The sequence below is a fragment of the Toxorhynchites rutilus genome, chromosome 2 (genome assembly GCF_029784135.1).
Source record: "Toxorhynchites rutilus septentrionalis strain SRP chromosome 2, ASM2978413v1, whole genome shotgun sequence".
NCBI classification, from domain to species: domain Eukaryota; kingdom Metazoa; phylum Arthropoda; class Insecta; order Diptera; family Culicidae; genus Toxorhynchites; species Toxorhynchites rutilus.
The window spans coordinates 104060718-104182613 of NC_073745.1; the positions used below are offsets into that span (position 1 = coordinate 104060718).

The 121896-nt window shown below is 38.5% G+C and overlaps 3 protein-coding genes across 13 annotated transcripts in view; all 3 read left to right on the plus strand.

The window, feature by feature from the left end:
• Positions 1-29685, plus strand: part of LOC129765200 (MOB kinase activator-like 2) — a 409346-nt gene extending 379661 nt beyond the window's left edge. For all 10 annotated transcript variants that reach the window (XM_055765220.1, XM_055765221.1, XM_055765222.1 and 7 more), the window contains 2 exons: positions 9956-10243; positions 25311-29685. In XM_055765220.1, the coding sequence (XP_055621195.1) occupies positions 9956-10243; positions 25311-25839 (817 nt within the window). In that variant the 3' untranslated portion in view covers positions 25840-29685. The remainder of the gene's footprint in view (positions 1-9955; positions 10244-25310) is intronic.
• A 22151-nt stretch (positions 29686-51836) lies between these two features.
• LOC129765198 (dynein axonemal heavy chain 12) lies at positions 51837-97985 on the plus strand. Its single transcript, XM_055765217.1, has 9 exons — positions 51837-52224; positions 69358-70785; positions 70845-71254; positions 77969-78149; positions 78209-81415; positions 90288-90521; positions 90572-96414; positions 97257-97395; positions 97452-97985. The coding sequence occupies exons 1-9, from the start codon at positions 52072-52074 to the stop codon at positions 97644-97646; spliced, it is 11790 nt and encodes a 3929-aa protein (XP_055621192.1). The 5' UTR covers positions 51837-52071; the 3' UTR covers positions 97647-97985.
• Positions 97986-98205: 220 nt separating this feature from the next.
• Positions 98206-121590, plus strand: LOC129765199 (retinoid-inducible serine carboxypeptidase-like). 2 transcript variants are annotated; one of them, XM_055765218.1, is made up of 4 exons: positions 98206-98478; positions 120065-120294; positions 120365-120929; positions 120991-121590. In XM_055765218.1, exons 1-4 carry the CDS (start codon positions 98418-98420, stop codon positions 121470-121472), a joined length of 1338 nt encoding a protein of 445 aa, XP_055621193.1. In that variant the 5' UTR covers positions 98206-98417; the 3' UTR covers positions 121473-121590. The 2 variants fall into 2 exon arrangements, with proteins under 2 accessions (XP_055621193.1, XP_055621194.1); XM_055765219.1 differs by lacking the exon at positions 98206-98478 and adding an exon at positions 119675-119995.
• Positions 121591-121896: the final 306 nt, after the last annotated feature.

Consider the following 121896-nt stretch of genomic DNA (forward strand, 5'->3'; position numbering starts at 1 on the left):
TAACGCTCACAGGTGTGTCTGTACGTACGCCAGCAACGCTGGTTTGGTTGCGCCGGGTGGGCAGTAAAACTCCACGATATTAAATCCTTTATATTGGCACAGAAGGTACGACGAAACGCCAATGAGTCATACCTGCGGAATAATTAAACCGAACAACAACAAAGCGCTCTCCGCTACTGCTCACCACTCCATGCCTCGAAGGTGTAGTGAACCATCGCGACAATAACCGCAAAACAGAGCAGGAGGAAATCCCATTAAAATAATACAATTTCTCGCGATAAATATGGAAATCGTTTTTATATGACTCATGATTGTTGCGGCTAGATCCAATCCCCGTCTCCAAAAATAGAATCCTTCTTGTCCCGCGCGATTATTGATCATCGGCATGGATTGAACTGTGCGACAGTTGTTTTTGCTCGAGCTGCTGTCAAACGTGCTTTGATTTGACAAGTACCCGATGAAAGGTGCATCCACTCAGAAAGGGGTTGGGCTCGAAATCCCCTTAGACAAATAGTGAAGATGGTGCGAAGAGAGTGACTGCACTTTCCATTGCATAGGTGCGACGCGGGATTTGTGATAGTAGTAGAATATAGTCAGGTAGATCAACACATGACTGAAATAAATGCATGAGAAAAAAAGAGAGCTGGTGTGCTCTTCTGCGGGTGTGTGCTTTGAATTGCTGATGCAATTGTTGATTAGTTTCAGCAGCACCCCAAGGGATCTTGACCATGCGACTGTTATTGGGGTTAATGGACTGAATAAAATTCAAATATCTGGGCTGACTGTTACACAAAGTGTGACCTGAAAATTGAATTTGATCGGTGTTTAGTGTCACACGCCGTTGTTTGTGAAACGTATCGTATCGATCTGAATTGAAATTGAGCCGTGTTTGTCAGCGATTACCGTATCATTACAACATGAAATAAATTACACTGAGTATAAGGTATAACAATAATGCTTTGTTCAAATGAAATTGATATGAGATTTTTTTTATATTTGCATCATTGAAATCAATATGTCCGTCTCACATTTTTGCCTGGTCTTTTAACTTTTTGCGATCGTATGTCTATTCTCAGCCACCACAGCAAGGAATCATACTACATATTTTGTTCAACCGTGCAATAGTTTACAATTTTTCTAAACAGAGGGCCTGGCCGGGTAAGGGAATAAAAAGTGCCCCCAAACCAAATCAGCTGTATGGCAAATATTGTGTAGGATATTAAATAAGAAATTTAGGCGGTTTATTTGAACCCCTATGTGGTACTAAAAATACTGAATGTGCATCATACTACGGTGTATAAAAAAAAGTATTAAAAAAATATCAAAAATTGAAGTACTAAAAAAATATTATAATTTTTTTTTTTTATTTAGATATTCAGTACTACTCTAATTCATATTTAAATGTGTTCCTACGGCTTTTCTAGATATGTGTGATTTTTTCCAGATTTTTTTCAGTGTTGCGCGGTACAAAAAATATTTTTTTTATATTTTCAACGGGTTTGGCTGGGTTAGAGAGTAAAAAGTGCCCCTAAACCAAATCACCAGCTGTATGGAAAATAGTGTATAGGGTACTGAATAAAACATTTTGGCAGTTGAATCCTTTTATGGTACACCATAGAATATATAGTGAAAAATGCACCTTCTCGTGTTTTTTACGCCATTCTCAATAGCTTTAAGACAAAAATATGAAGAAAATACTGAAAGTTCATCTTACTAAGATGTATCGATCAATATTTTCAAACAATTTCTTCATCAAAAAATCAAATATTAAAAAAAATTAAATGAAATTTTTATTTTTATTTTAAAATAATTTTTTATTTTTTTATTCTGAGATTCAGTACTACTCTAGTTTGTATTCAAAATTCTTCCCACGTCTATTTTAGGTATATGTGATTTTTTCATGATTTTTAGAGTGTTTTTAACGGTACAAAACAAATTACATATATTTTCAGGCATTTTGAAATTTTGAAAAAAAAATTACTTTGAGATCCACTTTTGCTCTAATTTTTATTTAAATGCGTTCATATGTGTTGTTTTTTCCCCATGTAGCGTAATTTTTTCTTGAAGTTTTAAGAGGATTGCTCGAAAAAAAAAATAATTTTTTGGCCTTTGGGCATTTTTAATTTATTTTGAATTTAGAGACCCAGTACTGCTCTGATATTTATTTGAATTTTGTTTTTTATATGTCTAAATATTGTCGGTATATTTAGAGCATTGCGCTGTACAAAGATTTTTCTTCTCATTTCTTAAAATATATGAGATTATCTTTACATTGGATTTAGATGGTTTACCAAATTCATAGGAGTCAGCAGTACGATAGAGCTCTGTGAGAAAAAAAAAGTCCTTGTGGAAAGATAATTCGGATTAATGAGAAGAACACTCAAAAAATCCAAATAATCATTACTTTTTTATTTCAATCTTACAATTGCAAACCTCGAATACAATAAAATAATCGATTTCAAGAAAATAATAATAATAATGCAGACGATAAAGAAAATTATTTTTGTGTCTCGCAATGCTCTTAAGAATTCCGGAAAAAATGGCACTACATGTAGAAAAAAAGACACATACGAACGCATTTGAATAAAAATTAGAGCAGAAGTGGGTCTCAAAGTTATATTTTTTTCAAAATTTCGAAATGCCAGAAAATATATAAAATTTGCTTGTACCGCATATTTTAATTTTTTTTCATTATTACATTTTTTATGAAAAAATTTTTTGAAGATATTTATCGAAACACCTTAGTAAGATGTACTTTTAGTAGTTTTTTTTTTCCATATTTTTGTCTCAAAGCTATTGAGGATGGCGTGAAAAAAACCAAAAGGTGCATTTTTCACCATAGATCCTATGGTGTACCATATAAGGACTCGAATATATGGTACTACTGCCAAAATGGTTTTATTTAGAACCCTATACAATGTTTTCCATACAGCTGGTGATTTGGTTTGGGGGCACTTTTTACTCCCTTACCCAGCCAGACCCGTTGGAAATATAAAAAAAATATTTTTTTTGGAAAGATAATTCGGATTAATGAGAAGAACACTCAAAAAATCCAAATAATCATTACTTTTTTATTTCAATCTTACAATTGCAAACCTCGAATACAATAAAATAATCGATTTCAAGAAAATAATAATAATAATGCAGACGATAAAGAAAATTATTTTTGTGTCTCGCAATGCTCTTAAGAATTCCGGAAAAAATGGCACTACATGTAGAAAAAAAGACACATACGAACGCATTTGAATAAAAATTAGAGCAGAAGTGGGTCTCAAAGTTATATTTTTTTCAAAATTTCGAAATGCCAGAAAATATATAAAATTTGCTTGTACCGCATATTTTAATTTTTTTTCATTATTACATTTTTTATGAAAAAATTTTTTGAAGATATTTATCGAAACACCTTAGTAAGATGTACTTTTAGTAGTTTTTTTTTTCCATATTTTTGTCTCAAAGCTATTGAGGATGGCGTGAAAAAAACCAAAAGGTGCATTTTTCACCATAGATCCTATGGTGTACCATATAAGGACTCGAATATATGGTACTACTGCCAAAATGGTTTTATTTAGAACCCTATACAATGTTTTCCATACAGCTGGTGATTTGGTTTGGGGGCACTTTTTACTCCCTTACCCAGCCAGACCCGTTGGAAATATAAAAAAAATATTTTTTTTGTACCGCGCCAAAAATCTGAAAAAATCACACATATCTAGAAAAGCCGTAGGAACACATTTAAATATGAATCTGAATCTCTAAATCCCAAAAAAAATTTTTTTTCAAAATTTCAATACTTTTTTTAGTACTTCAATTTGTAATATATTTTTTTTTTTGATAATTTTTCTTTATACACCTTAGTAAGATCCACATTCAGTATTTTTATCTCGAAGCTTTTGAGGATGGCGTGAAATGAACGAAAAAGCACGTTTTTCTGTATAGATCCTATGTTAAACTACATAGGGGTTCAAATAAACCGCCAAAATTCCTTATTTAATATTCTATACAATATTTGCCATACAGCTGGTGATTTGGTTTGGGAGCCCTTTTTACTCCCTTACCCGGCCAGGCCCTTTAAAAGTTATTTAATTAAGCAAAACAGACACCGATGATAAACAACTCAATTTTCGATGACGAAGGTACAAAGGCAACATATATCGGGACGTGGTCAATACACTATCAGTATAGCAGGCCCAAAAGCAGTATAAAATTGTTTAAATTTGAATGACAATTTTTTCATGAAATTAGTTGAATGCTTAAAATCAGTGCGATAAAAGTTCAATCGAACGAAACCGACGAAAATAACAAAGACTGTCGTCCGTCATAAAAAAGCATTCTTTAATTGTTAGGAAAAACAAATCATTAATTTCGATTTCGGTTTCATCGCTGTCGTATATGTAAGGCATGAACACTACATCAGAAAAAAAACTGCAAAATTCGACAACAACATTATTCCAAAATACTTTACATTAACATAAGTATGTTTTTTTCGATGAAACACACACTGAACCAAATCACCCCACAGATGGTCCAAATCACCCCGCATCAAATTTTAATGTCCAAAAGTCGTCTCTTTTATTTTATGATACAGGGTTTTCAAACTTTAAATTCCGAAAGTAAATTGAAATAAAACACACTTAGAATTCGAATTTCGATGAAACTTTTATTCCAAATTAAAGTTTGGTTTATGCCTTTATGTGTGAAATACAACACCATTCAAATGTCCACCTAGGGCTTCCTCGCACACCTTGATCCGGAACAGGTAATTTTCGATGACTTTTCGGCACATATGGGGCGGTATCTCGGTCATAACTTCACGAATGTTGTCTTTCAAATGTTCAGGAGTTTGCGGAGATTTGGCATAGACACGGTCTTTCGCATAACCCCACAAAAAAAGTCTAGCGGGTTCAAATCGCATGATCTGGACGGCCAATTGGCATCACCAAAACGCGAAATTATGCGTACCTCAAATTTCGTTCGCAATATGGCCATGTTCGGTCGTGTTGTGTGGCACGTGGCGCCGTCTTGCTGAAACCACATGTCATCCGTATCCATATCTTCAATTTGTGGCAAAAAAAATCGGTTAACATGCGGCCATAGCCCTCACCATTCACAGTTACCGTCTCGCCGTCCTCATTTTCAAAGAAATACGGCCCGATGCCTCCACCAGACCATAATGCGCACCAAACAGTGACTTTTGGTGGATGCAATGGCCTCTCAACAATCACGTGTGGATTTTCTGAGCCACATATACGGAAATTTTGGGTGTTCACATAGCCACCGAGCTCGAAATGTGCATCATCGCTGAAGAAAATTTGATGCGAAAATTCAGCATTTTGCTGCTGTTGTTCGTTCACCCAATCGACGTATGCCCGACGCATTCCATGGTCACCACGCTCTAATTTTTGTTCCAGTTGGACTTTATATGGATGTAGGTGCAAGTCCAAATGCAAAATTCGCCACAATGATGTGTTTGACAAGCCCAATTGCTGAGCACGCCGTGGAATCGAAACATTCGGGTCATCCTCCACACTGGCAGCAACAGCAGCAATATTTTCGGCCGAACGCACATTACGATGATGCACAGATTTCTCAATATCCGCTACGGATCCAGTTTGTTCGAATTTACGCACTGCATTAGCGATTGTGTGCTCTGTAGGCCGTCCATGACGACCAAAATCCGTCCGTAATGCTCGAAAAACATTTGCCGGTTTTTCATCATTTTTATAGTATAATTTAACAAAATTAACACGTTGTGCGATGCTAAAACGATCTATATTGTAAAATGGCAGACATTCAACTAACGATATGACGCTTTGGTTGACAGCTATGTCAAACGGTTGTCAGCGCAGGGCTGTATACTTTCGGAAGCCCGAAATGGAAAACCCTGTATATTTGGTAGTTGAAAGATTGATATAATGATTAAACATTATTGATTGAGAAAAACAAGTTTAGCTTAGTATACAATGTGACATTTTTTATTGGTTTGGAAATATTAGGCGATTTGCTTAGGTGGTCCAAATTCCCCCTTTTTCCCCTACTGGTTTGCATACCTAAGATTTCGTAGTTGGAAATAAGAACTATAAATATGTCCCCGGTCCGCAGTTGTGTAAAGCTTACATTAAGTTAATTTTTTTATGCAAATCTGTACTTCACTTTTTTTTATCTTTACACTCAAATGGCTTTTCAAAACAGTGTTAGAAAATTTCATGATACCAGATTGTCTGACGAAATTCCGAAATTATAACGAGATTAAGTTTGACGAACAACACTGCTTTATTGAGGATAATGTGTATGTGGAGTGTAAAATTATCAAAGAGAAAATTTTTGAATTCACAGACAATATAAAAAGATTTTATATGATGCTGGTCAGATTCAAAGTGGAATTAACTTTAATGATGGGACTATGGTAAATATATCCATAAACGAATCAAATGACATCCAAATAAGAAAAAATCAACAAGTTTTCCACTTTCCTCATTTGTTAAATGAAGATTCATTCTTTATTTATTGGCATGAACGATGAATTCAGAGAAAATTTGAATATTGATTTCTCTGCAATTGATTGTGGTGATGCTGTAAGTTTTTGGAAAAGATATGAAAGATCAAAGAATCAGGTGAAACATTCGTTTTTCCACTTATGCGAGGGCTTATACCAGGATGTAAGATCCGTTACATTTTCGTAACAAATAATAGCCAAATGCAACAAATCGATGTATAAGACTTTTAGAAATAAGAACATTCATTTATTGAAGAAAATTAAGTTGTTTGGAAGTTCTAGCGGCCACCGATGATGACCAAATCTAGACGCCGGTTACTACAGTTATCTAAAATCATCGTTCATGAGCATCCAGTGAAGCTTGGTTACATTCATCGTTACGATGTGAGGATTCCATACAATTTGACTGAAAAATCTTTAATGGATTCCTTTTTGATCTGAGAATCGCTTCATGAACGTCGCGAAGATGACGTTTTGAAAAAAATCGTGACTTTTGATGAAAATGGATCATTTACAACAAAGTTGAACGGCAGAATAATTTGACGTAAGCGAAATGAAGCCAAAATCCGGTTTTTGCCCAAAGAAAGTCATACTCTGTTTCTGGTGGGACTTAAAATGATTTCTTTATTATGAGCCACTACCAAGTAGCCTGTAATACTTTGATTGAAAATTATGCTTTTGTTTTTCCAAAAATCGACATTAACTTTATAGACAACCAAATATGGGTTATCCTGAATTCTCCAGATTTTTTTTTCATTCTTCCTGATTTTTGAAATTTATAGTTTGCAACCCTGTGTATGAGTATGCTAGTGTAAAGGCACGAATTTTGGTCTTTTTTCTAGCTTTGTACAAATAAAACAAGAAAAAGAAGAGCCCTGATGTACGAAGAAATAAATTGATTTTTAATAATATTTTAAATAAATTGATTTTTAGTAATAATTTAAATAAATTTATTTTTATTTTTCACTAGCTGACCCGGCAAACTTCGTCCCGCTCAAAATTTGTTTTTTGTTATCAATACATTCAAACATTCACGTTTTTTACTAAGCGCAAGTTCATGGGTCAAATCGCGGAACTGTTCATTGATTGATCTTCTAATCGACCCCATTGAATTTACCTTTAACTATAAAATTCCTAGTAATTCTACCAAAACTCATCATTATAATATCAGATTATTTTCTGACACAATTCTCGTTCAAGATTTTTCAACCACTTGCAAATAACATGTTTCTCCGTTACATGGAATAAATGTTTGATACAGAAAATATGATAGAATAAAGACAGCCCTTAATCGGACAATTCCTTCCACGAGTTTTGCTCTTATCAACATATTCGGCAATCCATTTTTATTGGAATAGATAGAAGAAGATAAAGGTAATTCGTTAGAACAAACATCAAATGGACTAACAACGCTTGTCACTATGTAATTGTAGAACATAAGGGAATTTAATTTTCCGAATTTTTCCTTTTTCCTTCAGACTTTCCCAAAAATTTTAATAAAAATAACATTTTTATGAGACCCCCTCTCCATTCCAGAGGAGGGGGAGGTGTCATACCATCATAGAAACATTTCTTATACAAAAAAAACCCTCACATCCCAAATTGTGCTTGATTAGTTCACGAGTTATGCAGAAGTTTGTATTTCATTAGTATGGCAGCCCTCCTTAGAGAGAGGGGAGGAATGTATTCATCATAGAAACGTTTCGTGCCCCCTAAAACCTTCACATGCCAAATTTGACTACTTTTTTTGATTAATTCTCGAGTTATGCAGAAATCTGTGTTTCATTTGTATGGCAGCTATCCACCCCCCCCCCCTTCCCTTAAAGAAGGGGGAGGAGTGTCTAACCACCATAGAAACATTTATTGCACCCCAAAACCTCCACATGCCTAATTTGGTTTCATTTGCCTGATTAATTCTCGAGTAATGCAGAAATTTGTGTTTCATTTGTATGGCAGCCCCCCCTTAAAAAGGGGGGAGGAGTGTCTAACCACCATAGAAACATTTATTGCACCCCAAAACCTCCATATGCCTAATTTGGTTTCATATGCTTGATTAATTCTCGAGCAATGCAGAAATTTGTGTTTCATTTGTATGGCAGAAAACGTTGAAACCATCGTTGTGCGGTGGAAATGGAAACTGTATCGGGTCCATAAACTGCACAAATTTTATTGGCAGCTTGAGATGCATTTTTGCCTTTGTCATAGTAGTACTGTAAAATATGTCTGATTTTCGCTTTACTTTGCTTCATGTTTGCGACACTATAACTCACGAACGACTGAACCAAACAATACACTGTCAAGGACTATATTATAGCGCGCAAAAATACCTTTCCAACAAGCTATAGTATGACTCGATACAATGAATACAACTAGAACTACGCGCTTACAACGACACCTCGCGGAAATACCGCAGGACTTTTTTTGGCAGCCTAATATATAGAAGATGACGATTCCAATTTTTTAAAATAGTTTAATTTAAAAAACTTTTTTTTTGTTCGTACAATAGAGATGTATAATTGGTAGAACTAGAAATGTCGTGTACGGCAACTCTAAAAAATTAGTTTTGAAAAAAAAACGCGTTGAATTTTTTTGGTCAAAGCCGTATTAGATTAAAAATATCGTCACTAAAATGGCTATAACTCGATAAATAATGGGAATTTCATAAGATCCTACCAAGGGCATATTTTAGAATGAAATAAGAAATCGTTTTTTTCAAATTTCTAGACTGGAATATCCCCTCAATGCATTTCCATCAGATAATATATTTAAGTTAACTGGGAGGGAGGGATGAGACTTACTTTGAGTAGAGATATAAAACGTACTGTCTATTGAATATGACATTTCTACTCAATCTATGTTTGATCAAATTCATATCTGATGTCTACCGATTGAATTGGAAATAGGTTTTGTGCTGAAAATAATAAATTATCTGATCGAATATCCAATTTCACAATACAATAATGAAAAAAAAAAAACTATTAAAATGAAATGGATACAGAAAATTTATCCCACTAACAAACTTTTACCAGCTTCTATCTAATTAAATAAAAAAACGGTACTTTCAAAGCTTAACCCTTATAATGTTCAGTCCCATTTCGTTTAGCACGTTCCGACTGGAGGACGGAAAAACATTTTAGTGTTTAATCTCTGACTCGTTAACTTTATTACATACCCACTAGCAAAATATTTTGTTCGGAAGCAAAAATTTGCATCGCCATTGATTATGTTCTTACTAGAGACTAACCCAAAACCCTGCGATTAATATCACCCCCACTCACACACAGACACACAAACCCATAATTGGATTGTCATTAATTCCCTCCTTCAAGCGTACGATAAAACGGTATCATTTGTTCATCTCATAAAAGTTAACGCTCCAGACAAACAATATGTAGCCATCGTCGTCATCGTTGTTGTATGCCATACTGAACCATCTTTTTTGTTTCTCTCGGCTCTTTCCAGAATGTATCTGTGGTTCGACGAGAAGGGCAAGAAGACGCGCGTCGCGGCGCCCCAGTACATCGACTACGTGATGACGTTCACGCAGAAAACCGTCAGCGACGAGTCGATTTTCCCCACCAAATATGCCAATGAGTTTCCTAGTTCGTTCGAGAGTATTGCTAGAAAAATTTTACGTTTACTGTTCCATGTGATCGCGCATCTTTACGCTGCGCACTTCCGCGAGGTGGCACTGCTCGGGCTGCACGCGCATTTAAACCTCACCTTCGCCCATCTGACCGCGTTGCATAGGTAGGTTGTTTCCGGATTACTTATCTGATGGATTGCGCGCCAACTCGACCAGATGTTGGCATGACCCTCCCAGAACTTAATGAAACTTTCTGGGCGTGAAGACCTTACCTAATTAAGCAACTTGGCATACTTAGTTTTCCGAAAATTTATCTAGACTAACATATGGAAAGGGACAAATATTTGTGACAATTTTTTAATAAAATTTTTTACTCGAAAAAGGTAAGTCCTGCGAAAAAGTGATCTATGGAAGAGTTTTAGGAAAATAATTTAATTTTCAGAAAAGAATACTGAAAAATAATTTTTTGAAATCCTACACTGGAAAAAATTGATTTTAAAAACTAAAAGTCGATTTTCTCAAAATGGTTATCTCAGATTTTGATGAGATGGTTGGTAGATAAATATGTGCCCTACAACTCTTCCATATATCGGAACTTGTGCATATTTAAGGCAAAAAAGTTTTGCTAACAAAAAACTTTTTCAATATTTTATTGAAATTAAGTTTATTTCTTCTTTCAGTGCAGAAAAAATAATAATAATAATAATAATAATAATGTTGAATTATTGTTTTAGAGGTCTTTAGTTCAATCCAAATATAATAAAACTTATGATATTTTCTGACATTAAATTCATTTTTATTCATTTGCTCTTATACTATGTACATGTTAACTTATGTTCTAAGAGATACAATCATCATATCTTTCCTATTTTTTTTTATCTAACATTTTGAAGATTTTTCATTGCTTCATTCCTGTAGATGAAAATGAAATCACAGCTAAATGTTTTCAACTTTAGCTGTGATTTTATTTTCATCTACAGGGAAGAAGCAATAAAATTTTTGTGTTCCTGATATTGTTTTCGCGTGATTGAATAGTTCCTCAAGCTCTTGCCTTTTTTGTATGCTGTTCTTTGGATACGTAACAGAAATTCAATTTCGTGATACATTTGTCATTTTGTTTAACTGCCCAATCATAAAGCTCTAGTGCTGTTTGGATTGTGTTTCCGTAATCTTGGGCAAGTCTTGCTCTCTTTGCCATTCGTTTTAGAGTCCCTCCTGGTGGCAAAGAAATGCCATTCTGCTTCTGGTCCGTAAACTTTTTTGGAATTACACAGACTGGCGAAATTTTGTTTCGTTTTTGTAGTGTACTGCCGATGGAGCGGACATGAAAATCATTTTAGTAAAATCGATTATTTTTCTGACAAATTCTATCAATTCTTCTATAAACAACTGCATAGCCACAGTGTCGTGTGTTAAAACTTCTGAAATAACTTTGAAGCTTACGTTTTCTAGTTTACCATCTTTTGACGTAGGACTACGTCTAACCGGAAGATATAGGGGGTGAAATGAAAATCTAGGCACTGAACAAGTAGGAAAAAATGCAAGATTTGGAACGCTTATAACTTGGGCATTTCTCAATAGATCGCAAAGGTGTTTGCATCAATTGATAGGAAATATATCTACGCATCTATCATAACGAATAACATTTCATTTTTCTTGAGATAAACAATTGAATAATTGTGAAATATCAAGAATTGTCCAAATACACTATGTGCCCATTTTTGATTGGTCCATTTTGTGCTCCTCAAATCGTACCGACCAAAACGGGCAACCAGAGCAGCAGCGAAATAGAATGAAGCACGATTGGGAAGGAAAAAGAAAAAAAATGAACGAAGCATTGGTCGCAGTCTCACACAAGCGTAATTCTCGAGTCAGCCAGTCAGCTTAAAAATCCCCGCTCCGATGCCGTAACGATCATTCTCATCCAAACCATACACCACATCGTTTCGCATCACATCACATCAACAAACCAACACAAGCAGCCATGTCTGGACATGACAAAGGAGCAAAGGAGGATCGCGACGATAAGAAAACCCGCATTCAGAACAAACCACAATCGGTTCCGTGGACACCAAGACAACAACAGGCAGTTGCAGTGAGTGGCGAGTGGCAAACGCAATCGCAAAACGGCAGCAGGTAGCAGAAGAAAAAAAGTTTGTTCTTTATTCAAACTACTTTGGTGGCAAATCCAGAACAAGGCGGCATCGAGGGCGTTCGAAATGGTTTTTTTCAAAACCACGAGTACTAAGTTTTCTAAATTGGAACCATTCCATAAAACACGGCGCTTATCAGAGCCATTAAACCTTTCAAAAAAAGAGTTCACGAAATACAGTTGTATAACATGCATTCTAAAATAATATCCAAAATAATAATAAAACACACATTGATTTTTTTCATAATTTGTTTGCCAGGATATGATGAGTATGTGAATTTGTCAGTTGTTCTGAGTTTATTGATGGTTGTGGACTTTCGCAATTATTCAATTTTCACCAATTCTTAAATTGCCTCCAGATTGAAAGTACAGTAATTTACATTTATTTCAACATTTAGCTAATTGGACGGACATGTAATGCAACATATTTGGTTGGACATTTTTGTAAACATAGAAATCGGGATCCAAATTATGATCCCACATTGAAAGTCGACACTGTACCACTGTCATCGCAGATGTTCAATTACAGGTTAAAATCGCTTCCAATGCGACACTGAGTGGTGCTTCGGCACGTCGCATTAAGTGTAATTTACTGTACAACATGTTACAATCTGGATGGGAAGTAATTTTCTAACTGTGAAAGCTGTGGCGAGTGGCAAACGCAATCGCTAAACAGGAAGGTTTAGCCGAACAAGATGGGGATATCGAGTGATAACAAAACAATAAACTCTTTAGATTAAAGATGATTTTGTGGTCCTGAAAAGGACCCTTTTTAGGGTTTGCTTCCGGATCAGCAGTCGGAAAACGCTCTTTACTTGGAGTAGGTATACTTCGTCACCGCTTTGGTACCTTCGGAAACCGCATGCAAGTTCACCGGGCAGCAACAGACTGATTGCGATCTGAATTTCCCACGCAGTAATGGTTGACCGCTTATTGTAGTGGATCAGACGCGGAGCTTCTGCTACGATACGCTCAAAGATGCATTGACGCTCATCGCCTTTGATGAGAAACCGGTGTCGGAATGATCCTGATTCAGCACCTTATGATGTAGATAGCATATGATTCCTTCTCCTTCTTCTTGTCGGTTTCCGAAATATTCTTCTGCGCCGTGCCGAACTTTTTGGCGGCTTTTCCACTATTCCACTAGTCTTCGGTGCCTTCGTGTTTGTTAGAAACAACTGCATGTGAATGCAACGAGCGAACAAATCGTAATGAATATATTTTTGTTGTTGTTTCTTTGTTTTTAAGAGGCTTTAAACTTTGCAGTTCATTCGCCTCCAGCCCAGTGAAGAGCCACAATAAAACCAGTCCAGAGGGGACTGGCGAAAGGGAAACCAACAAAATCACTCATCAGACCTGTCCGCTCGACTCTCGGTTAAAGAAGAAGGTAGGAAGGGATCCTATGCTTCATAAGATATTTAATATATGCTGTAAAGAAAAGTAAAAATTTACTGATCCGAGGACCAAAGCAGTAACGAAGCACAAGTGACCTAGCGAAAGGCGTGTTCCAAAGCCAAAAAACAAAACGGCCCCTCTCAGGAGGATAGGAAGGAAAGGAGTGGAAAGGATTTGGGTGGGATTAGTGGATTGGGAGGGGGTGGGAGTGGTATGGGAAGGAAAGAGGGGAGGAGTAGGTGTGGGGTGGGGTGAAATGAAATGAAATACAGTTTGAATAGATAATAAAATATAGTGGTTTTGAATTTAATGGTATATAGTATAGCTGAAAAATGGAGAGGTTTATTTAATGAATTTATTCTCCTTGGTGAGTGTGGCTGTAGGAATAGGAAGTTGATTAAAGTATAATGTAATGGACAGAAGATAGATGTGGGTATGAAAGTATATATTATATTATTTGTTATTTAATATTATTGAATGCGTGTATATACATGTATGAATACCTTCCTTCCGACCCGTACATACATGTGTATACACACATAAACACGCATACATGACTGTGAAGTGGCGAACTTTAATAAGCACTTTCCAAGGTATTTAGTATTTCGGTTTAGATTTTACCAAAGAAGTCGGTTTCTTTCAGAAACGCAATTAAATTGGTTTCTTGGGTCTCGTCTCTACTGAGGATATCTCGGAGACTCTGACCTATGTTGTGTCGGACTCGAGCATCTTTGGTATGTTGACATTCAAGTAAAAGATGGCTAACGGAAACCGGAGCTTCGTTGCAAGCACATTGGGGTTTTTCGGCTCTGCAGAACAAGTGTGAGTGGGTGAAGTTAGTGTGCCCAATTCGAAGACGGGTAAGGACTTGCCTTTCCCTACTATTGAGGCGGTCATCCCAAGGGAGAGTGGAATTTTTAATTTTATGAAGATGAGTGGGACGGCTGTTTATCCAGCCTATGTCCCAGCTTTCACGGACTTGCTGTTTTACCCAGCGGACAATGTCAGATGGAGGACAGGGCATGTCTGGGGGATCTATTTTGCTGCCCTTGCCGGCCAGTATGTCGGCGGCTGTGTTTCCGCGGATTCCTGAGTGACCAGGAATCCAGCAGAAGGAGATGTTTTTATTTGAAGCAGCCTCTTCTGTTTGCTTAATCCATGGGTGTTTGCTGTTTCCACTTAGAAGATCGTGGAGACAGCTAGCTGAGTCTGAGAATATTGTGGTAGGAAGAAACTCATGGGTGCATTCTTGGGTAGCTATTAAAAGGGCGAAAGCTTCCGCACTGAAGATGGAGCATTGCGGTGGAAGAGAAAAGCTACCAGTGTATCTACTCTCAAAGATTCCACATCCAACTCCATCGGCACTGACTGAACCATCTGTGTATACCTGGTGGTTGATTTGAAAATTGGATGCAACGAGGTTATTGAAGCAGGCTTTGACTTTTGGAGAAGGGTCTCCCGCCCGAACTGCCTTGAGAAGTTCAAGGTTAATGTTCGGCGGTTTGACGTTCCAATTTCTTCCCGTCGCAGATGAACGTTCACATATATCGGGAAGATCTTTGTTCGTGAGATTTTTGAACCATGTTTTAGCTCCATGTATTAATGGGACATTGTGGTCGCTTTCGGGGAGTGACAAGTGACGGATGGCTTTATTCGTGATGGCTTTTGTTACCAGGTGGGTGAAGGGAAGTTGCCCACTTTCTGCCATTACAGCAAGAGTGGGACTGGTGGGAAAAGCGCCAATTGCGAGCCTAATTGCTTTATTGTAAATTGGTTGAATGGTGTTTAACACCCTGTCCCCTCCACGGCTGAAGGTGCCTATTCCGTAAAGGATTTGTGGGACCAACCAAACATTTACAACATTTAGCAACGTCTTTCTATGACCAGAGGCTAGGTTGCCTGCGATAGACTTGATGATGTTCAATTTCTTTCTGGTGGCTATTTTGGTCTTTTGGGAATGTGATAGGAAGTTGAGTTTCTTGTCGAAAGTAACCCCTAGTATTTTCAATGTCCTCATTGTAGGGATCGGGATTTTGTTGAGCTGAAGATAGGTTCTCCTTCTGAGAGCTTTTCCGATATGTATGTGTTTGGATTTCTCCGGGGAAATTTTAAAACCTGTTTTTAGAGCCCAGTTTTGGATGGAGTCTAAGGTTTTTTGAAGCCTCTTTCTCTGAATTAAGCCGAAGCAGCTCGTAGAGATAAGAGTGATGTCATCTGCATAGACTATGACCTTTATATGGTCCGGGATAATCTCGAATAGAGATTGCATGGCAATGTTGAAGAGGGTTGGTGAAAGTGCTGAGCCTTGTGGGAAGCCGTTTTCTGGGATTTTTAGAGAAGATTGGTGGTTGTTAATAACGGTTTTGAAAGACCGGTTTTCTAGAAAACTTTTAACGAAGAGACCTAATCTCCCACGAATCCCCCAGTCGAAAAGGCTTTTCAGCACTGGGTACCTCCATGCCCGATCGAAGGCCTTGGATAAATCCAGGGAAACAATATCAATGTGGTGTAATTTTTCAGTTGCGTCGTCTAGGATTTTTTCGATTGCTACAAGGCAATCTTCTGTACCTTTTCCCGCACGGAAGGCGAATTGTCTGGGATCAATCAGCTTATTTGACTCTAGAAAAGTCGTTAAGCGTCGATTGACCATTTTTTCCAAGACTTTCCCAACACAACTTAGGAGAGTGATGGGGCGGAAATTGTCAAGAAGATGGTTGTTCATGTCTGGTTTCGGGATACAGATCATTAAACCCTCTTTCCAGCAACTGGGGAGGGTTCCACTGTCCCAGACTTTGTTGAGGAGCTTCAGAAGTGCTTTTTTCCCGAGATGGGGTAGATTCTTAAGCATAGGGTAGCTAATGTCATCAGGTCCTGTGGATCCTTGTTTGACTTTGTTCAGTACCCAATCGAGCTCTTTGAGGGAGAGGTTTTTGTTGAAGTCAAATTCCACATCGGTATGAAAATCGATGGGAATTCTTTCGCATTCCGTTTTGTGGGTTAGAAAGGTTTGGTCGTAGTTTTGATTGGAGGAGGCGGAAGCAAAGAAATCTCCAAACGCCTCGGCGATGATTTTCCGGTCATTGGTGTATTGACCGTTAATTAGAAGATTATATTCTTTGCTTCTTTTCTTTCCATGAAGCCTGCCAATCTTACTCCATAAATCCTTTGTTGACGCGTTGGGATTAATTTCGCTGACGAATTTAACCCAACTGTTGTGCTTGGCTGTGTTGATAGCAGTCTTAGCTTCTTTGCGAGCCCTTTGGAACTCTGCAAGCAGAGTGGGTCTCAGTGGGCTGTCCGGATGGGCCTTTCTTAATTTGCGTAGGGCCTTACGTCGACCTTTGATCGCTGCCTTCAGCTCAGGCGACCACCATGGGACACATTTCCTGCCAGGGATGCCACTGGTTCTGGGGATGTGCACCATTGCAACTTCTAGGACAACTTTGGAGAATTCCTTGGCTGTCCAATCTCGTTTAGCGGAGAGGCGGTTTTCAATGTCAAACTGATAGCCAGCCCAGTCAGCGTATTCAAATTTCCATCTTGGCCTTGTTGAAAACTCTGGAGAAGTTTGGCCGAAGGAAGTGAAGATTGGAAAATGATCGCTTCCGCAAGTATCATCGTGGATGTTCCAAGAAAGTTTTGAAGATAGTTTGTCTGATACTATAGTGAGATCGATGGCTGAAGTAGTACCAGAATAATGGATTCTGGTGTGTTGGCCGTTGTTAAGAAGGAGAAGAGAATGGTCGGATATGAAATCCTCAATGATGGATCCTTTTCGATCGAGGTATGCACCTCCCCAGGCGTATGAGTGGGCGTTGAAATCACCCATAAGCATGATTGGGGCGGGAAGTTGGGCGAACAGATGGTCCAGTTGGCCGCGTAGAGTGTTCGGATCGGAATCATTAGTGATGTAGATGCTAACGACGGTGATTGGAAAGGGGTGTTTAATGCGCACTACTACTGCCTGAAGATCAGTGGTAATGGGAAGAAGATCATGTGGAGTGCCATCTTTGATTGCGATTGCAACTCCGTTTTTTGAGGGGTTGGGACCCTCTTTGAAATATGTGATATATTTTGAGATGAAGTGTTTATCAAAGTTGTTTGGAGTCATAGTTTCTTGAAGGGCTATGACTGTGGGATTAGAGTTTGAAATAAGCATTTTCAGTTCTAGAATATTTCGTCGGATACTTCTGATGTTCCATTGTATCCCGAATTTCTGTGTTGGAGTGAATGTATTGGTGTTTTTAACTCTAATTCCTAAGTCTTAATTGTGTGTATGTTTGAACTATTCAAAGAGAATTAGTTCGATGGTCCTTTACCCTTGGAAAGAGAAGCTTTCTTTGAGGTATTGGTGTTGTTTTTGTTTGGTGTAGAAGTCTTTGGAGTGTTTGTTGTGTTTGTGTTGTTTTTTGTTGAATGTGCGTTGCTGTTGTTGTTATTGTTGTTTTTTGTTTGATGTGTGTTGTTGTTGTGGTTGTTGTTGTTGTTTTCTGTTGGGGTTGTATTGTTATTTGTTGTTGGTGTCTGTCTTTGTTCATTCTTAGTTCTTTTCTTGTCCTTGTTTGTTTGGGTCTCATCTTCAGATTTTTGATCTGACTCTGAGGATGATCCTTTAGTTATTTTTCTTTTGTTTTTGTTTTTGTTTGGAACATCAGACGTGTCCATAGAAATGACTGATTCGCTTTCGGATTCAGTTGATGAACTACCAGTTGTTGAATCTGTCATGGTTGTATCGAATGTAGTGTCAATTGGGGGGGTGCTTTCGCGACTAGAAGTGGCCGAAGCGGCCGAGGCGCAGTTACATTTGCAGTTGCAGCTGGGTGCTGGCTTTTGCAAGTTGGAAAGTCTGTCTTGCAGAACACTTGCGAATGTTGGAGCATTGTTTTGAAGTTGCAGCTGTTCCTTTGCCTCTTTGTATGAGATTCCATTGTCGATTCTTATTCTGGTGATTTTATTTTCGGTTTGCCATACGGGACAATTCCTACTAGAAGAGGAGTGGTTCCCTTGGCAGTTGACACAAAAAGCTGAAGCATCGCATACTTTGTTTGCGTCTGTTTGTTGTTCCGGATGTTCATGGCCGCAGTTTCTGCAAAGCGGATTTTCGCGTTTGCATCGCTTGTTCGTATGTCCAAATTTGTAGCACTTGTAGCATTGCATGGGATTGGGATAAAAATTTCTAGTCCCGGCTCGAATGAACCCAAAGTAAATAAAATTGGGAACGACAGTTCCGCGAATGGTCAATATTAAAGTGGCCGTTGGCACAACAATGTTGTTGTCCTTTCTGGTGATGCGTTTGACGCCGATCACACCTTGAGCGGTGAGTTCTTTCACCAGTTCGGATTCCGGAAGGTCGATAACTTCGCGGCAAGTCACAACGCATTTGCGTTGGTTTAAAGTTGGGTGGAAGATCACTTCTACAGGAGTATTATCAATCAGTTTGGTAATCGAAAGTAACTTACCGACTGTATCCTCATCCCTGGTTGTCAAGATGTACTGGAGTTTCTTTTTATCATCTCGCTGTGGTTTGGCGCTGTTGAATTTTTTTACAACTGCCTTGATGGTATTGCTGACTGTGAAGGGGTTTGTTGGAAGCACCTTGTCTCCTGTGGCTCTCAGAAGCAGTATCTGGAGATTACCGTTCGAGGGGTCCGCCCATAGTGGAGCGGTGGCTTCGGTGGGCCTGCCCTCATAGAAATTTGTAGCCCGGCCTCCCGGAGGCCCGGAGCTACTTGAAGCCATGCTTCTGCTTGACTATACCTAGGTTATAGTCAGCAGGTACGGATATGAAATCACTAAAATTCCTTATTGGGAGATATTCACTAAGGGGTATGTTCCCAGAAAATTACACTTTGTTCTAGTAAAGCACTTCGAAAAGCCACCAATGGGTGCGGAAAATTGCAAATCACACTTAATATAATAATTGCTTCCGTCACTTCACTTGCTTGTATGCGTGTTTTTCTTTTTAGATTTTATTTAATAATAAAGATTCACTACACTACAATATAACTGGCAACACTGCCCGAAAGAAAAAGGGGGCGTGGCGTCGGTGACGCCGAAAAAGCGCGCGCTTTTTCCGGCAAGCCGGTGAGCGCCCGCTCTCCACGGTCGAAGCGAGCTATTGCCTTTTCCCGCTCTCCTTCTGCTGTCACCTTAAAACTTATTCTAACAAATCTCCTTCCACAATCGCCAGGGGGAACGTCCCAGTCCGCTGTCCAGAAACACCAAAACTCCGAGCTGCTGAAAGAAAAATCGACCTTCTCGGTCGGAGGTTAAAATCAGTATGATATATTTTTTTGCCATCGCTGCCTTTTAACGCTCATTCGTTCGTCTCGTTGGACTCGCCCCTTTGGCTGAGTCTGCCGATTTGTCTCTATCCTGTGAGTGTGTACCGCTAGAGTACAAAACGCGCGGACCCCAAAAAAAATCTCATTTTCTTTCAAGCCAGTGTGGTTGTATGGCATGGTTTAACATCGCATCGCATCACATCATAAAAACAAAACACAACACCAAAGGTTCTTTTCAGAACCACCAACATGTTCATAAAGAGTAAACAGTAAACTAATTCATTTTTCAGGTAGATAGGTAGGTATACAAAATAAAACAATATTATTAAAATATATATTTAACAAAAGCTGTCCCCTTTGTATAGTCCTACGTCACTCCGGTTATGTCCCCGACATTACCCACCCGTCTTTTTTTGTAGTATATTTCAAATGGGTGAATAGTTGCTTGCGAGTTATTCCAGTGATGATCATGTGGCGCATTTTGAATAATGAATGAATAATTCCCTGAAAAATCACAAATTACTATTATTTTTTCTTGCGTCAAAGATTCTTTTTTTATTTCGCAAAAAAAGCAGACTGCTGTTTGCAAATAACGTTATGCTTTATGAGTTTGTCTACTTTATCAACGAAATACGGCACAAATTCATCGATTAGTTTTAAAATCGTTCATAGAAATTCGCCATTTGTTGAAAAACGATTTCTTCTTTTCCGCTGTCCTCTAATAGAAGAGTGGTTTCGTCATGAATTGATGATTTGGAAACACAATCCAAACAATACTAGAGCTTCATGATTGGGCAGTTCAACAAAATGACAAATGTATCACGAAAATGAATTTCTGTTACGTATCCAAAGAACAGCATACAAAAAAAAAGGCGAGTGAGCTTAAGGAACTATTCAATCACGCGAAAACAATATCGGGAACACAAGAATGTCATTGCTTTATTCCTGTAGATGAAAATGAAATCGCAGCTAAAAGGTTCTCCAATTCAGATGATGAATAAAAATGAATTTACTGTCAAAATATGTCATAAGTTTTATTACATATGATTTGAAATAAAGACCTCTTAAACACTCATTCAACATTTTTATTATTATTATTAATTTTTTTTTATTTTGGGTTGGCTTTCTGCACTGAAAAAAGAAATAAACATAACATAACATATTGAAAAAGTTTTTGTTAGAAAAACTTTTTTTGCCTTAAATATTCACAAGTTGCGATGTATGGAAGAGTTGTAGGGCACATAATTATCTACCATTTATCTACCATTTCATCAAAACTTTAGTTGACCATTTTGAGAAATTAGATTTTTTTCAGTGTGGGATGTCAAAAAAAATAGTTTTTTCAGCATTTTTTTGTTTTGAAAATTCAATTATTTTCCTAAAACTATTCCATAGATCACCTTTTTGTAGGACTTACCATTTTCGAGTAAACAATTTTATTAAAAAAAATATTTGGCCCTTCCCATATGTTAGTCTACAAAAAAATTAGAGGAAAAAAGTGCGTAGTCGGAAATTTGAGGTGTTTTTGATATGCTGTAACTTCGTGAAAAATCAACGCATATACAACTTTCAGGTATTAGAATATTTTACATATTTTTATCTTTATCTACACCTACACACAGTGGGCTACAATATCGAGAAGAAATGAAAAAAAAAACATTTTTCTTTGTTTTTTCAAGAATATTTTGGACTAACACAACCTCAACAGCAAATCCAATTAACCCTTATCAACCAGTTTTCATTCGGTTCCAAGAACGTTCCTATAGGACCTATATTTCAGTTTGAATGAAAATAACCCATTCGTCTTTGATGATGAATAATTCAATAAACAACCACCGCACCGCAAATCGAAAGGCAGTTTTGAAAACTCCAATAAATTCTGCACAAGGATAATTTGTTACTTTGACGAAAAAAAACTTATAAACATATGAAGCCGAAGATCACGAATCGTTCATTCTGAGAGTCGCTTAGGATTTTGTACTTCTGATACGATTTGCGATTAAATGCTCCTCTAATTTACCCTCACCTTGGATAATCGACTAGAAAAAACGGCTGAACGTATCAATATGAAACGTTCACAGATGTTAAGGGAATACACTAGGCTAAAAATTAACCTGCAAACATTAGAACTTACTGCGATATTTGCAGATTCAAGTGGATTTTGTGAAGCACTATAAAAATCCTGTTTTTGGCACTTTTTTCAGATCGATACAAGAAATGCAAATAATTGTTTTTTCGGCAAAGTAACAAATTATCCTTGTACCGAATTTATTGGAGTTTTCAAAGCTGCCTTTCGATTTGCGGTGCGGTGGTTGTTTATTGAATTATTCATCATCAAAGACGAATGGGTTATTTTCATTCAAACTGAAATATATCTGTGTGGGAAGGTCCTATAGGAACGTTCTTGGAACCGAATGAAAACTGGTTGATAAGGGTAATTGGATTTGCTGTTGAGTTGGTTAGCAAAAAATTGTGTTAGTCCAAAATATTCTTGAAAAAACAAAGAAAAATGTTTTTTTTTCATTTCTTCTCGATATGTAAAGTTTGCAACAAAGAACAAATATGTTATAGGTGTACTGAAAAACACAAAACATCTGAGTGCTCATCAACCGAATGGAAATCCATCAATTGTTGTAAAGTAAATAAAGAACAAAAATTGAATTTGGATGAAAATCCAGCTTACAGTACACAGTGTCCTGTGTATCGAAGACTATTGGAGAAGAAAAAAAGCAACATTTTTCAAACAACTAAATAGCAATTTAGGAAAAGTACACGTGAAAGTAAGTTACCAATAATCTATTTGAATATAGCTGGGCTTTCTACAAATTACGCTGAAATGCGATTACTTGTAGAAAACATGCGACCTCAAATGGTATTTCTTGCTGAAACTCACATAGTTTTTTTTTTTATTCCATTTATTTATTTTAGGCTCCTTAGTATTTTTAGCTGTAACAGAGCCGAATTTTAATCGTGTTCATGTCACATGGTTATTATCATATCTATAATTATAGCACATTACACAGTTGCCATTCGCCAGTATTCTTTCTATACCATTGCATATGGTACATTTTTACACAGTAGCCATTTAGGCGTAAGAGTATTCTTTCTGTTCTTCCATTATCCAGTTAGACCACCGGACAGCGGAGACAGTTGATATGATCATTGTTGAGTTCTTTATAGAACAGCAGCCCGATGTGTCTTGCAGAGCAGAGCAGTTGTATGGATGAATCGATCTTGTTTTGACCGTGGATCGATCTCCATCGCTGATGATTGTTGCGTGGACGTAGTTATTCTGTAATAACACAAAGATGGTCAATGAGGGCCCTGAGTTTTGAACTCACGATCGATCGCTTACTAAGCGAACGCGCAACCAATGTGGCTACGGAGACCCCCGAAAACTCACATAGTTAATGAAGATTAATTTAACCAGTACAACATACCGGGTTATAAAGTTGCTTTTTGCTTGTCCCACTCCAAACACACTGGAGGTGTTGCAATTTATGCAAAAGAATCAGTTAAATTCAACATCCGGTTAAACGAATCTGTTGAAAATAATTGGTTCTTGGCTATTTCAGTTGAAAGAGGCATGCAGATGGGTAATTATGGAATTGTATACCATTCCCCTAGTTCCAGTGACCAGCGTTTTATTGAAATTTTGGAGAACTGGTGAGAAAATGTCGTTGATTGCAGTAAATTAAATGTAATTGCTGGCGATTTTAACATTGATTCGCTTAGTGTACGAAATTCGAATCAGTAGAAACAATTATCGCATCATTTTAACTTAAAACAAACGGTTATCGAAGCTACTAGAATTTCTAAACATAGTAGAACTGTTATTGATCACGTCTTTTCACATTTTGCTACTGCTCATTCTTCGACAGAGGCCAAATTTAAAATAACTGACCATGAGACAATTTTTGTTAACATTGAGAATGGACAGAAAGACTCTGATAGAAACAAAGTAAAGATCAAATGTTGGAAACAATATTCTCGAGAAGCCATGTCTCAACTTGTGTCGGCAAGCCTGGATTTTGAAGCAATAACTGGACATCTGAATGATAAAGTAGCTGTTCTAACTAATACTTTGAAAGAGTGTACGAATAAATTAGTAATTGAAAAATATATTGAGTTAAGTAATTCGAACAGCTGGTACTCTTTGGATCTGCTGCGCTTCAAACGCAAAAGAGACAAAAAGTACAGAAAGTTTGTAAGTACTAATTTAGAAAATGATTGGAATATGTACACTTTGGCGCGAAACATATATTCACAGGCCTTGAAAAAGACTAGATGTGAATATATACAGAGGAAAATCGATCGATCACTTTTGCTGATTTGAAAGATATTTGTTTTTCATTGAAAAAATCGGCTGGTACCGATAATGTCAACGCAAAAGTGATTCAAGATTGTTTTCATGTCATTGGACACGATCTGCTCGACCTGATAAATGAATCTCTACGAACTGGGCACGTGCCAAAGGTTTGGAAGGAATCCCTTGTGATTCCAATCTCCAAAGTTAATGGGACGGATAAAGCCGAAGAGTACCGCCCTATTAACATGTTGCACATATTAGAAAAACTGTTAGAACTTGTTGTGAAAGGTCAGCTGATACATTTTATAGATAACAACAATTTGCTAATGCCAGAACAGTCGGGATATCGAGAGGGACACTCTTGTGAAACCGCACTGAACCTGAAAGTTTCAAAGCTTCGGTAGCTTCAAAATGATGCGTATCCCATCGATATGCGTTGATTTTTCACGAAGTTACAGCATATCAAGAACACCTCAAATTTCCGACTTCGCACTTTGTTCCTCTATTTTTTGTCCAGCGTAGACTAACAATATAGGAAGGGCCAAATATTTTTGACCATTTTTTTATAATTTTTTTTACTAGTCCTACAAAAAGGTGATCTATGGAAGAGTTTGGAATGAAATGCTGGTTGATAAGGTTAATTGGATTTGCTGTTGAGTTGGTTAGCAAAAAATTGTGTTAGTCCAGAATATTCTTGAAAAAAAAATGATTTTTCATTTCTTCCCGATATTGTTGCCCACTACACCTACACACACCAAGATAAAAATATGTACGTGAAATATTCTAGTACCTGAGCTTCAAAATGATGCGTATCCCATCGATATTCGTTGACTTTTCACAAAGTTACAGCATGTCAAAAATCAGATAAAATTTCCGACTTGGCAATCTATTCCTCTAATTTTTTTGTCGAATGTAGATAGATTTTTGGAAAACTAAGTATGCCGAGTTGCTTAATTAGGTAAGATCTTCACGCCCAGAAAGTTTCATTAGGTTCTGAGAGGGTCCTGCCAATCCCATAGACGAGTTGGCGCGAAATCCGTCATCTCTCATCCATCGATTTGACTATACACTCTCCCCTCTTTTCTCTGCAGGCGTTTCAATCTAATAGAACCCAAAGAAACCGAAGTTTTACGTGATCTGGAAATCGCGTTACGTTTAACTGAAGATCCAGTACCTTCGACCGGCAGCAACCAGCAGCAGCAGCAGCAGTCCAGTTCGGGTTCGGATAGCGCCTCGATGTCGGCGACGTCCGCTTCGACGGGTTCGACAGGAAGCACGGCGGGGACGATGGTGGCAGGAGGATCCTGTGTGGAGAACAATAATAGCAGCAGTAGTGATAGTGGCGTCGCGATGATGATGCACTCGCTGATAGATGGCGATGCGACGGCGCAGCCAATCTGTAAACAACCGTTAGAGTCGGGCAATGTAAATAATAGTCATAATGCTACTAGTAGTAAAGAACAAATGATGCAAACGTGTGGTCCCGGCGGGCTGGGTGGGGGCGCGGGTGGTAGTGGCAGCAGTACCGGAAGTGTCGGCGTGATCGGTTGCGGTGTGGGCTACAGCACCAGCAGCAGCAACAGCACACAGCAAACCTCCAACACCCAGACAACGGCATAGTGGATACGTTGGACGGCTAGTGTTGGCGCCGGGGCCGGTACCATATTCCTGCTGGGCGGGGCTGCGTGTTGTGGAGCCTTGCAGCTTCAAACCAATCTCTGACCAAAATGTGATTTATCCCCTAACAAAGCAAAAGTAAGAAGAAAAACAAAACAAAAAAAATGTAATGTGCAAACCAGCAGAATTCTGTTAAATCTTAAAGTTAAATCTAAAGAGCAACAACGGCTAAACAAAATGGAAGAACAAAGTTGTAAGAAATACAAAGAAATCCCATTTTTATTTCAAAAAAAAAAAACAAACAAATAATAAGGAGAAACAACTTTCTAAACCCATAGTAAAATAAACCAACACACAACAAAACCCACACACACACACACCTCCACACACAGAGTCACCCAACAAAAGCTGTTGGCTGGAAAAAGAAATGCTAGAAACCAATTAAGAATTAAACAAAGCAAACAAAACAAAACTAGTTAATGTAAAAGCACTGCAAAACAAACGAACACAAAGAGAGCAAGTATAAAACAAACCGAGAAAGAAGATGTCGTAGCAAAAGCAAACAGAAAAACTCCTCTAATAACTCTTCTAGTAAGTTGATATAATTTATGTTGTGTTTATGTTAGGGAAAGTTCGAAGGCGAAAGCGCGCACGCAATGTGAGAAAGATAAGAGTCCTCTCTTCAAGCTTGAAAAAGTGGCAGAATTTCTAAACAGCAACAGTTTCAGTCGCGAAGTGTGGTAAATGAGCGCTGGAAGGATGAACCGAGCGAGCACACAACAGCATATTGTGTTGGTAGAATCAAATTCAGCCTCGCAGCTAGGATGTGGGTCGCTCCGGGTCCGCTTCCTGCGCCTCGTTCGAAACGTGATGCATAAAATTGAGAGCGCTGAATCGTGATGTAGTTGAAATTTGGCAATTTAGAAAAGGTACAGCGCGAACATCGTCGGGGCAGTGGCCCCCCGAGAGGAGGGAGGGCTGCTCCCGTTTGTGTGTATAATGTAGTAATAATAGGCGCACGTCTCCAAGAAACGTGAGTGAAATACAGCAGATAAAAACACAAAAAACTATGATTTTGTTATTATTTCTATGTTTTTTTTTTCTCAACTGTGATTTGGTGGTTATGTTATGTTTCACTAAAATTCTAAACACCTGTGTTGATTTGAGTTTGGGAACTGTTAATAGAAACATGCTAGGGCGGATCTCCTTTTTCATTAGTGGATTAGTTTTGCAATAACAAGTGTCTTCGCATCTTCGGATAGTTTAAAGTAATTATATTACTAATTCGCTTTGATTTGATATTTCGATCATCTAAATCGGTCTAGTAGCTCAAAAGTTATGATTTTTTTTTAAATTGCATTTTGGGTGTTCGGAATTTGAGACAAATGTAATCAAACATATTTTGAGTTTTTCACCATGAATATGGATTTTTAAATTAATTTTATAGTAGCCAAATGAAAGAAGAGGCTCTATTGTATCCAAAAACCACATTAATTTCGCGAAAAAGTACCATTTTGAGTAATAAGACACTGTTTAATGGCCAAACAAGCTTAAGTGTTCGGAATTTGAGACAAAACGGTAGACACCGTTCAACGAATGCAAAAAGAAATTGGGAACAATGATTTGCTAGCTACAGTGTTCAAAATTCATACTTCAATATCGCGACCGTATTCAGCAAAACCTGTAATGATTGATTCTTTATTTTTAAGAGGCTTTAAACTTTTCAGTTCATTCTCCTCTAATTCAAAACCTGTAATGTATTGGTTTTCCCGGAAATACTTCATTTGTGGCTAACGATTCGAAATGCTTAGCGGTTAAAAAGATTTGAAAAGTATTCATATTCTATAAAGAGTATACAGTCAGTCGCTAAATTGAGCTACTTGACAATACTATATTTATTGCAAAATATTTTTAATACATTCTATTCATGCATATTAATTACTCACACACTTGACTAGCTATGCGCGCAAAAAAATTCCGCGAAAAAAATCTCAATTGTTGGTATTGCGAAATTGAGCGTATAATTTAAATGTCTCCAAACCACAACTTTGTAGGTAAGATCATTGCAATTTAGCATACCTTTTTTCTTCGATGTATAATGTCAACAGTCAACCACTGCTTGGGCTAAGTGGTGCGGACTCAATCCACTTCATTCTCAAGCAAATTCATGCATGTTTTCAAGCGATTTCTTGCAATAAATTCTCAGACCACCAGAGATGCCAGATTTACAAATATGTTTGTAAATTTACAGACATATCTGTAAAACATTCATCACATCTATTCATCACATCAAAAATATTTGACTCACCATATGACATTTTTCCATAGTTTTAATACAGAAAAGTTATTATATTTAGTATACATCAATACACATGACGATAGACCAGCGATACTCAACCTGCCATTCTTTGTGTGGACACCGACTGGACAACATCGTTGCTGGACGGGCTGGACGGCGAGGGATCGAGTGCCTTTCTCAAGGCAAGAGGGCGGAGGTGGTAGCGCTGGAGTAGAATAGAGTAGAGTTTTCAAAGGGCCTTTCTCAAGGCTAGAGACGAATGAACTGCAAAAGTTTAAAGTCTCTATAATTCAAGACCTTCCTTCCTTCAACCTGCGGCCCGGCAGTCCTTCTTGTTGGCCCATCTGGTGTGTGTGATGTTTGGAACTCATACACATAAGTACTTTTGTCTTGACATCATTGCAGACGAAAAAGAGGATACGGTTATTCACAATTAATGAACAATTGCATTCTCTGCAGGTAAGGAAAAATCTTGAACGAAAATTGTCTCTGATAATTATTTTCTGTTCTGGATAAGATTGTTTTGCTGAAATGCAAGGAGATTTATTGAAAAATAGTTAAGTTAGGGTCAGGACTATGTCTTCTAAGTATTTAAACAACATCGAATAAAAATTTTCATTCTATTTTCAACAACTTACATTTGCTTTCGGGTCTGCTTATGACGAAATATGGGTTACTGTTCGATATTGTTACGACAGACATGGTCGTGTGGTGGTCTAAAACTTGTATAGCCTTGCATGGCGGATGGAAAATATACACTGCATTTTTTTAAAAATAAAAACGACAAAACCGCAAGCCTTGGTGGATGTCCAATATATCAACGGAGAAATACTGTGTTTTATAAAAATTAACAACGCGTATGTTTGTGTATGTATGTGTATGTATGTATGTGTAGATCGTTGAAACATTTAAACACACTTACAGCACATAAGTTATTAAGTGGTCCGAAAAATCATTTTTTTCCACATTTTCCAAAAAATGACAAATGAAAATTAATAACTTTTGAATCACTGAATCGATTTAGATGATCGACATATAAAATTGACCTAGCCTTTTATAAAAAAATATTTAACTTGCGAAAAACATAATTATATTTTAGGAGTTATTGAATGTAGTCGTTTTTTATTTTTTTATGACTTTGGACTAGAGGGCGCTATATATTTTTATATTTTTTCTTGAAAGCTGAGGATTTTTTACACAACATATCTCGATATCAGGGTTGCTATTTTTTCGTTTTTTAGATATGATTTTTAAAAAAAATCATTTTTCCCCATTTGTCCAAAAATAACTTTCTGCGAAAAATCATAACATTTGAACTACTGAACCGATTTAGATGATCGATATATTAAATTGAAGCCAATAAGCAAAATTCACACTTGCGGGAAGATTGGATTCTAGTAGCATAGGTCTAGTTTAGTCACATATGAATATTGATCGAAGACTTAAAACATGTTAAATTTACAAAATTCTAACTTAAAAACGATAATTATAGCATCTCTGATATCGAGATATGTTAAGTAAATAATCCTCAGCTTTCCATAAAAAATATAGCGCTCCTATCTTTAACCGAGAAAACTATGAAAAACTAACTCAATCCATAATTACAAAAACAAAATTCAATTTTTTCGCAAAAGTAATATTTTTTCAAAGAAAAATAACTCGTAAGCTTCCAATAGGTCCAAGGTCCAATAGTTCGAAAGTTATGACTTTTTGTAGTGGGAAAAATGGGGAAAAATTGTTTTTCGAACCATCGATTAGTTTTGCAAAATATTTCAAAAACGAAAAAAATTGCATCTCTGATATCGAGATATTTTATGCAAAAATTCTCAGCTTTCAATCCATATTACAAAGTTTCCACTCACATTGAATACCAGTTTGATACGAAGAAGTTAATTTTTAGTAATGATTTTTTATTTGAAAAGTGCTTATTCTGCCTGAAAACTCATTATTATCCTCGACACTTCACTAACTCGTAAAACGTAGTTCAATGGCGTGCCGTTTATTTCGTTCCCACCGTGAAGTGTATTCGAGAATCAGACCCATAATAATGTATGGGTCAATGGCTGCCTCAACACTGGTGTACATGACCTTACAAATGGATAGTTTGATGATTTCTGTATGAATAAAACGTAGTTTTCATTCTGAAACATATTTGTTTTTTGTTTGCGCCCGATTTTTAGTTCTGTTTTGTTCTTGTTTTTTAAGGGACTTGAAACTCGAGATCATTCGTCCCTACCTTATTTTTAGTCCTTTATCGCGTTATCCGCAATTTTTGTTATCCGCGGTAGTCCTGCCAGACTATTCCGCAGATAATCGGAGTTCTACTACAGTAGAACCCCGATTATCCGCGGAATAGTCGGGTTAGCTCCCCGCGAATCACGAAAATCACGAATAACGTAATAAAAGGCTAAAAATAAGGTGCAAACACAAAAAAAAATATATTTATGCATGAAAACTATGTTTCATCAATACAGAAATCATTAAACTATCCATCTGTAAGGTCGTTTACACCGGTAATCAGATAATGTGAAAGACATGACCAAAACAAAAGAACAAAACCCTACCATTCACTGGCAAATTCCGAGAAGTTCTATAAAATCCCAAATGAACTCGCTTTCGCTGATAATCCGCTGGCAGATAATTTAGGTTCTACTGTATATCATGATTTTTCGATTTTTGGTTTGCTTCTTGCATATCTCCAGGGAATTATTTTGTTTTGGTTTGCGTCCCTGATATTTCCCTTTAGGAAACGCTTCAGAAACGCTTAACCATAGGGTCAATGATGTTGGTTTGTGGAAAAGCCCCAAATATGTTTGAAGAATTTCATCGTTAAACTGTTTGATAATGTTTTTGTGGCCGTTTGGTTTGGTTGTAAGATATTGATTGTTCGCTCCACCAGTGTTTACCGCGTGATGATGATAGAAAGATGGTAAACAGTCGTTGGATGGTGCGTATCAGATAAAAGATACAGAAGTGGTGATGAAAACCACCCTTTGTGACCCTTGGCGAGATGCCTCGTATGTTATGTATGGATGAAATAAAGAAAAAAAAACTCACCAATGCACAATGGTCCAGGAGATGCATTTCAGTGGAAATTAGCATTTAGAGCTCGACAGTTATTCTCTAGACAAAAACTGTCTTCGACAAAGTTGTTACATACGATAGAGCGCTCATTTTTATGTTATCAAAAACAGGGTGACCAAAATTTTCGATCGATTTAGCGCTTTGACCATAGGGATTTTCGCATTCATTTTAATATTTCAAATTCTACATCAAAACTGTCTTAGTTTACCTTTTAGAGCTCATCAATTCCAACATTTTGCGATGCAGAACTTGTCAATATCTTAATCCTACTTAAAGTTATTGATGTCTTTTACCCAAAAACTCATGATTTTAATTTTAATTTACTCAAACACAAAAAACAACATAGTGTTGGAAATAACACATCATGTATATGCTCTTTCTAATGTCGTCAATAAACTTTCTTTGTGTTTGCCCCAGAAACAATGACAAACAATTGAAGAGAGCGTATTTTTTGGGAAGAAATGTCAATAACTTTGAGTGAAGTTGAGATATTGACAAGTTCTACAAGTTAGAACAAAAAACAGTTTTTTTCATGGTGACCCTAACAAAATCGAAAAGCGCCATATCGGTTATTTCAAGAGATAGGAAAAAACTTTGTTCCACAAAGATGTTTCAAATAATTGGGACTACAACATTGTCGAACAATGTTTACCTCTATCTATAAAGATAAGAAAGTTATATTTTTTATTTCTTCGACAATTTTGGTCGAAGACATTTTTTTTTTGTCTAGAGAATAACTTTCGAGCTCTAAATGTTAATTTCCACTTAAATACATCTCCTGGACCATTGTGCAATGTAATAAAAGATAATTACCAATACCGTACACAATTATCAATTTTTCTCATCAGTAAAAGCATGTTACTTTAATATAGAGAAAACATATTTGAAATGAGGAAGGTAATTTTCTTTTACAACTTTTACTTTCTGAGTGTTTATTCAACCCAATGCGAATTTTAATTGGACTAACTGAATCTAATACTATATGTAGAGCATATGGGAAATCACTTTTTGTAATATTTCTCCACTTTTCCAAATTTTCTCGCCGTATAAACTTTACTTGGATGAAAATAAACACAACAAAACAGACAGCTTAAACCAAACGACCCGTTCTCGAGCGGGAACACGATCTGGTTTTTATTTATGAAAATAGAAATAAATTGTTTCATAGATCAAGTCATTTTTAACACAACTGCTACCATATACAATTTTACACTTACACTTGTGCACAATACACGATCGGTCATGGATATTAAATTTTACGAAACAACCAACATTAAAGTTCCAAATTTAAATTTTATTTGCTAGAATTAATCGTGTCACTTACCTTACTTGCAATATGAAAATGCCCCCGACTTACATATATTTACAATGCCGATTTCCCCTGGGCACCTTGGTTTTGATGTCTCTGTTAGGGAACACATCTCGGTAGAAACAAAAGTTTCCCCTACTTTCATGTATTCGCAATGTTGATTTCCCCCAGGCAACTTGGTTTTGATGTCTCTGTTAGGGCCCCGCCGCTTGTGTCGTCAATTTCGACCAATCAGAAATGGGTATTTCCGTTAGGATAAGGGTTGAGATTTTCCAATTGTTCGATAGTTATTTTCATGACATATATTATTTTCTTCAATATAAAAAAATTGTTATGGAGTGCCGAAATCGATAAACGCGAAAAATTTATCAATCCATCATGAAATGACTGAGACAAAATAATCAAACATTCTTAGGAATTCAACGAAATAATATTCAGATAATGAAGTGACGTTTTAAAGGATATTGTGATTTTTGAAAGTTTTATCATTAAATTTGTCACATTCCAGATCGAATTTCTGTTTGACAATTATCATAACCTCCATGGTTTCAATATTGAGTTGTGATTTTACCGTTGTTCACGGCAGCAAAAATGTTTTTAACAGGTGCAGTATTATCAGTTAGACACAAAATATTGAGAAATTCCACGCCACGCACATTTTGTTGCTTATGCGTTATGAAATGTAAATTGAAATGGTTAAAAAACAGGAAGTGGGTTATATCTATGGTATAACCGCAAGGGTGACGTAGGACTATCGTTGATTTAGAGATCATTTGTTTGAAGTTGAATTTGAATTCATTCTGAATGAATGAATATTTGGGGGACTTCGAAAACGAGAGCGTTATGTTGGAGGCACAAGGTTTTATGCATCCAATATTGGATACGGAAATATCCTACTGATGGGGAAGAATAATCTTCAGAAGCTATCCTGTTAATTGCGATTGATTGAAAAATCACAAAACCAAATGTATTTGGTCACAGTGTTACATGGATAGAAAACATTCAAATAAACTCTTTCACATGAATGTATTTTTAAATTCCCAGAGGAACTGGCAGATTATTATCCAGCAATGATTAGATCTTTCTGGAATTTTCTCGATGCTTAATGGCATCCAAACGAAGAATTCCGCGCGTGTATGTGTGTGTGTGTGGCGGCTGCTCCGAACTCTTCCCGGGGAACCGTTTGTGGCATCACTCTCCTCCTGATGGATTCCCTTCTGGCTTAAGGTGCACAAACAGGCTCTTGATGACACCGTTCATTCGCGCTTTCATGATAAACGAAGAGCTTCACCACAACAGCGACAACATGCTCCAATCGTTGTTCAATTAGAACTGAGTGGATTTCCGAACGGCGCTCGCTTATATACCGATTGGTGATTTCAATAGCCTGTTTTGAAAGCAATTTTAAGACTATTGAAACAAGTTTTTGGATCAGAAAGTAACAAGTATAGAACGTGTAGACATTTTATCTTTCGAATGAAGTGTTTATCATACCATTTCGTTCAGTTGTTTAGGAGCTATTAACGCTCAAAATCTCGGTCTCCGGCGTAACGCTTTCGTTTTCGAAACTTTGATTTTGCACCCCGGTATAGAAATGAAAGACGTAGTCCTACGTCAAAATGTGGAATAATGGTGCCAGGGGAGCGAATATTTAGTCGTCTGTGATCGAATGCGTTACTGACTGTCGCGATAGTGTTCACGATGAATTGTACATTGCTGCATTACTATTAGAGAAACAAATTTCTTGTATATTGCTCTCGCGAGGGCATGAATGAATCATCAATCAATAATCTTCACCTGTTTCTACAGAACTATCCATCGGTCCTTTTGAAGCCCCTTAAACTTGATTTGAGTTATTTACAAATTTTCGGTGTATTCTAAAGTAACATCCGACAGCGAATTGATTTTTATACCTTTTTTTTTTGTCAAAAAAGAGTTTTTGTGAATTCGGGGGACTTATGGGTGACTATTTCCGATTGATCATTCAATTTCCGCGAATCCGAGCATTGTTTCCGGGTTAAAAGCGGCGTCAAAGTGCAGTGTTTCGACTCTCGCGTGTGCTTTATTGGGAATTTCGTCGAGAGGGGCCTAAATGCTTTCGATGGTGCTATTTCGTGCTAAACTAAAGAGCTGCAGAAGAAGAGGCTCAAACTAAGGTAGGCAACACTTCTGACTTCTCGAAGTTGGAAGAAATTTTCGAAGCTTCAAACAGTTATTGCCACATGAAAAATGAAAAACGCAGAGAATTCTGTGCATTGTTTCCGGATTGAAAGCGGCTTCAAAACAGCGTATTTCATGCCGGATGAAATAAGGGTATAAGGGTATTTAAAAACATCAACTGAAATTAAATCCTCGGTTTTCAGAAACATGTGACATACGCAACGCATATCAGTAGAAAATGAAACATCAAACTCATATTATATATCGCAGTCTCATATTCTAATTTCTACAGAGAGATGCCTTGATTTGAGAACAAAGATTGCTTTTGCGAATCGACCAATCAGAACGCAGAGCTTCCGTTTGGATAATGCTGGAGATTTTCCGATTGATAAATTCATTTTTTTTATTGTAATAAAATGTTATGTACACCCAAATTTGATTTTTAGCTCATGTTTTGTCATCCCGATTTATGGCATTAAATGAGACATAACATAACAGAAAATGTCTTCGCTCACAAATACTTGTAAGCATCTGTATAATATACATGGTACAGCAATGTAAGATTAATACGAGCGAGCGAAACAAAAGACAAATAAGCTTTCCGCATACTTTGCCACATACACGGACCAGACCGAGATAGATATTGTTCTTCTTCATGCGCTCCTTTTTTACTCTTAGAAAACACTTCCCAACTTCATTTTATAATCAGGTGCAATACTATCACGTATTTGCTGAAGCATCTTTAGCCATGTGGATAGCGTGGTTGTGTAAAATAGCTTTGCATTCCAGCCGGCTTTGGTTCGATCCCCATTGACGTCGCATGGACTTTTTTTTGGGCACAATCCCAAATGAAATGAGAAAAGAAAATAGAAAGAGATGTCTGCACGCATACATACAAATCATTTCTAAGCTTTTAAAACAGCTCATTATTTGCGCATTTGACTCACCAGCACACTAAATGGCATCATTTCTGCCAAAGATGAAATGTTTTCTGCCAACGCTAGTTTGGGGGTAGCAGTCTTCCGAAAAACACTTACACATGTCCACGCGATGTGAAAATTCCATGTTTTTGTTTGCATTCGAACATGATTTTCGCTAGTGTTGAATGTCTATCCCAAACACGAACAATGATACACAAACCTAAACATGTGAAAACAAACACGATGTTTATAATTCAAGAACATCATGTACAAACATATCACCCGATGTCGCAGTATTCATTGCTTTCGTTTCTTTCCATACACGGAAAGAAATTATTCATTCCAAAACATTTCTTCGTAGAATACTTTTTCACAGAAACGAACTTGAAATTTAGCTCGCATTTCAAAAATTGCACGAACTGAGAGGCTATGAGTTCATGCACATTTTGCAAGTCTGATTAAATAATCCTTGGTTTCGTGCAAAGAAAAAATTCTTTTATTAGAAAGAATCTTTCTATGAGATTTTTTTTTGCGTGCATGTTGGCAATTAAATTCTGGGGAGCCGACTGCACAGCGCGCGACGTCGTACAAATGCTGACCAAAAAAATAAATACCCAAAAATTAGTTTTAGATGCAACCTTCAGCGGCACACAGCAGAACCAGCAGAGAAATTTCAGTGGCTAAAACACACCATTAATTTCTCGATGTTATCGCAAACTAAATGAAGGAAAAAACTCAAAGCTACACTTACACTGCACTACATATGCTATGTGTGCATGCGATTGCATCATCCTTTCTTCTCCTCTTCTTCGCTCGTTTTATAGCTCGGGTCACGTTCGTCGCGAACAAGCATTATTGGCCATTTGTATTCAAAGATCCAGCCAAAATTGTTGCTCCCGTGGTCGAGTGGTTAGCATCACGCCTAACATGTCACTGCTGAATAATTCTGGTACTTTATATTCGATTAAAATTATAGAAATACTGTAATCAAAATTTGTTGTGGGTAACTAAACATCTCCGCCACGCTCTATTCAATTTTAGTACTTGTTCAGTTAGCTAATAATAGCGAATGTTACATGAATTCGTTGTTTTTCCATGTTAACATACCAACACACCACGCGTTGTGGTGTCCAATTCGCTTCTTCTACTCTACGCACTGCCGGTGCTTGGGGTGAAAATGCCAGAGAAACTGTACACCATGTTCGAACATCATGTGAAACATTGGGACTAAACATCGTATGTCCAAACATATTACGAATACAAACATGTCACATTTTCAAACATAGGTACGAAAAAATCATGTTTGTACTTAAACACAAAAGTGTGAACAGTAGCGTGGACATGTTTATCCTGGACGCAGTGTTTTTTGTGAAACATGGAAGACTGGGGTGTAGTGTCCAAATCGATCAATGCAGAAATCTCGTAAATGACTGGGCAACAATTGTGAGTACAAGAGAAAGCTTCTATCGACCAATCAGAACGAGGGATTTTCTTTCGAATAATGGTTGAGATATTTCAATTGTTCGATAGTTAGCTTCATATAAAATATTTTATTTTCAGCATCATGTTCTCTCCATTCTTTGTGTGGACACCGACTGGACAACATCGTTGCTGGACGGGCTGGACGGCGAGGGATCGAGTGCCATTCTCAAGGCAAGAGGGCGGAGGTGGTAGCGCTGGAGTAGAATAGAGTAGAGTTTTCAAAGGGCCTTTCTCAAGGCTAGAGACGAATGAACTGCAAAAGTTTAAAGTCTCTATAATTCAAGACCTTCCTTCCATCATGTTCTCTCGACCTTGCGCTTTGCGATTTTTATTTTTTCCTCTACTCCATAGAGACTTTAATATTGATTGCAACTGAGGGTTTCGGTGCTCGGTGGCACGCACGAAACTCCCTTTAAAAATGCCTCAGGGTCGGCATAAGCTTTCTTATTTGTAATAGGGAAAAACCTCGCGTTTGGCTACGTTGCCTTACCACCCACTTCCTTAACCTACACTCACCTTGAAGCTGGGTTGCGACATCTCGTTGTTCCGTTTGTAGGAGGCTTGTACCGGCCTTGACCGAGAAATTCCACCGCGAACTCCCGTAACTTTTTTTTTAATTTCCGCGAACACTCGCGGTTAACGCACTATCGCACCTTTTTCTTTTTTCTCCGATCGAATTCGATTCCGCCGCTTTTTCAAACTCATTTATTCGCGCGAACAATCCGCTTTCACACGCGAAACTTCTTTTTTTCTCCTCAAAACTCGACCGTCCAGCCCAAGGGTTTCTTATGACGTGCCCTTTATACCTTTTCAAGCTTGGTCGTCAACCTCTCGACCCGGTCATTACCCTCATGAGCCCAGGTACAGGTCCGAACTCCCATTTTCGGACCTATCTTAATATTTTTCGGCCATGCCAATGACATCTGGTGGCGAGTGCTGGCATTTCCGGTTAAGGGCCGTGTACCCAGTTGTGGCGGTGCAAGTGAGGCGTGGAGCGGTGAAAATTCACGCCACCCCACGCTTAGCTTTTTCCCGACGGTGATTCATCAAAATTCGCGAATTAAAACGCGCTAATTTCGTGTGTCTCACACGTTCACCTCCACAAACAGTCACATGATCACTACAGCTGGGTCAATGAGGTGAAGCGTCCTGAGGTCCTGAGTGCTGAGATTTTCGCTGTACTTGGATTTTAATATTGTACTTAACCAAAAGCTTCTAAAGGTATCTGGCAATACTCCAATATTTTTGGGCTGCTAAAAATGTGCGATATTATTTTGGGAGTCATTTTTATGTAACAAAACCACCTGCGAAATTCTCGACGGCATCATCCAGGTCTACACATTGTGTCATTAGTGACCAGTCCACTAGCGGCATAGCCTCAGTTCATTGAAATCTGCTGATAAACGTGTGGAATATCTGAAATCTCGAAAATCTTATATGTGCACAATGTGTACAATTTTACGCGTTGTATGAAAATCCCTTATTGCTTCCTAATTTGGTACTGCATTTTTTCACATCGGTCTCGAAACTACAACATCACGACGATTCAGATCGCTGTTTGGATCTGTTCATGTATACCCAAATGTAAATATTGTACCTGAGTGAACAGAAGCCGGAAAATCATCCAAAGTGACCAAAGTGACCCAAAAGTCAGGTGACTAGAACGCTACAGATAAAGAGGGGGACATTTCAAGGCGATTGTTTCAACCCGCTTCGGTTGTCTCTAATAATGAACCCCCTCAGTAACACGCTCAAGATAAATGGTCATGACTATAACATAAAGTATGGTGTCAGCGCCCACGAAAATGTGATTCATACTTTTTATATGAATGGTCAATTAACGTCACCGGTTGGCGTAGCTCTCCGGGTGGTCGAGGACAGAAACAGGCACAACGCTATGGAGTTCAGCCTAAATATGTGCCGCTCTCCTAAATTGAAGCTACGAGGTCTCTGACGAGTTTAAAAAAGGACCTGGTTCGAGGCGAATCCTATGTATATCTTAGATTCCACCAAACGGTGCTGAGATAAGTCAAGTTCACTGTGCCCTGAAGACTTTCCTGAACGCGGGGATAAGGTAAGCCTGTAAGTATGTCATTGTTAATGCAGTTCAAATTTATTGTGAGAGGCAGATTATTTATTTAGAAATATTAGGATCCGCTCAGGCAGCACAATTAAGTTGAATTTTATTCAACATATTCTTTTTTACTATTGATTCTCAATTTCGTTTCTATTATTTATTTAGTTGTTTATCACTCACTCATTACTCATTCTGAGAAGAAGGGCTGGAAAGGAACATGCAATAGCTAGTAACAGAAACTCCCCTATGAACACCTTTCAATTTTTCCTCATCTTCCATTAGCTAAAATACCCGAACCCAGAGATTTTTTAACCAAAATCATAGAGAGTTGATTCAACTTTTCAACACCCAGCTGAACATCGAATCTATCTATCCAACACAAACAAAAAAGACAAAATGTAGCTACACACAGCATGAAGTACACAGACACACACCATCTCACACCCCCTTAGGAAAAGGTACTGTTTGCTGAAGAGAACACACAAGAAAAAAAATCCCTAGAAATCCAAATGAAGGATAGTGAACTTAATGAATTAACGCGTAATATAAAACCAAAAATAAGAAAATGAACCTTGTAGCTGCAGATGGTACATAAATGTGCGCGAGATGAGACAAAAAAGAAACAAATTAAATGAGAGAGAGAGAGAGAAAAAGAGAGAAAACAGAACATGAGGTCTATATATATATATTTAATACCAAAACAAAAGAAAATAGAAATAAAGGAAAAAATATATTAACATATATTGTTGTTGTTGGCGTTGCCATTAAATTGAAAGAAACTAGAATTTCTATCAAGAAAACAGACAAACAAACATGCAAACAAGCACGAGAGACAGAAGAAGCAAAACTCAGAAACTCTGATGAGTATAAAAGTGCAAAATTGCAGCAAGAAAATTTGTTGTTCCAGATGCACCGAGCAAGCAAACTTACTTCTTTCACATTTATCGTCATCCCCCATTATATCACATCAGCCTTTTTTTTTGACTCATATTCTGCCTGAAAATATCATCATCATCACACTACCAGGGTTTGTACCCGTCCACCACCATCATCATCATCACCCCCAACGCCATCGACTTCCTGAGTTCGCTCGAAAGCATATAACGCAGCAGCGGTGTTGGAAGTGCACATATAAGACAATATCGATAATCAATTACAAGTTTAGAAGCAAGCATGAACAAATAAAATGTTGAAAACCCAAAATCAGCTAACGTTGCTCACATGGCGGCAAAAACGGAATCCGAATGAGTCTGGCAAGTGAGACAAGCTTTCGAATCAATGCTTGATTTCGACACTACAGATTACGCGTACAACCAGAACAACAACAACAACGGGAAAACTACTTGAAGATGTGATAATTGAACAAAAACACACAAGTGAATTCTTTTTATTTAAAGTAAAAAGAAAAACAAAAACAAAAAAAAACAAATCAACTGAGAAGCAAACCATGTTAATTATCTATATTTACCCGTTCGAGGAAATGTTAACCAATTCGAAGAATTGAAGAACGATGATGTTAGTATATGTTTTGTAGTGAAGAAAAACCACAACGCATACACCCACACACACACACACACAGATAGAAAAAGATTAAAAAGCAGCTATAAAACAAAAGCTAAGCGAATGTGTGTGAGCGAGGAACGATCGAAAGTCGGATGTTGAGTAGATCCTAGCACAGGGAGTTGCGCAACAAACAAACAAACAAAAAAGAAAACTAACATATGCAACAAGCGGATAAATTGTTCACACCATATGTTACACACTGATACCAGAGCGTAATGTTAGGCTGATTGACAAAAGTGGCCTTTAGAAGAAATATTTGTCTATTGCGTCCTGTTTCCTCCCTTTTCTTACTCAAACGCGTCCCCCCCAAAAAATGCCAACACAAGTGTTATATCGGCGGTGAAATGCTCTCAAATCAGAGCAGGAAAAACAAAACTAAGACAGTTGCTTAGAGCCAGTTTCGGAAAATATTTAAAATCATGAACAATTAAGGTAGGGTTGGGTTTACTGGCTCAGGTGGCGGAAGAAAAGTTTGCAGTTATCACGAATAGTAGAGAATGTTTTGTTTTTTTTTTTCATTATTTCATATTGCTAACTATCCACGAAGAATCGTATCAATTCGTATTCTATTTCATTTTCGTTGGTATTCGTAACAATTTATGTTGATCTTCGAGTTATGCTGTTATCTGTCGTTGTGTCGAGCTGGGCCCGAAATCTTCGAAGATGAAAAATGAAGATCGACTCTCCTCTCTGTAGCTTCACTTTGACTAGGATTACTTCGGCATTCGTCGTCAGCATGTCTTGAATTGACTAGTCGTGAATTGATCAATCTTATTTTAACGTCCATATGAAGGGAAACGAAAACATGATTTCTGATGCTAAAAAGTAGTTACACCATTAATGCACGGCTTCATTGTTTACCCACCGTGAAATTGAACGCGTTAGTATTAGTAAATAGCGTGCAGTTTGGGAGGAACTCTAAACAAAATTTTAGTTCACTTTGTCTCCGAGTTCAATTTTGTAAAAAAAACCTACAGAAAAACGGGATTTAATCAACAAAATTCACAAATTTGTCAGTGGTTCTGAGTACAACACTGCCCGCAATTTTATACGTGTGAATGATTTTCGTGTACAATACAAAAAAAAAACTCACCTGTAGTATATGTCAAGCAACGTTGAACTTAAACATCGATACATGCATACGTGATACATGAGAAAGAGAAACGAATTCATTTTGAGGGGAGTCACTTCAAAATGCAATGAAGTCCATTTGACGGGGAAGAATGAAATGAGATAGTCGAGTCGTAGAGTGAGATAGCAACTAAACGCCCGAATGACTGTTGAGTCATGTTGTCGGATAAACTAATGATAGAAGTCAAAACTCATCATTTTCTCAGGCGAATTTCTTCATAGTCCCCTGACTATACTCAGTCGAATATGGCTTTGCCGAGTCCTGGTGTCGAGCGCCAAACGTAGCATTTCGAAAGGAAGGAAATATTTTTGGATGGGGATAAGGATAGAGGTGGAAAAGGAAAGTTACTTTATTGGATGCTTGCTTCTCTTTCGTGCTGTCGAACGCTAACAAGAATCTTTCGGTAGGGCAACGCGACTGAGTTGCTGCCTGCTGTTGTGGCTATCTTTATTTTCCCAATCACACATCTTGACACGTGTCATCCAGAAACACAGATACTGCCGACTGAGTGACAGAGTAGTACCGAGTTTACACATTGTTTACATCCACGTTGACCTAGACCAGTGGTGGCCATGTACATGGTGCGAGTGGCATCAGATTTTTCATCATACCAGCGGAGCGCAGTGATTTTTCCCACCACTGTTCATTATAAAATGACTGTATAGACTTAATTGGTACATTCTATGGCACCAATTGGATATTTCTTTGGCATGTTTTCATGGGAACGTTCATTATCCAAACTGAATGGGGTAAAACATTTTTGGAGAATTATTTCATGTGCTTTGTAGTTTCAAATTACAATTACAATAGGCTTACAATTTCGGATTTTAGAAAAAAAAGCACAACATTTGATTGTAAATGCTGTTATTCCAGAGGACTAACAATACGACTGTACTCTAAACTTTTTACTCCTTGAATGATGAAAATAAGTCATAATAAAATTGTCATCTTATAAAAAACAATCAGTTATAAGACTTCATCAGCAGTTTTGCTCATAACATCATGAAACTGTGAGTTATTTTTTTTTGTTTCTTCCATATACATTCAATAATGAATGCAAGTAATGAGGTCACCACATTTTGTTTACCAATCAAGTATACTTTGTCTACTACTCCACCTCATATGTACCTCGTTTGCGATCTGATGGTATTGACGATTCCTTCGAAATCCTTCATGATATCCTTTTTTTTTTTGAATTAAATTCGTTTATTTTTACAGGCTCAGAAACGTATCCTTAAATCCTACAATTTTAGCGCAGAGGTTCTACGATGCAATGATACTGCATGGAACTTCTTGTTGTTTTTGGAGATAAGCAATGGCATCTTCGTTCTTTTCTAAGCTAAAAAGTCAATATCAACTAGCCACACATAGCACGAGCTCCATCAGCAACTGTATTGTACAAATATTTTACTCTTCTTGACAGATAATATTTGATCGACTTGTACTGATCAAATATATTCGACACAAAACACGACAAGCAAATATTCAGTTATTGGATGCATAACATATTTTTTCGGTCTTTTCTTCGAACCTGTCGGTACATGGTTAGGTTACCTTAGATATTTCAGTCGATTTGTTCCATATTCGATGTTTGTCATTGTTTGTCACTGTTGATAATTGAAGAGTGGCAAACAAAATAGTGTTTGTACAAATTTCAAACCAAACTTTATCTGTCAAAAAGTGTCAAATATTTGACCTCCAGACAAACAGTGTACGTTAGGTACTTTTCGTGAACAAAGACAAAGGATTGTCAATAGACACTGGCATGGTGAATGGACTCGACTGCCCTTTAATGGTGAGAGTACAACAAAAGCCGAATGAATTCTCCCCCAAACTTTCTCTCTCTTATGGATCCACACTCTCGTGCATCCTGTTGCATCTCATAAGCATCTTGGAAGAAACTACAGTAGAATCCCAATTATCCGCGAGCGGATATCCGATCTGCGGCTTATCCTACAAAGCAGGTCGGAGAGCTTCTAAAGAGCTTCCCGAAACTTGTTAGTGAGTGGTAGGCTCTTGATGTTTTGTTTTTTGGTGATTCCTTACAGATGGAAAGTTTCATGATTACTGTATTGATAACACATAGTTTTCATGCCGAAAATGCTCGTTCTCCACGGTGACCTTGCCACAGTTCCGCGGATAATCGGGTTCAATCCCAGGACCTACATTGATCGATTGGCCTTTTTCATGGCTAGAAGTGAATGAACATTGTAGTTTAAAGGTCCTTCAATAGCGAATGTTATGTACCGTAGAAAGTTTCATGATTACAGTATTGATATAAAATAAGTAAAAAAAAAACTTTTTAAGGTAAACGATTTAATTGTGATCAAACATAATAATGTACTAAAAGCTAGAAAATAATTATGCAAGTAGCAGTTAGCAGTTATCACAACTCTCCTTCGTTAGTCTAGGGCATTTAGGCGTTAAGTTTTCTGTTCCATTACATTATGGTAAATTACACAGTAGAAGCCATTTAGGCGTAAGGGTATTCTTTCTGTTCTTCCATTGTTCAGCAGACCGGACAGCGGAGACAGTTGATATTGATCATTGTTGGGTTATTTATAGAACAGCAGCCCGATGTTTCTTGCAGAGCAGAGCAGTTGTATGGATGAATCGATCTTTGTTCCACCGTGGATCGATTTCCATCGCTGATGATGGTTGCGTGGACGTAGTTATTCTATAACAACACAAAGATGGTCAATAGAGGGCCCTGAGTTTGAACTCACGATCGATCGCTTGGTAAGCGAACGCGTAACCAAGTTGCTACGAAGACCCCCTTAGGGGTCTAGGGAATTGATAAGACTAAAATACAATCGTGGGACATATGAGGAAGTCGCTAATTGTGGATAATGGGAATATAACGTGCCCCACGATTTTATTTAAGTCTTATCAATGCCATAGACAAATGAAGGAGAGGTGTGATAACTGCTAACTGCTACTTGCCTAATTATTTTCTAGCTTTTAGTACATTATTATGTTTGATCACAATTAAACCGTTTACCTTAAAAAGTTTTTTTTTTATTTATTTTATTTTCTAGTTTTTAGTACATTATCTCTTTCATTAGAATATTTCTCTACAATGAAACAGACATACAAACGGTTCAAGCTAAATAAAACTGTTTAGTAAAGTTATTTGCTATTTTGTGATTGTAGCCATCTTGGATTTGGATTTTTCATGATCTACTGGGATCTACTATTCAAGCACTTTCATTTGATACCCATTATAATAGGGTTCTGAGAAAATATATATCCCACCATTTGGTAGTGGCAGCCCCCTTGGATTTGTATTTTTCTTAACTAACTGTGTTCTACTAGTCAAGCCCTTTCATTGGATACCCATATTAACGGGGTTTTGATGTAATATGTAGTCCGCCATTTTGTAGTGGCAGCCATCTTGGATTTGTATTTTTCATAAATAACTGTGTTCTACTAGTCAAGCCCTTTCATTTGATACCCATATTGACAAAGGTTTTGAGAAAATATGTAATCCGCCATTTTATAGCGGCCGCCATCTTGGATTTTCAAGATCATGAAATACGCAGTTTTATAATGACTACAGAGATAAAGGTGTGTTCCAAATTTCAAATCAATCGGTCAACAGTAAGGGTTTCAAATTTCTATTAACCCTCTACAGCCCAAGCCCGCCTTTAGACGGGCTTCGCGGATCCTCTTTTCAAATTATTCAGACATTATTTTCAATGTCCACCCCCACTAGAACGTCTTTATAATATTTTCATCTATCACATATACACATTGTTTTTATGCTGGCAGCTTTCTGTTAGGAGTATTTTATGTTGAAAGTCGGAAATTCGAGATAAAAGTGGAGTAGTTTTTTTTAGATAAATAAAAAAGTTGGGCGGTAGAGAGTTAATGTGGTAAAGCGTTAAAGACAAACATGTTACAAACCTACAAACATACAAACAGAATACAGGGCAAGCTAAATAAAACCGTTTAAAAACATAGTTTTCATGCCGATAATGCTCTTTAGCCACGGTGACCTTGCCACAGTTCCGCGGATAATAGGGTTCAATCCCAGGACCTGCTGATCTGAGTCTTTACAGTGTCATCCGGTACCAGTTTCTCAGTTTTTTTTTTCATTTTCTTAACATGTCCTTCTCGTCTTTGACTGTCTTCTTGCTCTTCCGAAGTTCCCGCATCATTATTGCCCAGTACTGCTCCACCGGGCGCAGCTCCGGACAGTTTGGAGGGTTCATGTCCTTTGGAACAAAATGGACAGAATTGGCCTCATACCACTCCAGGACACTTTTAGAATAGTGGCATGATGCCAAATCTGGCCAAAATAGCGGAGCTTCGTCGTGCTGCTGCAAGAACGGCAAAAGACGTTTCTCGAGGCACTCAGATTTGTAGATCTCGCCATTTACTGTGCTCTTTGTCACTCCTCAGTCCGCAAGAGCAGATGGCCTGCCAAACGAGATATTTGGAGGCGAACTTCGACATTTTCTTCTTCTTAAATTTGTCGTCCAAATCGAACTTGCTCTTGCCGGTGAAAAACTCCAACCCCGGAATTTGCTTAAAATCGGCTTTTATATACGTTTCGTCGTCCATCACACAGCAGCCATATTTTGTCAGCCTCTTCTCGTAGAGCTTCCGTGTCCGAGTTTTAGCCGTCGATTGTTGCCGCTCATAGCGGTTTGGGAAGTTCTGTACCTTGTATTTATGTAGTCCAGCTCTCTTCTTTGCATTCTGGACGTAGCTCTGCGACATGCCGATCTTTTTAGTCAAATCACGGCTTGAGACGTTGGGATTTGCTTTAATCATCCGCTTCACCTTTCCCTCCGTCTTTTTGTTCTCCGGTCCCGGTTTTCTTCCAGCTCCTTTGCCGTGGTCCAACGTCAACCGCTCCTGGAACCGCTTCAACACTCTGGAGACGGTTGAATGGTGAATGTTTATTTATTTATTTTTCGTCTTCCAAATTATAACGTACAGACTGTAACTTAAACTAATCTAAATACCTAATTCTATTAACAAAGACATCCTTGTTGATACAGAAATCAAAATTCTCATAAACAGCGTTAAAAGCTCGGATACATGCACTAAAAGGATTGTTGTATCCATAGTTTGTCCTGTTGGCTGGCAGCCGAAGAACATTATGGTGACGAAGAGTACGAGAGGGGACGTTTATGTTGATACTCTGAAGTAATGCCGAACAATCCAAACGATTTGTGAGAACGTCAAAAATGAACACTCGCTGCAGCTTAAGACGTCTGCCCGATAATGATTCCAAACCAATCAGCAGGCAACGTGATGTGTACGGTGGTAACTCTGCAGGGTTAGCCCAGGGAAACTGGCGAAGAGCGAATCAGATGAAGTGCTTCTGTACTCGTTCAAGTTTCAGACAAGGTGAGACGTGATACGGTGCCCAAACTGGCGCTCCATATTCCATAACACTGCGCACTACCGAGCAGTATAGTGATTTGAGAGCATATACATCTGTGATGAATGCTGTATGGCGACGGATGAATCCCAGTGCAGAGAAAGCCTTGGCTGCAGTTACCACAACATGTTCACTGAATCTCAGCTTACTGTCCATATTACACCTAGGTCACGTATGGAATTGACCCGATCAAGAGCTGTCGAATCGATATGGTAACTGTATTCAACAGCAGTTTGGCAGCGGGTGAAAGAGATTAATTTGCATTTCTTGATATTCACGTTCATACCGTTTTCATTGCACCACAACAAAAGTCGATCTATGTCAGTTTGCAAAACTTCACAATCCAGGACTGATGTAATCACCCTGAATACTGTTCAACATTTTTCCCAACTGCCGGTGCGACAGGTCAGGAAATTCCAGGTGTTTGGAAAGAATTTGTTCTCTCGACTCGCGTTGGTTCACCTCCATTTTCGTTGAATCGAAAACCACGACTTCGAGTATGAAAGCTTGTAGACAATACACATCAATGAGAAAGTGTGCAAAATTTGATTGATTTTTACCCAATGGTAAAAAAGTTATGCTCTGTTGAATGTGTCGCAATAATTTCATGTTCGCCCATTAATTATTCACACTAGCTATACGCGCAATAAAATTCCGCGGAAATTTTTTCGGCTAATTATTTAATCCTAAAAGATGGAAAAATCTTAATTTGAGACATTGCAAAATTGAGTGTACACCAAAAAATTCTCCAAGCCAACGAAGTGAGATAAGATCAATGCAAATTAGTGTACTTTTTCGTCAATGTGTATTGTCAACACCTCGGGCGGTGTTGATTTTTTGTTTTTTTATTGATGTTTGAAAAAGTTTTATTAAAAGTTTTATTAGAAAATTTTTTATCAAAATTGCAGGAAAGATGGAAGAAATAGATATTGTTACACGTACAATAACAACAAATAAGACTTGTTGAGGAAAGACATTGAGGGAAATAGCAGCTGCTGTCTGAAGAACCCAATCTACAATAAAGAAAATCATAAACACGTGGAAATACGAAGGAACCATCGAAAATCTCCTGGGTAGAGGACACAAACGGATCCTGTCTCCTGATGATGAACGGGTAACTGTGCGAACATTGCGAAAGAACCCTAAAACAAACATTCCTAAATTGACTACCGAATTAGCCGGCACCATTGGAAGACCTGCCAGCGCAGACACTGTCCGGAGAATAGTAAACACGAACAATCTGAAAGGTCGACTTGAGTTTACTAAGGCATAAGTAAACAGACCTAAGGAATTCTGGAAAAAGGCCCTTCATACGGATGAGACGGAAACCAATCTCTTTGAATCGGATGGAAGACAGTTGGTGTTAACGAAGGATCGGTGCTTCAGTTTCAGCATTTGGTTTCCACAGTAAAACACGGCGACGGCAGTTAGCTGGTGGATGGTACAATGGCAGCTTCTGGAGCTGGAACCATGGATTTTATCGATTCGGCGATGGACAAAATTATAAATCGGTTCTTGTCGCCATCTGAAAAGTTTATTTTTGTTGTTTTATCATAACGTTTCACCTATACACACGCCAAAATGAGTATACACAATTGACACCAAACTAATGTATTATAACTGTCCAAAAGTTGATTGTTTCAATAATGTGGCTATCCTACCTCGGGTGGCCGTCTTCCCCCGCCTTCCCCTACTAGGGAATTGATTTTTGTTTTGCGATTGACGGTTCATTCTGAGAATTCCCATACTTCTTCATATATTCTCGAATAAATGTACACATTGCATACATTCTTGGCAAAAAACTATGGGTAGGCTATACAACCGCAAGATTAACGTTGGACTACCGTTTTTTTGAATTTGCATTTTAATCAAATCTGAATGAATGAATATTTTCTTCTTTCAAGCTCAAAGCGCTTGCCCGACCAAACCATTTTTCAGAACCGGAATAGTGATAAAAAGGAAAGTTGATGGAAATTTCTATGACTATTCTTCTGTAAAAGAAGCATAGTGGCCCTAAAGAGGACCGATTCTTGTTAATTGCAAGTCGAAATCGAACCACGTTCACTGCGAGTCCGACTAACTAGTTGGGTGTCCTTGAACATGATGGCGATATGCTTGGTATGGCTGATGCAAAGGTTGGTGCCTCCAAACTGGTCGTATGATAGGTGTGAGTGGCTTTCTTGCACGGTCATAACGGGTCTAACTTTGGATGCATAGATCTTCTCTCAAATCCTGGGCAATCTCAGGAAGTACATACCGGAGAAGCTTCTTACGGTGTAGCGGTGAAGCTCTCCGGTTTACTGGAGGCCATGTATTTCGAGAACCATCCAGCTGGAACAGCAGTTTATAGTACACGCAAGTAGTAGGGGTGTATAGAAGTGAATGCTTTCTAAGTCGACAAATAGCAGAATAGAAACTGAGGTTGGTCAGAGCGAACGCAATATTTTTAACGTATGCATTAGAATCCTTTAATCGTAAGTTTATTAGGCCTTCTACAAAAATGCTTTGATGACCTGCCGGTTGGCCTTACGGTAGTTAGCCGAAGCCTTAACCATGGCCGATGAAAAAATGGATGCCTGCATGCCCTTCAGCTCTTTTGTGGCTTTGGCTATCAGCTGCTTTTCCGCTTTAACCACAATTCTTTGGAGTAGTTCATCCGTTGGGAGAGTTAGCGGTCTTCGATACAAAGTTTATCTTCAGCCGGTCTATCTCCTACAGTGATCTCTAGGTTTGCGAGTCGAGGCCAGGTTAGGCCAAAAGACCACATATCCCTTTGCTTGATACTTCTTAATCAAGGCAGCTACTTCCGATTGGCATTTCTTACTGTATTTCTCCCAATACACCGAAAGGCCGGTGCAATAATCGACCTTCATTATGAGTACTCAACATTTCAATTTCATCAACATGAGTCAAGAGATACATCCGTTTTATGCTTCCAGATATAAAATGGTTCAAGCTTTATATCTGGGAATTAGAATATGAAAAATAGCTAGCATGGATTCTAGAGTGTATCAAAGTGTATAGTTTACCCGAGCTCTGGTCTGGTAAATAGATAGATCTTATACTTAGACCTTGAATAACCCTATCGTTATTCTAGCGTCTCTAGATTTTAGTTTTACTTTATTCGTTAAATCAAATTCAATTAAAATCAACGGTTGTTTTTGTTCTAAAAAGATTTTAATTCTGACCATCGAAATTATGACTGCAAACTTTTCACTCCAAAATGCCGGCCTGTATCCCTCTGCCAGCTAAATACACGCACACAGGATCACAATCTTACTTCAATCAACGTTCATCAGAGCACGATTACACATCAATACACACAATCTCCCTCGGATAAAAAAATTCTCAAAGAATATCTCCGATAGGTAACGGAACTAAACAGACATTGATAAACCCACACTGATGTTAATGTTAACACTTAAAAAAGAAACACAAAACTATCACAATGATTAACAGCAAATGAAATTAAGTACCGTATTTCTCGAAACTCTATCAAATCCACATGTCCAAATGTATCCCCTGACACACTGAGATAAAGCAAAACTTCCATGGGTAACTAGTAGCGACGAACAGAAGCAGTTCGTAGTAGATGTTTTACCTGCGTTCCATAGTTCCATTCGACGGTTAGTTCAATCTTCCGTTATAGTATATCTCAACCGGCAGTAGCGTTGTACAGGTAAAATTATAATTACCGTTCCATTAGTCGGAATAGTAGCTACATATTAAGCATGAGAGAAACTAAAGTTGCAAGATACGATGCTTTTCGTTATCAATTTTTTTATTACACTGACAGGCATCTTTTGACAATACGTTGATTTCCCCGGGATATTTACATCATGACATATAACTCTGCTGGTAACAATCCCACTAAAGCAGAAACACGTTTCATGAGTACATAAGGCTAGGCAGAAGAACAAAACCGAACGCATTTTGTAAATAAACCTGTATCATAACTAGAAAGCAAAATTATATATATATATATATATATATATATATATATATATATATATATATATAAATATAAAAGAAAACTATTATAAAATGAGCAGTTGATCTGTAGAGTTATGAAATTTCATATTGTTTTTAATCTGACCGGTTGGCAATTGACCAACCGAATAAGTCACATACCCAGCAGATGACGCAGCACAACTTCAAGCCGGCCGACCTTTGGATGAGTTATTGAGTCGCGGCTAACGCTGGTGACCGGTAGTACTAGGATGTAGTGTATCAAAACCTTTGGCAGATGCTAGTAGAGGTGCAATCCGGAAAAAATGCGTTGTTTGGTTAATCCAATTCAACTGTAGAAACCTGAAGCGCAATACTACCATTGTGCATGTTACATACAGACATGGAAGATTGTTTATTATTTGGAACCTCAGCAAATCCGGTAACGAAAGAGAGCAGGAAGAACAAGAGTCGCAGAATTGAGAATAGAAATCTCAAGATATGTGAATAGTATTTGAAATCAGACTTTAAAAACAAAAATAAAGAGATACCTTATCCGCCTCACTTGAAGAATTGAACGATGATTTGTTTTATTTGTCAAAGGAAATCATTCTCCAATACATGGCACTCGATACCACGTGGGTGACTTTTTCGCACGCAATCATAGCAAACAACGCGTAACAGTTTGCCTCAGCTGTTCGTCGATGTCTGAAGCCATGGTTTCCAGGGACAACGATTAACTTGGTTGCCGCCGCTGTTTTCGGCGGGTAAACATTGTGAAAAATTTTCGCCTATGCCACTAGTCTGTTTGTGGTACGTTATTAACATTTTTAACTAATTTAATGTGTGAATTCAAATAACGCAGCATGAGTCGACGATTGGCCAAGTTGCACAAACCGTGCGACAAACTGGACAAGTACGACAATGAGCCGTACATGCAGAATCCGCTGTTGAATCTGTTTCTCTCGGAGGTTAAGGAACGACGGCATTACAGCTTCATTCAGCGTAAAGCGGCAGCGGTGAGTATCTTGGATAGAGTGTTTAAATAGGTTAAGAATATTACATTTAAGAATTCTGCAATGAACTATTATAACAACATAAAAAGCTAAAGTGCAAATAAGATTACACAAAGAATAACTTTAATTTACCAATTCAGAAATGGAAAGTGATGAAGTCACTTCCACTTCCATAATGTTGCACAGCATCACCAATACCGTGAAGCATGCAGTAGAGAGAGAAAATATTAGAAACACCCGAAAGATTTATTAGCATATCATAGATTACTATGCATAATACTTCAAAGCGGGCTGTCTACATACCACGTGGACAGGAAAAGTACGATTTTACACTACCCTAACGCCCCCCCCCCAACCTCCGTGAACAAGCGTGGACTATCGCTATAGCCCTCCTCCTGTTAACCACGTGGACATTCTTCAATTTTTCCATTCTAAATCAAGGAAATAATTGTATTGCGCCTATATTACATTTTAGATTTGTTTCGGTTAAATTTTTTGTTTTCTAAATAAAAATGATTGATAAAGTAATTCCAGTAAATAAATTATAGGTTTATGAAATAAAGACTCAATAGAGCCATTGCTTTGCTTTTGGAGCCTGTTACGTAAATCTTGTTTATTTATTATTTTAAATATAATCTTGATCTTAAATTAATAGATCTTTATTAACTGTAGCTTGATTTTCCAAGAAGTGTTTTGTATTATTTGTTTTCACCTTCATGTACAGTTCACTATAGAGCAATTCCACGCTAAATCAACTGGTCGCCGCTTCGGACCATTCCGATATTTTGTTTTAAATTTCGTACATGCGTTGTAGGCTACCCGAATCACAAGTTTCACTGTAATTTATTACAAGAGCGTTTCTACAATGCTAACTGTCTGTTCAACTGTGGCTAACTGTCTGTTCAAAATATGATGCTTGAAGATGTTTTTCCTTGCCAAATAAAATTACTTTTTGAAGAACAAAAAAATATTGAGAAAAATTGGCTCATCTATTCATCTCAAAAATTAAATTTGACGGCTAGTGTTGCATGGACAATCTGAGGAGAATGTGGATATTGTGCTTTAGAAATTTATTAAATGACAATACATACAAAAACCACGAAATCTACTCCATTGTGTCTTAGTATACTTATTCGGAGCATGACGCTGAATACCAAGGAACGCATAAATAACTTGCACAAACATTTTGCGTTCAAAATACTGCAGTTGACAATAGATTCCTTATAGATTCTCTTTATCTCTTATCAACTTCTGAAGCAATTGTTCATCATAGTTATGAAACATGTACCCATAATGAAATTAGTATAATGTACCAATTGAATTCCAAAAAGAAAATCGCGTTTAATTTACCTTTTTCAGTTTTCCGTTTTATTTTCAGAATTTGTATCTTTTTAGGATCTCACGAAACAATGTGCTTGGAATGAAATTGGTGCAATAGCAAAAGAGTTGGGTATCAAAGAACGAATACTACAGCAGTATGGGAGTTTTGTTTTGGTTGATCAAAACATCATGTTTATTATGTTTTTGAGGGAAAATGACAAAAACTTCTAAAAACCACTATCTTTGAAAACTAATACTTCTAAAATATTCCTGAAATTTACAGACAGGGTAAATGTGTGGGCACTGTTAAGTGGTGAGTTATCGTAGTTTTAGTAGGGAAGTATTGAAATTGGGCTATGTAGCAACCCTTCCTATTCAGAACAAGTTTTAGATATGCAGAGATAGCAGAGACCACTAAGATAAGGTGAATGTCCTTCAAGAACAACAGTTGCATCTGCATCCGAATTTAAGGTCATTTTTTCCTAGTGTCTGGCTCTCCGCTTCTTGCTGCTGCCCGAGAAGCATTCTTGTGATTGGCCTCGTTCAATGTTGCTCTCGACATTCACTTGTTTTGCCAAAACCGGAAGGGCCGTCCTCCGAGTCACTATCTCAAGCATCCACATCGCTGTCTCCATCGCTTGGGGGCACGATGACAAAGTCAATATCATTTGTTGACACTAGATTTTCGAAAGCGTCTTCATCCAAATCAATCAGATAATTGTACAGCTTCTCCGGATTATCGGGAAGCTGATATATCCTATTGAGAAAAAAATATACCGTAGTTGCACAGCGTATGAAATTTCATACGCTCAACAGTAAACATAGATTTTTTTTTGCGGTTTCATAATTTGGTTATGAATTTGGTTATATTATGTTTGGTTTCAGATTTGAGCAATTTAGAATCCTTTAAGAGGTAAAACTTTGATAAATTCATGTTTACTTTTGCGACTCCATTAAACTCGAACTTTGCAAGCTTCAATACACAACAAAACAACAAAAATGACAGATAAAATGACACTGACACAAAAAACACTCTTAAATTGTCATGTGGTATCATTTAAAATGCGCTTAACACTTTAGTTTCATCAAAAACAGTTTTTCAAAAATTGGCATTTTTGCGTATTAAATTTCATACGTTGAGCACTAATGGATTAAAAGTAGAGATTTTGTTCCCCAAACCGTGAAATTATTTGTATCGCTGTTTGGTTTGGTTTCAGAATTTTCAGAAAAAAAATCAATCGCATAAATTTATTTGATTTTATGTGCACCGTTTTACTCCACAATATTTCATCATGCTTCACGAAAAAAATCCATCAACGAAAAACTTTTTTGTTTTCACGTCAAAATAATGAACAACGTATTTTATGCTATTCAATGAGTCGAAAGCTCTTGATTCGTTGCCCTTGAATATTTTTCTCCAGCGATTGAACAAATGACAATATCTGATATTTAATAGCAAGTTGAATAGCTCCAAGAATTTTCACCGGGCTGTCAAAGAGACATGAGGTTTGACATTATTCTGCTAGAAGAGGACATCAATTTGCTCAATTTTGAATGTTCATCGCTGATTTGTTAAGTGGCTAACTGTATTTGTAGAAATTTATTGACTGGTAGTTTGGTAAACAAAGACACGTTTCGATTTTTCTTTTCGCTCAACATTCGAGGTTAACTTTTTTATCGCCAGTCACGGTTTGTTTCAAAGCTGCGAATTTTTAATGCGTTCATGCAGCAGATCGTTGATTGAGATGCGGCCCATTAAATGTTTTAGTGTCAAGTATTGCAGAACCCTTGCATTGTAGCGTTTTACGTAACCAAGTTTCACCAGGTGCCCGTGAACTTTCTGGACAACCCAATAAAGCGTATTCGAGAATATATTACGTTCTATCAAAAACGAACATCGCTGCTTGGAAAACGTCTCTAGAGATACGGTCTGTGCCCCTATGAAGAAATTTATTGTTCGTGGTTCATTTTCTCAAAACCTTGGAAGTTCTTAAACAACATGATGTTACCAAATTCAAACATGCTTCGCTGGCGGCTCCACCGTGCCGGAATACCTGATCTTTCAGAACCAATGAAAATAAATCGTTCATGTACGTTATGTCTGTCATGCTACGATGGTACCTGTACAACGCTGTACACGTACCTCGCTAGTACAGCTGTATATCTGTATATCTGTCTGTATGATATTACTCTCAGAAAAAAAACCTCAGCAAAGAAGTGCAACGATATAAAGAAAATATAGAAATTCGGCCTGGCAGCACTATCGGATAGCTCAACTTTTTTATTGATAAAGGGTGTGTCACATCAAATTGCATCACGGAAAAAACGCTGTAGAAATTCGCCCAGTAGACCGATCCTTTTGAAAATTTTAGACAGTAAAATAAAAACTATTAAACAACTTTTGGAATTTTCTTTTTATTCATACTTCGAGCCCAAGCCCGTATGCTCGCACCTTCCTCTTTACCCCGTCCATAAGGTTCTGTACAACGTCAGGTTGTAGTTTTTTTTTTTAACAGAAATCTATTTTCTCTTGAAGTCCGCCTTCGATTTGAAAACTTTTGGGTTCTTAAGGAAGGCCTGCTTCATAACCGCCCAATATTTCTCTATTGGGCGAAGCTCCGGCGCGTTGGGCGGGTTCATTTCCTTTGGCACAAAGGTGACCCCGTTGGCTTCGTACCACTCCTACACGTCCTTTGAATAGTGGCACGAAGCGAGATCCGGCCAGAAGATGGTCGGGCCCTCGTGCTGCTTCAATAGTGGTAGTAAGCGCTTCTGTAGGCACTCCTTAAGGTAAACCTGCCCGTTTGCCGTGCCGGTCATCACGAAGGGGGCGCTCCGCTTTCCGCAAGAGCAGATCGCTTGCCACACCATGTACTTTTTGGCAAACTTGGATAGTTTCTGCTTGCGAATCTCCTCCGGAACGCTGAATTTGTCCTCTGCGGAGAAGAACAACAGGCCCGGCAGCTGACGAAAGTCCGCTTTGACGTAGGTTTCGTCGTCCATTATCAGGCAATGCGGCTTCGTCAGCATTTCGGTGTACAGCTTCCGGGCTCGCGTCTTCCCCACCATGTTTTGCCTTTCGTCGCGGTTAGGAGCCTTCTGAACCTTGTATGTACGCAGGCCCTCCCGCTGCTTGGTCCGCTGGACGAATGAACTTGACAAATTCAGCTTATTGGCGACATCCCGGACCGAACTTCTCGGATCACGTCTAAACTGCTTAACTACGCGCTTGTGATCTTTTTCACTGACGGAGCATCCATTTTTGCCGTTCTTCACCTTCCGGTCGATGGTTAGGTTCTCGAAGTATCGTTTTAGTACTCTGCTGACCGTGGATTGGACGATTCCCAGGATCTTACCGATGTCCCGATGTGACAACTCCGGATTCTCGAAATGAGTACACAGGATTAATTCACGACGCTCTTTTCCGTTCGACGACATTTTTCCAAATTTACGAAAAATTGACAGTGAAGCATGGCCAACGTGATCTATACACTGTTATCTGATTATAAGCGAAAGCTGAAGATATAATTCCTAAAAATTAAATTTCTACAGCGTTTTTTCCGTGATGCAATTTGATGTGACACACCCTTTAAATAGTGATAAGTTTCTTAGAAATGCAGAATAGATTTCATATATTGTTGAACACAGCATATATGTTTTTTCAAAATATTAATTTAACGTGTCAACGTGAACATTATCGATGTCCAAGCGTGGACATTTCCGTATCCCCTACCCCATTTAATATTGTTCACGTGGTATGTGGACATCCCCTAAACATAAACTATCCAATCATCAGGTGGCTCCACTACTACTCCACTTACTTTGCGGTGAAAACAACATGAAGGGCCTTATTTCCATTTGCACTTTACGGTGAAAACGAAATGACGTATATCCGCGATGCCAACAGCGCGGTGTCGACATCTGAATACGAAATTAGTTTTCCACTGAAACTTATCATTATAATATGCAATTTTCTTCAGATACAATTTTTGTAAGAGATTATTTTAGCACATGAAGAGAACAAAATATTCCACTGAATACTGATTTGATGTGGAGAAGTTAATTTTCATTCATAATTTCTATTTGAGAGGTTATGATTCTGCCTGAAAACCCACTTCACTAACTCGTAAAAAGTAGTTCAATGGCGTTTCCACCGTGAAGTGTATACTACAATAAAATTATCTTCAGATACAGATTTCAGATTTGTAAGAGATTATTTTACCACACGAAAAAAAAACAGAAAAACACATTCACATTCAACACTAATTTGATATGGAGAAGATAATTTTCATTCATAATTTCTATTTGAAAAGTGTTCAATGAACTGTATACGGGAATGAGACCTTAATTCATCTTTAACCGTCATGGAATCATTAAATTAAAAAAATTATAGGAGGTTGTGTTCAAGATACGACCGCATTGTTGACGTAGAACTACGCTATATTATAAAAATCCCTTGTTTAAACCTTCGGATATTATTCTATAATTCTGTGAAATTTTAGAAACAACTGCTTAGTAGAACAATCTCTGAAATGTTTTTTTCATTGTAGAATCAGTTGACGATAATTGACTGATGATTCATTCTTGCCTTCGCAGATCAATACACTAGCTGATCGTATGTCGCAATTTATTTCATGTCAATGCATTGAAAATTTACCTCGAACGCTATTCCGGTGGCCTTTTTCGCAATTGACATAGACTCGGTTACAGTCGATTATATCAATATATCTTTGGCACCGCCAGGAAACAACAACAATAACAACACTTGCAAGTATAAATTATCATTTTAAATGTTATTTAGTATTGCATCAGTGGAATTGCACCTCCAGGCATCGTTCGTACAACGTAAACCAAGCGCCAAACAAGCGTTAGCCATAGCATGCACAAAGAAACTTGAAACTACTAGGAATATAAACACTTCCCATTATTTTGCGCTATTCTCAAAAGAAACACTTCTGTTTATATTACTGGCCTCGAAAAAAGTTGCATTACTTTCTCATACTCGAGCTAAGCGCAGCTGTCACCCTTAGTGGAGGAAGTTTTGCTACTGGCAAGCGAAACCTAATCACATACAAAATTCCTGACCGACATTCACTTTTTTGGTGATTAAACAAGCGAAATAAACACTTTTTTTAATATCAACAACTTCGAAAACAGTAGCATTGCTTCATTATGATCAAGACTAGTGCAAATGCAATCCTAGTTGAAGGCAGTTTTGCGACTGGCACGCGAACCCAAATAACTTATAACATTCCAGTACTACATTAAAGAGGTTGGTATTCCCCAAATGATTTTTTGGCGCACAAACTTAACGCCTGCTTCGCCATAACGTCAATTTAATACATTCATGCAATGTCAAAAGCACCATCGAAGCCCTTATGACGGAAAACAAACAATGTTCACTGCTTGGAAAAAGATTGAAGTATGCCACACAGCTTGTACTTTGCTTTGCTTGTACACCCGTCGATGCGAATTCGCTGATGAGTTTGTCAAGAGTAACCGCGTTCACCACCAGCGGGGGGAGCTGGTTGCTACCTGGATAACGGCGTTTACATTTTCGACCGACGCGCCGAAGTCGCCTACCTCGCTGTTGTTCGATGCGAAGGCTCGGTTCAGTGCGAGCGCTTTTCACTGCACCAACACCGCGTGCATCATTAGGTGACGCTTGCCTCGAAATTTTATTGCCCCTGGCAATGCGTTCGTTTTTTGCAGGGTTCGAGCCAGCCTTCCTCTTCTTATTGCTCATCACACACTATGCGAAGCGTCCAAATTATGACGCGGAAAGAAAAACACACGATACGAATAACGCGAAACACGAACTGGAAAAACCACACGACGATATCCAAGTTGAATTACCACTGGTGGGGTCCAATCTTAGATCGAAGCGCAGCGAAAGCAAAGTGAACTGGATTGCTCAACAGTCCGATGCCGAATGAAAGTTTGCCATTTTTTTTACATTAATTTTGATTTTATTCATATTAACTTTTGATATTTACAAAGTTCATACAGGCTAAGTGAGACCTAATGGTTTTCATCTTTGTTACAACGTTTTTTCAATAATTGTCAATTATTTAATTTTGAAATTAATTATGTTTCTAATAAATTGATTGATAAATGTATAAACATTTAGTGATGAGAAATATAAAATTATTAATAAAAAGAAAGCTACCTACTTAATCTAACTTAACCTACTGTACAGAAACCTTGGGTTTACAGATTTTGTATAATCATATGTTCGGAAAATGAGCACCTCTCTCTGTATTTTTGATTGTAACGGGCAAATTTCACCTCTAGGGTATCCAGGAAAGCCTTCTCGTGTACCTCGCTTGTTCTCGTCCAAGGCGGCAGACTAAGGATCATCTTAAGGATCTTATTTTGTACACGCTGGAGTCTCAACCTGTGAGTCATGGCGCATCCCTTCCATACCGGGACCGCGTATTCTATCGCTGGATAGATTACTTGTTTGTAGACAGCCAACTGATTTTCTAAGTTCAGTTTTGAAGTTCTACATATAAGCGGGTACAAAGACCGGACAAGTATGTTGCATTTCAAAATTATTTTATTAACATGAGACCTGAAGATCAGTTGTCTGTCTAGCGTGAGTCCTAAGTAAACTACCTCTTCGGATTACTGAATTATCGAGCCGCCAAGCCGAATTCTGCAATCAGCAGCCGGGATAAGTTTTGGCGATTTTGAATGTGGAAACAAAACGGCCTGAGTCTTTGCCACATTGACAACAATTTTCCAACTAAGATAATAATCAGCTAAAGCATCCAGACCTCCCTGTAACCTACGGGTGAGTGCACGTATAACACGACCATCGTACATGATGGCAGTATCATCCGCGAATTGAGACAAGACACCACCACCTGGAAGAGGTGGGATGTCCGATGTATATATATTGTACAGGATAGGCCCAAGGATGCTTCCTTGAGGCACTCCTGCGGGGATATCGAAGGTTTGAGAAAAATTGTTATGCAGAGACACCTGGAATGCTCTGTTGGAAAGGTAGCTTCGGACGATTTTTATTAGGTACATTGGAAAATTGTGTTGATGCAGCTTGTACACCAGACCATCATGCCACACATTGTCAAACGCTTTTTCAATGTCCAAGAGCGCCATTGCTGTCGTCTTGGACACCGACTTGTTCCGCTGAATTAAATTGGTAACTCGCGAGAGTTGATGGATGGTGGACCTTCCTTTGCGGAAACCAAACTGTTCTTCCAGGAAGACGCCATTCTCATCAGCGAAGAATAGAATTCGGCTTTGTATAGATCTTTCGAACAGCTTAGAAAGGGCAGAGAGTAAGCTGATGGGTCGATAACTTTTAGGAACAGAAGGATCTTTCCCCGGCTTAAGGACTGGGATCACTTTTGCTAACTTCCACATTGATGGGAAGTAGCAAAGCTCCAAGCATCTGTTGTATATTTTAGCTACAAAAGCAAAAGAGGTTCGACTCAAGTGCTTGAGCTCGATGTTGAAAGTACTGTCAAAACCAGGGGCCTTCATATTCTTAGATCTAAGAGCAAAACCCATCAGCTCATCCACTGTAACCTTTGCTTCCACTGGAACTAAACTGTCGGAATGATCAATAATGGCGACTCCTTCAGTAACCGAACGTTCATGTGGACTATTAATGTGTCTCCCTAAATTGTGTGACATCACAAACTGTTGCCCCAGCGCGTTCACTTTTTCAATGGGTGTGATTAGAAGATGACTCACATCTGCATCTTCGGACGAGACAAGTGGAGGGATTGGCTTGGACTTTTTCTTTAGGATTTTCGTCATGGACCAAAATGGTTTAGAGTGTGGGGGAATTTGACGAATATTTTGTTTAAAATCCCTATTTCGAAGATCTTGAATCCTCTCCTGGATTACCCTAGTGAGGCTGTTGGACATGATCTTTCTGTCTCGGTCACCAGTCCTCTGATATTGACGTCGGAAAATGTTTCGCAGGCGCATGAGGTGTTTAGTGGTGCTGTCTATTACGAGAGAGGTACTCACCTGATGTTGATGCACCGGGACCGCATTGCTGCGAGCGATGTTGATCGCCCGCTGGAGGGATTCCAGCGCCTGGTCAATCTCCTCTGAGGAATCTAAAGGATGATCAATATCGATATTGTTATCGACGATTCTCTGGAATTCACTCCAGTTGGCGCGGTGATAATTCCTCCGAGGTAGGCTAGCCAGCGTATCAGCAGAAGCTCCCAGTTTCAGCACCACTGGGTAATGATCGGATGATAACTCCTCAAAGACGACCGGATCCTCAGAGATGGCCATGTTTGTCAGGAAGACGTCCAGAATGGAATGAACTCCTGATTTAGAAATTCTGGTTGGACTATCTGGTGCCAGGATATTATAATGGCCGATATCCAAATCCTCTGCAAGAATGATCCCGTTCCGGTTACGCCTTCGATTACCCCACATCTCATGCCGAGCATTCAGATCACCTGCAACAATGTACTTCGCCCGCCGCCGCGTCAGCTTGGCCAAGTCGTTTCGTAGCTGAGCGGCCGTACCATCCCTAATGGTGACTTGCTTAGGACAGTACGCCGCAATGATGGTGATTGGCCCAAGCGATGTGCAAATCTCGACTCCGATGGCTTCGATTGTTTTAAGTTGAAAGTTCGGCAGCAGGCGATAGTTGATGTTTCGCCTCACAGCAACAGCCACTCCTCCTCTATCTGCATTAGTTCTATCTAGTCTCAAGAGCCGGAACTCCGAAAGATAGATATTGTTTTCCGGTTTGAGGTGCGTCTCGGTGATGATGGCTACGTCAATGTTTTTATTGTTCAGAAAATCGAGTAGCTCGACGTGCTTACTCCTTAGCGAGCAAGCGTTCCAGTTTGCAATGCGAATAACTTCACGGGACATATTTCTTGATCAGAGATAATGCAGCTTGGAGCTGTTCGGTTTGTGTTTTGCAGGTACGCATTATTATAATAACCTCTGATACCAACGTTAGTAATTCCTGCGTTGTGAACATGTCGGAGGAAATACCAGATGCAACATCTGCGTATGTTAATGTTGGGACAGACGAGTATCCTTGCATCGGCTGGGCGGCAGCAGCTGCGAGGCGGGGCTGTGCTGAACGACGGAGAGTATCCGTTAGGTTGGAAGAATTCGCAGGAGTGAAGTTACTGGAGCGCTGATTGTTGAGAGGAAGTGGTGCTAAATTAGGGACCTGTCGGCGATGTTGGAGAGCGGGATACTCAGCTTCTGAGTTGATCGGTGGAGTGCGAATGTTGCGTTTGCGTCCGGGCTGGTTAGAAGTTGTCGCTTTCTGACGGATGGAAATGAACTCAGCCCGCTTGGGGCAGGCCCGATTTGAGGTGCCATGATCACCACCACAGTTAACACATTTCAAAACGCTGTCATCAACTAAGCCACAGGACGTAGTGCTGTGATCCCCAGCACATTTACCACAACGAGTCTGCATATGGCAGTTTTTGGTACCGTGCCCGAACCTTTGACAGTTCGTGCACAGCGTGACGTCTCGGTGCTGGGGACGATACGGTTCCCATGACACAATCATTCGGAACAAATCCTTAATGTTCTTGAGTGCACTGATATTTGTGGTGCCCTTGGTGAAATGCACTAGAAACAACTGATCCCTAAAGGTTATGTTTTCAATTGAGCGGCGAGTCATTGGATAAACATTAAGCGCTGTCAATCCATTTTTCAATAACTCGGCTTTCACCTCATCCGTGCTGAAAGGCAGCAGACCTCGCAGAACCACCTTGAATGGCTTCGTTGATGGCATGTCATGGGTGTAAAACTGCACACCTCCAGCTGTCAGGTGGGCCCCGACTTTTGACGTAGGACTACGTCTTTCATTTCTATACCGGGGTGTAAAATCAAAGTTTCGAAAACGAAAGCGTTACGCCGGAGACCGAGATTTTGAGCGTTAATAGCTCCTAAACAACTGAACGAAATGGTATGATAAACACTTCATTCGAAAGATAAAATGTCTACGCGTTATATACTTGTTACTTTTTGATCCAAAAACTTGTTTCAATAGCCTTAAAATTGCTTTCAAAACAGGCTATTGAAATCACCAATCGGTATATAAGCGAGCGGCGCTCGGAAATCCACTCAGTTCTAATTGAACAGCGATTGGAGCATGTTGTCGCTGTTGCGGTGAAGCTCTTTATTTATCATGAAAGCGCGGATGAACGGTGTCACCAAGAGCCTGTTTGTGCACCTTAGGCCAGAAGGGAATCTATCAGGAGGAGAGTGATGCCACAAACGGTTCCCTGGGAAGACATCGCTACACACACATACACGCGCGGCTATTAACAGGTGGTTATCGAGTTGGCATTAACCACTGGTGGGCTTCCAGTATCGAGGAAAATGTGGAAATATCTAATCGTTACTGAAAATAATCTGCCAGTTCCTTTGGGAATTTTCAAAATATATTCATGTGAAAGAGTTTAATTGTATGTTTTCTATCCATGTTACACTGTGACCAAATATGTTTCAATCAAGTGCTATTAACAGGTGGTTATCGAGTTGGCATTAACCACTGGTGGGCTTCCAGTATCGAGGAAAATGTGGAAATATCTAATCGTTACTGAAAATAATCTGCCAGTTCCTCTGGGAATTTTCAAAATATATTCATGTGAAAGAGTTTAATTGAATGTTTTATATCCATGTTACACTGTGACCAAATATGTTTCAATCAAGTGCTATTAACAGGTGGTTATCGAGTTGGCATTAACCACTGGTGGGCTTCCAGTATCGAGGAAAATGTGGAAATATCTAATCGTTACTGAAAATAATCTGCCAGTTCCTTTGGGAATTTTCAAAATATATTCATGTGAAAGAGTTTAATTGAATGTTTTCTATCCATGTTACATTGTCACCAAATATGTTTCAATCAAGTGCTATTAACAGGTGGTTATCGAGTTGGCATTAACCACTGGTGGGCTTCCAGTATCGAGGAAAATGTGGAAATATCTAATCGTTACTGAAAATAATCTGCCAGTTCCTCTGGGAATTTTCAAAATATATTCATGTGAAAGAGTTTAATTGAATGTTTTCTATCCATGTAACACTGTGACCAAATATGTTTCAATCAAGTGCTATTAACAGGTGGTTATCGAGTTGGCATTAACCACTGGTGGGCTTCCAGTATCGAGGAAAATGTGGAAATATCTAATCGTTACTGAAAATAATCTGCCAGTTCCTTTGGGAATTTTCAAAATATATTCATGTGAAAGAGTTTAATTGAATGTTTTCTATCCATGTTACATTGTGACCAAATATGTTTCAATCAAGTGCTATTAACAGGTGGTTATCGAGTTGGCATTAACCACTGGTGGGCTTCCAGTATCGAGGAAAATGTGGAAATATCTAATCGTTACTGAAAATAATCTGCCAGTTCCTTTGGGAATTTTCAAAATATATTCATGTGAAAGAGTTTAATTGAATGTTTTCTATCCATGTAACACTGTGACCAAATACATTTGGTTTTGTGGTTTTTCAATCAATCGCAATTAACAGGATAGCTTCAGAAGATTATTCTTCCCCATCAGTAGGATATTTCCGTATCCAATATTGTATGCGCCCGCAATCGATTATTGCTCAGTCGCCGAAAGTTCCGAGCTCAGAGAGTTCATTCCCCTCTAGTTTGCCTTCCAAATTGCCATCGTAAACCACACCTTCTCTCGATTCAATCACACACAAAAAGCATACTTAAGCGATATTCTGGTGGTGAGACACATTCATTTTTCGGGAGGACATCGACAAGACAACATCGTTGCCTAACGTGCTGGAGGAGGTGGACGGCGAAGGATCGACACATACACGCGCAGAACTCTTTCCGTTAGGATGCCATTCAGCATCGAGAAAGTTCCGGAAAGATCTAATCATTGCTGGAAAATAATCTGCCAGTTCCTTTGGGAATTTTCAAAATATATTCATGTGAAAGAGTTTAATTGAATGTTTTCTATCCATGTAACACTGTGACCAAATATGTTTCAATCAAGTGCTATTAACAGGTGGTTATCGAGTTGGTATTAACCACTGGTGGGCTTCCAGTATCGAGGAAAATGTGGAAATAACTAATCGTTACTGAAAATAATCTGCCAGTTCCTCTGGGAATTTTCAAAATATATTCATGTGAATGAGTTTAATTGAATGTTTTCTATCCATGTAACACTGTGACCAAATACATTAGGTTTTGTGATTTTTCAATCAATCGCAATCAACAGGATAGCTTCTGAAGATTATTCTTCCCCATCAGTAGGATATTTCCGTATCCAATATTGGATGCATAAAACCTTGTGCCTCCAACGTAACGCTCTCGTTTTCGAAGTTCTCCAAATATTCATTCATTCAGAATGAATTCAGACTCAACTTCATACAAATGATCTCTAAATCAACGATAGTCCTACGTCACCCTTGCGGTTATACCATAGATATAACCCACTTCCTCTTTTTTGTATTCATCTAGGTTGGAGCAAACTATTTTGATGCCCACACTGCACAGCTTAAATCGCGGGCGAAGGTTTTGTTGAGAGAGTCCGGATTCTAGTTTTACTAAGTCCGTGCAAGATGTGAAGAGCGGGGGAACGCGCTCTTTCTTGGCGAGGACAACGTTACTTCCACTCTCCTCCGGGAGCACCGAGAAATTATTGCTCTGGAGGAGCCGATTTGCTGCTTCCTCCGCTGGGACAGCGGACTGCGTTCGGGCCTTTTTCGGAGGGCCACCAGTGGTTGCTGCACTCGAACGGTGACGTCCCATATTCTTATTTTTGGCGATATCCACCAAGCACGCTAAAGCGTGTGATGTTGAATCGATTTCCAATGTGCAGAAGAACGAATAAAAACAACAAAAAAAAACTTTGACTTTTACAGTAAGCGAGAGCGAAAACAGAACACGTGTTGTCAACGCGAGCGTAACACCCAAAAAGATGAAAGTTTGCCTCAGCGAGATCCAATGTTTATACTCTAGGCAAGTATTCCCCTTCATTCTTCTTCTTTTCCTTTGTTCACGGTGACTTTATATCCTACGATTTCCCCTGCGTTGCTCGTCGATAAGTTGCTCGTTATAGACAGCTCTGTTCGGGAAAGCACACAAATGGACTGAACAAATGTATGGTAAAATAGAAACGCTTAAAATTTTCATGAATTTTAACCATTCACAAACCAAGGGATTCTAATGTATAGCATATTAAACAAATCTTAGGGAATTTCCGATTCGTTTAGCATGTAAATCGCCAAGATCCGTTCGCGGCAAAAATAGTTATTAACGTTAACTTTATTTCATAAAAACGTGACCTGTCTGATTTGGCACCCTTAATGAAAGACGTAGTTCTATGTCAAAATCAATTGAAAATTATTATTAGTAAAACAACAACGGATATTCTTCCAGAACTCAGCTGACAATAAACATCTAAAATCCAACCGTTTCATACGTCTGACATTTAGTCGAAAATTTGGTAGCAGGTCCAGTTCGACAATAGAACATTTCGGCTGGACCTGATGTTACCATCCAATTTCGTCACAATTTTCAGTGTCAACGAGGGTTTCCGCATATACAGAATATACTGTATTTTACAGATTTTTCTCCAAATTTCAGATAAAGAATTACAGATTTTCAGCAAAAATACAGAATTGACTTATTTTCTTTTAAATTCAATTTTAAATATTGAATTTATTACAGCGTATACATCTTCTTCTTCTTCTTCTTCAATGGCACTAACGTTCCTAGAGGAACTTCGCCGTCTCAACGTAGTATTACTTGCGTCATTTTTATTAGTACTTAGTTGAGATTTCTATGCCAAATAACACGCCTTGAATGCATTCTGAGTGGCAAGCTCTAGAATACGCGTGATCACAGTGCAAGTCGGAGGAAATTTCTTTGACGAAAAATTCCCCCGACCAGAACGGGAATCGAACCCGAACACCCGGCATGTTAGTTATGACGCTAACCACTCGGCCACGGGAGCACAACAGCGTATACATAGGTACCTTGATTTATAAAAAAGTTGATCGCAACGCGACGAAATGGCTTTTGTTGACGACAGTTGTTAAGCGAAATTTTGAGCGATCTGAGGAACTTAAACTATTCTTTCGTTCAAGTTAAGTACAGGGTTTTTCATATTAACACTTTGACGGCCATGAGTGCCGTACTGCACTCAAAAATTATTCCGCTGGGGCCATGAGTGCAGTACTTTACACGCGAAATCTTCCAAAATTTCAAACGTGTGCGCTACAGCATTATTTTACGTTAAAACTAATGTGTTTTTCGTTTTCTTTTGACCTCAATATATAATAGGTCACTTCGATCTCATAGTTTGGCATCACTGTTTGTATTATTCTACCAATTACAATTTATCACTGCCCGAAATGCTCCGAAAAGTTTTCATGCTGGATTGTTCTAATAGAAGACATTTTACGAGTTTGAAATAATGTTACAAAAAATGTAATTTCGAAAAAATAAATTGTTTTATAATGATTTTTATCGATATCGTTATCGATACTCGTTTACCTTGAGTTGGGACCGCGTGTGCTGTAGTACTGTAGTACTACACACTGATAGTTTTTACCCTTATATGGCAGATGGGGACGTTATTCTATACTAGATGGGTTCTTGGCACCATTTAGTATAATAATCAACCAATGGACCCTCCAGGTTTTTACGAACTTTTTGACCAAAACACCATGGCCGTCAAAGTGTTAAACGCTCACGCAAAAAAATCGAATAGCTCCTTATAAAATTTTTTTTTGCTCCGTCGATGGTAACACTGCATTCCCCACTTCGGGACGATAATATTTGGCTACTCGTTCAGTCTGATCGGATAGTTTTTAGTGTCATGATGTACAATTTACAAGAAAGTGTATTTTTTAGTAAAATCGTATGACTCGAGCAACCGAAGCCTTAAGAAACATGATACATTTCATTAAAGTGGCAAAAAGTTATGAGGTGAAAAGAGTTTTGCGATGATTTGATCTAATTTTTTCAATTTTGGGTATGACGATTTACTTACCTAAAATAACCGGAAAGTTTGAAACTACACTGTCAAGGAAACCATCGTTCTATACTAGATGATAGTGCGTATTCGTTTTTGTGAAAAAGTTCAAGAGCTTTTTTTAAGAAATCGATTAGTTCAAAAATTGCCTGTGAGGGCAAAAGTAAGCATAAGTAGTGACTGTAGGGCAAAAGTGCACCAGCGTTTTGCTCTCGAAAAAAAATATAAAATGTTTTCAACCACATTTTTAACGGGGCCCTCAAGAAGAAAACTGATTTGAAGAAATGCACTCCAGAAATGCTTAAATGGCCCTACAGAGGCTTCGGAAGGGACGATGGTGAACAAATGTCATTGTCCTCCTAACATCCCAGAGCTTCGCCCCATAGAGAGATGTTGGACCATCATCAAGTAGAACTTGAGGAAAACGCAAAAAATGGTGGAAAGCGAATGACAGTTCAATGCACATTGACAGTCTATGACGAACAAAGTCGACCATGCCGCTGTACAAAACGTTCAAACGCTGCTCCTTTTACTTAGACTTCATTTTGAGAATTAAAGAGCAAACGTTATAATCAGAACACGCCCAGGTTCTTTTCGAGGATTTTTCTACACGTATTTACGAAATAACGCGATTTTTTACGTGGATTCCTAAATTAACGCGTTTTTTACGAGGTGTAGGGGAATCATTCCACACACACACCCATAAAATGAGGGATGTTCGTGTTTTTTTAAATCACACTTGGAAGAAGTATGCCAAACTTGAGTCGACTCAATTTTAATAATTCCAACTCTTACAAAATAAAGGATACAGACAATTAGACACTCTCTTACATTCCAGGAAAAAGTCAAACTGTGCCGCCGAAAAACGGAAGATCTGGACGACGTCATCCCAAAGCCCGAGTCATACTATGCCGATCAGTTGCGCGAACATGCAAAGCGTGCCCCGGTACCGAAAATGCTTGCTAAAACCGAGGAAAAGATCCTGTCCTACGTCCCGAAGCGGCTGCGACAGCAGTACCCAGCCGCTCTCACCGCGTACATGGTGGACGTTCACGCCGATTTCGATAAGGTAATGAAGGCCTTCAGCTGCCAGAAAATTTTCAAGCCCGGCCCTGATGACTATGTTCCTCCGAGGGACAAATTTGAATTCAAACGCCTCGGGCGTACCAAAAACTACAAGAGCTTCCTCAAAAACCGAGCGATCATCCAGAAGAATCTACTGATTCCGCATCCCTTCATTCGGTGTATCATTCACTACTCCTATACTGATCTTCCGCCGACGCTGAACGATTACACCAAGTATAGGATGAAAGAGGAGATAACCCTGAATGAACTTCGCGACATGGCCAAGAAGGAACTTCAAGTGGCGAACAATTTTATCGCCCAAGAGTGGTACCCGAAAATTACGCGGATACTCAAGAAGCACTATGAACGTCGTACACTTCCGAAATCCATGTGGCCGAAGGTGATCAACTGTGCGTACAACTTGATAAATCGCCAACTGACCGAACTAAAGCTGCACACCATTGACCACCTCAAAAAGGCCGTACTGAATGTCCATAAAATCCCACAAATGAAAATCATTGCGATATGTGACGAAGGTTTGGATTTGTTTCCGAGCCTAAACGATATCTTCAGTGTGTACCAAAATGCAATCGAGGACATTGCTGCCGTTGGATCACGACTGGAGCCGCTGGAGAACATGATCGATGGTCAGAGTTTTGTACCCAAAACCAGTTTCATGAAGGTAGGAGTTGGTGAAATTACGCTTAGAGAAGCACACAGCGAACTACAAATTGCTCTTGAGAAAACCTTCGAGCCGCTGGCTAGCTATCTGAGGGATTTGCAGGAGCAATTTGAACGGTTGATTAGCCGGGAGACTCGAGAAGAGTTGGACGAGTTCCTCAGTGAGTCGCGGTCGTTTGAGGAGTATTTGCAGAAAATTGACGAATTTCAAGTGTACAACGAGAAGATAAAAAATATGGTGATGAAGGAGTACTTCTACGTGGCCATCGTGAATCAGTCGGATGCGATTGGTAGTCTGAGGAAGATAGTGCGAGAATACATCGAGCGAGTTGCAATGAATATTGCGGTGGAACATAGACGGGAGGGTGAGAGAATCTGCAAAGAATTCGAAGAGATCAAAGACAGGGCGTTGGAGACTCCGACATCTACCGAGCAGCTGATGGCCAATGGCGAATACATGACTAGAGCTAAAACGGAAGTGATCGAGGAGTTGAGAGAGAAAATACAGGCAACAATGAGGGTGTGCATTTTGGAATTCTTCTTGAAAATGTGTTTTTTCTATTACGGACTTTATTTCAGATCGGTGCATATTTAGTAGAATTGCTTGAGCTCCCACCGGATCATATGGACGTACAAGTGAAAAGTATCAATTGGTACTTCCGTATACAGGCTGTATTCGACGTCAATTCAACAAACTTTGAAGCATACAAGTTTCAGTTCGAGGAGAAGCTCCAAGAAGTAACCAAACAGCTTAACGAAAAGATGGAGGAAATGATTCCCAACATTTCGATTATCAATGACATGACGGAAACAGAGAAATTCCGCGATTACGTAATGCTACTACAGGGCTACATTGATCAGATCTTCGTGTTCGAAGACTACGTCAAGTGGATCAACAAAGAGGAAGTGCTGTTTAAGTTCCCCAAGTCGCAGTATCCAGTGCTTGAGGCGATCAAGACATTCATCGTGCCTTTCTACAAATTGATCAGGTAAGGTTCAACGTATTTATAGTATCAGTGGTATCGCCTTACGAGCCGATACCGGATTTATATACACTCGACAAAAAAATTAGAGGAACAGAGTGCGAAGTCGGAAGTTTTAAGTGATTTTTGGCATGCTGTAACTTCGTGAAAAATCAACACATATCGATGGGATGCATATCATTTTGAGGCTACCACTTTCATGTGTTATATTTTACGTACATATTTTTATCTTGGTGTGTGTAGGTGTAGTGGGCAACAATATCGCAAAGAAATGAAAAGTCGATTGTTCTTTGTTTTTTTACACATTTTTTTGCTAACCAACTCAACACCAAATCCAATTAACCTCATCAACCAGCTTTATATTTGGTTCCAAGAACGTTCCTGTAGGACCTTCCCACACAGAGATATTTCAGTTTGTAGAAAAATTACCCCTTCGTCTTTGATAATGAATAATTCAATAAAAAACCATCGCACCGCAAATGTGAAGGCAGTTTTGAAAACTCCAATAAATTCTGCACAAGGATAATTTGTCATTTTGACGAAAAAAAATTATTCAAATTTTTTGCATCGATTTCAAAAAACATTTTTATAGTGCCTTACAAAATCCAATGTAATTCTGCAAATATCGCATTAAGTTCTAATGTTTGCAGGCAAATTTTTAGCCTAGTGTATTCCCTAAACATCCGTGAACGTTTCTAATTGATACGTTCAGCCGTTCTTTCTAGCCGATTTTTCAAAGTTTGGAGTAAATTAGAAGAGCATTTTATCGCAAATCGTATCAGAGAAGTACAAAATCCTACACGACTATCAGAGCGAACGATTCGTAACTTTCTTTTTTTTTTCGTTTTCTTTCGTTTTCATGTGTTTGTAGGTACAAATATTGTAAGGAGTGATGATACTCACGCATATTCATACGCATTTCCACACATACACGCACTCTTCACCCACAATCTCATAAAGACGAAAGTTACGTTTCGCTCAGTCTCAGAGTCGCGTAGGACTTTGTGTGTGAATGACGGAGGGGTAATTTTTCATTCAAACTGAAATATCTCTATGTGGGAGGTTCCTACAGAAACGTTCTTGGAACCAAATTGGTTAGCAAAAAATTGTGTTATTCCAGAATATTCTTGAAAAAAACAAAAAAAATCTATTTTTTATTCCTTCCCGGTATTGCTGCCCACTACACGTACACACACCAAGATAAAAATATGTACGTAGAATATTCTAATACGTGAAAGTTGTAGCTTCAAAATGATATGCATCCCATCGACATGCGGTGATTTTTCACGGAATAAACGGCATGCCAAAAATCACTTAAAACATCCGACTTCGCACTCTCTTCCTCTATCTTGATTGTCAAGTTTATATTTTTCATGAGCTCATAATTAAATGAGAGCCTCGAGGATAAGATATGATGCATGGAATAAAGATGAAAGTTGATACTTGACCATCTAAATCAGCTTTTCCAGTTGGCCCATCTCTGCCGATGTTTGCATAGGTGACGTAATCACTAACCCCAACACTGAAAACGCATCTTGTTGTTTTTTGGCCTAAAACCACAACCATGCATATTTCCAAAGAAATGATCTGTCCAGTTGATGAATATTATCGGTATAAAGAGGGCCTAGGAGATTTTGTGAATTAAAACGTATATTTTTCATTTCACAAATGACAGCTGATGTAGGGATAGAACTGTAAAGTTTGGTTCATGGAAGAAAAGAATAAGGCAATGGATCGAGAACAGTGGGATTTGGCTTACCATCATCGTCATGATTACTTTCTCGCTGGATCGTAATCCTAGCGACAGGATACAACAGGCCAAGCAAGTGACGTGCCAATAATCACATCACCGATTCTACTCCCTCACAATCGTTACAGCTTATAGCATAAAATACTAATAATTGTTGATTTTCGATCGATGTACGAAAGCTGTAAGGAACTACGTCAGTTATGCGTTCAAACTGTGATTATTCGAAAATATTTTTCCGAAATTTCTTCAGTGTTATCGAATCGTTGACCGCGGAACGCCTGTTTCATCACCGGGGATAAGTGATAGTCGCTAGGGGCGAGGCCTGGGGAGTAAGGAGGATGCTCGAACACAGTCCATTTGAATTTTTTCAATTGCTCTTGAGTGACGCGAGCAGAAGGGGGCCGCGCATTATCGTGGATGAGGAACAAACCTTTCGTCAATAAACCTGGCCTTTTGTTCTTAATCGGTCCAAAACTTCACAATAGTACGGTGTTACTCGTTACTCGTTATTGGCGGTACGGGTATATTAGGGGGGCAATGGATGCATGGAAAAAAATTCATCTTCGAATTTCAAAAACCGACATGTAAATTTTGTGTATTGGCCCAAAAAATGATCTATACAAAATTTCAGCTCAATCGGACATGATTTAGGGGTGCCTCAAAGCACTCAAAGTTTTGATTTTTTGGCCACTCAGGCTAAGTTCAAGAATGTCGATTTTCGGCCAAAATTCCCCCCTGGAAGATTTTCGAGGACTAAAAAATCAAAACTTTGAGCGCTTTGAGGCTCTCCTAAATCATGTCCGATTGAGCTGAAATTTTGCACAGATAATTTTTTGGGCCAATAATCAAAATGTACATGGTCGGTTCTTTAAATTCGATAATTATTTCTTCCCATACCTTCATTGCCTCTCAAGTCCCAAAAGCTCAAAAGAATTTTCAACCAAAATTTTTTTTTCGAGATGACACCAGATCTCGACGTTTCATGCATTTTTGAGTCATTTGGCATCGAAAAAAAATTTTCGATTTTCCAAATTTCCTTTATTCTCCCTTGGAAGAATCTCGAGGATCGAAAAATCCAAACTTTGAGCGCTTTGAGGCACCCCTAAATCATGTCCTATTGAGCTGAAACTTTACACAGGTCATTTTTTTGGGCCAATAAACAAAATGTACATGGTCGGTTTTTGAAATTTGACATGACCATTTTCACTTCCACCCTAGGGTAGATACACAAATCGGCAGAACAAATGTGTGGGAAAATGAGAATGCTCCCAGTTTTCATCAATTTAACCCTTCTCCGTACAGCATTGAGTCTCACTCGTGGTGTACTTGCATAACATAGGGCGCTAGAACGCTCAGCAGAATAGTGAAATCACTTGATGTGTGACGTATTAAATAATACGGGAAGGGGTTAAACTGTTAAGGGATTAGTGAATCGTAATGTATAGTATATCAAACAAATCTTTCCGATTCGATTGTTGTGCAAATCATCAGAATTTGTTCGCTGTGAAAATTATGTTATTACGTTAACTTTATTCCTTAAAAACGTGACCTGTTTTCTGATTTGGCACCCTTCCTGAAAGACGTAGTTCTATGTCAAATATGTTTGTTTGCATGTTGAGCATACGTATTACATTGTGTAGAATGCGTAGCAACGAAAAAGTCGATTTTGTTCATTTTGTCGCTTTTGTAAAAAATATGTTGTTAGTGTAACAATAACGAAACCATTACTTTTTTGACGCAAGACTACGTTTTCCTGTAATGAAGCTAAATCAGATAACAGGCACGTTTTAATGAAGTACAAATAGCAAATGTAGCGTTCGTTCTATGGACGATGTGGATAGAGAGAATATTGCGATTTAAGCTTCACCCACTCTCAATCTATTGAGTATTAACAAGCTATTCGCGATTTCACAATATTCATGATTCAACAGTCATCCAGCTAGCGATCAGGCAGCTAGGTTTTCAAAATGGCCTTTCTAAAAACTCATAGTTTAGTTTAGTTTTCCAAATTGGCCTTTTTCAAGACTAGAGACGAATGGACTGATAAATTTTAAAGTCTCTATGATTCAAACCATGATCATCATTATTCAAGCCACAGTCTCGCTTCAGCTAGCAGACAGCAGTCTTCCTCAAATTTTAAAATTTCGAATACGAGAGAATTATCTTATAAATTATAAATTAATAAATGTACGTCCGTGTTGTAAGAAGTTTTATTTGGAAGAAAAATAACGTACAGTACAGCAGAGAATCGTTAATCGTTACACACTAATGTCAAACTATACAAGAGCTGGGTTCAATTACATTGTAGCACAGATATAGGTGATTAGATAAAGCACAGCTTATATAATTCCAACAAATTACGTTCCGGGTGCGACAATTTGAGCGTTGTCGGTTGAACTAAGTGATATGCCGATCACTTCAGAATGATAATTAGTATTGATTAGTGTTGATATCTACGCAAAGATGCATCAGTACATTTACAATGGATTAAAAACGCGATTGGAGAAAAGTCATAGATAATCTTCGAAATTTTAAGTTTGATAATGCATATAGGTTGTGAGTACTAACTTCCGGACATTTTTCAGAAGCTCATGCTGTAGATAATGGCGATGCAATGGCTATCATATTAAGTTTGTTGATATCATTTATTATGCAGAAGAATCCGTTAGGCCGATACGAGAAGGATCTACAGTGTTTGAAGCGCAGCATATGCCACTCATCGTTTGCCTAGTGAAAAAATGGAAATTACAACACTTATACCAAGTCATTCCATATGTTATGAATGAAACGAATTTCAAACCAAAATCATCATTTTATTCGCTGCACTGTCTGGTAGTAAATCTAACGCCTGATGTTTGTTACATATTGCCCAAAAAACTTTTTTCCATAGCTCAAAACTGCAACTTATTGAAATCACAAAAATCTATAAATATGCTTGAAAGCCCATCGGATGGTTATGAAAACATTATAAATATTGTGCTCGTCTTGACCAACACAATAATCTCCCCAATGACATAATCTCTGTTGCTTTTTTGGAGTATATTTTGCCCTAGGTCAACAGATTGAACAACGCTAAATGCTAAATAAAGAACTGTAAGATTTTTATCTAAACATTCTCACTAATATCTGCGAGGAATTTTACGTTGTTTCAATGTCCAATGCTACTGGATACGAAGATCATTTGAAAAACGGCGAGCATATTTATGTTGGGATGACAGCAGAAGCTATCAAAACAACGGATGGCGAAGGCAAGTAATTTTTAAGGATATTTGTAGCAGTTTTTTCGTGGAGCTGATCAGGCAAATGAGAGAAAGATTCGATTTTATTAATCCGAGCTCAGGGCTGCTGCAATATTAACTCCCAGAAACTTTTCCAACAAGCATCGACGTTGTATGGGAAGCGTTTCATTAGGGTTCTACTAAGGGGTTCTACAAGATCCTGAGAACGAATTCTATTAAATTGCTCCAAAAGAAAATATCCGTTTTAGAAAACACACATTCAAAGAATTTGTGAACAAAAACTAGATACCTAAAAGAATTAACGGTTCTCTCGCATTCCCGGCGCTTCGATGCCTTGTATCTAATGTTCTCAATATGCAATATGCTTCTCGGTATATGTCGAGCGTTTTTTTCTGAATATAATCACAGTGAAAATAAGCTTCGAAATCGGATCAGCAACGATACGATGAACGCAATTTTAAGATCAAAAGATTTTGTTGAACATCCTGGCGGCAGATCGAAAATTTTATTGAAATGATAGTATGCAATCATCAAACGCACGAGTGATACGAAGCTTGCAAATGTTAATGTACATTTACAGCGAATGTGGTATTTATAGTTACATGGGAATAATATGAAGTTGAAAGTGAATGTAATATTTTGTAGAAATTCATTGGTTTTAATTTTTCTATGATTTTTATGATTTTATGAGTATGATTTTCTCTACAATGAAAAAACTTAGATGGTACAGATTTTTGGAAGAAAAAGTACAGATGAAAAAGATTATTACCCCTTTCAGTACAAATGAAAATTTGGCAAAACTGCTGTAGAGTCCGGGTTTTGGGGAGCGTTGGAAATGTAATTCGGCTAAGAGATACTGAAAAACTACTTCAATATTCAGTATTTAAAAATCTGCTCAAATTATCAATCTATTGCTTCGCGAAACGTTCGTGCCCCTGACACGTTGGAGGTATTCATTCGTCGGCCCTTGTCAGTGCTTGTACTAAAGCATTTCATTCTTGAATTCCTATAATGTTTGTTTATTACCGGTTATAATTTCGTAGTCCTACGTAACAATGCGGTCATTTGCGGCCCGCATGACCATGACTAACACGTGCTTGATATCACGTGTTTTTATTCGCTTATCAAATTTTATACGCTTATCAAATAACAGTTCGGCTAAAAAGTTTATAAGGTAACACAGTAAAACTATTTTTTTTTTTGCAAAATTCAATTTATCATTCAACATAATTGCCTTCGAGGGGACATAGCGATTATAGCGATCTTGTAATGTTTCGATACCATTTTATAGCACTCTTTCGGTTTTTCCAAAATAGGCCTCAGTTTCGGTAATCACTTCATCATCGATCATAAATTTCTTGCCAGCGAGCATTCTATTCAGGTCTGCGAACAGGAAATAGTCGCTGGGGTCAGATCTGGAGAATACGGTCGGAAGCAATTCAAAGCCCAATTCATGCAATTTTGCCAACAATACACGAAATTCGGATTTTTCCATTTTTTTCACAATAACAAAAGTTGCTTCACTCTAAATGCTGTAACTCACGAACCAATCGACCGATTGCTGTCAAATTTTGACACGTATCCATTGAAAGAAGGTGCTTTGTGGTAGTCAAGTAGATTTTTGCAAGAGGCGCCATCTAGACGTCAACCTTATGAACTTTTCAGCCGAACTGTTAAACCGAAACATTACAGTATTTATTTTTAAATCTAACGATTCGTCACTTTTCTTAGACTGTGCATGCGGTGGCAACGCTTCTACAACGTTTGGATGGATGGACCATTCGAGTACCTTGAGCCTCATTTTGTGGAATCAAAGGCAGAAGAGTTTTTGAAAGAGTTTCAAAGAACCCAAAAATATTATCGTAACCGTATCAAGGCGGATATGTTAGAAAATACACTATGTAAATTTAAGGTATTTGACAATTGTTCGCAAATTTCGTTCTATTTACACTATTTCAACATTCTTCCCAGGGGCAAACGGAGGATCCAGATCCCGAGAAGCATCCATGCCCGTTAAAACTTTGTGCCCGAATGGCACAGTCCATCAAAGACTTCCACCTGGGCGTATATATTGTGAATATTATGTGCAATCCTGCACTAAAGGATCGTCACTGGGACGAGATGTCAGAGATCGCAGGATTCGATTTGACTCCGGACGCAGGAACCACCCTACGGAAATTTATCAACTATCAACTGGAGAAGGACTTGGACAAATTTGAAATCATCAGCATTGGAGCGAACAAAGAGCTGCAGTTACAACAGAATTTAGCGGCAATGATAAAGGAATGGGAAACAATTGAATTTAAGTTGAATCCCTTCAAGGACACCAACATCAATATTCTTTCGGGATTGGATGAGATACAGTCTGTACTCGATGATCATATCATCAAGACACTTGCCATGAGAGGTTCAGCGTTTGTTAAACCGTGCGAAAAAGAGGTTAAAGAGTGGTACAAAACATTGACCAGGGTGAACAAAACACTCGAGCAATGGGGAAAGGTACAAAGCACATGGTTGTACTTGCTGCCAATATTCTCTTCGGCGGACATTGTTGCACAAATGCCAAACGAAGGAAGAATGTTCCAGCAGGTGGACAAAACATATCGAATGTACATGAAGATAGTCGAGGCAAACCGATCTGTGATGAATGTGGCCTCAGCAAAAGGGGTTCTGGAAGCATTGGAACAGTCGAACGAACTGCTAGAGGAAATAACCGATGGGGTAAATCAGTATCTGGAGAAGAAACGTTTGTATTTCCCCAGATTTTTCTTCCTGTCAAATGACGAGATGCTGGAGATTCTGTCCGAGACGAAGGACCCGTTAAGAGTGCAACCACATTTGAGTAAGTGCTTCGAAGGAGTTAATCGGCTGGAATTCGATCAGGACTTCGACATCCGCTCTATGTTTAGTATCGAGAAAGAGCAAGTGCAATTTGTGGAAAAGGTATCAACCACTGAAGCTCGTGGCAGCGTTGAAAAATGGTTGCTCCGAGTGGAGGAAGAAATGTTGAAGGCTGTATCGAATGAGATAAATTCCAGCTTTCAATCATACAAAGAGAAGCCGCGTGACTCGTGGGTACTTGATTGGCCCGGAATGGTTGTACTTTGCGTGTCGCAGATTTATTGGGCAGCGAATATTCACTCATGCTTGGGAAAGAAACCTGATGCCATCGGACAGTACTATGAACAGCTTCAAACGGAGTTGATGGACGTTGTGACGTTAATCCGGTCGAAGGAGATCACAAATTTGGACCGAATAACGATCAAAGCCTTGATCGTTATCGATGTTCACGCGAAAGATGTAGTGGATGATCTAATCAAGCAGAAGATCCACTCGGAAAATGATTTTCAGTGGCTGGCGCAGTTGCGCTACTACTGGAGTGAACAAGAAGTCACAGTGAAGATTATTAACGCGTCGGTGAGATATGCGTGTGAATATCTTGGTAATTCGGATCGACTGGTCATAACGCCGTTAACTGATCGTTGCTATCGAACACTAATGGGAGCCTACCAACTTCACTTGAATGGAGCTCCTGAAGGACCCGCTGGCACAGGTAAAACTGAAACAACGAAAGATCTAGCCAAAGCACTTGCTGTTCAGTGTAAGGTATTCAACTGTTCCGACGGCCTGGATTACAAAGCCATGGGAAAATTTTTCAAAGGATTAGCGTCATCGGGAGCGTGGGCTTGTTTTGACGAGTTCAACAGGATAGAACTGGAAGTTCTGTCGGTGGTCGCTCAGCAAATTCTCTGCATAATTGTAGCAGTCCGAGCGGGTGTTCAGAAGTTCACCTTTGAAGGCACCGAGCTTAATTTGAATCCATCATGCTACGTGTGTATTACAATGAATCCTGGTTACGCTGGTCGTTCAGAGCTCCCGGATAATCTCAAGGTGCTCTTCCGTACGGTAGCTATGATGGTGCCAGACTATGCTATGATCGGCGAAATTTCACTGTATTCATTCGGTTTCACTAATGCTCGATCACTGGCGGTTAAAATAGTGACTACCTATCGACTCTGTTCTGAGCAACTTTCGTCACAAAATCACTACGATTACGGCATGCGTGCGGTCAAAACCGTTTTGCAAGCCTGTGGCAACCTGAAAAAGTCCTTCCCAGATGGTGACGAAGAAATCCTACTGCTAAGATCACTGCTGGATGTAAATCTGCCCAAGTTTTTACGAAAAGATGTTCCTCTTTTCGAAGGAATCATTTCAGATCTATTCCCTGGGGTGGATCTTCCCCAAGCCGATTACATGATACTTACGAACGCATTCAAAGACGTTTGCAAAGATATGCAATTACAGCCTAAGGATACCTTCCTGACCAAGGTGATACAAACCTACGAGATGATCATCGTCCGGCATGGCTTCATGATGGTTGGTCAGCCCTATTCCGGGAAATCGATGACGCTTAAAGTTCTCGCCGAGTGTTTGGGCAAGCTGCGGGGTAAAAGTGACAATCCGTATTTTCAGAAGGTGCGCTACGATGTGGTAAACCCAAAAGCAATCACTATGGGCCAACTTTACGGTGCCTTTGATCCGATTTCTTACGAGTGGACAGACGGAATCGCTTCAACGATTTTTAGACACTTCGCGATCGATACTACGCCTGATCGCAAATGGTTGATATTCGACGGACCGGTGGATGCCGTTTGGATTGAAAATATGAACACTGTGCTGGACGACAACAAAAAGCTGTGTCTAACCTCCGGAGAGGTGATCACGATGACGGGGGAGATGTCTATGATTTTCGAAGTGATGGATCTGGAGCAAGCCTCGCCGGCTACGGTCTCAAGATGTGGAATGATATTCATGGAGCCATCGGTGATTGGATGGGAAGCTTTCGTGAAGTCTTGGATCCAGAAGTGTAATAAATATTGGACAACAGATTGGGAGGATTTCTTGTTGGAAATTTTCCGCTGGGTTGTACCCGATTGTTTGACATTCATACGCAGGCAGTGTAGACAGTATCTATATCCGGGTGACACCTGTTTGCTGGTGTGTACGATGAACATTTTCCAAATGGTGATTGATGAAGCCGTGCATGACAATCCGGATGATTATCAGAAGTATCTGTTTACGTGGTTTCAAGCAGCATTGATCTATTCGGTGGTCTGGGGTTTGGCAGGAATACTTGACATGGAGTCCAAGATGAAGTTTGACGAGTTTTATCGTGAGGTAAGTGCTTCCATTCGTAATGCATTTAATATTGAATTGAATTAACACTCTACGCCGTGCCCAATATATTATCATGTACTTTATTACCTCGTTGTACTGGTAAAGCAGCAGCGCTTATACAATCGTCAAGTATTGACCCCATGCTAACATTTTCCAACATATGCACTATGTTTACATTATCCATTGCTGGATCTGTTCGATTACTTTCATTAAGGGCCTGTCCACATACCACGCGGACAACTTTAGGGGAAGTAGGGGTTACGAAAATGTCCACGATTGTCCACGGTGAGGGGGAGAGGGTTTAGATGATGTCCACGTTATATTTTCAAGTAAAACATTCATATTTATAGTCAAAATTTAATGAGATTCACAAGACATTTTTAACTTCATGCCCACCCTGAGTACTCTGTACTCAACAATAAAAAGACTGAGTTGCCTGAGAGTGTTGCAAACATCCATATTTTTTCATATGGCTGGATTTCTTCGCGGAGATGTATATTCTGGAAGGAACGCGCATGAACTGGCATTGATCAAATTATTCCAATCGGTGATAGAGGACCATGTATTCCGTCAGGATAAAGACACAAAGAATATTGGAATTTTTGTTGTATGAAAAATCACGACTTATGTGCAGGTTTCGATTCAGCTTCTGTTCTTGATGATAAAACGGCTTCATATTTGGTTTCCAAGAGCTCCCAAGGTTTTTTCTGAAAATTGAAACGAACAACAAAATCTTTCATGGGTGCACGGGCCGTATCTGTGGAGATCTGTTTCTTGCAATGATGTTTTTTTTTTGCTATCTGGTAATTTTTGTAATACGCTTCTAGTTGGTTGTCTGTAAAACCATGCTGCTATGGTTTTAGTTTTTTTATCCCGTTTGTTTATTTTAGGTTTATTAGCATTTAGCTGTAAAAGAGCCGAATTTTATTACCATGCTGCTATTGATGTTAATCAAATTGAGACACTTTTCAAGATTAATCCTCGGTACACGACACATGAATTAATGAATTCGCTACAGATACATATTCCGGAGCCCGATCGGATTTGACAGATCGCAATCCGAACGAGATCAACTTTTGCGTACTGCAATCAAAGGTTGCAACATTTGCACAACCCGATAGGATTTGACTCGGTCAGATGCAAGAACGCAATATTGTGCTAATTTCAAATCCAACTGGATTCCGGAAAAAGGGTTTATTTTATCGAAGAACATTTGAAAAAACGCATTTCAATCTACGATTCGTTTCATAAACGCAACGAAAATGCATGACTTGATTTGGATGGCTTTAACGTTCTCAGTGGAACTTTGAGCTTCTCAACGTAGGTATTACTTGTGTTATTTTTATTAGTAGTACTGAGTTGAGATATCTTTGACGAATAACACGCATACGCGTTACCTCAGTGCAAGTCGGAAAATATTTCTTTGACGAAAAAGCCCCGACCAGAAAGGGAATCGCACTCGAATCCCTAGCGTGATAATGTGTAACAATAACCACTCGACCACGGGAGCACAAAAAACATATTTGTAGCAAATTGTGATGAGCAAATCATTCACAATAATGTTGAGTATATATTGGGCATTTGAATATAACCCCGAAGTAGATTCTCTGGGTCTGATAGGACTGGAAGAAAATCTACATTATGAGCTTCTACCAAGCAACTAGTCTCGATGAATTCCAACAAGTACTGCTCGCAGCTGAATGTATTAAAATCAACGATCTAGAACGCTTCAAAGGCGCTTTCAAGACTCCACCCGCTTCACTCACCAGATATTGTATCTTCAGATTATCAACTGTTATGATTTCTGTAAGACGAGAAAATATTTCACAATCCGCGATCATGAATGTACAGTGTCAACATCTAGTTGTGACATCCGGGTTCTGAGACATATTACATTCAATTTAAAATGGAAATTTTGACTTGGTGTTATTTGATTACTTGAAACACGTAGTCCTGACCTCGACTTAACTACTATGATATTACCGCTAAAATTGATCATTATAATATAAAATCATTATTCGACACAACCTTCCTTTAAAATTTTTCAACACTCGAAAATTAATATAATTTTAAATTACATACAAAACATATTTGATACGAAGAAGTAAATTTTGATAAATAATTTTTATTTTCAAAGTGTGTTCAATCCACCAATCCATTGTCATTATCCCTTCCCATAAACGAAGCACAAAGTTTAATGCAGTCAATACAAATACAAACGTGAATAGTAAACTAATGTTATTCTAAATCTTCGGATCAATTAAATGAACAGCAACAGAATTTGGACATTATACTGTTTATTCGTTTGAGTGACAATGTGACAGGTGTGTTGAACGATCCGAAACTAGCAATACATTACAAGATTTAGACGATTTGAACAGAGCGATGATATCAACATCGGTGAATTTAAAACAAATCGTTACTATTAATAAGGTTATTATTCCTATTAATAAAAACATGTAATAGAAAATTGAAACAAACTTGAAATTAAATTCAAGCGAAAAATATAGAATTCTCTTCATTTTCTTCCGAAAACTGGAGAAATGTCCACGTGGACATCAGGGGGAGGGGTATAAGGAATGTCCACACTTGTCCACGGAGGAGGAGGGGGTGTCCAAAATCATGCTTTTTCTGTCCACGTGGTATGTGGACAGCCCCTAAGTGTCCATTGTTTATCATCGACGAAAGAGTTTCGTGCTGTGGTGATTGAAAAGTTTGTGGAAGGATGCTTTTTTCATAGTGTTCAAAAACCTGGGAGTGAAGCATGATTTTGTTTATCGAACCATCAGGAGGTACCGAAAGATCTCCAGCAGAAGACGTTCAGCAAGCACTGAGCGAATTTAACTAAAATCACAATGCTGCGTGTGTAAAATCGCCGCTGGTCTCAATGTTTCGAAATGGAACAGAAGTGCAATAGTCTCACAATGTTCAAAATGACAGATTTACAGTAAATGGGATATCTCTGATAATGACGGAAACATCCCACGTTTCCAAAGCACCATTTAGGTTGGTTTGCGAAGGTTTTTTCAAACGCGGCAAACTGCCATTTGTTTTTTATTTGGAAAAGGTATTAAAATTAACTCTTTCTATTATAAAACCGATGTTTTTCATAAAGCCAATATTGTATGGGAATGATCATAACGTGTTTCAGCAGGACGGAACGCCTTCAGAACTGATGTCGGAAAATTTTTCTGACTCGTTGGCCAAAGATGAATGGCCTTCTAATTTATCGAACCTTGTAATTCTTGTAACTCTTCGTATGGTCATACATGTTGTCGAAGGTAAACGAACAAAAGGTGTTTATTTTGACCCGGTTCAAGGACGTGATCAATTTAGGACGAATTTAGGACGAAATGCCAATGAAATGTGTGTTCTACCTGCGACGGGTTCAAAAAAGGTTTGAAGCTGGGCTTCTTCTTTCTTTCTTTCTTCTGATCGTTGCAGACAGCTGTCAGCTCCAGTATGTTGACCTAGTGTCACAGACTATATGCCAGCAAAACAATGATCCCAACGATGTTTGCGTGACAGCTAGCCGTTTATCACATCAGATATTACAATTTCAACTTTGCTTGCTTACTTACTTTCACTTCTTATACTTGCGCATGGGTCTAACAGACCGAGAATCAATGAAGTTGCTGAATTAAATGACTATTAAAACTGAATGAAGTTAAATTAAAAAATACTTTCTGGAGATTTTTCATTCAATTATATCTTTTTCTTTATATACTTTATATAATACTAATTTCTTTATATAATGCCTGAAAATACACAATAGCAATATTACAGATACACGCACAGTCTGTGAGTATACGAGTTACGATTTTTCGCGCGAGTATAGGAAAGTTAGGAAATTCCATTACTTCTTGATACAGTGGCTACTCCAGCGTAATCGTTATTCATATCCATGTCCTCATCCGAACGAAGATTTGACTCTAACCAGTCCGGTGGTTTTTTCACTTCGCTTATTTTTATGTTATGTGTCCTTCTCTCCTGCCCAATATAGTGCCCTTGTGATTGAATTCCTTTCGCCAAAGTTTCTTGCTTCCGCTTCTAATCTCACTCCTGTTCTTCGAAAAATACTTTCTCAGCACTTCTTTTCCTTTCTGTACACCCGTAAGCATGAGTAAATAAAAAAAATCACAGGACAGTTGCGCCTGAGACACTACCGCATAGTTGACGTGGGATTCTGTTAGGCTATCTGTTGCAAGCTGATTTTGGATATATTTGAAGAATTACATCATTAAACTCTTTGATAATGATTTGGTGGCCCTGAAAAGGACGTTTTGTTCGGTTGTTGGGTATTGTTTGTTCATTCCACCAGTTTTTACAACGAATGATGATGATAGAAGCATGGTTATTAGTCGTTGGATGATGCGTATCAAGATAGAAGATGCCAAAGCACACAATGAGATATGATGAAAGCCGCCCTTTGTGACCCTGAACAAGATGGCTCCTGTGTTATGTATGGATTAACCCCTTCCCGTACGATTTAATTTTCGAAAGAGCGGACCAAATGCAAACGCTTCGATGGATCACGCATCGAGTAATTTCATTCTTTTCTGAGCGTCTATGTGCCTCCTGCGTTGCAAGCGCACCACGAGAGTGACTCGATGTTGTACGTTTTGGCACAACCATTTCAAATCGAGTGAGATTCGATGTGGTACGTGAAAGGGTTAAATAAAGAAAAAAAACTTACCAATGTAGTATAAGATAACTATCATTATCGAACACAATTATGTTTTTTTCTCACCAGAAAAAACATGTTTTTAATATGTTTTCTCTATAATAATGATTAGTAATTTTCTTTTAAAATTTTTACTTTCTGAGTGTTTATTCAATCCATTTCCATTTTCGGTTCAAATCCAATGGAACACTATGCTAATGCCAATTTCAATTGGACTAACATCACTTAATACGATTTGTAGCACATATGGGAAATCACTTTTCGAATATTCCGTCGCTATTCCAACTTTCTCGCGGCATGAACTTTCCTTGGTAGAAAATGCACACAACAAAACAAACGGATTAAATCAGATGATCCGTTCTCGTGCGGGAACACCCATTGGTTTTTATTTATGAAAATTGAAATAAATCGTTTCATATTTCATACAATTTTAACACAACCGCTACCACATACAATTTTACACTTACACTTGTGCTAAATATTTCACAATGCATGATCGGTTTTTAATATGAAATTTCACGGAGCAACCAACATTAAAGTTCCAAATTTAAATATTATTTGCCAGAATTGATCGTATCACTCATCTTACTTGCAATATAAAAATGCCCCGACTTGCACATATTTACAATGCCGATTTCCCCCAGGCACCCTGTTTTTGAATTCTGTGTTAGTGAACACATTTCGGTGCTCCGCCGTTTTCTCCACACACCTTGGTTTTGAAAATTTGTTCGCTGTAATGAATTGTTCTGGTGTGCCCCAAATGATTGATGCAAAACTCTCGTAAATCTATCTGAAAATGACAACTTCAAACAATGACATTCTAATGAAAAAAAAGGGAGGCGGTCAAAAAGGTTAGAAGCGGTGTTATTCCGAAACATATGCTGTAAATTATCAACATAATATTATTGAATCTGCAACTTTATTCGTTCCGTTTCCACAAGACGGCTCGAAGTGCTATAAAACTGGCTTGTAACATTTAGAATCTGGAATCACTGTTTATTTTAGGCATTCTGAGGATAATTTTGAATGGATAACCTTTTTCGACGGCAAAAATTACGTTAATCCATTTTGTTTTGAAAAAGTTGTGCGTGGTCAAGGCGTGGTCAGGTACTAAAAAGTGAAAACGTCAAAAGTGGCTAAATCGACCGATGATGTGATGTGCTGAAACGTTTCCGTGAACGTACAACTGTTCGGATGGTTCAGAGGACGCGTTGTAATAGAACTCACGATCGGAAGCTGAGGTTGAAGGTATTGAGAACAACTAAGGCAAACTCGGGACCATCGGACTGCGACAACGCAAAATAACACAACTCTAAACAAAAAAACACAACTCTAACCAAAGTATCATTCGGAGAATCCGTATGTTAGAACGTCACGAACGTATGTCAGGACGTTGAATATAAATCTGGTGGCCAAAAAACGCGCTCAAAAGTTGTACAAAAAGATTTTGATAAGATTTCGAGTATCCACGGTGCCAAATTAATTCTCTGTAATTGGTAGGATCAAAAGGGTGTGATCCACTATGAGCTGCTACCTCTACCTCGTTCACTGGGCTCCTCTTCTTCTTGTTCCCATCGGATTCGATGCAAACACCTTTGCAGGGCTCCCGTCTGGAAACCTTGCAACATATCCTGCTCATTGCACTCATGCAGCCTTGGCAACTTTCTGGATGTTGAGTTCAATCTTCAGAGTGCAACTCGGTGCTGATGCGCAACATGATTTTTGCACCCAGTTGAGCTCCCACTCCTTGTGCACACATGCGCTCTGGCGAATGAGCTCGCTCCGAAACACAGATGAAATGTTTGGTTGTCAGCGCCGTTTTTATGCAGAGATTTGCGCCCAGTGTTAAGCAGAGTTTTACGCTGAAATTTGCACCGTGCTTGCGCCGTATTTCTATACTGGGCGCTTGAAACTGGATTGCTCTCTCTGTTGAAATATTTTTCTTCACACAAGCGTATACAGTTCAAATAGGGGGCGCTGTTGTTTTCATGCTTTGCTTAGAACGAACGAAGACAAAGCGGGCGCTAAAATTTGATGTGTATGTGTGTGTGTATAGAATGAGACGCGCATCACACAAGTGAGAAGAAATGTTTAGTATCTGAGTTCTGCGCCGGGTACATTTTGCGCTGTCGTGCTTATGAATTTTGTGCTCTTAGCACCAAGATAGAATACGAGTTTTCTTTGAGCGCGCACTGATGAAAATAAAACTCAAGCGCAGCGCTGCGTTTGTTTTCTGGAGACTGGCTGAGTTCACCGTAGAGTTGCTACAGTTCGTAGTTCATCCTCCTTATCCATACTACATTTTCGTGTACACCGCCATATGTTGTTCAGAGCACTCGGCGTTCGAAAATACTAAGTGCCTGTGAGTACTCTTTGAGTAACGTTCATGCTTCATGCCCATAGAGAACAACCAGTAGAATCAGGGATTTATATATGGTACACTTCTTACAGGGTCGGAATTTGTTGTACCTTAAGGATATACGGAGTCCATAATAGGTGCGAATTCCGTTAATATTTTCGTCTTCATTTTCGAATTTCACGGCTGTTGTTGCCAGAAAATACCTGGACCACCTCGAGCTCGTCGCCGACCATCACAACACTACTACCGAGAAGGATTCTGTTACGATCAGCCCAATGCTAGTTCAACCAGTCATGCTTCGTATTTCAGTCGGGTATACAAGTTCGCTACCGTCGCATGTGTTTCTGCGCTGGTTTTTCTTTCCCAGTCAGTAAAAAGACGCCCGCGATATCTAGCGTACTAAGTATACTACTTACTGGAGGCGATCTGGCGTAGTGGTAACATCCATGCCTCTCACGCTGAAGGTCACGAGTTCAATTCTCACTCCCGACATTCTTCCAAAAATGGAAGTAAAAGTGACGAACCAGCCAAATGAGTTGAAAATCACTATAATACAGATAAAAAAAAAATACTACTTACTGCTCCCTCGCCCGACTGGCTCAGTACTTTTTATTTAATCTTATGTTTACAATTACAACTTCTTATTTACTAACTGATTTTTGGGTCGCGCTAGAATCGTACGCACGCTTTTCCGTGGTGCTGACTCTGCGCGAACCCCTGTTCTATAATCAATCCGCTATGTTGAACTTGCCCCCCTGGAAATTTGGCGAATAAAACAAAAACTAAAGTGGGGCCGGTTCGACATAAGCGAAACTTATAAATTAAATAAGGGCGCTTCATTTCTTCCAATTATGTCCACGTCACCAGGGAAGCAGATAAATTGACTTGTTGAAACTTGTGTTGAAGCCTATTCTCCACATAACACTTTCCAGCGCAACGTTGAAGAAATGACAGGAGAGTCCATCGCCTTGTCGAAATCCCCTGTCAGTTTCAAACGATGTTGACAGATCGCCTGAGATTCGCACATCGTTTCCTCGTTGCCTGAATCAGTTTTGTCAGCTTTCAGGGAAATCTGTGTTCGTCCATGATTCTCAACAGCTGTCGTCAGTCGATTGTATGATATGCGGCTTTGAAGTAGACAAAGATGTGGTGCGTAGGGACCTGACAGCACTTTTGAAGGATCTGCCGCAGTGTAAAAATCAGGTCCGTCGTCCGGCGATAGAGGATCAGAACCTTGTGGGCTGCATTCAAGATCGTGATTGCACAATCCAACGTGTCACCTTTTTTTATAGATGAGGCAGATTGCCCCATAGTGCACCCGTGGCTGTTTGGTTAGCGTCTCACATTATCATGCCGAGTGTTCGGGATCAATTCCCGTTCTGGCCGGAGGATTTTTCGTCAGAAAAATTTCCTTCGACTTGCACTGTGGTCGCGCGTATTCTAGAGCTTGCCCCTCGGAATACATTCAAGGCGTGTTATTTGGCTTTCTCTCAAACTAAATCTCAACTAAGTATTAATAAATGACGCTAGTTAATGCATACGTTGAGATGGCAAGGTTCCTCAGGGAACGTTAACGCCATTCAAGAAAATTACCACATATGTCCACTCTTCCGGTAGCTGTTCTGTGTTCCAGATCCTGGCTACCAACCGGTGTATATACTCCCCAAGTTTTCCCAGACTTCTTTCAAAATGCTCCGCTGCTTTCATTCAAAATCGAAACAAATCTAATATATATCAAATCATCGAAGTTTGAATTCGTATGACAATATAATGGACATGGTTTATGTATGCATTTTACCACATATTTTATACATTGGCATGTTTCACAGATTTGGAAGGGCACCGACGAGCACCACCCAGTACCAGAGGCACTTGGAAAAATCGATGTTTCAATGCCAGGGGAAGGAATGATTTTGGATTATGTGTACTATTTCAAACAGAAGGGGAGTTGGCGCTACTACCCGGATATGGTACGACAAATGAAGAATGAAGTTGGTATTACGCTGCTGGTACCCACTCTAGACTCCATACGATACATGCACATTATAGATATTCACGTGAAGGTAAGATGATAGTTCGTTTAAATTCAAACTTCTATCCCCGGCTTTTGCAGAACAAGAAGCCTCTGCTCTTGGTTGGTCCCACGGGTACAGGCAAAACCTACTACTTCCAAAACTACCTGATGAGCAAGATGGATAAAACCACGTTTTCGCCGACTTTGGTTACATTTACGTCCCAAATTACGGCCAACCAAACCCAGGAGCTAATAGTCTCGAAGCTGATCAAAAAGCGCCGAGGGCTGTACCGTCCTCCGGACAACAAAATCAGCGTTCTTTTCATCGACGACATGAATATGCCGGCTAAGGAGATCTACGGGGCCCAACCGCCAATCGAACTGATTCGACAATACTTCGACTATGAACATTGGTACGATCTGAAGGATGCTTCAAAGCTTTATCTGCAGAGAATTCTCATAATGGCGTCGTGCGGTTTGCCCGGTGGCAGCCGTCAGAACGTCTACGAACGGTTCTTGTGTCACTTTGATATTTTTGCCATTAGCAATTTCAACGACGAGACGATGTTCAAAATTTTCACGAATGTCTTGCTAGATGGCTACAAAAAGGGAGGCCACGCCACTGATGTAACCACGATGGTTAACATGATCGTGAACGCTACCTTGGACGCGTACCAGTTTGCTTGTGCGAAGTTGCTGCCGACTCCAGCGAAGTCGCATTACATCTTCAATTTGAGAGATGTCTCACGGGTTATTAGCGGTTGTTCGATGATGAAGCGAGAATCAGTGGAAAGCAAAAAAGTATTTCCGAAGCTATGGATGCATGAGGCTTTGAGGGTGTTTTATGATCGCCTAGTGGACAAGCAAGATCGATTGTTTGTGTTCGAGAAACTCAATCAGAACTTGAAGACGTTTTTCAAGGAGAGACCGGAACAGTTACTGCCCGACTTTTTCGACGAACAAACGGGTGCAGTGAAGTTGGACAGTTTGAACAACCTTATGTTCGGAAGTTACTTCGATGTGGATGCTGAGATGGAAGATCGAAAGTATGAGGAGACGCAACACGTGGAACAGCTACGGGATTTAGCCAACCGAGATCTAGCGGAGTACAACAGCACTCACAAAGCCAAAATGGATATTGTTCTATTTCAGTATGCGTTGCAGCACCTGAATAAGATCTGCCGTATTATGTCTATGTCAGGTGGAAGTTGTATGCTCGTTGGAATGGGCGGTTCTGGGAGACAGTCATTGACAAAATTGGCGGCACAAATTTGTGGACAGTCGTTATTCCAACCAGAGATTACCAAGTACTACGGAATAAATGAATGGAGGGAAGATTTGAAGAAAGTTTTGAGGGAAGCTGGTGGCATGGGCCGCGACACGGTGTTTCTGTTGACGGAGGCGCAGTTGAAGGAGGAGGTTTTTCTGCAGGATATTGATTGCCTGCTCAACATAGGAGAGGTTCCAAATATTTTTCCAATTGACGAGAAACAGGAGATTCTGGAAATGGTCCGTCTAGCCGCTCAAGGCGGAAACAGAAATTTAGACATTGGTCCTCTGGAGGTGTTCCAATTTTTCGTGAACCGTTGCAAGCAAAAATTGCACATCGTCATATGTTTCAGTCCTATTGGATCAACATTGAGAACGAGAATCAGACTTTACCCATCACTGGTCAACTGTTGTACCATTGATTGGTTCGACGCATGGCCTGAAGATGCACTCGAGAAGGTAGCCGAAATGTACATGAAGGAATTGAATGTGGATCAATCGGTTAAAGAATCTACAGTAGTCACCTGTAAGCATTTCCACGTCGTAGCCAGGGAAGTCTCAGCAGAGTTTACGACGGCCACTGGTCGTGTTACTTACATCACATCCGCTTCGTATTTGGAACTTATCAAATGTTTCCGAAATCTCACCAAGAAGCACCAAAATGAAATTATGGAAAACAAAATGCGTTACCTTGGCGGTCTTGAAAAACTGGATGCGGCTGCCGAAGCTGTGTCCATAATGCAGAAGGAGTTGAATGCTCTTCAGCCGACACTGATCATCATGGCCGAACAGTCTCGTCAGATGACGGAAGAGATCGAGAAAGAATCCATTGAAGCGGCTGCCGCTACGGAACAGGTGAAGAAGGACGAAATAGTGGCAAATGTACAGGCGGCCGAGGCACAAATTCTGAAGGCCGACTGCGAAAAAGATCTAGCTGGAGCCATACCCATTCTCGAGGAAGCCATTCAAGCGTTGAACACATTAAAGCCGAATGACATTACGCTGGTGAAGTCAATGAAGAATCCTCCCGAGGTAATCAAACTTGTTATGGCAGCGGTTTGTGTGATGAAGGGAATCGCTCCGGATAAGGTGACGGATCAGGCAACTGGAAAGAAGATGCTTGACTTCTGGGGACCAAGCAAGCGCCTTCTAGGTGACATGTCATTTTTACAAACTTTAAAAGACTTCGATAAGGACAGTATAAATCCGGACATCATGAAAAAGATCAGGAAAGATTATATTCCTCACAAGGACTTCCAGCCGCACATTGTGGCGAAGGCGTCCAGCGCTGCTGAGGGTTTGTGCAAGTGGATAATTGCTATGGATTTGTATGATGCTGTGGCGAAGATTGTCGCCCCGAAGAAAGAAAAACTTAGGCAAGCGGAGAAGGAATATGCGGAAACGATGGCTCTGCTTACGGAGAAACGGCAACTGGCGGCAAATCTCGAGCGTAAAGTAGCCGAATTGAATGACAATTTGGATGAAGCTAATCGCAAGAAACAAGAGGTTGAAGACGAAGTTCAATTGTGCAAAGATAAACTTCAACGCGCGGAAACTCTTATTGGCGGTCTCGGGGGAGAAAAGAATCGATGGACAGTCTCTGCTGAACAGCTTCAACTATTGTATGATAATATCGCAGGGGATATTTTGATATCGAGCGGTGTCATTGCATATCTTGCCCCGCTAACGGCAAGTTATCGGAATCGATGTATCGCAAATTGGCACGAGTTCGTAGTCAAGATGAAAATACCGTGTTCGGAAACTTACAGTTTGGTGAATATACTTGGATCAAAAATAAAGATTCAAAACTGGAACATTGCTGGCCTACCGACCGATGCATTCTCAGTTGAGAATGGCATCATTATGGATAGTTCCAGTCGTTACAGTTTATTCATAGACCCACAATTCCAAGCGAATAAATGGATCAGAAATATGGAAAGGAACAACCATCTACAGATCCTAAAATTTTCCCAATCGGATTATATGAAACGTCTAGAATCGTGCATAGAACATGGCTACCCGGTATTGATTGAAAATATTTTCGAAGATCTGGAGGCTCCGCTAGATCCGCTTCTCAACAGAAATACTTTCGTTCAGGGAGGCGTTGAATATCTCAGCGCGGGAGACAATGTTATTGCTATGTCACCGAAGTTTCGACTATATTTAACCTCCGGATTGAGAAACCCACATTATTTACCGGAGGTGTTCAACAAAGTAACGGTTATCAACTTTGCCCTTACCATTCAGGGATTGGAAGATCAGCTGCTCGGAATAGTGGTTGCTAAAGAGCGCCCGAATTTACAGGAGCTACGTCAGAGCCTGATTCTGCAGGGAGCGAAAAACATCACAATGTTGAAGGAAGTCGAAGATAAAATACTGAAGACTCTGTCGGAGAGTAAGGGAGACATTCTGGAGGATGAGAGTGCTATAAAAATTTTGGATGATTCTAAAACTATTTCGATCGACATTGTTAGGAAACAAGAGGACTCCAAAGAAATTGAGGCAAAAATTGAAGCGTTTCGGCAGAACTATCGACCGGTTGCGGCCCACTCTTCTACGCTGTATTACTGCATAACGGAGCTGCCGAGTATCGACCCGATGTATCAGTTTTCGTTGGCTTGGTTCATAAATTTGTATGTCTACTCCATCGAGAATGCGAACAGAACCAAAGACTTACTCAGGAGATTGAAGTATTTGATGGACGCCGTCACGCTTAATTTATACAACAACGTTTGTAGATCTCTATTTGAGAGAGATAAACTGTTGTTCTCTTTTATTTTGACTACAAAAATTATGATCGCGTGTAATCAAGTGGACGTCAGAGAGTTTGAATTTCTGCTATCTGGAGGGGAAAAAAGTACCACAGACCGTCTCAATCCGGATATGACATGGATTACGGAGAAACTCTGGGAAGATATCTGTCGCCTGGAACAGCTTCCGGAGTTTTTTGGATTTATCAATGATTTTTCCCACAACCTAGCAGCATGGAAGCGTTACTACGATGTTGAAGACACACACTTGGAGAAACTGCCTACCCCTTGGCAGGAGAAAACGAATCGTTTTGAGAAACTCATCGTATTGCGAACATTTCGACCCGATAAAGTCGTTCTAGGAATCACTGAGTTTGTCGCATCAGAGATGGGTCCAGCATATGTGCTTCCACCCCCCTTCGATATTGCAAAATCATACGAGGATTCTAATTGTTTAACTCCGCTTATTTTCATCCTCTCCCCGGGATCGGATCCCATGAACGCCCTACTTTTATTCGCCGAAAAAATGGGATTTGATGAGACCTTCCAATCAATCTCACTAGGTCAAGGTCAGGGTCCGATAGCTCAAAAAATCATAGAAAGGGCACAAGAAGAGGGTACGTGGGTTTGCCTACAGAACTGCCATTTAGCAGCATCATGGATGCCCGCGCTGGAGTTTCTCTGGGAGAATATGGACCTTTACAACACTACCTCATCGTTTCGTTTATGGTTAACAAGTTATCCGTCGGAAAAATTCCCAACAAGCATTCTACAGAACGGAATAAAGATGACGAACGAGCCTCCCACAGGGTTACAGCAAAATCTTCTTCGCTCGTACAACTCGGAACCGATGAATGACGATAACTTCTACACCGGATGCCCTGGGAAGGATCGTGCTTTTTCGAAGCTACTCTACGGAATATGCTTTTTCCACGCAGTAGTTCAGGAACGAAAAAAATTTGGACCCCTCGGGTGGAACATTTCGTACGGTTTTAACGAATCTGATTTTCAAATATCCGTACTTCAGTTGCAGATCTTCCTCAACCAGTACGATGATGTACCATACGAAGCCATTTCATACCTGACCGGAGAGTGTAACTACGGGGGTCGTGTGACGGATGCATGGGATCGACGAGCTATCATAACGATTCTGGCGGACTACGTTAACGATCGAGTGGTCAACGATCCGAACTACCATTTCTCCAACCAGGGTGAAAGCTATGGTATCCCGTTGAGAAACGAGCATCGAGAGTATGTAGCGCATATTAAGAATAATGTACCCAATTACCCTAGCCCAACAGTGTACGGGCTGCATCCCAATGCCGGTATCACGAGGGATGTAAATGCATCAAAGGTGTTACTCGAGTCGATGCTGATGACTCTCGGTGGAACGTCGGAGAAAAGTGATGCTGACAAGGAGAAAACTATCCTGGCTGTTGTCGTTGAGATTTACGACAGACTTCCGGATGATTTCGACATTGAACTTTCGAAGAAAAAATATCCAGTGGATTATAGCGAATCTATGAATACGGTCTTGGTGCAGGAGATGGAACGATTCAACACACTTCTGCAGGAAATTAGATCCAGTTGCGTGAATTTGAAGAAAGGAATTGCGGGACTGATTGTGTTCACCCCGGAACTGGAAGCAGTGTTCAATGCAATCAACTTCAAGAAAATTCCGGACAGCTGGATGAGAAAGTCGTACCCAAGTTTGAAACCGATCGGTGCGTACATAAACGACTTTTTGGAGCGGCTTGCATTTTTGGATTCGTGGTACCGGGTGGGCAAGCCAAATGCGTTCTGGATCGCTGGATTCTATTTTACACAAGCGTTCCTTACGGCTGCGATGCAAAACTATGCCCGAAAATATCGGATACCAATCGACATACTGACGTTTGATTTTAACGTGTTGCGCTCCTCAGAGTGAGTAAAATTTATGAAATGTCATCAGATTTATTAGATAAAAAAAGTAATTGCCGATTTTTTTAATAAAATTATAAAATACAATTTATTGTATATACACTGCGTTTCATAACTATAGAACCACTCATTTTTTCTGAGTTTCGAGAGATATGTAAGAAGTTATATCCTACACTATATACTTCAACCGAATTGAAGTATATAGTGTAGGGTATAACAACTATCTTCATTTAAAAGACTGACCATTTGAACTTTATTGTTGTATTCAGGCCCGAAACATTCAAAAACAAAAATTCCAGTGTTTCATAACTATAGAACCAGATGGAAAAACTCTCACTCCTTTACTAAATTAACGTTGAATGAATTACAATAAGTTTCTAATAGATCATCTTTAATTCTTAATCAGTTCAAATAACTCATTCGGGGTAGTTTGGGGTAGTGGTAAACAAGCTGATCAGTCCAGAATCTGAAGCCCCTATTCATTAAACCATGCCATGACATTACAGATTGTATGACCTACGAATTAGAAATTCATGTGAAATTGACGTTAATTTGTAAAGGAGAGAGAGTTTTTCCATCTGGTTCTGTAGTTATGAACCACTGGAATTTTAGGTTTTGAATGTTTCGCGCCTGGACACAACAATAAAGTTCAAATGGCCAGTCTTATAAATGAAGATAGTTAACCGACTTCTTACATATCTCTGAAAACTTAGAACTCAGAACAATGGAGTGGTTCTATAGTTATGTACCAAAAAATCGTATTTTATTTGTAATGAAAAAAAATCGGCAATTACTTTTCGGGTAACCCAATATATTGAACGTTATAATCGATTGGATAATTTCAGCGCGAATTCGCCACCGGAGAACGGAGTCTACATTCATGGGTTGTTTCTGGAAGGTGCCAAATGGAATTTGAGAGGATGTTATCTTGAAGAGCAGCTCTCCAAAATGCTCATCGATGTAATGCCAATTATCCATCTCATTGTGAGTATTGTTGAATTTTCTGTTAAACTGTTAATTTAATTCACTTTTTGTTGTAGCCCATTAAAATAGCGGAACTTGAAGAAGGGACCCGTTATAAGTGCCCGGTATACAAAACGGCCGAGCGGAAGGGCATTCTCTCAACCACAGGCCATTCAACCAACTATGTACTCCCTATTTTGCTCGGAACCCGCCTGAACAGCACCCATTGGGTCAAGCGCAGCGTAGCTTTGCTATGCCAAACCTCGGACTAAATTGCTTTGAGTTTACTGTTGTTATATCTTTACACATTTTACACTGAGCAGTAGTGAAACCCGAAAACGTTCATATTGTATTGGGTGATTTGATAAAGCACTTTTCTATAATAATCAAAAATGTGTAATAATTTTGAATGCCACATTGCCTTGGCGCCAGTTTCACACAACACTACTGTTCTAATTACACAGTTTCAAAATTTGCATATATAATTTATACCATTTAAAAGCCCACCTCTGAGCCAATAGTTGTGCAGCTTATCACCTGTATTAGGCAAAGTTATGCATGAAAACATCATTCCAGCTTTCGGCGCCTCATCTTCTGGAGTACCATCCCCACATATAGCAGAGAAAGATAGATGGAGAGTGTATACAGTGGCAACTCGAACTCGGCGAACACTGTGTTTTCGAATACCAGTAGGAATACTAATATATTGGCCATCAAACTGATAACGAGGGTTTGTTTTCACCATATTTTAACAACTCATCCATCCAGACATCCATTTAGAGTGGAGCCTACCGCTGATAAACCAATTAGAAAATGCATACAATACATCCCACGTAGGAGATATACCACCTGATGATTTAAATAGCTACTGAATTCGATACCGGGCAGAGTATTCGGGTATAAAAAGAATTATCACAACCCATGACTACCTTAGTCTGTTAGCGGTGGTAAATTAGTTACATTCAAAGTAGGGCGGCTTGAAGTAGTCTGATTTTCGCAATTGAATCGAGTGGTGGATTATAGTGCTCTCCAAGCTGGTGATTATGTTTCCGATGAAGAGCATAGCTGCTCTGCTCTTGTTCTTGCTGGGAACCTGTACTGGAGGTAACTGAACATTATTTGGAAATGGTTTGGGTTTCACGTAATATCTGTAAGATATATCACCTAATTATCACTGGGTCGTTAATTGGATAATGAAATTCAATTTCAAAAATTTTATATTATGACATAGATATCAGCGCGGTTGATTTGTAGAGCCCCGTAAAAACATTGTTAGATCTCATCTGGAACCCAAATATCCACGACGTTTAACAAGAGACCCATGATGTCTTAAAACATTCTGCATAACTCTATCACTTAACACTTTCACTGTCATGGGTACTAATGTGCACATAATGATTAAATTTTCTGGACCGAAAGAAATTGATTTTTTTCCCGATATTCTTTGTCCACTACATGAAACTGAGTGAGTGTGGTACGGCTCACAATCTCGAAATAATAATTCCAAGAATTCAGAAATATTAAGACTGATTGGAAACAAATACTGTAAATAGCAAAAGTTTTCGAGCGATGGAAATGTAGGTTCAATGTTGGCAGTAAGAGTATCAAAAGTGTTTGTTGTTTTCCTCTCTGGAACATCTTCATTGTTCTCTGACAGAGTCAGTGTTCATCGTAAATTCATAAGAAGAGAATGAAGCCTTATCAGTAAGAAAATAGTAAACTATAAACACATATTATCAATCAAAGTGATTGTGATCGTAAAGAATCACTCCGCAAAACAACTGAAACAGAAACAACCGTTCAAAAAAAGTGTAAGGTCACAAGTAGGCTAGGAATATTCCGACGCGGTAAAATATCATGGGTAGGTGCAAATTGAGATGCGTATAGTGGTCATGAGCTAATGCGAGAGACCGTCGCTTCCAACGGCAGGTCGGCGGTCGACTCGGATCACGTCATCTTGGCGGCTTGGGCCGCCTCGATTCCGTATTTTCGTTAACATATACCTCAGTTTTCTCGTGTTTCGCGTTCCGTCTGTTACGGATGGATCACGAAATAACCCTTGCTTTTTGTACACGCTGTCTTAGATGTCACCTACTTTGATACATTGTATCCTACTTTGTGTATTTAAGTATTCACATCAACAGCCAATGTATTAAACTTGAATCTAACAAGGCCTACCGTTGGTTCGCCTTCGTCTCATCCACACCGGAGGGAACGATTCATTCGTGAAATCCGAACAAATGAAGCTATGAAAAACAGAATGAATGCACGAACGAAAAAATAAAAGTGCGGTCCCAGGCGTATGTCTTACAAATTTCTTGCGGCCTTGAAAGTGTTAAATGGGGACTTCGCTCCCATTACATTGACCTCAGAATAGATTTCGAAAAACGAAAACGAGAAAAATTAATTTATAATAGAAATTACGCTTCTTTCTGTGAGGCTATTATACCCATGATGTTTTACCCGCGCCACAATATTTCTAGCCTACACTTTTTACTGAGCGATTGTTTATGTTGTAGTGTTTTTCTGGAGGGATTTTTTCCGGTCACGCTTTACAATATGTTGATCACTACTGATAAAAATTACTGCTAAAATTAACGAAAATTCTTCACCTAATATTTGATGACGGGAGAAAATTTAAAATGCAATCCTGGCTGCGGAAAATGTGAATTGTGTTTATGGTCCCTATGTATAACAGCCAACTTGTTTTATAAATAGTTACGATTAAGTGTAAAAAAATCTCCAAAATATTATTAAGTTATCGAACAAAGCGATGCATAGGGATAGTAGGGGTAAATTGGGCATGGGGGCAAAGTGGTCACCTGCTTGTTTGGTAGTATAACTATTGACTATTTATGCCGTATTGATAGTCAACTAATGTTTGAAGAATTTAATGTCTTTTGAGTCACTCTGTACTTCAGTAGCGCTGTCGCTTGTCAAAATATAAATAAAAACAGAAATTGCTATCTCGATAGCCATTAGGCCGTAGTTCTGTGCGCATGGTACCTAAGGAATTTCTCGTGAAATTCAGTTTATTCAATCTGATATATTCGACAAATCATCAGTTTGGACGACTGTTCACATATTCTAGGAGAGGTCAACATATATTTCGTTTAATCTCAGCGATTAATTAGCATAGAAATAATTTTGATGTTTGGGGGCAAAGTGGTCATAGGTGAATATCGACTCACAATGATCTGTTTACTAAAGCTGATACACTGCTCTTGAAGACGATCCTTTTGTGGTTTTGACCCTGGATAAATATGCCACTCCAACTAAACCAAGCCTCATTATGCGGAACGTTATGTGTTTCTCACTACGTTTTTGTATGCATGAGAATGCATGAGACACTAGGTGAAAAGGCCAACCTAATTTCATATATGTACCTATTATATCAAGTATGATTTGAACAAATTTGGACTTTGCACACCAGGTGACCACTTTACCTCCAAGCAAAAAAAATATTCGATTTTTCACCTTTTTTCTAATGAATTTGAATTTTCATAGTGAAAGCCGTTTGTCATCTTGAACAACAATGAGTTGAACTATAATATTCTTCAAGAAACGGGAATTGAAGTGGTATGTGGACGCTGGGAATGGGCATTTTCTTAGGGTGACCACTATGCCCCCACTTCCCCTATTTGACCCAAATCGGATTCTTCTAATTGTTCTAAATATAGCTTTGAAGTTTTCAATTTATTTTCACCCAGCCCAATAATCTCAACTGTTAGTGCTCCCGTGGCCGAGTGGTTAGCGTCACACATTATCATGCCGGGGGTTTGTGTTCGATTCCCGTTCTGGCCGAGAGATTTTTCGTCAAAGAAATTTCTTCCGACTTGCACTGTGGTCACGCGTATTCTAGAGCTTGCCACTCAGAATACATTCAAGGCGTGTTACTTGGCATAGAAATCTCAACTAAGTATTTATAAAAAAATGACGTAAGTAATACTACGTTGAAACGGCAAAAGTTCCACTGGGAACGTTAAAGTCATTCAAGAAGAAGAATAATCTCAACTCTGGAACTTGGGACCACTACTGGGCTTCCTGTGCTGAATGCCTCTTACATGAAGAATGAAAAAAGTGCCAAGATATAGCTAAGAATCTGGGGAAAAAGTAACCATTTCGAAGATACATATTGTGTTCTATAAGGTACACCGGGGCAAGTTGAAATACGAGGTAAGTTGTAACGGAAGTCACAACTTTTATACACAAAGAAAATTGTGTATGTATGTTTTCACGCAATCCGCGCCTTTGTTTACTTTTTGTTGTTTGTAAATTCAAAACAAACAATTTTGCGCGCTGATTCAATCGTCCCGGAAACACAGATTTTTAAAAAAATATCTTTAGAATTGCACGTCAGGTAATCAAAAAGAAATAATCAAGTTCAGTGGTTTTGAAAACTAAGCTGAAAACACTTTTTCCCGCATAGCTCTGAACTCTTAAACTCACCGCATGTATGCGCGGGACGTTATTTGCCGGTGGTTTCTATATAAATGAATTATGATAAATTCACAGAATAAACGTAAGTAGGAGAAGCGCGAATAATAAGGAAAATAGGGGTAATATGGACAGGTGGTTGATTTGCATAGTTACATTTTGAATTACAGATTTCTGTTAGGAGAACACCTTCTATATGTTATTCTATAATTTTTCAAACACCCTATGGCAATGAATACTGATCTTAAGTGGAAAAAGGGAAACAAAAACCGAAAATCATTCATGATTCCGCGTGTGGATGTAATTTCAGCGGCTTCGATATTAAGCATTTCGAGTGGTTTAATATTAAATTAAATTCGCTGATGGTTATATTTCGGTTTGTAAGTTAAGAGAGATCGAACCCGAACACCCGGCATGTTAGTTATGACGCTAACCACTCGGCCAAGGGAGCACCCCATTACTCCCATCTCCCCTACGTAATTTATAAATACACAGACATGAAATGAGTCAAATCTGTTAACTTTTCAACTAGAAGTCTTTCAAATATTACGTAACACAAATTTTCGTGGTCTGGTCTGGCTACGTATATTTTTATTTATCGTACGTACGTATCTAAACTCAATCGCGGACGGCGAAGAAATATATTTAGGAAACACAAAAAGGTAACCGAGAGAATTCCTGTGAGTCAATAAAACGGGCGATATATTTCGTAATTCATCGCGTGTAAACTGTATCGAACTGTAATTACGATGGCGGAGAGCTATGTTTCGGAAACCTGAGAAGGTAACCGCGAGAACTACACGTATATGTAACCTTTAATCTGAGTTTATAAACTCAATCGAGTGTCTGGGATTGAAGAACCAGGAACCAACACACGGGACAAGTTCAAACAATGCATATGAAAACTAAAAATTTTGAATGTTTATATTTTTCGGAACATTCAGTGTGAACCTCTATTTTTTATCGAAATCATCTGGCATACCTTGTATATGGTACAAACAGATTTCAATTGAGTGATTTTGTGATGTTTTCAACCTTCCTATTTTGCCGTGTGTGCTCCCTTGGCCGAGTGGTTAGCGTCATAACTAACATGCCGGGTGTTCGGGTTCGATTCCCGTTCTGGTCGGGGGAATTTTTCGTCAAAGAAATTTCCTTCGACTTGCACTGTGATCACGCGTATTCTAGAACTTGCCACTCAGAATGCATTCAAGGCGTGTTATTTGGCATAGAAATCTCAACTAAGTACTAATAAAAATGACGCAAGTAATACTACGTTGAGACGGCGAAGTTCCTCTAGGAACGTTAGTGCCATTGAAGAAGAAGAAGAAGAAGAAGAATTCTGCTGTTCTACGCATAGTTGTGTATCAAAAATGTATCAAAAATGACTCTGTTTTGAGGAGGCTGAATAAGATGACCATTAAAACTGAATGAAGTCGAAGAAAACAAATTTTCTTGAGCTTTTTCAGTCAATTGTATCCTTTTCTTCGAATAAATACCAATAACACGTGAAAAGAACACAATAGTAATATTACAGAGAAGTTAAACTTTCGGTCTGTGACACCGGACACGAAAATAAGAGTGATGATTTTGCGCGCGAGTACAGAAGGGTTAAGAGAACTTTCAAGTTGAACTTTGAAAAAATCGTTTCAATTTGCTCCAGTGTACCTTACATAATTATCGTCTCTCTGCTTTATGACACGATAACAATTTAAGACATTGCGAGATTTCTTTATTTAAAGCACGTTGAGCCCCGACCGAGCTGGAGCCTGACAATGAACTATGAGTCTCGGCCGCATCGGTCCCTGTGGACCAACAGAGGACTTTCCTAGGGCTCATTTCACAACTTTTTTACTGTCATTTCCAATGACGACGCTCTCGAGACGAGAAGTTCATTGTCGGTCCGCGGAAATTGTTGCGAATCAGGCGAAAAATTCAGTATCAGTCCTCAGGGAGCGACGCGGGTCTCAACAAGTTAACTAAAAAAATTCGAACTCTACATCTTCCATTGAAACATCCCATATAACAAAGTTTGTTCCGACAGAAAACGTGCGGTCGTTAAAAGTGTAAAAAAAGTCACAGGAGGGTTTTGTCTGAGACACGACCGCATAGACGTAGGATTCCGTTAGTCTATCTGTTTATTTTGAATATGTTTGAAGAATTAAACTCTTTGATAATGATTTGGTGGTCCTGAAAAGGGCCGTTTTGTTTGGTTGTTGGGTATTGTTTGTTCACTTCACCAGTGTTTAAAACCGAGTGATGATGATAGAAGGATGATAATTAGTCGTTAGCCCTCTGTGGCTCTAGACGAGATGCCTCCTGTGTTATATATGGATGAAATAATGAAAAAAAAACTCATCAATGTAATATAAGATAATTATCAATACCGAACACAATTATCAATTTTCCTCATCAGTAAAAACATGTTACATCAATATAGAGAAAACATATTTGAAATGGGATAGGTAATTTTATTTTATAATTTTTACTTTCTGAGTGTTTATTCAACCCAATGCGAATTTTAATTGGACTAACAACACCTAATACTATATGTAAAGTATATGGGAAATCACTTTTTCGAATATTTCTTTACTTTTCCAACTTTTCTCACTGTATGAACTTTCCTTGGGTGAAAACGAACACAACTTAACAGCTTAAACAGCTTAAACCGAACGACAAGCTCTCGAGCGGGAACACACCTTGGTTTCTATTTAGGGAAATTGAAGTAAATTGTTTCATATATCAAGTCATTTTTAACACAAATGCTACCTTATACAATTTTACACTTACACTTGTGCTAAATTTTCCATAATACATGATCGGTCATTGATATGAAATTTCACGAAGCAACCAACATTAAAGTTTCAAATTCACATTTTATTTGCTAGAATTAATCGTGTCACTCATCTCACTTGCAACACAAAATTGCCCGCAACTTGCATATATGTGCAATGCAGATTTCTCCCGACCACCTTGGTTTAGATGTCTCTGTTAGGGAACACATTTCGGTGACATCAAAAGCTACCCCTACTTTCATGTATTTCCAATGCTGATTTCCCCCAGGCAGCTTGGTTTTGATGTCTCTGTTAGGGAACCGCCGTATGTGTCGTCAATTTCGACCAATCAGATGTGGGCACTTCCGTTAGGATAGGGATTGAGATTTTTCAATTGTGCGATAGTTAGTTTCATGACATATATTATTTTATTCAATATTAAAAATTGTTATGGAGTGCCGAAATCAATTGACGCAAATATTTCATCAATCCATCATGAAATGACTGAGCAATACGCGTTTGAAATTGGACAATTTTCAAGATGTGCTCGATTTTCGATTTTGGATTTGTACCCCAATATGTTCCCGAAAGACGTAATCCTACGTCAAAAAAGGATGTGGAACTATTCAACGTTTCTATATACTCGAGTAGGGTACCTCGTTATTGTTGAACACTTTCCAACTGTTGAACAGTATGAGTAATTCTAGCTAGAAGTCAGTTTGAGTTGTTATTTTCCAAACATTTTCTTCGAAAATATCTGCATTTGAAAGTTACTCACGTAATGTTGCCGAATGGATAACATTCACATAATCCTTACCTTTGGAAAATACGATTGAAAATATTGTGTAATCGATGATCATTTGGCACTGTTATTTTTAAAAATAAAATTAAGAAAGTGCACCCTCATAATAAACTGTATAATAGAAACAGAAACGAATCTTTCGCTGTCACTATTTTTATACAACGCCTGATAAAAATGTTTCTGTAACCAAACTGCCATTATTTGTTATGGACAAGGTCGTACTAAATTGGTGGAACAAAATCATAACGCTAGAAATGTGAAAGCAAGTATAAAACTCCAGATAATTAATAATCGAAAAACTAACGAATTCAATCCAATATTATCAAAAATGCGTAAAAATAATTATTATTATGCAGAAAAACACTTGCAACAGGTAATCGATTCAGCTCTCACTTTATGAAGCGCCTCATATGTATAGAACTGAACATTTATTTCGATATATCGTTCCCCCCATCAAGCATATTTTGTTCCACCTGTCTGATGTATGTAGTGTCTCTCATCAAAGCAACGCGATTTTCGCAGCCAAAGCTTGGAGAGTTCTATCTTTTTTCGCACTGTCATGGGTGATTTCGCGCTTTGCTCTGATTGGTTGACGAATAAAAATCGTTATTGAAGAAAAAAAATCGCGCTCATTGTGAAGGATTGTAAATCCGGCATTAGAAGGGGAGCCTGAAACTTTTCATGAATTGCCGCCCTATATATGCTATCCGCGTTGACGACATTGAGCTTCGTATCACGGAATGGGGGAGTAGCCATGCCAATATGGGTTTGTAGAAGAAATGAACACTCTTTTAAAATAAAAATTGTTTTTCCCAAATCAAATTAGTACTCTCTGTAAATGAAAACCACTTTTTCTTGCAAGCAGTGAAAACATATAATACAAAAATTGTGTCTAAAGACAATTTTATATTACAATGGTAAGTTTTGGTGAGAACCAGTGTTGTAAACGGTCGACATTTCTCTCAACCATCACATACTGCCCTTGCTCAAGAGTTACGGCTCAATAGGTATTGCGAATGTAACCAAGAATGCATTGCTCGGTTCTAACAGTCACATCAGAAATAAACGCACAGCCGCAAACACGACTATCAATTGAACGTTTATATGTTTTCTCTTTCTGTCGACCGTACCCAGAAGAGCGATGAAAATATGCTATTTCCATTCTACCATTCGTGCTCATAACCATCCCTCAATTCCGGCTAATATGACTGTAGTTTTAATCTCATTTGACATTAAAACTGCAGTGGTGTGCATTCTTTTTCTCCCTTTATTCTGCATTCAAGCGTAGCTGCACATATACATCCACCTGCTCACTCACACATCCATACACGATGGATGGTATTCAGACGGATTGCTATATCAAAGCAACCGTCAAACTCTCCCCTATCAAGTGCGAATGTGTAGAATGAACGTTTTCAGCGGTAGCGTTCCCCGTGAACACTGTTGTTTAATTACGGGGCGATCGATATCTAATGTATAGGACGAAAAAAAGCCGAAATGTCATATGACATTTTTAGTTCGACGGTTGTTTGACTGTTCATTTTATGATGTTCATGAATGACACAGCACATACGTCTCCATGAACAGTCATACGATGGTGACCATTAGCAACACTGGTGAGAACCTAGGTAGTGCGGACTGAATCAAAACGGCTGTCAAAAAAGATCCAATCCGCGTTGACGGCATTGAGCTTCGTATTACGAAATGGGGGAGTGGGCATAATAATATGGATTTGCGGAAGAAAAAAATACACTTTTAAAATCAAAATTATGAATGAAAATTATTTTTTCCAAATCAATTTAGTACTCTATGTAAATGAAAATCCCTTTTGCTTGCGAGTAGTGAAAAAATATCATACAAAAATTGTGTCTAAAGATAATGTTATATTATAATGGTAAGTTTTGGTGAGAATATCTGTAAATTCATAGAAAATAATTGAAACTGGGGTCAGACAAACGTATTTATAGTGGGCAAATAACGCAAAGAAAAAAATTTCATACATATTTTAACAAATTAAAACTGTCTTAGACCCGACTAATCTGATAGAGAATAGTTAGCCTCATACAAACTAATATCGTATCTAGATGTCGACACCATTCCACCGTCAACGCGAATTGAAATGTCAAAAGAGATCCAACGATCAGGAGTGTTATTTTTCTTATGATAATCAACACTATAAAAGAGGTATTGTTGTCAAGGGCAAAAATAAATAAAATTATAAAATGAACGAACTACATATTTCCGTCAATTGTTTAATTAACCATTGCATCTCTGAAAGAGCATCTCAGCCTTTCACTGAGCAACGTATTTTTAATGTCCCCTCTCATTGTCATAACGTTTTTCCGAACGTAATAAAAACAAACAAAGTCAGAGTCACGTAAATGTTTACTCCTGCGATTTGGAAATATTCGATAAAAAGTGGAAGGAAGAGCTGCCAGATGATTTTTAAAAAAAGTCTGTAAAAACATGTGAATGTCTGTTAAAAATGTGGAAAAGTCTGTAAAAGTGTGCAGATCTATAGAAATGTCTTTTAACGTTAATTTTCACATATTCATTAATACTTTGTACATCACGATGCACGTAAGATTGTATTCTGTATATATACACCCATTCCATGCCAAACTAATATAGTGGTTCTCAGATCTTCGTCAAAAGTGGTAATTTTGTTCTTTATCGCAAAACATTAAACTCGTATTTTTTTAATTTGTCATTAGGGTGCCCATTTCCATTTTAGGGTGATCCCAAAAATCATTTTTTTCCACTTTTTCCCAAATGACTTTTATCAAAAATTTATAACTTTCGAACCACTAAACCGATTTAGATGATCGACATATCAAATTTAAGCCAATGAGCTTTAATTGAGAAATATTTAACTTGCATATAATATGGATCCTATTTTTAATATGGATTGAAAGCTGAGAATTTTTTACATAAAATATCTTGATATCAGAGATGCTATTTTTTTCGTTTTTGAAATATGATTTTTCAAAACTAATCGATGGTTCGAAAAACAATGTTTCCCCATTTTTCCCACTACAAAAAGTCATAACTTTCAAACTATTGGACCGATTCATATCATCGACATATCAAATTGAAGCTTACGAGTTATTTTTCTTTGAAAAAATATTACTTTTGCGCAAAAAATTGAATTTTGTTTTTGTAATTATTGATTTAGTTAGTTTTTCATAGTTTTCTCGGTTAAAGATAGGAGCGCTATATTTTTTTATATTTTTTATGGAAAGCTGAGGATTATTTACCTAACATATCTCGATATCAGAGATGCTATAATTATCGTTTTTAAGTTAGAATTTTGTAAATTTAACATGTTTTAAGTCTTCGATCAATATTCATATGTGACTAAACTAGACCTATGCTACTAGAATCCAATCTTCTCGCAAGTGTGAATTTTGCTTATTGGCTTCAATTTAATATATCGATCATCTAAATCGGTTCAGTAGTTCAAATGTTATGATTTTTTGCAGAAAGTTATTTTTGGACAAATGGGGAAAAATGATTTTTTTTTAAATCATATCTAAAAAACGAAAAAATAGCAACCCTGATATCGAGATATGTTGTGTAAAAAATCCTCAGCTTTCAAGAAAAAATATAAAAAAATATAGCGCCCTCTAGTCGAAAGTCATAAAAAAATAAAAAACGACTACAATCAATAATTACTAAAATATAATTATTTTTTTCGCAAGTTAAATATTTTTTAATAAAAGGCTAGGTCAATTTTATATGTCGATCATCTAAATCGATTCAGTGATTCAAAAGTTATTAATTTTCATTTGTCATTTTTGGGAAAAAGTGGAAAAAAATTATTTTTCGGACCACTTAATAACTTATGTCCTGTAATATGTTTAAATGTTTCAACGATCTACACATACATACATACACATACATACGCGTTGTTAATTTTTATAAAAAACAGTATTTCACCGTTGATATATTCGACATCCACCAAGGCTTGCGGTCTTGTCGTTGATGAAATTTATAAGAAAATGCAGTGTATACTTTCCATCCGCCATGCAAGGCTATACAAGTTTTAGATCACCACACGGCCATGAACCATGTCTGTCGTAACAATATCGAACAGTAACCCATATTTCGTCATAAGCAGACCCGAAAGCAAATGTAAGTTGTTAAAAATAGAATGAAAATTTTTATTCGATGTTGTTTAAATACTTAGAAGACATAGTCCTGACCCTAACTTAACTATTTTTCAATAAATCTCCTTGCATTTCAGCAAAACAATCTTATCTAGAACAGAAAATATTTATCAGAGACAATTTTCGTTCAAGATTTTTCCTTACCTGCAGAGAATGCAATTTTTCATTAATTGTGAATAACCGTATCCTCTCTTTCGTCTGCAATGATGTCAAGGCAAAAGTTCATACACACCAGATGGGCCAACCAGAAGGACTGCTGGGCCGCAAGTTGAGTATCGCTGGTCTAACGTCATGTGTATTGATATATACTAAATATAATAACTTTTCTGTATTAAAACTATGGAAAAATGTCATATGGTGAGTCAAATATTTTTAATGTGATGAATAGATGTGATGAATGTTTTACGGATATGTCTGTAAATTTACAAACATATTTGTAAATCTGGCATCTCCGGTGGTCTGAGAATTTATTGCAAGAAATCGCTTGAAAACATGCATGAATTTGCTTGAGAATGAAGTGGATTGAGTCCGCACCACTTAGGTGAGAACATATAAAAATTCATAGAAAATAGTTTAAATTAGGGTCGGAACAACGTACTTTTAGTAGGTAAATAACGCCAAGAAAAAGTTTCATACAAATTTTGGCAATTGAAAACTGCCTTAGGGACGATTAATCTGATAGAGGATAGAGAATACATCCACGTCACGTACATGTCACGCCACGTCATGTTCGTCAATTATTCTACCATACTAACGTAAAAAGTTTTTGTTTCGATTTTGGTTGCATTTATTATGCCAACGTATCTTAGTTCCAAATTTCGGGATCAAAATCATTCTCGACAGCCTGAGAAAAAAATTCTATACGAGGGTCGTTCAAAAAAAAAGTTTCAGTGCGTCAGAAATCAAGGAAATATAAAGTTAGGACAAAAAACAAGGTGAATTTCGTAATCTACGTTTTATTTTCTATTTTTCTACATAATCGCCGTAACGTTCAAGCTATTTTTCATAGCGTGGCACGTGTTTTTCTATTCCGAGCGCGAAGTGTGTAGCCTCCAACTTTTTGAAGTGCGATGTAACTGCGTCACGAATTTCTTCAGTGTTATCGAATCGATGACCGCCGAACGCCTATTTCATCACCGGGGATAAGTGATAGTCGCTAGGAGCGAGATCTGGGGAGTAAGGAGGATGCTCGAACACAGTCCATTTGAATGTTTGACGTAGTACTACATCTTTCATTAAGGGTGCCAAATCAAAAAACGTTTTTATGAAATAATGTTAACGTTAATAACTATTTTTGCCGCGAACGGATTTTGACGATTTACATACCAAATGCATCGGAAATTCCTTAAGATTTGTTTTATATGCTATACATTATAATCCCATGGTGTATAAATGGTTCAAATTCATGAAAACTATAAACGTTTCCATTTTCCCATACATTTGTTCTGTCCATTTGTGTTCTGTCCCGAACAGAGCTGTCAATAACGAGCAACGAAGGGGGAATCGTAAGACTTAAAATCTCCGTGAACTAAGGAAAAGAAGAAGAACGATAGGGAATATTTGCCTAGAGTATAAACAGTGGATCTCGCTGAGGCAAACTTTCATTCTTCGTGAGGACACCTACTGAACAACATCGTTGCTGGGCGAGCTGGACGGTGAGGAGTGGAGGAGTAATACGAGAAAAAAGCAAAGTTTTCCAAGGCCTTTTTGAAGGTTAGAGACGAATAAACTAAAGAAGTTTAAAGTCTCACGTGTCCTAGTTTCGGATTGAGCTGTGGACGCGATCAAATTATTGACTCGCTGATGTCTCTGGCATTGCAATAATTGCATCAAGTTAACGCCATTGCATTAAGGTTCTGAGCTACACAATTGTGTGGGCAATCATCAAGCTAGGCTATCGTCAGCTCACCAAGAAAGTAAATGTTCTTGAATTTTGTCTGTGATTTAGTTTCGCATGACGGTAGCAAAACTCTCTCCACAAAGGATGAAAGCTAAGCTGATCCAGACCGGCAATATTAACAAAAAGGGCTACTGTTGAGAAGAGCGCAAAATGGAGATAAGTGTGTGCATATTTAATTGCTTCAAGCCATCGATATATGGATAATTTTGTGTGTACGCACGTATAGAGATGGGCAAAACAGTTCACTTTGATGAACGGTTCACTCATTAACCGTTCATCTAAGTGAATCAGTTCTTTTGAACCGTTCTTTGGCTCTTTCTATCAGCGGTATTAAGAACAACATAGAATGTTAGCTGGAAGCCAACATCAATAGTCAGCTATTAATTGATATCGTTGGATTGGATAGTGTACGAATGGGATTTATATTTTTGAAATTTAGTGGGGAATGATAAGCTGCTTCTTCTTTAAAAGTCGCAAACTGTATGTGAAAATATGTTTGCCGGTCGACAAAAGTTTATGTAATAATTTGATGTGCACAAAATATGTGCAATTTTTTATTTTTTTTTTTGGACAACACACAGGCTCCATGTAAGATCATATTTCATAATGTTCATTCAGGGGAAAAAATCAGCAGCGATTTTCACTAACAATCAATCATAGAAACAATCACGATAACACGTATACGCAATAAGCCAAACAATGAATTGAAAGCATCGAAAAAACTTTGCCCTCACTATGAGATTTTATGTTTACCTAATTCATGAATCGCGCCAGCTTCACCCAGATTTTTTTTCTGATAATCAGGAAATATATGAATTATACGCGGAATTAAAAGAATACATGTGATTGAAAATATATAGTTTTGAAGTATAGAAAATCTAATTTAATTTTTAACACAAAATTGAGTATACATTAACAAAATAAACCCTGCGTTAGATGCATTTTGCTCATCATGATAATATCGTTTTGTTTTCCTTACAAACGTTCTCGTTATATTTGTCCATTCCGTCCAGCGCAAATCAGTTCAGCTGCACTAGTTCGTTCGCAAACAGTTCGCCCGCAAACACTTTGTTCTCAAAATGTTCGTTCTCAAACAGTTCACTCTCAATCAGTTCTTTCCCATACATTTCACTCGCAAACAGTTCGTTCTGAACCAGTTCGTTCACAAGCAGTTTACACTCCATAAGTTCACTCTCAAACAGTTCACTCGCAAACCGTTCTTTCGTAATCAGTTCGTTCACAAACCGTTCGCTCGCAATCAGTTCGTGGGGGGAACTACCGTTCTTCGAAAAAGAACGACCGTTCGTTCACTCTTTTCGGCGAACTAGTTCGTTCGTACCGTTCGTGAACGGTTTGCCCATCTCTAACGTGCGTGCGTTTTAATGTATTGCGCTGTTGCGGGTGAACATGTCAATCCGAACGTGGCGATAAGGAGGGGAGATAGCGGGAGGGAAATATTTGCGCTAGGGTATTAGGTATGAATCTCTGCTGAGGCAAATATTCAGCCTTTTTCCAAGCAGTTGACATTGTTTGTTTTCCGTCATCATAAAGGCTTCGTTGGTGCCTTTGACATTGTATCAATGCATTGAACTGACGCTATGGTAAAGCAGGTGTTAAGGTTTTGCATCAAAAAATTATTTGGGAATACCAAGTTATTCAATAAGTTATAATAAGTTATAAATTTATTTGGGTTCGCGTGCCAGTTGCAAAACTCCCTTCAACTAGGATTACAATTGCGCTAATCTTGATCATAATGAAGCAGTGCTACTCTTTTCGAGGCTGTTGAGATTAATAGGAATATTTTTTTAACGTGTGACTACGTCTAACCGGAAGATATCAATTGATAGGGAATACTTTTACGCTTCTATCGCAATTAATAAAATGTTATTTTTCATTAGATAAACAATTGAATAACTGTAAAATGTTAAGCGTTATCTAAATGCCCTAACTGCCTCGTTTTGATTGGCCCGATTTACGGTTTCCCCAACACAGTCATCATAACCATGCAGCCTTGAGGAAATCGGCATCGCAAATACAAATGTGTTCCCTAACACATTTCGATGTTAGGTTCCCTAACATAGACTTCAAAACCAAGCAGTGTTGGAGAAATCGCCATTGCAATACATGTAAGTCGGGGGCATTCTTGTTCCGACTGAAATATGTTTCCCTAACACAGACTTCAAATCCATGGAGCGTAGGGAAATTGGCATTGCATATTCATGCAAATCGGGCACATTTTTGTTCCGACTGAAATGTGTTTCCCTAACACTGACTTCAAATCCATGGAGCGTGGAGATATTTGCATTGCAAATTCATTCAAGTCGGGGGCATTTTTGTTCTGACTGACATGCGTTTACCTAATACAGACTTCTAACAAAGGTGTAATCATACCAAACGTATAAGGACTGTCATCAAATTTACGTGTATCGAACAACATAATCTATCACAATTCATGAATTGACCTTACATGGCATTATACAATCATTTTACTCACAAAGCAAATATATTGGATTCAATTGAATTCGGAAATTATTTCATTCAATCAAAAATTTTATCAATACAAACAAATGATTGCTAAGCTAAGGTGGTCCCACGTCAACCTTGCGGTTATATAACCCACCCATTTTTTCGTTTATTTAGTCACCAGGAAAGTAAATGTCGTTCTGGAATTTTGTATGTGATTTGGTTTCGCTTACCAGTAGCAAAACTTTCTCCACTAAGGATGATAACTGCGCTTATCTCGAGCATTGTTCTGAGAGAATGAATCATCAAACAATAATCGTCAAATGATTCTACAAGAAAAAAAAATCAGGGCGACCAAACTGGTAGAATGGTTATATCTAAAATTTCGTAGCATTATAAAATAATATTCGCAGTTATAAACAAGCGACTTGAATTAAACTACAGCGTAGTTCTACGTCAACAATGCGGTCGTGTCTTGGACACAACCTCCTATATTTTTTTCAATTGCTCTTAAGTTACGCGAGCAGAATGGGGCCACGCATTATCGTGGATGAGGAACACTCCTTTCGACAATAAACCTGGCCTTTTGTTCTTAATCGCGGTTTCTTATCGGTCCAAAACTTCACAATAGTACGGTGATAAACCAGGCGTTCGGCGGTAAACGAGTCGATAATACTGAAGAAATTCGTGACGCAGTTACATCGTACTTCAAAAAGTTGGAGGATTCGCACTTCGCGCTCGGAATAGAAAATCTCGTGCCACGCTATGGAAAAAGCCTCGAACGTTGCGGCGATTATGTAGAAAAATAGAAAATAAAACGTAGATTACGAAAATCACCTTGTTTTTTTTTGTCCTAACTTTATTTTTCCGCGATTTCTGAGGCACTGAAACTTATTTTTTGAACCCCTCCTATATTTTATTGTTGAATAGGGGTCGGGACTACGGGCTTTAAGCATCTAAATAATGTAATTCAATTATTTTCATTGATGTTTTCCAAATTTAGAACTCATTCTAAGGTGTGCTGCAATGAGGTACATATAGAGGTGGAGCAGTAGGCGAAGTATATCTGTATTGGCAAGCAAAATATCGTGTCGTAATCATTTGCATTCAATATGGAATGTATATGGAAGATACAAAACAATGTTCAAAGTACTCACGGTTGCATGATAATTTGAGCCAAAATTCTCATGAAATCATTCAACTGGTTGTTTTCTAACAGATGACAATTATATCGTGGCTTATTTCGATTATTCATGTGGTAAAAAGGTCCAGGGAGCAGTCGTATGCTTAGTTTTCGAAAGCAGTAACATTTCCGATGAAATTTTGATTAATTGGCGATTATTATCTCACAACATACACACCGACACTAAGAGCCTTCGAAACATCAACTTCATAATGGTAAAATAATGAAACTTCGTTGGTTTCTATGAACGTGGGGGAGTGAAAATGGCACATGGAAGTATCACTTTTATCCGTCTTTTTCGACGTGATTTCACAAATATTCACTCCGTGCTATCTCATTAGCCTCATATTCAGCGAGAGTTCTACAAAAATGTACGTTTTTAATTGATAAATTACTTCCTGAAAATAGCATTTTTACATGGATGCGGTGGGCAATCAAAGATAAACACAACGACTGACGTCACTATTTGCGAAATAGTTATGGCAGCGCATGCTATGTCGCTCGAAACTCGACCATCTTCATTACCTTTTTTCCAGGACATTGGGTGTGCTGATTCGAAAGGAGCATTGCAATTAAAAATTGTTGTAAGTGGCGACACTATGCATAACATCAAATCATTCGTCTGACATTTGACGCGACGGTGCTGCTGCAAGCATAGACTGCATGTGTGAATTGATGCCCTTAGAAAAATCCTCGGTCGAAAACTACTAAATACATTTGGTAATGCAAAATTAGTAGAATGTACAAATTTTTTGTACATATTGTCAACAAACCCGCATCCCTACCAGAGATTAGTATATTTTACTCGATAACATTAGTAAGCTTGGATATTGTCACATCTGAAAACCTAAGTGGTGCGGACTCAGTCCACTTCATTTTCAAGCAAATTCATGCATGTTTTCAAGCGATTTCTTGCAATAAATTTTCAGACCACCAGAGATGCCAGATTTACAAATATGTTTGTAAATTTACAGACATATCTGTAAAAAACTTATTTTTGTTGTAGACTTTTTGGATATAACAATATTTTACAGGTTTTTGGAAAAATAAGAGGCTCTATTCATCACATCAAAGATATTTGACTCACCATATAACATTTTTCCATAGTTTTAATACAGAAAAGTTATTATATTTAGTTTATATCAATACACATGACGTTAGACCAGCGATACTCAACCTGTGGCCCAGCAGTCTTTCTGGTTGGCCAATCTGGTGTGTATGAAGTTTGGAACTCATACACATAAGTACTTTTGCCCTGACATCATTGCAGACGAAAGAGAGTTATTCACAATTAATGAAAAATTGCATTCTCTGCAGGTAAGGAAAAATCTTGAACGAAAATTGTCTCTGATAATTATTTTCTGTTCTAGATAAGATTGTTTTGCTGAAATGCAAGTAGATTTATTGATAAATAGTTAAGTTAGTGTCAGGACTATGTCTTCTGAGTATTTAAACAACATCGAATAAAAATTTTCATTCTTTTTTCAACAACTTACATTCGCTTTCGGGTCTGCTTATGACAAAATATGGGTTACTGTTCGATATTGTTACCACAGACATGGTTCATGACCGTGGGGTTATCTAAAACTTGTATAGCCTTGCATGGCGGATGGAAAATATACACTGCATTTTCTTATAAATTTCATCAACGACAAGACCGCAAGCCTTGGTGGATGTCCAATATATCAATGAAGAAATACTGATTTTTATAAAAATTAATAGCGCGTATGTATGTGTAGATCGTTGAAACATTTAAACACACTTACAGCACATAAGTTATTAAGTGGTCCGAAAAATCAAATTTTTCCACATTTTCCCAAAAATGACAAATGAAAATTAATAACTTTTGAATCACTGAACCGATTTAGATGATCGACATATAAAATTGAAACTAATGACATAGCCTTTTATTGGAAAATATTTAACTTGCGAAAAAAATAGTTATATTTTAGTAATTATTGATTGTAGTCGTTTTTTATTTTTTTATGACTCTGGACTAGAGGGCGCTATATTTTTTTATATTTTTTCTTGAAAGGTGAGGATTTTTTACATAACATATCTCGATATCAGATATGCTATTTTTTCGTTTTTTTAGATATGATTTTTCAAAGTTACCCGATGGTTCGGAAAATCATTTTTCCCCCTTTGTCCAAAAATAACTTTCTGCAAAAAATCATAACATCTGAACTACTGAACCGATTTAGATGATCGATATATTAAATTGAAGAAAATTTGAAAAATATCACAATTGCGGGAACATTGGGTTCTAGTAGCATAGGTCTAGTTTAGTCACACATGAATATTGATCGAAGACTTAAAACATGTTAAATTTCCAAAATTATAACTTAAAAGCGATAATTATAGCATCTCTGATATCGAGATATGTTAGGTAAATAATGCTCAGCTTTCCATAAAAAATATAAAAAAATATAGCGCTCCTATCTTTAACCGAGAAAACTATGAAAAACTAACTCAATCAATAATTACAAAAACAAAAATTCAATTTTTCTCAAAAGTAATATTTTTTCAAAGAAAAATAACTCGTAAGCTTCAGTTTGATATGCCGATGATATGAATCGGTCCAATAGTTCAAAAGTTATGACTTTTTGTAGTGGGAAAAATGGGGAAAAAATGTTTTTCGAACCATCGATTAGTTCTGAAAAATCATATTTCATAAACGAAAAAATAGCATCTCTGATATCGAGATATTTTATGTAAAAAACTCTCAGCTTTCAAGTCCAAAGCCATGAAAACATTAAAAAAACGACAGCAATCAATAATTATGAAAATAGGATCCATATTATCTGCAAGTTCAATATTTCTCAATTAAAGCTCATTGGCTTCAATTTGATATGTCGATCATCTAAATCGGTTAAGTGGTTTGAAAATTATAAATTTTTGAAAAAAGTCATTCTGGGAAAAGTGGAAAAAATAATTTTTTGGATCACCCTAAAACGGAAATGGGCACCCGAATGAAAAAATAAAAAAAATACGAGTTTAATGTTTTGCGATAAAGAACAAAATTACCACTTTTGACGAAGATCTGAGAACCACTATATTGGTTTGGCATGGAATGGCTGTATATAAGTTAAGGACCCTATTCGGGCTTTCGGAAAAATGATGTAAACTCTAAGACATCTGACTTAAGACTGGTTTATTATTATTCTTTAACCAAGCGAGAAACGTTTCTATGTCACGCTGCACTTATCCTTATCGCAGTCTCCTGTGTATCGCTTCATCGCTGGTGGTAAAAACTCGTTCTCCTATCGCATTTCCTATTCTCGTCGTAGCTTATCTCTTCCATGTGGCTGAGGTCTGTGTTTATGTTTGTTTTGGTTGTTTGCTCAATGGTTTCAGTTTCTGAGCTTGGTTTTGTTCTGTTGGTTGAAGCGCGTTTAGTGCTTCTTCCAATGTCCGTTGCTGCTCTTTGAGGCGGGTCAGTTGAGCTGACATAACTTATATATATACAAAATACAATCTTACGTGCATCGCGATGTACAAAGTATTAATGAATATGTGAAAATTAACGTTAAAAGACATTTCTATAGATCTGCACACTTTTACAGACTTTTCCACATTTTTAACAGACATTCACATGTTTTTACAGACTTTTTTTAAAAATCATCTGGCATCTCTTCCTTCCACTTTTTATCGAATATTTTCAAATCGCAGGAGTAAACATTTACGTGACTTTGACTTCGTTTGTTTTTATTTCGTTCGGAAAAACGTTATGTCAAAGAGAAGGGACATTAAAAATGCGTTGCTCAGTGAAAGGCTGAGATGCTCTTTCAGAGATGCAATGGTTAATTAAATAATTGACGGAAAAATGTACTTCGTTCATTTTATAATTTTAATTATTTTTGCCCTTGACAACAATACCTCTTTTATGGTGTTGATTATCATAAGAAAAATAACACTCCTGATCGTTGGATCTCTTTTGACATTTCAATTGGATCTTTTTTGACAGCCGTTTTGATTCAGTCCGCACTACCTAGCTGAAAACTGGTGAGAAAAGCGCGTATTTACCATTTTCATTGTTCCCATAAGGCAATACGGAGGTATAATAAGGATATAATTCTGATACTTGCATTTTCGGCGAGAAAATGTAGCCGATATTGGGCTTCCGAATCATGGTTCTGCTTGACATATGTGTTTATTAGTACGGTCGAAAATTACTATAGATTGGTAGTATTTACCAAAAAATTCGTTATATTTACTAATTATTTCTCTCAGTGTGGACATTTCCGTAACGTTTTATGTGAATCGCACATTACCCTATGTAGAGAAAACTTGAAAAAAGACTCGTGGTTATCATAAGGGTAAGGTTACATTAGCTCGGAGTACGCACGAAAATTTGATTGTACGAACAGAAACAAACAATTTTGTTCGATAGAAGCTGACGAACGAAGCAAGGGGCAATGTAACCACATCTATACAACTCAATGTGGTTGTTTACTTTCACTATTGCATACAATTCGTACGACCACTTTTCTGCATCCAGTGTCACCGCCGCCTAAATCATCGGAAACTTCGCAGATGATACATTGTTGTTATTTGGTCACTGTAGCAATCTAACATTCTCCACCAATATTTCATTCATTCGCTCCAGTCTTCATTTTTTGCATCATGTGATAATGCATGCTTACGAAACCATGGTTGGAAAAGACGGTACTTTCGTATTAGCGTCACCGTAGACACCGTAGACAATAGATAGCAATTACTTAACCGGGCAAACGTATGCCGTCCGACGCTCGCTAACGCTAACCTAACTAAAGGATCGTCTCCTATGTTTCAAAGTACCGAAAAAACCTTTAGTGTATAACACACACATTCATTCATTCATGGAAATCATTCCCATCGAAGTAGATATCACCCAGAAAGTCTATAGCTTATTGGGTAACGGAGAACAACGAAACAATCAACACAGTTCAATTTATATTCATCTATTCCGTCCATGAAATATAGTGCCCCGTGAAGGCTATGGTCCGGGAATGCAGGACTGGGGTTTTGTTGAAGTGCGTAAGGGTGCGCACATGTTCTGGTGGCTCTACTACACCACGGCTGACGTACAAAAATTCACCGATCGTCCGTTGCTGATTTGGCTCCAAGGAGGTCCTGGAGCGTCCTCGATGTATGGCAACTTCGAAGAATTGGGTCCTCTAACCCTTGAAGGCGACCACAGAAATCACACATGGGTAAATTGTTGTTCTTTGCATCTCGATCGTACTGCTAGAAAAATGGCTTCTGTTTCTCTTAATTTAATAGGTACAAGACTACAATGTTCTATTCATCGACAATCCCGTGGGTACCGGCTTCAGCTACGTGGAAAACAAAGCTCTTCTTACAAAAAATAACGCTGAGATTGCTGAAGATCTACTCACATTTACCAAGGAGTTTTATCGACAGAACCCTGAATTTAGCAACACATCATTGCACATTTATGCCGAAAGTTACGGAGGAAAGATGGCACCGGAGTTTGCATATGTTCTGCATAAAGCGATACAAAATGGCGACATCGATGCGAAGCTCGAGTCCGTGGGAATTATTGCGCCTTGGGTGTCACCAATAGATTCCGTTTTATCATGGCCTGGTTTTCTTCTCAATATGGGATTTGTCGATACGAAAGGATACAAAGAAATTCATTCTGCGGCAGTTGAAACAGAGCGCATTCTTAACGAAGGACGATTTGAAGAAGCTACTTGGCAGTGGGGACAGACCGAGAGTGTGATCGTGCGACAAACTCTAGGAATCGATTTCTACAATGTACTGTTCAAACAAAACTTCAAGTCGACCCAGTTTCGACTGGGAATGTTTGCGAAAGATTTAAGACGTAAGAATGAATGTTGTGCAACAAGAAAATTTATCTGATATAATTAAATTTATTTTTTTAGAGGCTACATCAGATAGTGCCATTCGGTTAGCTTCTGAGGACCGCGATCAAATGTTGGAGAATTTAATGCGTGGACCAGTCGCAGAGAAACTTCAGCTGCCGCCGGAATCTGTATATAATGCTCAGGGTAGCAACGTATTTTCTAGCATGGCTGGTGATTTCATGAAGCCAGCAGGACACATAGTGGAGCTTCTTCTCAACAACACCGGGTTGGACGTAGTGGTTATAACCGGACAGCTAGACTTGATCGTCGCTACACCAGGAAATGTGATATGGCTTGAGAAGCTTCAATGGGATGGACGCAATGGGTACCTGGCAGCACCAAGAAACGGAGTAGGACCACAAGGTTTTCTAGAGGGGTATCAAAAAAGTTTCGGAAAATTACATATGTACTGGGCTCTGCGAGCTGGCCATATGGTTCCTGCCGATAATCCTGTTGTAATGGATTACATTTTACGTAAACATGCCCGCTACCCGAAATAATAATCGATAGGAATATATTGCGAGTGAATAGCTACAAATTGCATTTCATAATCGAGTTTTCATTTTAATGAGAGCCTTCACATTTGCTAAGAAAAGAAGAATAAATTTATTTTAATAACGTGTTTGCGTTTGGCAATGAGAATATTACGGATGCTGACAATATTATTACAGCGATGATAAATGGAGAATGAAACGGGTGAGTCATAAATGGCGGGACTGAATGTTGCCAAAAATGAACTAAATGTTCGGCAATTTTTTGACGTAGGATCTTTCGGGAACATATTAGGGTACAAATTGAAAATCGAAAATCGAGCACATCGTGAAAATTGTCCAATTTCAAACGCTTATTGCTCAGTCATTTCATAATGGATTGATGAAATTTTTGCGTCAATCGATTTCGGAACTCCATAACAACATTTTATAC

Excerpts from the sequence above, each read along its gene's own strand:
- LOC129765198 (XM_055765217.1), top strand. The coding sequence starts at position 52,072 with ATGAGTCGACGATTGGCCAAGTTGCACAAACCGTGCGACAAACTGGAC. Across the intron at positions 90,522-90,571 it reads TTATAGATATTCACGTGAAG|AACAAGAAGCCTCTGCTCTT; the intron begins GTAAGATGATAG and ends CGGCTTTTGCAG. Across the intron at positions 96,415-97,256 it reads AACGTGTTGCGCTCCTCAGA|CGCGAATTCGCCACCGGAGA; the intron begins GTGAGTAAAATT and ends GGATAATTTCAG.
- LOC129765199 (XM_055765218.1), top strand. The coding sequence starts at position 98,418 with ATGTTTCCGATGAAGAGCATAGCTGCTCTGCTCTTGTTCTTGCTGGGA. Across the intron at positions 120,295-120,364 it reads ACCACAGAAATCACACATGG|GTACAAGACTACAATGTTCT; the intron begins GTAAATTGTTGT and ends TTAATTTAATAG. Across the intron at positions 120,930-120,990 it reads GTTTGCGAAAGATTTAAGAC|AGGCTACATCAGATAGTGCC; the intron begins GTAAGAATGAAT and ends TTATTTTTTTAG.